The 114,318-nt window shown below is 45.4% G+C and overlaps 2 protein-coding genes across 4 annotated transcripts in view; one reads left to right on the forward strand and one right to left on the reverse strand.

The window, feature by feature from the left end:
- Positions 1-8,271: 8,271 nt before the first annotated feature.
- On the forward strand, positions 8,272-103,084 carry LOC133018066 (zinc finger protein 521). 3 transcript variants are annotated; one of them, XM_061084355.1, is made up of 8 exons: positions 8,272-8,305; positions 16,227-16,280; positions 23,026-23,226; positions 48,582-52,078; positions 52,254-52,338; positions 82,493-82,624; positions 91,220-91,335; positions 102,206-103,084. In XM_061084355.1, exons 4-8 carry the CDS (start codon positions 48,938-48,940, stop codon positions 102,233-102,235), a joined length of 3,504 nt encoding a protein of 1,167 aa, XP_060940338.1. In that variant the 5' UTR covers positions 8,272-8,305; positions 16,227-16,280; positions 23,026-23,226; positions 48,582-48,937; the 3' UTR covers positions 102,236-103,084. The 3 variants fall into 3 exon arrangements, with proteins under 3 accessions (XP_060940338.1, XP_060940339.1, XP_060940340.1); XM_061084356.1 differs by having other exon boundaries at positions 52,257-52,338; XM_061084357.1 differs by lacking the exons at positions 8,272-8,305; positions 16,227-16,280; positions 23,026-23,226 and adding an exon at positions 30,178-30,219.
- A 9,597-nt stretch (positions 103,085-112,681) lies between these two features.
- Positions 112,682-114,318, reverse strand: part of LOC133017487 (histamine H3 receptor-like) — a 4,770-nt gene continuing 3,133 nt past the window's right edge. The window contains exon 3 of the mRNA XM_061083596.1: positions 112,682-113,434. Within this exon, the coding sequence (XP_060939579.1) occupies positions 112,682-113,434 (753 nt within the window). The remainder of the gene's footprint in view (positions 113,435-114,318) is intronic.

A 114,318-nucleotide genomic window follows, 5' to 3' on the forward strand; every position in this document is an offset into this window, starting at 1 on the left:
TGTTTAATTATCTCTGCTTGTTTGGGGGGGGAACGGAAGGAAAAACTGTTTCACTCCCTCTTGTTTGTCTTAAAAAGCTCAAGTGTATTTATAGGAATTAATTTAAGTGGCAGCCAGCGTGCCATGTTTGATTGTCACAATATATTGACCCAAGACTGTGAATGCTGCAAATTATTTGTGAAAGAGCAATGAAGTGATGGGGATAATTAAACCGCACAATGGAAGGAAACCAAAAAACACAGAATAAATCATTGTTTTGGAAGTTTTCTGTATTCAAACAAAGGGTATCTTCCAAAATATTAATCAGATTTCATAAAATACTGCAATTAATTCATCTTAAAAATATTGCTGCTGTGTGATCCATTTATCATTTATTCCCAACTGATGCTAAACACCTATTCCGGTGTTAGCTCTCCTAAACTAGGCCAACTTTTCTCCCGTATGAATATTCCTTTTTGAAAATAATGCTACATATTTGGGCAATATGATATGATAATTCATCATTATTTAATGATCTCCCTCAGACAGTGCATCACACATGGTGCAGTCAGCGACAACAGCTGTGCAGGATCTTGATGGGCTAATTCTCCAACACTCAACTTTTTTCTGTGTGCTCAGGGCCACGCTGCCTCCAGACCTCAGCCCCCCCCCCCCCCCCCCCCCCTGTAACCCCCTCGGACGTCTTCTTCTGTCCTCAACTTTGTCTTTTCCTCCTGAAAGGTCATTTGTGTGCCTCTCCTTGTCTCCTTTCTTCTCACCTTTTCGCCTGTTTCTCCTCTCCTCTCTGACACACTCCTGTAAATGGGCCTGGCACGCGTCCCACTGTCTAACGAAGGCATGTGTGTGTGTGGGCGGTGTTTAGGGAGGTGAAACCTTCCCTGGGACACACTAATCAGCTCCACACCAGGGCCTGGGCAGGGAGGCACTGGACAGGTGAGGGGAACCACTCACTACACCCCCTGGCTGATCCTTAGTGTGAGGGTCAGATCAGCTTCATCCTTTATGCCCTAGTCACTCCTTCATCCTGGTGTCCCCGATCACCTGGCTCCAATCCCTGGTTGCCAAGCCCCTTCCCGGGGGTCTTTGAGGAAAGGAATAGTTAGCATCTGCTCTACCAGGGGAGCCTCCTGAACGCGCCTTCTGCCGGGCCCTGTATGTGTTAACCTTTTCTTTTAATTAACACCGTCCCAACTCCCAACTCCCACCACCGTCGTCCGGAGAGAGGTTCTCGGGGCTTATGCAACTGTCAGGCAAGTGGTGGAGTCATCGGGGAGCGAGAGAAAGGTGGTGGGCGGGTGGGAGTGATGAAGGTGAGAAGGGTGAGGAGGAGGAGGAGGTGTGATGAATAATGCCTGCATGGCCTGGGAGTGAGGGTTCTTCTAATCCTTCCGAGCCTTCTTTATCCGCATGCCTTCACACAACTACAACACACCAATCATTCTACACAGCTGCCTATTTTCCAGGGACAATCCCAAAGTAAATTGGACGGGCTGATGAGAAGATGGCTGCTCTTAATTTGCACTACAGCTCATTACACCGCACAAGAGTCAAGGCGCTTTCATTTGTGCTCTCGTTATTGCAAATGTAGATATTTGTAAGAAGAAAAAAAAAAAATCACAGAGACCCAATCAGTGGATTTGATTCTTGTTCCATGCAGAAGCAGTTGCGACAGTTTATTGAGGCATCATATACGTTTGTTTCAAATATAAAAACATAATCCTCCACATGATTAAATCCATAGATCAACAGAATTTGATAATCAGTACCACACTGAGGTAAGTGTAGAATGTTCTGTATGACGAGCGGCTCTGGAGCACAGTTACACGCTGTTGCTTAGTTAACTTCCAGCGTACAGAGAGGTGAGTGGGCTTGATCTCGTCTTAAAGCGCAGATCTCCTAATGAGAGAGTGGTAATGAGCAAGAAAAAACCCCCACACACTCTCATATCAGTCAAAAAAAGTGTTGAAAGGGTCGCCATCCTTTTCTTTTATCTTGCGTGCCAAGTGGAAAATGTCCATCTTTTGCCGGGAGATTTTTATGTCCGTCTTGGCTCACTGTAATGCCCCCAGGGGATCCTCTTTCCTGGCATGTTCATAGTGGTCACCATTTGCTGGAGACGGTGCGTTGGAGGTCAAAGCCATTTGAGAAGGACATAAAACCCCGAGAATGATTTTTGATCACACTACGAAAGCGTCCCAGTGTGGTTAAATGATACTCTTCATGCCAGTTAACAGCTCTATGCAGGCTATTGTCATGACAAGTAATTAAAAGTTGGTCTCAGGAAATGATCCATCGGCGAATATTGTGGATGTTATAATAATGCAGTCAGCTGAGGAGTGATAACACAACTAAATATCCACAACACAACCAAATAATAACAACACAACTAAATACTCATTCAAGTATTCTAATAGAATAGAGCCTTGGCCTCCTCCACTCCCTGTGGGCGGGCTTAAGGCCACTTCCTGCAGACTTTGGGCCTTTAGCCAGTGGAGCTCAGTGCAGACAAAGGGTAAGGTTTATTATTCAATTAAATAAATAGTTACTATGAGTAATGTTTAATGTTTTTACTGAAGTGAAATGTAGAATGTGACATTAGCTAGCTGTATAACATGCTTACTTTTATCAGAACAACATTCTCTTTACTGCTATGTTAGCATTTTATATTTTTAATTTTATTTTATTGTATTGTATTGTATTTTATTGTATTCAAATATACCGGCTGCTATGACAACTTAATTTCCCTTCGGGGATGAATAAAGTACTCTATCTATCTATCTATCTATCTATCTATCTATCTATCTATCTATCTATCTATCTATCTATCTATCTATCTATCTATCTATCTATCTATCTATCTATCTATCTATCTATCTATCTATCTATCTATCTATCTATCTATCTATCTATCTATCTATCTATCTATCTATCTATCTATCTATCTATCTATCTATCTATCTATCTATCTATCTATCTATCTATCTATCTATCTATCTATCTATCTATCTATCTATCTATCTATCTATCTATCTATCTATCTATCTATCTATCTATCTATCTATCTATCTATCTATCTATCTATCTATCTATCTATCTATCTATCTATCTATCTATCTATCTATCTATCTATCTATCTATCTATCTATCTATCTATCTATCTATCTATCTATCTATCTATCTATATAGCTTGCTAACATAATGCCTGTTTCTCAGCTAAGTGCATTTCCTCAGTGAATTGACAGGCTAAGAATAAACACAAGGCTAATGAGGCATATGGGCCTATTTAAAGATATCGGAATCATGCAATTCATATGTTAAAGTAAGTCAAAACTTTTAAATCTAATTTCCAAGCACTGAGAGAGAGCAAACTTTAACTTGTCACTTCACGGGTCAACAACAAGCAGCATGTTTCCCTTGTGTTCATCACTTTTAAGTGTCCCTGGGAAATATTACTCCATTGTAATGTGAGTATTTGTCTGTGTTGTGGGATTAAGTTGTGTTATTGTAATTGCAGCGTGTTTTCCAATTACATACGTGTGTTGTGTCTATATGTGTTCCCTTAAGTTCTGAGCCCTCAGGGCCACCGTAGAAATGGCTTCCAAGGAGCATCCAGTGGCGCAGGTGATATTATTGTCACCAAAGCTATGACAACACCCTACAGCTCTGGTCGCGGCGTTGCCAGCCGAGGCTATGAGTCAAACATCTCGTGACCTCGGCTATATGATGGAGTAAGTAAGGGGGGAAACTGCCAGGACCTTCTCCTCATGAAGACCCAGAGCAAGGGCACTGCCTCCCCAGCCCCATAGATCAGCCAGCCCTGAATGTCAAACCGCACAGCAGCCACCGCGGTGCCAGGAGTCCCCCTCTCGCTCCCTCTCTGGCCCGGGATCTGCTGTCTGGTGACACCACGGCGCTAATGACCCGGTTTGGGAGTTGCTCCATGGGGCTCCTTGGCTTGGGAAGATGGAAGTTGTGGATATCCAGCTGGAAGGTCACTGTTGACGAGGACCACTCGCGACGCATTCCGTCTACTTTGTTGACATCCCTTGAGTTTGTCAGGATGTTGATACAAGACGCCTGCCACTGACCGTTTTACTGAAACATTCTTTTTACTGACCGGCCTAGCGGGGAATACTCCTCGAGAGTTTTTGTCAATGTATACGTGCTTATTTCTTGGTAGAGAAATAATCACCGTTTATGTGATCTGCATACATATGAGAGTTTTGTGCTCCAGTGTTTAATTGCTCAACAATTTGGATAACAGTGAAGCTGGAAAGCAGCACTCACGCCTCGCCTGCCAACTCTGAAGCCGTCTGATTGTGAGCTCTCCATGTTGTTTTTGTTCTTTTTTTAATCAGTTTACTGTGAGAGTGTGCCTCAGTGCTCAGCGAGGGCAATGTTTTCAGTCACTCGCTTTCTTGACTTTTTTTTCTCTCCTTCTCTCTCTCTCTCTCTCTCTCAGCCTCAGGAGTTTGGCGTGGTGGAGCAGAGTGTGAAGTCCCCGGGGAGCGCTCCTCTGGTGATGGGGGCACTGCCTCGACCTCACTCCTGCCTGGTGTGGGTGGCATCCGGCTGGGGAGACGCACGATGGAGAGCAAGACGGAAGACGGTGATGCTTGTGGTGGACTCTCCCAGGACTGAGCCTTATTCTCAGGGTCATGCATTCCAGCAATCTCTGTAATTATAAGCAAGTAAGAAAAAAGTTGAATCTTCTGCCTTTCTCAAAATGATCGTGCCCCACTCCTCAAGGGAGACATTCACATCTCTGAGTTCTAGTAGCTGGATGGGTTTTAATGAGGCAAGTCAAGAGTGTGTGCGTGCGCGTGTGTGTGTCTGTGTGTGTGTGTGTGGCCGGCGCACATGCATGTCTGCATATCTGCCCTCTTCTAACGAGCGTAATTGACCGACTGTGCTTTTAAGCCGCCATTTTTCACCATTTGTGAGAGCGTTCGACTAAATAGCCTTCAGTGATTATTATTTCTACAGGAGACATTGGGATTAAAACTTTCTCTGAGTTATAAAGTTCAGTCTCTACTTGTTGTGTGTGTGTCTGTGTGTGTTTTGTATTATTTTATGGTTTGACATTGTGCTGTCGGAGCCAACCAGACAGAGGGCGAGAGGGCCACAGGTCGGGTGGAACATGCCGAAGGATCCCACCACCCAAGGGCCGACGATTCCACTGGGGAGCAGTTCATCCTGCGGAGGAGCAGAGTGAAATCTCTGATGCCGCGGCACACACACATTCGTGGTAGCGTCTGGCTGTCTAAACTAAAAGCTATGGGTGGTGGGAAAAAAAAGAAATCTCCACATAGCTGCTCAGTTTTACTACAAATACTGTGGTGGGAAGGTGATCTGAAAACAGTCTTTCTGCCTTGCAAAGCATTGAAACAGCTTATCTGCCGAATGGAGCAACACACTTAGAGAGTCGAATAACAACATAAATAAGTGGGTAATTCTACAGAATCATAAAGGTACGTGTTGGATACAAATTTTCAGGCTGGAAGCAATTTTTCTGACAAACATGTCACATTTTTATTTATTTATCTTTGTTTGATTCCCCCCCCTCCTCAGAGGTGGGACTTGAAACAAAATACCTTTTTGCTGATTTTTCCTTGTGCCTATTTGCTCCCCAAAATATATATTTGATTCTCCTCTCCATATTTATAAGGTTACCCCTGAGGGACGAGCCATGTCAGACAGGTTTTTTTTCCTTTTTTTTCCCAGCGCATCATGAACAACCCTCCTCAGATGAGGCTTCTTCCACTTGAAGAGGTATGGGAGGGGGGAAAAAACAACAACTTCAGAGCAAGAGAGTACTGTAACTTAGAGACTGAACTGTGCAAGCACCGAGTCAAGTCAACCCCTTTTTCCCAGTTACTTTGTCACTAATGAAAGTAGCAGCAAAGAGCCCTGGAGGACTGAAGAGCACTGTTTGTTTGTGTTTGAGTGAGCATTCGAGAGGTGCAGGGGGGGGAAGGCGGGCGGGCGAGGTGGTGAAACTTTGGGAGAGCCGTCTGACAGAGCGCCGAGACGGAGAGGGGGGAACTTTGGAGCATTGTTAAGATTGAAGTTTTAAGGCAGCTGAGACCTCCTGACAGATTCCAGGCACCGGCAAAGAGAGGTTTCATACGTGTGTGTTTACCCACTCTACTGTAGTTTGAGGGGGGGCTTTGAATCCACCAAAGCACCTCCCGTCAGTCTGTGTCACTCTGCTTCATTGATCTACTTACACAGGTTGTTATGGCAGCTGGTGGGTGGGAGAAATTATTTGAAAAGCGACGGGGCGAGGATTGAATTACTAAGATTGAGCAAAAAGGAGCGAATCCTTGACATCAAATGTGGGTCACATGTCCCCACTTATTATTACTATCACTATCATAATTACTGTTATGTGTAATTCTCACATATGACGCAAAATAACAAAGCGTTTTCATAAGAGCCGGTAAATGTAGCTCTGAATGTTCTATTACGTCTGGATTACTTTGTGGTAGGTGATTACCTCGGATGTTTCTAACAGTACAAGGCCTCATTATGAACTCCAGAGTAAAATGTACACCCTATAGAATAAGAGCAGCATCATTATGTACTCGCATCATTAACTTTTATGGTTATGCTTAACTTTTAGAGTGAATTTTCTTTAACAAAGTTGGATTCCGCCATAGTAAAAGGCTATCAAAGGTTGCTCTTAATTTCCTCTTCTTCTGCACCAGCCGGTGTTTGGGAGTTGCCCTATCGACAGTTTCTCTCCTTCCCTGTAGGTTTGAAGCGGAGATCTCAGTTTCCTCTCCCATTTGTCCGTGTGAAACAGTCAGAATAGAAATGCATCAAAAGTGGGGGGGGAGCGGTTTACGTGTGACTGTGTGATTTTTTTTTTTCCTCTTTTTTTTTAGGTGGGGGGGCCCTGGCATGAGGCTTCAGGCTGTGGAGGAGGGAGAGGAAAGAGTGAGACGCCCACTGCAGGACTCCTCTCTGGATCTCATTTTCACGTAGCAAGGGGGTAGGGGCCTGGACATCCGCATGCAGGTGAGGGTGTAAACCAAAGAAGGGAAGAACGAAAGAGAGAGAGAAAGAAAGAAGGAATAAAGAGACACAGAGGTGGGTGGGCGGGTGGGTGGAGAGATAGATGGATAGAGAGCGAGAGATATAGATGGATTGATAGATTCTGGGACTATATTTCTAAACACAACCAGGAATACTATTTGAAACAAATAGAGATCAAATTTTCTCTGAGTGTGTAAAGAAAGACAGAAAAGAAGAAAGAAAGACAAACACAATAACAGATATTAATATCTTTAAAGAATGGTAAGGATGCATGTAACGATACATATGAAGTAATGAAGAATAAATCTATCAGAATAATACAAAAGGGTACAGACTTTTTTTCTCGACACAGCTATAGAAATGTTATTGATAACAGAAAAATAGAGAAAACTGCAGGTGAGTTTGTAAAGAGAGAAATAACATGTATACCAAGTTATTGAGTTTACAGATTGGCAAAGGTGCATTAAATTATGAATAAGAAAGAATAAATCCATCAGAATAATATCAAAGGGCGCAGACTTTATTTCTGCATGTGATCTTAAACATAAAGCAAAATAGAGAAATCTGCAAGTGAGTGTGTAAAGAAATAATAATAATAATATATATATGTACCATAAGTAAATAATATTGAAGTTTGGCAAAGGTGGATTTAATGATACATTTGAAATAAGAAAGAATAAATCCATCATAGTCACATCAGAAGGTGCAGACCTTAATCCTTGACACAACTACAAATATATAAATAAATATCTTTATAAACAGCATCAAAACATTTAGCTGGCTGCATTAGATTATGCTCAACAATATTCTATCATAATCCCAGTGTTTAAAGGAAGTGATCGAGTGCCATCGTCCTGTCATGTCTGTCCCCAGTCCCGCTTCAGGAGAATGTCTCTCTGCTGAACCCTTTCCACCAGAAGGGGGACCAGTCCGGCTGCCGTAGCCGGAGAGTGGCCGACGGGCGAGCAGCAGACGCCAGGGTGAGCGAGCCGACTCTGGGCGGAGAGTTCGACTCCGGATCCGGGGAAGCAGGCGATCCAGCGCTCCGCATCTTGCCGCGCTCCCTCGGATTTTAATCATGCCTCTCTGTCTGTGTGTGAGTGCAGGCAGGCTGACAATGATTTCCTCAGTGATTACGTACAGAGCGAGTCCCTGCGGGGTAGGGGCCCCCTCTGGAGCCATCCTGATGGCTTTGGGGGCCTTGCTTCCATTTTCCATTATTATGTGGACTACCGGAGCGACAGCGCAGTCCAAGACCTTGCAGGTTTGTGATGAGGAGGGAGCTTCCATCTTCTCTCTGCTTCTTCATCCTCTTTTAAGAGCAATTTAGACGTAGACTTAGATCAGATTCCCGAACCTAATTCATGATTAGCTGACTGGAGTGAGGGAAAGGGCTGGAGTCTGTCATAGTTTTCATGCTGTTAGGTGGATATGAAGTGAAAAGTGTATTTATCATTTTTTTTCCTCCTTTTTTTTGCTTTTGTTGCCTTTTTGCCTGCTCGCTCGCAGGACGCGTTCGGCCGGGGTCTTTCTCACTCGGATGCATTTTGAGGCGAGAGGGGAAAAAAAAAAACAGCGAAACACATTCCACTTTTATTTCTGCTCCAGCACCATGCCCGCTGCACGCGTGCGTCCGTGCCCGGAGAATGGAAGCGCATGACGGGAGATTCTCGCACTTTTGCCCGCCGATACCCGGCTCCACTAAAACGGTCCGATTGGATTTTATAACCCGGTGCAGCGACTCATCACAGCCGCAATAATAATCATAATTCACAGGCACAACTCGTGTAGCGCGGCGGAGAGTTGCCTCTGTTTTCCTGCTTTTTTCCCCACTGGTGTGATGGTTAGAGCCGCAGCCGCCGCTTCGCTCCGTGGTGTTTAGACAGACTGCTGCTTTACACCGTGCACATTGACACGCACGCAAACTGAGCAACTTCAGCGGGGTTTTCTCTGTAGGATGTCGCGCCGCAAGCAAGCTAAGCCAAGATCACTGAAAGGTAAGTACGGTTCTCTGTGTGTGCTGGCTCTCTCTCTCCCTCCCTCCCTCTCTCTCTCTATCTCTCTCTTTCAGGATAATTTAATTTTTTTAGAGAGGATGGACAAGTCATCCAGGCTGAACTCGTGATGGCTCCATCTCTCTCCTTTTTCCTTTTATTATCTTTTTACACGTTGCGCATGCATGAGATTGTCCACACGCAGCGGCCCGTGTAGCTCATTGTGTTGTTGTGCATAGTGATAGTTAAAGTGCAAAAAAAGGGCATGCTAAAGGGGGGGGTGGGGGAGTGTATGTGCATGATTTAAAAGCAAACATCTGGATATGTTATGGTGGGGAGATGGTGGTGGTGGGGGGTGTTGGGTGGTGGTGGTGGGGGGGGAGAGAAAAAAGACGCTCCTGGTCCTGGAACTTGTCTGATGGAATGGGGTGCAGAGTCACGTGACTCACACCCCCCCCACCCACCCACCACCACCCCCCCACTGTCTGAGAAAACTAAGGAGGAAACATTTTATATTGTGTGTGTGTGTGTGTGTGTGTGTGTGTCGAGGTGGGATAAGTGTGTGTCGAGTGGTAATTGTACATGTTCATTAATAAGTTGGAAACATCTGGATTTAACAGCGATCAGCTGGAAGCCTGGACACACAACACAACTTTATGATGTTTGTTTTTTTAAGTGCCTCACAGTTCACGGGGAGATTGTGTGTGTGTGATTTGTACGTATTTTCGTATCCTGTCGGTGTGGTGGTGGTGTATGTGATCGTGAGTGTGCATGTGCGTGTGTGTGTGAGAGGGTGAGAGGGGAGGCAGAGGGAGGGAGGGAGGGAGAGAAGAGAAATTGAGACAGAATGAGAGAGCAACATGCATGCATACCCTCTTTCTCCCTCACACATGCAGACACACACACTCTTATTCATGCACTACTTTCCACTGTAGCCCTTTTGGTTGGAGTGTGTGTGTGTGTGGGGGGGGGGGGGGCTGCTGGGTTTTCGAAGGTTGAGCTCCAGTTCATCTGGCAGGCATTGTATTTTGCTCAGCAAATAATTGTCCACAATTTCACATTCCCAGCTTGTGGTCTGTGGACCCCTCTCCCCTTCTCGCCCCCCCCCCCCCTCTCGTTCTCGGAAGTCTTCATCTCAAAGGAAGATTACATGGTCTGAGGTGGTACATTCATGCAGCCACCATTTTAAATCAATACCCAGGAGAGGGTTGGAATTGTGAGTGCATGCACATCTTTAAAATTGTCACATTCGGTCTCCAGACCTGCAGCGCTCCACTCGCAGTCAACAGCTCTATACATAGATTTCCTATTTTCTCGCAGCAGATTGGCATTGACTGCTTTTTGTTAGTTGGTGTGACATTTGCTATTCTCAGAAGACACATCACTTACGTGTAATCGTCTCCTGCAAGCCGGCGTGCCTACACGCTACAAGTGTGTGTGGTGCGTGTGCGCGTGCGCGTGCGTGCACTCGGCAGAAACATCTGTTTTAAGATACGTGCAAGTGTGTGTGCGTCGGAGGAGGAGAGGCATCGACAAGTGAGCGCGTCGCGATGCAAATGAAGTCAGAGTGATGACATTGTTTGTTTTGTTATTGTCACTAAAATTTAAATTGGAAAATTGCAGCTCACAAAACACGCCGACTTTTATGTCTTCATCCGGCGTGCAGGAGCGGAGCTGAGCCGCAGACACGTCACAGATCCGACCCAGGGAAGGCCAGGCAGATGTTATTTATTGTTCATTGTCTCTCTCCCCCCTCGGGGACAGAGATACACTTATACAGATGTCCACAATAACTTCACTTGTCATTTCTTTCTTAAATGTTGCTCGACTCCGCTTCACTGCTGCACTCGTGTTCGCAGGAGAACAAGCGATTGTCACTGTGATTCTTTAATATTATATTTTTCTGAACACCAAAGTGGCCCTCTTTACATTTGTGCCCCCCCCCCCCCCCCCCCCCCAATGTTGTCGTGCGTGTGCGAGTCCGTGTCTGCGTGCGCGGGCGCGTGTCCTGCGAACAGACCCGGGTTGCCAAAGTTCAGGTTTCACTTTTATAGGTTGTCTGGTGCAGACTTGAACCTAGTGGACGGGGTTTCTTTTCTTTTTTTCTGTCTTTTTTTTAAATGCACAGAAAGAACACTTTGTTCTGCGGACGGTGAAATCAACAGAGGAGCCGGTGGAACACAGAGGGAAGGTGCAGCGGGCATCATGTAGTATGGAGACTCTGGCCATGGAGGGTGTAGACAGGAGAAAATAACGCTGTGACAGTTGGCACTCCTTTTTTTTTCTTCTTCTCCTCCTTCTTCCCTCCCCTGTGTACCCCCAACACCCCCCACCCACCTCCTCAGTATTGCCTGCTTGTGGGAGTCAGAGGTTATGTTTTTGGTCCCATCGAGGAAAAGGCCAACATTACAAGTCCCGTTTCAATTAAGTCTGAGAGACAGATCCGGCTACGTTATTGCTTGGGGGAATAAATGGCACAGGACAAGACCATACATCATTCGCTTATATGCAAACACTTCACCCCAGCCACTGACATTTACTCAATCCTGAGCCTTACATCGCTCAACTGTAGGCACATTGTAATTTTGTTTTGATGTGCAGATGCTTTTGGGTCAGCACATTGAATCGGTGCATGGCGAGCAGCAGGGAGGGAGGATCTGTGTGTGTGTGTGTGTGTGTGTGTGTGTGTGTGTGTGTGTGTGTGTGTGTGTGTGTGTGTGTGTGTGTGTGCGTGTGTGTGTGTGTGTGTGTGTGTGTGTGTGTGTGTGTGTGTGTGTGTGTGATGACTGCCACGTTGCCTGTCCTCGCAGCACTTCCTGAATAACGTGAGGCTGGCTTGATATTTTCATTTGGAGCACAAATGACACTCTGAAGCTCGGGTCCTGACGTGTTAATTGGCTGAGTTGGAAGTTTCCAGGTCCGTCATCGTCTGCATATATATATATAAATATTGTGTCTGAGCCCATTTGCTTGAAGCTCAGCGGTTGTCATGGAGTCGTTGCTGCGTCATGTGTACCTTAAATATTTCATGTTTTTGAAGAGTTGAAATTTGTCACCTCATGACTGAACTCAGGAGTTTTGTTTGGCTGTATACGTGAAAAGAACATATTATTTTTAAACTCTATGTATGAGCCTCACCGATCAGGTGGATTTATGGAATCTATGCAGGGTAAATTAAAAACAAAGTTAGTTCAATTTTGCAGTAATATTCCAGTGCAGACTCAACATTTGTTTTGATTGCCTTCGTGTCAGGTACTTAAATTTGACCTGTCAAGGAAAACTTGAACTGGTATTTATCATCTTTTTCAATTCCACGTTTGTCTTAATTTGAAGTGTTTGTTTTTAGAGAAAAGAAACCTGACCATGAACTTGATGCCAATAGATGTATAACCACTCCCCTTTTGACCTCAGCATAGGCCGGTGCAAGAAAAAAATATTATGGCGGCACCTTTAAGCTTATTTCTCAGAAAGAAAAAACTACTTTAAAAACTAACTTAGCACTTAAAAAAACAACATACACTGTACATAGCTTGTTTAACGTTAAAAGAAAAATCTAAAATACGGAAAGATACGATTCATGCACTTGATTTTTTCCTCCCCTGATAAAACGTCTATTAACAGTTCTGTCATTTTCAGTTTATAGGAGGCTGCAGTACTCCAGTCTGTTCACAATTAATGATCTGTGGCATAACACCCATTAACACTTTTCTAATGTGACACAAAAATATGGTTAGTATTATCATTAAGGAAATTATGATGGAGCCGTAGAAAAATCCCATTAGCGCGGCTGTCAGTGCTCTTGACATGCGGCTCGGTGTGTTGGACTGGGGGTGTCGCGGGAGCTGGCCGATATCTCTTCTTATTCCAGTGGCATGTGTCTCTCCTGTTGTCATGGATCGTCTGCCACATGGAGGAAGAGTTCGGATTCACAGACGATGATTGATTCCCACCACCGCTGCAAATGAAATCATTACGTCGCCGGGCTTATTTGCATCTGTCTCGTTTGCCTGTGTAAATAGCTGGTCTTTTTTTTAAATATTTTTTTGGGGGGGAGCTAAATTTGCAAATGATTGCTTAGCAGAGTTATCGCCTCATGACAATTTTTAATAATAGCAATGCTGTTATGATTTGCTTACAGTACGCGGCAATATAGGGAGGATTACAAATATTATACAACCTGATTAACACGCTCCTCTATTGCAAATTATTTATGACACTAATCACCAGTTCAAATAATGCTCATTAAGAAAGTTATTCATGTGCAGTGTGTGTCCTCCTCCCTCCCTTCACAGCCCTAATTGAGGAGGGTTGACCTCTTGACCCGAGCTAAATTGAGTTGTAGTCCCTGTGGCGAGCGTCTCCTTCCCGGTCAGTCAGGGCGGATTACACAGCCATTGTGTTCGGCACTGTATCGTCCAAGCTGGCTGTAACCAAGCAGATGAGTCACGCATATCCAGGAACACACTCAGGGTTTTTTTTCCTCCCGTCTTTCTTTCTTTATGCATGAGAAGTGCTGTGAAATAGTCACACACACACACGCACACACACACACACACACACACACACACCTCACACTATTCTCGAAATCATTTGATGCAGTAGGAAAGGGCCAGGCTGCTGGGTCTGTCACGTTTTGCTTATTCACGTCTAATAAATCCTTAGTTTTTTTTTTCAAATATTCCATTGTCTGCACAGTCTGTTTTATACCTTTTGCTTTGTATGGTATATTTTGTTTTTTTTTACTTTATGTTTTGTATTTGCTTCCCGCGCAGCTCTCTTATCTGTACACAATTAATTCATCCTGAAAAAAGAAACGTCCTATCTTGGGGATTGTCACTCACAATACAATGACAGTTACTATGTTCATTTGGTATGTGTGTGTGTGAATGTGTGTGTGTGTGTGTGTGTGTGTGTGTGTGTGTGTGTGTGTGTGTATGTGTGTGTGTGTGTGTGTGTGTGTGAGTGTGTGTGGCCCGTGTGTTAATTAGTGGCTTTTAATGCTGTGTCACTTGTTGTGGGATTATGGTTTTCCTGCTCTGCATTTTAAAAATCAAAGGAGCAGCGCCGGAACGCTCCCATGTGTGTTTGGTATTATATTAACAAAACCTAGCAGCATGATTACAGTTTGTCACCGGGCTGAGTGATACACTGTACCTTGTCAAACATTAATTAACTGATAGCGGTGACGCATTAACAACAGTCCGGACAGAGTCGCATTCAGCAGGAAGTTAAAGTCATTACGAGGTGATCATGAGCTTTAGAGCATGTTAATTAAAACTCTCCGGCTATTTGTGTTTGGACCGACTGTCGATCAAACGTCGGGCCGGTATGAAAACATCACACACAGTTTGCCCTCGCTTGACAGCTCATCCTCCCATGATCACTTCCTAGCGAGCTAATTAATTATCTCGTGCGCAAACGAGCAAAAGCGTTTTGCCGCCGCGACGGAGGTTGTTTACTTTAAACCACGCAACTTTTAATAAGTTCACCGTGGTGAGAAATCATCACCTGCCCGCCGTTATGTTTAAGTTCTTAAAGGCATTGTGAAATAGAATTTTCTGCCTGAACTCCCTCGTCTCACCAACAGGGATGGTAATCAAAACAAAAACCTCCAGCTCCCCACCACTGATCTCTGATAGAACCGTGGGGGATTTATTAGGACCCCCTGTCCCTATAGCGCATTTAAATGATCCTGGATGCACGGCGCTCAACAGTGCTGCAGAAACTCATTAAACTCTCGAGGCGTCAGTCGCTGAGGCCTCCTTCTACAGGACGAGGTTTCCGTGTTGGCTGATACACTCGTCGGTGGCTCCGAGGGATTTACCTCCACGGTGTCCAACTATGTCTATTCCATCACTTTTAATGGATTTAGCTAATTAATTGGCAGACCCATGACCATTTGTTTACCATATTTCCTGCTATACATCAATTATAAATGTTACTAAAGGATTATAGTTCCAATCAGAGAAAATCTGTTTCTTTACAAAAGGTTATTTCGAACAAAAGCCTCCTGTCAGTATCCTTAGCAATTCACTCTCGGCTGGACAAGGCCCTGACGGCAGCACACAGCAGCTCCGTCGTTTGCCGTCTTCACAGGAAACACTTTGTCACTTTCCTCTTCATTTTTTCACCGAGGTTTGACACCACGCTTGACACCGACTCATGCTCCCCCGAGGAAACGGCTTCTGCCACCATAGGATCCTGTCTTAATTATGCAAAGTACAGGATATTTTGTGCGATTTTTAAAAGTGCGCCAGTTTCTGCTTTGGCAATCACTGCCACACTCTCCTACTGGGAGGTCCTGTCAGACTCCCCCCTTCCTCTTTGCCCAGGAAAATGAAAGGCTAGAAAGAAAAGACACAATGGAGAATGCATTTCAACTGCAGGGGTGGAACGCAGAGGCGTAAGAAGTCCTTAGTGAGACCCTCATTTTACATGGAACAGGTGGGAGACTCTTTTGTTCTCGTCCCGCTGTTAAAATCCATTTCATTTCTGGTACTTGACATATCACACGGAACTCTCACAAGTTCCAAAAAGGCTCCGATGTAAGAGGCTCCTACCTTTTATTAAACAGAAGTCGTGTTTTTCAAGGCCAGTGCGGTTTACAAAAAAAGTCCAAAGTGGACCTAAAGAGCGGATGTGAGTGCTGATCCAACCGTCGCTATTTTGTCAACCACTCAAAAATCCAAAATCACTTTGCAGCTGCTGTTATGACACATCTGAAATATTTTTTTTTTTTTGCATTTAAGTTTTTATAACAGATCTGTTTTTTGAAGGTTCATGTCGGCTCCGGCAATCTACAAATCATCTTCTTGATCTTTACCAACCCGAGGCTCTGTACTAAAGCAGTCATCAAGGTGTTTCTCACTTGGTCACTGTTGATGTTGGGAGGACGTTTCATGGGAGACGTTCATAATTCATCACGCGTCATTACCCAGTCCAATGTGTTATTTACGTGGGTGTCTGTTTGCCTTGTTGCCAAAACTCATACATATGAAAGGCTTGCGTGGATTCCCAAACCACAGGTTGAGCTGTCGAGAGCTGTTGAAATCTCTTGGAGTTTCCATACAGGAAATCTCAATAGTAAATAATAAAAAAGAAAGGGAAATCTCAACGTGTCGAACTTGTTTTTCACTGTTAACTGTTTCTCTCCCTCTTTTTCTCCCCCCTTCTCTTTTTTTCTGGCAGTAGAAGACAATGTGACAGAGGACCAGCACAGTCCCGGGCAGACTGCCATTCCAAGCGGTAATGCTCCATTTCATATTTCATCATTTTTCGGCTGGAAAGTGGATCATGTGTCTGCGTGTGTGTGTGCCTGTAAAATCTTTGTTGGGCTCAGAATGATATTTAGTCTGCCTTGACTGTTTTTTTGTTTTTTTTCCTCACTTTAAACTACATGGCTGGTTGCATGCGTCCTGAGAAGACAGGGGCCGAGTGTTGCATCTCTTGTTTGCCAGTTGTTTACATGCATACGTGCAGCTGTGCTTATAGCTTTCCTTTTTTTTTTGTGGGACTCTTTGTTTCCCAACCTCCTGTGTGATGTAGACTAGAGCTACCCAGATGAATGTGTCCTGTCTCCACGTGTGTCATTCACAGTGGCCCTCCAGGAAAATAGCAGTAATTCAGGTCAGGCTAGCAGAGAGCCCCCCTATGAATGAAGCCTGCTCCTGATGCACCACACTGTATATTTTCATTTCATTTGTCTCTGGTAAAGGTTAAGTCTCAGGTGTGGTTATTTTAAACCCGATATGGATGGTTTTGCCCAGCAGGCTGGGGACCTTGGGTGCTCCTAGGCTGCCACATTAGTCCGGCATTTACCCACAGCTTTCGGAGGAGCCGCATGCACCACCACAATAGAGTCCGGCGTTTCTCATTTGCTCATGACAAAAGTGTGCTCCCATTTTATTTGTTTGCTCCAATTGTCTTCTTTATCACGCAGAAGATATTTCAAGCTAGATTTGAGTTTTTTGTTCCGGAAAGTGTCATTTCTGACGTTCAGTATTCTTATTTATTTCTCTCCTTTGTTGCCAAATTGCCCGTTTTGATATAATTGATCAGAAATGTCAATTATATATTTAATTGTTCCATCCCTGGAAAAAGCAGAGCAGCATCTATCTGCCGCTGTGTTAATGCGTATCGACAGGTATTGGTGGGTGGTTCTGTGGAAAGCAACTGCCTCCTTAGCCCGTCTAACCCCAGCTCAAGGGATGAAGGACTGGGCATAAGCGGCAGACTTGCCTCGGAGGCCTCCTGTCATCCAGAGCCAAAGCAGAGCTAATGAGTGTGCCTGATTACAACGACCCCCTCAGACACACGAATACTCCCCCCCCCTCCCTGTCCCCCCGGTGCGCCACCACCTCCATCTCCAGAGTGAGGGGAGACAGCCGCCACATGATCGATGTCTGCCTGTGGAGAAATCAGGAGGGCGCACAAATTAATTTCTCACTTTCCTCATTTGACTTCGTCTGACTGATTTATTTTTTAACCCCCGTCTCCGGGATGCAGTTTGACAAATGGACATTGCAGGATAAGAGTGGTTTGTGGCGGCGAACTTGAGATTTTTTTCCCCAATTCTTCACCTCCAACTTTTTAAAAAACGTTCAACCACGGCTTGTGAGATACCTGGTCCTCCATCCATCAGTCCTCCCGGTTAAACCACTGCCCACCACAATCCCCCCTTTTAACGGCGAGCGTTCTGCAGGCCGTGCATCCTGCTCCTCATTCATGTTTGATACGTGGCAAAGCCAAAGGAGAAATGCTAACAAAAGAGGCATTCTGAGAGATAGACAGTATTATGCACAGTATAGAGAGGCAGGAACAGTGTGATATCTGCGATTTAATGAGGCTGTGCGCCTTTTTTACCCAGAGAGTGTCGAGCAGGCTTAAGATCTGCAGCTTGGCTTTACCACTGTGCTGCCTGTGTGTAATTATAACCACATGCACCGTGCTTTTTATTCTCTCTTATATATACATCCATTTCTCTCTTTTTTTCCCCTCCTCTTTTCTGCCTTTGTTTCTTTTGCTCACGGCTACGTCATGTTGAGGCAGTTTTTTTTTAGGGGGGGGGGAGAGGATGTCAACGTGGAGTGGACCGAGGCAAAAAGGAGGCTTAGGGAGATCTGAAGGGTTGTCTGGATGGCAAGGTGCCGTGGTGTAGTGGTGTATGGCGTGGTGGCGCGGCTCACGAGACGCCGGCGCTGGCTGAGGTTGAGGCTGCCCACAGATCAATGTACCGCGGGGCCTCGCTACAGCAGGAAGAGGAAAAGGACTCTTTCACTCCACCACTTCAGAAAATCATATTCTCTATTATTCATTTCCTTTGATGTTTTACTGCACTAATGGCATAGCAAGGCGCTCAATATGATCACTCCCTGTGAGAGAGCGAGGGCAGACAGGCACAGACGGAAAGCGAGAGAGAGAGAGAGGGAGCATTTGCTACGTTCAAATGCTGTTTCTCATTTAACCGCTTTGATTTCCAGTCTTCCTTGTAAGCTCACATCTTTTTTTTTTTTGTTTTAATGGCAGATGATGGCGTCTGCATACCTGTGATTATATGTGCTACATCCTTCATGTTCTGTTCTCTGTGTTGTCTCCACTGTTTGTTCTTCCTCCCGTAATTGTTTGGCACATTTTCTCCGTTTGTGCGACTCTTACATATTTTTTTTTTTAATCTCAGCATGCATCATAAAATTTTCATAAATTCCCTGCATGTTTATTTGTAACATATAACAAGGGGGGGGGAAACGTTTTCTGTCAGCGCGTCACTTTAAGAGTTTTGGCTTCGACAAGCAGCCTCTGCCATGTTCCAATACATCACAATTATTTAACCGCAATTAATCCTTCAATATGAGTCTGGGGGGGGGGCTCGAAGCAGATAAATCAAATTGCATGTATCCACCATATGAACACAGACGCGCCTCCTCCTCCATGCAAATTCTTGACAATCATTAACAATCTGGCAAGTGTCAAACCTGCAGCCGCGTCGTCGGATCATGACGCTCTTTAATGATGGGGGGATCAGTGGATGTGACGGCCTAAGTGGAGACCCCCAGATCCCATCCACACAGAGGAGGATACACTCGGAGGCACATGTGGCATTAGAATGTAGTGTGACCTATATATGGAGGGTGCTCGGCAAAAAGTTTTAGATTTTTAAATAATGAGGTGCCGGCAAGCGTGTGAAGGTTATTCAATCTTAATGTCCTCCTCTTTCTGACAGCCTCCCTCACTCTGATAAAGGAGCGTGCTCACCTTTGATCAGGCCCGCCGACATGTGTCGACAGAAGCTGCTCGCTGGTTAAAATAAATTCTTAATTTGAACTTGGGGGTGGGTGGTTCGAGGGTGGGTTTGCCAGGGAGGGGGCATCATAGGATCAGGGTCTCTGAGAATGATCGGGGGGGTGGGGTGTAATAATGTTTTCAACACCAAGGTCTTTCATTGCACAAAGAAAGGCTCAGGCTAAACCCTGATGGAGCTTGACGTACTGTATCCACAGGCAAGTGGCAGCGTATAGCCCTCAGTCGTTTCAGTGCTTTTCGTGCTCCAGCGATTTGGGGCCTGATTTGAAGGAATTTGACTTTAAAACACTGACATCTATCACGTGTTGCATTTCAGAAATTGCTCAGAACCCCAAAACAACTTTTCTGAATCTCGTCTCCTTGATCCCGGCATTCAATTTCATTATTTAATCTTAACGCTTTGGGTTAGACGTTCGGTCTCCAGTGAGGTTAAAGGGTTCGTGGAGAGAGTTAACTTTTCAGGAGGAAATTATGAGGAATTCAGGCTTTGCAGCTTGGCCAGTTCCCTTCGCTGTATTCGTCCTTTTTCCATTTCTGTTCGCTCATACCCTTTCTCCACCTCCTCCTCCACGTGGTCAGCGTCTCCACCTGTCTCCGTGGGTGGGCCAGACAGTGGGGGGACAAGTGTAGGCTTCCCTGCTAGGGACCACACGTCCCCGGTGGGGGTAATGGAGCAGAGAAGAGAATATCAATTAAAAGGTTATAAATATTTAACAGCAGAAATATTCAATAATATAAGGGTGGTGGGTCCAGGGGACTCCTCAACTTACAAGATGAAAGTGGCGGCATGATAAATGTCACGCGGTACCAGAGGAGAGCGGAGTGCGTATGATGGATGGACTCAGACTCAGACGGATATTACACGGCTCTAAAGGTGTCAATCACCATTTAGATTCCCACATTTTATTAGTATTGTACTAATGCACTTCTTCCACCATAAAGACAGAAAAATTCCTCTCTAAAAATCCTTCAGTCAGATCTTCATTTTTATTCCCCTCATGAATAATTTCTGGCACTGAGCTGCGATCGTCTTACTCTGAGCTGACCTTATCACAGTATGGATCAGCTGTGGTCAATGGAGCCTCCCTCTCGTCCTCGCCGTCCACGCCGGCATCTTCAGAACTCATTAACAAAATTAAGCAGGGTGGCTATAGGTGTGAGGGAAAAAATATCTCAATGTGCCACACATCCTGCCTCCATATTCCACATGTGATTGTCAGCCATTCCAAGCATGTTGCTATTGATCTGCTGTCCAGCCTGTAGAGACCGGTAGAAGAAGATGTCCTGATCTGATGGATTACTGTATGAGGCCCAGAGGCACAGGAACCTCAGTATTGACGTGGCTCTTTAATCCCAGGGTTGGACGTGACCTTGCCATGTCAAGACCCCCCACCCCCACCCTCTCCTCACTCCCTCACTCCCTCAACCCGCAGTCAAACGTGTAGCAGAGTGCACTTCCAGCAACGCGTCGCAGCGGTGTACTGGAGGTCACCCCCACTCGACCGAGAGCATCCAACCCAGCCGGAGTTCACTGGAAGTTGCAGACAAAACTTGTCACTGGAAACAGGAGATAGCAAGGGATTGGAAATCAAACCTGCAAACGCGTAAAAGCTCGTTGGGTTTTTGCGCTCGTAAATATCCCCAGTTTCTCCGAATCGTTCTTTTTTTTTTGTCCTTTGGCCGTTAGCATAGATCTATTACCCGTGAAACATTGGGAGAAAATCACCTTAACATGAAAAACAGCGTGAAACGCATCACAATTCTGTATTTTTATATGAGATGAAACATAAAAATGCTTAAATGTAGCTGTAAGTTGTTTCCCTGACAGGACCGAGTTGTAATATTAGAGAAATTAATGATTCATAAAGGAGTCTTAACCTCCTCCACAGGCAGCCCGTAAAAAAAAAAAGAAAAAAAGACATGAAGTGTTCACATTTCAGTGCATATTGTGAATTCTGTGTCTCCGTGTGTGTGTGTGTGTGTGTGTGTGTGTGTGTGTGTGTGTGTGTGTGTGTGTGTGTGTGTGTGTGTGTGTGTGTGTGTGTGTGTGTGTGTGTGTGTGTGTGTGTGTGTGTGTGTGTGTGGATGAATCATAAGTCTATATTGTGTGGCTTTTGGCCCCAGTCAGAAGTGTTTCCCCCCAGAGCAAGAAAGGCCTGCATCTGCGAGGATTGGGTTGGGATTTTCATTTTCTTGAAACACCTTCTGTTCTGTTCTGCATGGTCCCACTGGGGACCACGGTGCTGATATTTTTAGAGGGCATGTTCCGAGAGCCTCAGTCGCCAAGAGGGAAGGACAATGGAGGGTGTGATGTTACATCAATACTTGGCGCAAGTGGGGGGGAAAGGAAAAATCCTGGGTGGCCTTGATGAGTTCTGGAACGCCTTTCCTCAAGGAATTTCACAGTGTGAGAGTGCACCCTAAAGAAGGAGGACTTAAAATGGCTGCTCTAGTGTATACCCACCCAATATATAAATATATATGTAAACACCCACACCTGCACACATCAGTACCCCACGCTCGTCCTCGGGCACTGTTAACTGTGTGCTAGGCGGAAAAAAAAAACAGGCTTCCTCCTGACATCCCCCTCCGGAGTTTCAGGACAAGCTGAGGAACACTTGCATCAGTGGGGCTTAAAATGGCTGCCAGGGAAGTGCAAGGGCTTTGCTCCCCCACAAAGCCTTAACCGGGGTGACATGATTGTTTTATTCGAAGAATGTCTTTTTAATCAGTCATATTGTGAAGTGTAATGGCCACAGCGGGGGAGCAAGAGGGCTGCAGGCCACGCCGCCTAGTCACATGATGCTGTCGCCAGCCTGACTGGTTTCGCCAATGCCCCTGAATGAAGATGCTTATTGTACATCGTGAGTCAAGGTCTGATTTGTTGTCGGGATATTTTCTAATCACAGTGTTTACAGTATTTTTTTTTTAATCCCGGTCCTGGTTCAGATTAGCCAGGCGCCCACCCCTGGCACTGCTGCAGCACAAAGCCAACAAGAGACAAAACTGCAGATGGATTGAAGAATATTGATGTGCGCGACCTGCGGCTGCCTGCGAGCAAGGCTGAATAATTTAGGGAAGTGTGTGTCGTGACGAGAGCCTAACACACACCAATCTCAGTTTTGTATGTTACGCTCCGTATACATCCACAGTCCTGGCTCGGATGTCTCGATGAAATGGCAACGTCCGTCTCTGTTGATAGACGCTGACCGATGCAATTCAGCTCGCTCCGGCAGAATTTCATATTTCTTTGGTCCAGCCAAAACTGCAATCCAGGATTTATTGACTACACATATTCCCATCAGTCTAGTTTCATATACTGAAGTTTTGCTTGGGTGAAGCAGGGCAAACACAACGTAAAACCATTTCTAATAACAGAGCCGTGTGTGCGCGCGAATGTGTGTTAGATGTGTGTGTGTGTGTGTGTGTGTGTGTGCGCAGTGTGCCACCCTGTCTGTGTGTGCCTGTATATCTCTCACCCTCACCTGCCCAACGGTTCTGTTATGGCATGAGTGGTTGAGTTACAGGGGCCCAAATTGAACCTGCATTTTTATTACAGCTTTTATTATTGTTTTTATTAAATCCAGAGTCTAGAAATCCATTTTATTGTCACCCAGAGGAAGCCGTGGTACTTCACTGTGCGGGTCACCCCTCTGACTATGTGGTGCTGTCATTTCCTGTGGCTCGGCAGATCCAGAGTGCGCCCTCGAGAGGCCGGCGGAGGATGGTGAGACTGGTCGTCTGAGGAAGAGGCTGCTTTCTCCAGAGGAAGGCGACGAAGGAGAGGAGGAGGACGAGGAGCCGGCGCTGCACAGCTGCGACAGCTGCCGGCAGGTGTTCGAGTCGCTGAGCGATCTCACCGAACACAAGATTAATCAATGCCAGCTGACAGGTAAACAACGTTCAGCCCACCGAGCCTCCCCTCCACTCTGCCACTCAGCTCTTCTCCCACTCCCACACTCACTCAGTGCCTTCACCAGAGAATATGCCACACTATGTGTGTTAGTACACTGCGCCAAGGAGAGCACAACACCAGACTACCACTTTCCTTGGTGCATATCCAAAAACATAGACACACACACGCCTCGCACACATAGCACATTATTCATATGTGCTGTACATCAATATCTGCAGACATGACACACATATAGGCCTCCGTGTGTCCTTATAATAGATCACTGTAGGCTACACACTGTATTTATAGTTTGTGCATTGTGTCCTTCCCTTTCCCTGTTTCAGCGTAACACTTTACACAACACTATACTAATTCTAACATTTCACCAGAGTGTAACATGCTGCTACGAGGTCCCACAGTAACCAGACCACCAACTGGAAACAGATCCTTGCTCCAGGAAAGTCCCTCAGCTGGTCCCAGTGCTCACGAGCAGCAGTAGTCATACCTAGTGGGACCGAAAGAGAAGGATGCCATTGGCAGACTGTGTCATTGACCTGTTGATGGATGAATAGAGCTATAAATACCCTGACAAGGTGGCAGACAGAACTAATGATGTGAACTGAAGGTTTCCATGTGCTTCTCCTGGACTTGCTGTCCTCCTTTACATGTCCGTATGGGCCCGCATTGAGAGAAACGCCATCTGACACACATTTTCCCAATGTTTGGGGCGCAGACCGCGTCTCTTTCCATCGTGTTCAGCAACGGAACACAAACAAGCTAAAACTCAATGATCCTGTTTCTGATTTTGCACTGAAGCTACTGTTTATAGATTTCTGAGGGAATTGGAGAGAAAGCTGGGGTAATCTATGTTTACATTCAGGCGCAATTTAATGTCATATTTTGCAACCCACAGTCAGCAAACCACAAATTATAGGGTCAATGTCCCACGAGTTTTACAAAGATTTTCCGTTAACTGTAAGACAGTCTCACAAACCTAGTCTTGTGCATGTGTGTGTGGGAGTGTGTGTGTGTGTGTGTTACAAACTACATAGCACAGGTCATAGTGACACACCAGAGGAGAATACGCAATAGACTCGTTTTTAGATAATAAGTATTGTTATTCGTTAATTGCCTGATTGCGTGCATGTGTGTCTAAGCATGAACATGAGGCTGTTATCGTGCCCTCATTGTTGTTAATTTAAGCAGAAACACATGCATGTTCCCTGTAGGAGTGACTTTGTATGTGCGGGCGTGCTTGTTTACTTGTATGTGCGCCACAGATGTGCAGGCGTGTGTGCAAATTCAGAAACACCGTTGCTCAGTCAACTAAAGGTGTGAAAATCAATGTACTGTTCCCTTTCACATGACTGTCATCCAGCAAATGCATTCAGCGCTTCGAGGGAAAAAAAAGTTCAGCTCCTCCTGTCACCCTTTTTTTTTCAATGTGACACCCAATTCCATCAAGCCAACACAGATTTGTTGACAGTACTATTTTGGAAACCTGAAAAACAAAAAAAGTAATTATTGAAGACATAGGGCGACATGCACTAACCCAGTTTCAATTTAAACATTAGTTTTAATTGTACCGGTTTTAGCCACTGTCACAAACGCACTAGACATCAGCAGTAGGAGGTGAACCCAGAGGAGCTGAACACAAAAGTCTGAATCTGTTGAAACCGGACGTTAAACTGACTTTAGCCTGCCAGCTCTGAGTATAAAGTCTGTGTAATGTCCGACTGAGTCCATGTGTGAGGAGAGCAGGTAACTCTGGGGAGAGCTCAGAGCGAGCAGGTAGGAGTGTTGATCTTGTTTCTATCCTGCATCCTCTTCCCACCATCCTTCACCTAAAAACAAATCAAGGCTACATCCATCCAACGGTTTAGTTTAACGATCTCTGTCCACTCTAGCTCTGTGGCTCAGTTTCAGTTTTAATCCCAGTACATAGCAACAGGCCTGAAAAACGCATTTCAGTTCTTGAACTAAAACAGGGCCAGCAGCATTTGCCAAACTACTTAGTTTAAGTGACTCTAAAACGCCAGAGTAGTGTGAACGCCGTACGCATCTGTACCAGAGTTGATGCGTTTTCAAATCCAAATGTAGCAGAATGGATGAAGCATTTCCAGCTGGGGAGAAATCCCTCCTGTTTGCATCTCCAGTTGTACAGGGCACCTCTTGACAATGTCCAGACACCAATTGTCCAGATAGTAGTCAAGCTCAGTTCACATGTGATAACAGCTTTTGAAGTGCAATACGAAGGAAACAGTCCGAAATGTGAATAAAAGAGAGTGTATGGGATTCAGGGTCAGAGCTTTTATGTTCCTGCTATTGTAATGTGCCCGTGCCTGACTCAGCCATATTTTTTCCTATAATTAAGCCCAGCTTTTATAAATGTCAATCTTACGGACAAATAACTCTTAATTGCTCAATGATGAAAAAAACACCGTTTGGATAAGCGCCCCCTTGGAAACCAAACAAAAGAATCTAATTGCCATTAGGGTATTGTGATTGTGCAGAAACACTCTATTAGTATTCAAACACAGTGGGAGAAAAGAAACTTCTAGATGGCATACTAAGTACTTTGAATGTGTGTGCGTGTGTGTGTGCGTGTTTGTGTATTCTCTGGAATATGGGAGGAGATTTCCTATGTGGCATTATGTAGACATCCATGACCAATTAATCTGCCTTACATCAAGTCTCTACTCACAGATGGATCCTTTATTAGAGCCATTTTCTAATCAGCCACCAGCACCTGCTAAACCCTCCATTTTTACAATTTCAAATGTCTTATTTTTGGTAAACAAATTGCATTGCTTGACTGGAACCAATCCACATATGGAGATTTGCTTGCTGTTCCCTAACAGCTCGGCTTCCCCCCCCCAGCTGACATCTCATAAGGGTATTACTGTGTATTACTTGAACCAGATATGCACATATACACTCAGCACCTCACATGTTTATTCTGGGCCTGATTATATCATAAGAGTCCCTGTTCTGTAGTAAAACACAAGTTTCACAAAAGGACGGAGACAAAACAGACTGAACGAAGTCTAAACAGATTCGAGCAGCATGAACGACCACGCCCGATGGACAGAGAGAAAGAGAAAGATGTTACATGTCACCGCGATCAATGGCGGCCATTGTCTCCCTTCCGTCTGCCAGAGGTATAACACCTTTCCATGCACTTAAGCCGTAACCACTGCAGTGCGCTAAGGGAGCGCATGGGTATGGATTGCCTCGTGTCCCTGATGCGATCGGTGCTATTGATCGCGCTAATGCTGGACTGCGGAGGAAGGCGAGAGCCTGAGAAAGGGAGCAAGGGAGAAGGAGGGAGATGGGGAGAGAGAGAAAGAGAGAGTGCTGCAGGAATGCATCCCCAGGGAGTCCGTCTTGGGCTGGGGCAGGGCTTCAGGAATGCTCCCCAGGAGATCCCAGTGAAGGCTAGGGCAGGGCTGGAAGAATGCTTCTCTGGAGAGTTGAGCGCGGAGGCTGGCTGGGGCAGGGCTGGAGGAATGTTCTCCCAGAGCACCCCTTTAACTCTGGGGCAGAAGTGGAGGGGCTCCACGGGGGGAGAGAGAGAGAGCGCTCCCCCGTCCCCCCTCCGGCTCCAGGATGGCTGCGGATCAGGTTTCCGTGTGGGGATCAGCATCCTGCCGACAGGGCTTTAGGCCGCCCTGGGGAGGAGACAGGAGGCTGGAGGCATTGCTATTCCACAGGCCTTTCCAAAAACACTTCACAAATGCTTTGTCTCACTGTCTCACTGTACTGTCTATACACCCTTGCATTGTTACTGATCCTTCACAGGGAAGGAGAAACAGCGTCTGTAGCTGGATGTTTGTTCTCAGTTGGCACAAGACATGTTCATATGCTCGATATGAGATATCAGGGAAACGTGCCTTTAGACCTACTCACCGAAAGAACTACCTCGCTCCTCGGCTCATTTCCACTCGTGTTTACCAGCCTGCCCACACTGTAAATAAAAATAACACCTCTTGCTCCGAATTTAATTCAAAAGATTGCATTTTCACAAAAGCCTCTCACTGTCAGTTCTCCAATTCTGTCTCTCTGAAGATATTTGAATAGCGTAGTGCACACACGGGCTGTCAGCCTGGTGGCCATTCTTTCATTACGGGTCCAGCTCCCTCGAGCAACACCTTTTCTTGTGTCCTTCACTAGAGGAGGGGCATGGCTGCTCCCCCCAGAGAGATCCGTGCCCTGCTATTTTAACCCTCTGTGAGATGACCTTTTTAATAAGTGTCTTTCTCTGTTTTCCTGCCGGCCACTGTGCGAGCAAACAGAGCATGTCTTCTGCTTCCCTCAGATAAAGGAATCAATCAGAGTGGGTGCAACAGTGAAAGAGAGAGAGAGATAACTGGGCCATATATGGATTTATATTATGTAGATTTCCTCCTTTACTTCTTCCCTGTAGATATTGCAGAATGCACTCGGCTTCAATAAAATACATTTCAGATTTATGAGAAAAATACAAATGAAATACGAATGCTGAGTGAAAAACAATAATACCCCCCACATACACACACACACAAAGCAGAGGAATGGTAATACAGTAAATAGTTTAGACAAATTTCTAATATGAAATCGCTCTTTGTGCCGGGTAACCAGACAAATCTTTAAAACCCGCTGATACATGTTTTCCCCTGTTCCGTTCCTAACCACGACATGTTTGTTTGAAGTGTTTGAATTAATTTACATCAAGTCTTTGGGTCAGCGGCATGGAAACATTCAGTAATACCCTCAAGTACGAACAGGCTCCTGGCAGTCCATGTTTTCTACTAACTGTTTCCAACAGGCTGCGATTGGTTGCACTGTTTCTTTCTGTCCTTTTTTTTTTCCATTTTTTCAACTAACTTTGTGTATTGATCCAACAGCTGCTTTGTGGCTGCCAAGAAAAATGTGCCAAACTGCAAAGACTTTATTTGCTTCAAAAGGGGCTCACATAAGAGGAGAGCGACACGAGCAAGACCTGATTAGCCGAACTCTGAGCCAGTGCCGTTCATCAGAAGTTCTGCTGTGTTTTCGCCCGGGCGTCTTGCGACATCCTGGTACAAAGAGCAGCACACTGATTACAAGCCTTTGAAAGGAGGAGAGGCGGTCAGGGGAGAATAGCTACTTCTGGCACAACGCAGCCACTGAAAAGAGACCTCATGCTAGAGTGAGCTCTCAGAATTGGGCTCGAGTCTTTCCTGTGTGTATGTGTTTGTTTGAGGGGGGTGTGGGGGGGAGGCGTGCTCTATGTGATTGTCTGTAGGAGAGAGAGAGAGAGAAATAGGTAGGGAGAGAAAGGGAGACGGAGAAAGAAAGGGAGCATTAAAGTCGGTGTTTGACTCCACGGCATAGCGTCCCTGTGCAGTTTCCTCTCGGTGCGACAGCGCCAGTAGCGTTAGCAGTAGTGTCATTAGGAATTCAAAGCATATGCCCTCGTGAGGACGCCCTCTCTCTCCTCTCTCTCTCCCTCCCCTGTGCTTCACACCGCACACATTATGCACGATATAAAGTATTTATTGGTCTTTGTAAGACGACGACTGCTTTTTTCTGCAGAAAAACTATCAACGCAAGAAAAGAAAAGGATTCGTTTGTGGCCTGTGTTTGTTCGATCAAGGCAGAAATGTTAGTGACCAGCACTGCAACTCCTTCATATTCACACCCCCCACTCTATCTTACACGCTGTCTCAGATGTATTCGCCGGCTCAATCAGTCATCCGCCTTGGCATGCAAACACACACGGACATATTAGCACGCACATGCGCACACGTGTTCCCCCGTAGCACCTGTGTGCTTGCACTTTGCATTCCAGACGGCACATAATTCATCGGCCTGGACGCAAAACACATGCTGTGATCTTATCCAGTTGACCTCTTTCTTAAGCAGGTAGCCACAAAAGCAGGGCCGTCGTGTGGACGGACCAGAGATAATCCCACATACTCACCCAGAGCCACACGCACTGAGTGAAAACACCATATCAACGACACTGTCATTCCCCCCCTCCACTGTGTTGCATCCCTTTTGAAATGACCAACTTCAGTCGTGTGACGAGACCTGGCCGTGGGAGATGTTGTACTCGGTTTCTCTTACTCTCGGCATCTCTCCCTGGCCCCGGCTCTGCCTGCTCTTTGTTCACTGCCTTCCTCAGCCTGCGAGTCTTTTTCAGCGGCACAAGCAGAAGAATGGCACATTAAATCTTAATAGGACTGCGTCTGGCCGTGTTGAATTGCAGAGCGTGTTAAGCCGGCGCTTTCCTCCCCCTTGGCACACGCTCGTGGAAGTGGAAAACAATTGAATAAAAGAAACCGCTCCCTCCCTCTGTAGCGCAAGTGACTTCGGCTGCTCTGCTGAAGCTCTGAGACTGAACTTACGTCGGCTCACAAATGGCTTAAGCCCCGACTGAGAAACTGTAGCATAAATTACATTAGTGCTTTTCAAAATGCAGGGACATACATGGAAGGTAGACACAGGATTTACCTGACCACCCACAAGGAAGCTGTTGCATAGTCTCCTCTCAGGGACAGTCGGAAAATCCTGCCATAAAACTCACTAGATATTCTTTGACAACAAATGACAGAGTAGAGGACAAACTTGCCGGTACAGACGCGTGAAATATAAGCAGGCCAGAGGAAGAAGAGGGAAGTTTAGGGGGAGAAAGGGATAGGTAGGAAACGACGAAGAGACACAAGCAAGGTAGGGGAGAGCCAATCTTAGCCGCAGCAGCAGCGATGTGGGTCCAGGCCTGCTTTGTCAGGCAGTCAGAGGTGGTAATTAGCCAGTGATGAGTTGACTGGTTGTGTGTCCAGTGCACAGCACTGCTGGGTGGGGCTGTGGGAGGTAGATAAGGCCAGCAGTGGGCTTATCTCTGAGAAGGACAGGCACCAGGCCCGCCAGGCAAATCCACCCACAGACCAGCCGCATTTTATTAACACCATCATTAATGCCAGACAGGTTATGTGCGGTGGCTCGGAAGAGAGAGACGGGAAAAAGGTAAAAAAACAAATAAAGTCTCAATTCCTGATAGGTCGGCCGGTCTCAAGTACATAGCCATCGGTTGACGTGTTTTGAAAGCAAGGAGCTTGTGGAGATGTTTACCAGGTAGGCAGCCAACGGAAGGGCACAGAGAGCGAGCTGGGATCTTACCTCTGGGTTTTGCTCACTTTCCTCTGGGTCCCCGGAATTCAAATGATTTTCTTTTTTTCTCTTTCAAACGTGGGACTGCTCACTGGAATAATGATGAGGCAGATACACAGAAACATAACTAGGTGCAAGGAAAAGGCAAAAATGTATTTAAAAAAACTTTATGGACATTTTCTTTGTGAAATGTTGATTTTTTATTTCATTTCGTGGGTTTTGTTTTATTTTATTCAAACTATTTTTATTTAAAGAATAATGATAAAGAACATATTAATCATAAAATGTAATTAACCTTAGAGGTTTTTATTTTTTAAATTTTTTATTTATTTTGATCAGATGTTACCTAAACAGGTGTCTGGTGTTTTAAGTGGCAAATGATTGATTTTTATAAACAATTGTGTGACGTGTGCGTTCCACGAACAAACACTTGGTTTGTAATTAACACTGTGTATTAGCATATCAAATGCCAAAGCTCCTCTCAGTGGCATGTTTCTCTGTGATAATTTACACCAGCAGCCGACTGGATGTAACATGGCATTGAGACAAAAACAAGTTCGCCAATCTACATACACCTCATTCAGAGACACCCAAAAAAACATGCATAGCCTTTTTGATTAATGTTAATACTCCCTAAAGAAAAGGTCATAGGATTTTGCTTATGTCTGCATGGAAATGTACTGAGCATTGATCCCCATAGGGCTTTTTCCTTGGTTGACTTTTGCCAAACTCCCCAGTAATGGGAGGAAGGGAAGGAGGGAGATGGAGGGCGGTGGAAAGAGTGACCAGTCCGACAGGTTTATGTCTCCCTGCAGGCTGAGCTCTGTGGAGCTGGCCCACAGGAAGGCGTGGAGCCAGCTGTGACGGCATCCTGCTAGCCACGGCGGTGTAGGAACTTTGGGGTTACACTATCACCGACTCAACGTTTCCCCCCCTCTCCTCTACCCCTCCCAGGGGTTGTTTTTGTTGGCCAGGGGGTAGTGTTTGGGTGGGAGCTGCTATGGGGCTCTGTGGAACAGCCACTCCTATACTTCAGGATATGAGGAGTTCGGTCACCCACGAGGACAGGGATTCTCAAATATCACATGAAGTAACACATTTGTTCCTCGGCGCTAATTGCCATTTTTCGAACTGGAAGGTGGGTTCATAAATTTTGTTTTATGGGCAGGATGGGTGTCGTTTAAGGTCTCCAAGGCCACCAGCTGGACTGTGCTTTGGCAGAGGGAACAGTGTGTCGTGACAGAATGTAATGGTTCCACGGTAGAGCCATGCTATCAGGTAATATAAGGATGTCATCTTAATGTTAAGAGCAGTGGACAGCAGTGTGTGGGGGGGTGGGGGGAGGGGGGGTCCAGCACCACTGAGAATGTAAAGGTCATCTAATCTATTCCACCTCCAACCTGCCTGGCTGATCAATCATCCTTGAGGAGTCAATCGATTTGATCAGAGAGCCGCTCCTAAGAGATGGCTTCCCAACAAGACGCCGGGATTCTGTGGAAGACTGCAGAGCGCGCCAGCTTGGATCGTGTCTCTGCGACAAACCAAGACATTAAAAACCTTAATTGAATAGCAGCCCGCCAACTGTGGTAGCCATTCTCTAAATATGCCACCGATTTAAAACAGCAAAGAACATCTACTGTTGCTATCACTACATCATGTTATCCGGCTCATTCTTTATGCAACGCATGTGCTCTGAAATCAGATCAACAAAATCCTGCAGGACTGACTGACAGCCAAGAGAGATTGGGCCGTAGTAAACAGAGTGGTAATCTTTATATTAGGACATTATGTGCCCCCAGTCAAAGCATGATGCATCTTTCTCATCATGAACTTGGTTTGTAGAACATACCCCACAAACAAAGTCAACAGACAAAAACCATCGTGTGATTGGATTTTAATCCAGTTGCATTATTATTCAGGCCTCCCATTGGCCATTCATTACTCTCACATGGCGCCTGTGTGGGTTGTTATCACCCAATCAGGCTCAAGACTGCATTCTGGAGAGCATGCTTTCGTTTGCATCCTTTAAACCCTGTGAGCCTTCCCTCTCTCCGGGCCCGCCAACGGAATACCTAATTCCAAAGTAAACTGATTGCTCTCTCCAACAAGATTACGCTGTGATGATGTTAGCCAAATGAGACCGCTAGTCGGATGCAACCGGGGCAGGCAAGGATGCTTACCCCAAGATGACTGATCAGCATGTTAAGAGAAACGAGTTTGGGAAAAAAAGGAGGAGAAAACGAGGGATAGAAATCAAAAAATGTGCGAGAGAGTTGTGCGCGTGGGGGTAAGCAGAAATGTAATTTGCTTCTCACCTCAGGCGACTGGGCTCTGAGGCCAGTAAATATGCAAACAAGCTGAGCCTGGCCATCAATATGAAGACCCTAGATGATTACTAATCTCCACTGCAGAAGTAGATTGAGGTCTGTACAGCAGCGCCATGCAACATGAGGGAGGGAGGTTAGAGTCCAAACCAGATCTCCATATTGGCCCCCAACACCAGCCTCAACTCGGAGCTACGGATATACTTGACCTTCGGTTTGAGAAGGAATGCAATATTTATGATGCATACAAATCAGTAATCGAGCAGAATTAAAAATATACGTGTTTTAAACATATATTGCAAACATTTTGAAAGGCTTCATGAATCTTTCATCATATTGTGAATATGATTCAGAAACTAGTGCCGTAACTTCTCGGTAACTTTGAACCATGTTCTCAGACCGGTCTTTTCATCGTGGTGAGCTCCTTGTCTGATATGAGCTCTTAGACGTGAGGCCCAGTAGTTTACCAGCCCATTGTCATTCCCCATCCGTAATCCGGGATAAAAAAAAACCTATGGGACCCGGACCAGGCTGGAGTCATTAGGTGTGTGCGTGGCTTACCCAGACAGCCAGATAAACCAGATGCCTCGGGATGGCCAGGGGTCATCTCTCTGTGAGAATACGTTGTTGATGTCCTTGTTTCTATCTGCCTCCTCTTCGCTCCCTCTCTCGCTCCTCTTCATCATCCCTTTCTTTCTCTCTCTCTCTTCCTTGATTGCTGTGCACAGTCATCACAAACACAGAGGTCCGCGTTGGCGCTTAGCAGTCGAAGAACCTGTCAGCTAAAGGGAAGAAGGGAAGACAAACAGGGAGTAGTCTGTGGCCCTAGGTTGAATGCCTGAGGGTGTACTACGTGTGGAGGATAGTTAGTGCAGGAGGATGCACTGCAGTCTGCAGGTGAATCCTCTCATTTTGGGGGGACTTAATGCATTTGAATCATCACCTCTGGGGGGGGGGTGTTATGACTTTCGGATACAGAGGGAACCTTGATATAAAATGCAGCAAAAGTTGTGTCTCTCTATTTTTCATGTCTAAATACAGCGGGAGGCCCATGTAGCAGGAATATATATTCAAAAACTATCTTCCCAGTCTTAAACATAATTGAGTATTCCTCGTATTTGAGAGTGTGTTTCCAGCATTGAGCTTTACCCTCTGTGGTGAGTGCATACGGCTTGAGGATGTTTACCTGGCATGGTGCCTGTTGTAGCTGCCCTCCTGTTGAGGAAAAGCAGGTCAGGCTATATCTTTGTGTTTGCTTGTTTGTTTGTGCATGTGAGAGGTTTTTTTGGGGGTGTGAACACGCATGTGTATGGATATGTGTGTGGTTTGTGTATATACGGAGGAGGAGGAGGAGGAGATCACACGGATTGAAAGGGTCAGAGAGCTCACTACGTTGAGCCAGGAAAACCGCAAGACGCATCTCCCGTGTAAGCATTTGTTTTCCAGGAATGGATAGGATGTGCAGGTATGGGGGGGGGGGGTTGTATACTCTCAATCCGACTGAACCGTCCATCTGCTCAGCCATCAATCTTCCCCCCCTCTCCGTCCCTCTGTTCATTTACTCGTCCAGCCATTTATCCGTTCTCGCCCATGACCAAAGGGCCATGTCTTTTTGTGGCCCTGATAATCTGGAGCAATTTCCTCTGCAATTTATTTCCCAGCCAACCACCCACCTGGTCAAGCAGCATCAGGCTTCTCAAGGTAGAGCCACTCATCCCAGCAAGCCCCTTCCCACCAATCACATCCTGGGTTTTTTTTTTCCTGCTTGGGCTTCAGATCTTTTTGGCTTTTGTGTTGTTTTTTTTCCCAAGTTCCAGTTCCGCACTGGAGCAACGCAACCTTTCCCTCCTTCCCTTACTGTAATCTCTGACACCACTCAGCAGCTATTGTTTACCCCGAATGCCCGACCACTTCTCCGTCTTTGTGTTCGATTACCATCTTCCCGTTTCTATCCATAGATCTCTTTCTCTCTCTTTCTTCCTCCCTCCCTCCCTCCCTCCATCCTGTCATGGCTCCTCAGTATTCTGCTGCTGTCTTGTGTGGAGTGATTTTGCCCAGACACGTCTGGCTCTGGGTAAAGTGTGGTCCCCAGAGAGCGCGCTCTGCAGCCCCCAGGTCGCCGGCACCATGAATACATTATGATCCCCATTTCCATCCTGTTGCCACGGCAGCACTTTTGGAGCCGCAGGGCGATTAAGACGTGTGCTGTCGATACCCTGATAGGAGCAGAAGTTGGATCTGGATACTGGCCTTTGATCAGATTCCATCCTCGCCGCCTGCTATTGGTGGCTTCGGCACAGGAAAACGAGAAGAAGGTCTTGTGGGCTTTGTATTGGTTTGACAGGCTCACCTGCTGTAAATAAGCATACCATGCATCTGTCCTCCAGCTCTCTTTTCCCCACCTCTCTGCTTTATCTCTGTCTTTCCTGCCTGAAACCATTTCCCTCCCTTCTTCTCACTTCCGCTTGCTCCTCCCCATCACCGCAGTTCAGCTAAGGCAGCATTATACGCAGTCTCGCTCCGCTCTCTGATATTCTGCTTTCCTCACAAAGGAAGCAACTCCCTTACCTTTTATTGTTTCCTTTTTTTCTTTGGGGGATGATGTATAAAACATGGTGCCTCAGGTAGAGGATGTTGGGTAGGAAGCCATGTCCCCCTAAATGGCCAGCCGTGTGCATGCGCCTAACACTTCACTGAGCAATCTGTCAACATGTCAGCAACACATGTTTTGTAAAAAGCCTCTGGTGGGAGCCAGGGGAAAAAAGGCACTCCTGCCAGACCAGAGAGGAAATGCTTTTTTCTCCTCTATGCAGTGGATTTTCTATTGCTGGTGCTCGGTCCCACGGGCCCCCCCCACCACCATCCTCCCCTCCCCCACGCATACACCCGTTGTCTGCACTTCAGAAATTTGAACTGGGGACCCTCAAGGGGGTTTACTGGGAGGGTGGGGGCAGGCTGGGAGGGAGGGGCTCCCTCTATTTCTGAGCGTATGAAATTGTGAAGGTATATTGTGGCAGGTCCCCAAGCGGTCTTTTCTAATACCTGAGTTTCTGGCGAAGCTGGAAATTACCAGCGGCTCCCCCGAGGGACGGCTTTATCCACACCAGGAAGGGGAGCAGAACTCAGTGGGGAGGTTGCTTAATGCATGGCTGAAATAAAAGAATTTCTGAGAGACAGAGGCTGAAAAGCTAGCTTTTTTCTTTTTCACCCCCCCCCCTTCCATTCCCTCTGCCTCTCTCTCTCTCTTTTCTTCCCCAGTAGGATAGTTTACTACTCTCTGCCTTCTCTTGAAGGGTTCTAGTTTAATAAACTTTCAGAGGATCCTGCTGGTGCAGACAGCTAGACAAATACCCTTGTGTGTTCTCTTTTGTCGGAGATACAGCTTTTTGTTATGTTCTTGCAAATTTGATTTCTCCCTCTGTCTTTCGTTCTCTCTGCCGCCCTCTGTCTCTCTCCCTCTCTGCATTTGTCTTCATCTCCCTCGTCCTCCTCTCGCTTTCTGTCTTGCTCTTTCGATGCACACACGCGCACACACAACACAGACACACACACACACAAAGTCAAACTCTGTCTCTTGTGGTTGAGTTTATTGTTTGGTCTGTCTCTCCGTTCTCCCCCTCTGTGCTCCCTTTTGTTTTCTGTATGTTTTGTTGTATTGTGCGGAGAGGCAGAGATGCAGATAAAATGCAGACGGTTTGCCCTGGGTGAAGAGAGCGCACCAGCACCCTCGGTGTCTGTTTAACAAAACACATTCATCTATTTACACATGGCCTAATGTTTAAAACTCTGCTTTTTTAAGTGCATCTTACAAGGTGTTTTTCATCAAAGAGATTTAATGCATAATGTTTTGAGGGCAATTCACGCATCCGTCTGCACGGCCTTATTTTCTGCTTTCTGTACGCCAGGAAGCCCTTTTCCTTGGTAATCAGCACCTGTGTCTAATGTCCATGGATCATTAATCTTGCCTTGTTCAGAACCCCCCCCCCAAAAAAAACAACATCAAAATCTCTCCCCGTGTAAGAAATGCCTCTCTCTGTGCTCCTTTCTTCCTCTCTCTTCCGCCCCTCTGCTGTTGGTAAATAATTCAACCTTTTTCCCTGTAACAAGTGCTGGCCTTAATAGGGAGCAGTACCTGTAGTCGGGATAAACAAGGCAGCCGGCCTCACCAGTGAAACAGAGGGATTTGGGCTTCACGAGGGCAGAGGAATAAGTCGTTTCCTTCTGAAAGGCAGAGCAGACTGACATTAATTAAACCCTATAGGATAAAGGTTATCTGAGGCCTAGCAAAGCAGAGAGACCGTGCATACATGCGGGATGCTATGTCTGCCGAATTCTAATCAAGACCTCTTATTAAAGCGACATGTGTGGGCTCAGGCATGTATAATGTGCGCGGCATGTTTTCCACTGTGAGGATCTGTGTGTCTGAGGCAGATGCTGATGTAAAGCTGAGACAACATCAAAGGAAAAAGACAAAAGCCTCTTTGGCCCTTCACCCTTCAGAAGCAAATAGTCGTCACCAATAGGGAAAACAGTTCAGCGCTCACTTCTGCTACAGACTGACGACTTTCATGTACCGAAGACATTGCTCTGCCCACCGCGCTCCGTGCGTATCTTCCCATGGTGCACCTGTGACTAAGTCACCCGACCCGGGCGTTAGCGTGGTAGCTCGGGTGCCATGGCTCATGTTTAACAAATTACCCAGGGGGCCTTGCACCACCACTGTGCCCACATTTCCTTCCCTGCTGTATGCACAGTGCGTGGGATTATATTCCCCGACGCCAATTTCTCCCTCAGACAATGAACAGGCGCGGAGATGACAGTCACCTCACTAACCCAAGAACGGCAAGGAAAATACAAATTAAGAAAAGGGAGAGAGCGCCGCGCCGACCTATTGGCTCCCTCTGCTTTTGCTGGATGTACAGTAATCTAGTGTAAGAAAAAAAAACAGCATGGATCCTGTGTAGCGTGTTATGAGTATGTCGCCATTACTCCAGCCGTACTATCAGTACATCTCCGTTTCTAGCTCTCTACCTGACTCGTCAAATTATTTGCATTCAGAATTTAATTAAAGGTCACCTCATTGGTCATATTCTCTTGATATTTAAAGTAGCTAAGTGAGATAGCAAGCGGAGCTGTGACACAGGTTTCATTCACATCTCATTGTATGCTCTCTCTATATTAGTGGTACAGTAATGCTGATAGCATAATAATAATGTCTTCTCCTTTCAGAGGCCGATAAAGGCTACAACAGTCCAGTGGAAAGTAATTAGCTGATATGGATGTTACTGTCAGTGATAACTGATATTGGGGGACTATTACATTTACTCTCCTGATCATGATCCTTGAAATGGGTTCATCGCAGTAAGCTGCACACTCAGGTGGACGGGAGATGATCACATATAGGAAGGAAGACTTCTTATTGTTGCATTGGAGATGTATATTCCAAGATACTTTTAGCAGCTTGTTAAAACAAGTGCAGGGCTTGTTCTAAACCTGCCTGTTTGGAACGGGCTGTTTGCTCGACCTGTGGTGTTGCTGGTTGCAGCTTTCTCTTTGAAACTGGGAAAGCGACCCTACAGTAATTGAGGCACAGTGAGTACAGAGTGTTCACCAGCTGCTGCACAAAGAGCTGTTCACCTGTTTATTCAAAGTACGGTGAAGCTCGACTCAGTACGCAGTACCTCAAACTGGTGAATCAGTCGTCGTTACCTTTGTCGTGAAGGTTCTCATGTCACGATCAACAACGTCACTTCCGTTGATTAGTCCTAAGCCGCTGCAACAGATCGCTGGTTGTCTGTCTGTTCAATTTTGAATCTTATTATTGAACATCTTATGTGTCCTAATCCAGTGTGAAGACAATAAGATGAAGGTTTCTCAAGATACAGTGGGATAGAGATTCCTGGAATTATTGGATTGGATGGATGGATGGATAGATTTTCCTCTTTCTATTATATCACTTGATTCATTTCTAATATTTGCTTGATTCGCCTCATGTGATTTTCAGATGAAGTCACACTGGGCATTTGAGAATTTCCTTAAATGTACTTTTATTGAAGGGATGATAATTCATGTGGGGCTGTTGGTTGGCAGACATGCTGAGTTCCTCTCCTGAGAGAGACACAAATAGCCTCCCAGGTGGTGGAGTGTAACTAAGTAAATGGTTACTAAGCCAAGGAGTGCTGTGCCTATGTAAATAGGGCAAGACGAAGTATCCAGTGAGGTGGCGGCGTGAGAGGAGCGTATTCAAGGGTAAGATGAACCTCAATAATCTCTTTTAGGGATTTTTCAACAATGACCCTGAAAGTTTTCCGGCCAAATACGTCAGCATGAAAACTTTTTCGCAAAAACAATCCATTGGCAAAGGTTTGTTTTTTTCTTCTTTTCGCCTGATAAATAGATAAACAGGAATAAATCAATGTGAAGTGAGGGATGAATAAATAAAATGCCCCGTAGTCATTTGTCTGGTTGTATTCAGGCCTCATAGTTCAGCCCTGTATTGGAAATGAAGACGAGGTGGAGGGAAGTGAAGGAACTGATTCATCCGTTGAGGCGGCTGCATGTTTGCGAGTGTGTGTATGTGTGTGTGTGTATGTGTGTGTAAATGTGTGTGTGTGTTCATGATGCTTAGTAGTATTAGGATATGATGATGAGCTACTTGGATACCAGCGGAAAACAATAGACGGGGGGAAACAAAGCAAACCCCTAAATCTGTCTGCCATTTGTGCTCACATACTGCACACGCATGTCATGAGTATTCTGGCACAGTTACTGGGCCAAGGAAGTGCTGGTCTGGGGCCTGGCCCATTCTCCAGGGACCACCCCCCCCTGCCTCCTCCCCCTCCGCCCCCTTCCCCCTTCCTGTGCAGTCTGTGGACACAGTCTGAGGCGACAAGGTTGCACAACAGCTCGCAGAACCTCCACTTTACAAACATTTACAAAAACACACACACACGGGATGCCATTAGGAATTTGTTTAAGAAGAAGAAATAATTAGGAGGACTGTGATAATTGTGTCAAGGGGGAAATAGATCAGACGAATTATGAGGAGAACCAGGAAATCTTGCCGCGGCTTTGTTACTTTGCTGTTGGTTCATATTCGACATTGATCCACCCTCCCATCTGTCATCTCTTCCCTGCTCCTCTTCTTCAACCCTCCATTTCTTTCTCCCTTTCTTTCTTTCCGCCTTTCTTGGATCCGAGAGTGAAGGAGCCTTCTGGCTTGAGCAGAGAGGGGATGAAGATGTTTATTCATCTGGAGGGTATTAGAGCCATGATTAAGGAGAGGAGGGAGTAGTACGGCTGATGCGACGTCTGCATTGCTCGTTCGTGGGCCGCCTGTGGGATTCTGGCCAACGCACCAGGAAAACAAGAATTGAAGGAGAATGAAAAAAAAAAAAACTTGTAGTGAAATCCGATTCTCTGGGGAAAGGACAGAAGTTTGAATTTTAGCCGTCTCGCTCGCGCTCTCATTCTCGGTCTCCCTCTCCCTGTCCTCACTGCTAAGCTAATTATTAATGAATGCGGTTTCTGTTGAACCTCGGAGAGGTGTCAGTGCTGCAGCCACTGAGGGTTAAGAAATCTTGACATTTAAGACAGGGATGCATGAAAATACATCGTCTTGCTTGAGTTGATGCTTGTTTTTCTTCCCCTCCCACTCTCCTCTCGGAGATGCATGTTTTCTTCTCCCTCCTGGGCTGTCTGTAGTTGTTTTACCACTGACAAGCTGGGATGGCGTTGAAGAGGTATCAAATAGAGCCACAGCGTATTAATCGGGGGAACTAAAGGTCATGGGTCGGGAGGCAGGGTCAGGTTTTGTAGATAAACGCTAAGGCTAAAGCTAACATAGGAGTCCATTGCTTTGGCTTCTTTGTGCATTTGCATGTCATTTTTTGCAGTGAGAAAAAAAAAGAAGATATAAGACTTTTTATGGGCATTTGGCAGACAAATGATCCTTTCCAAAAACCCTTCCCAGTGTTCTGAAACATAGATCCAAGGTTTTGAAGTTATCCTAAAAAAGGGGAAATAGTTCCTCTTGGAAGTCTCGCCCAAGTTTTATGGGTCACCATGAGGTGGTTTGATGAAAAAGAATTAGACCCCATTTCCCGAATTCACTGAGTGCTGTGCTTGGTTTTAGGTAATGGATGGCATCCCCTGAAACTTGCAGTGCAAACCCTATTTTAATGAAGCAACCATACAGTAACTCAGCATATTTCTATACACGTAACAATTTTTTTCTCTTCCGGAGATGATCACATAAATCACATTTCCACAAGTAACTAAGAGCCGGGGAAAATAAAAGAGCATCCGAATAAACTCTTGCGCAGTGAGGAAATATTTAGTAGAGTGGTAGCGCAGCACACAGCGCTGCAGCATCTCTCACTGAGGCTGACTGGCTGACTGGCTGAGTGACTGTCCGCTGGGTCCTGCGCCTGGGCCTGCCGCAGTGTTGGGGGAACAGCACACACACACGCACACACACAAACATGCAAGCAGAGGCTCCCCTGCGGATTGAAGCCCAGCCCAGTCCGGTCCCGCCTGGCCCAGCACTCCCCTAGCGCCGGGGCAGTGAGGCAGGTGGTGAAGGGGCATGCTGGGGGACAGATTGTCATCCTCCTTCCTTCCCCCTGGGAGGCTCACTGTGGCTGCTGGTCCAGCCAAGACCTGGGGAACAGGATCCTTCCTGTTTGTGCTGTAGTCCACCTGAAGTGGTCAACTGTCCTTCCTCTCCACACCCCCAGCCGTTCCACAGGAGGTGACACCACCGCCACCAGCCTTCTCCCACACACAAACTGCTCCACCTGCATCCATACACACACTTCTGACCATCGTGCTTTAGGTCTTATTTCTGACAAAAGCCTATTTTTAAAAAGGAATTAGGTTAAAATACTTGATTTTAATCTACTAACTTTACACTATTACTTACTTTCGGGCTGTGGGTAAAGCAAAAGGACAAGAACAGTTTCATCCATGTAACTCCAAATAGACGTTTAATGTCCGAATCAAACAACCAGAGACATGTGAACTCTCATCTCATATTACATGCATGTAAAGTGCACCACATAATGCAGTTCCGGATCAGAAGTAAATTAAGCAGCAGAATATAAAATGTCCATCTATCTATATATAATTACCATTAATTCAATTATGTAAACATAGAACATGAGACATACAACTGCAAAATCTAAGATAATCTACAAAATAAATCTCCACAAAAATAAATCTAATTTTACACTATATACTGAATATTTTCTTTTCTAATTGCCATGGTGATGGTACCAATGCAATTGTTATTACACGGCGTGCATGCTGTGAGGTGTATTTTCATTCAAGTGCAATTCACATGTATTATTTAAAACAATTGAAATCTAGTAATACAATCCTTTTTAAATTATTATTAAGTACAATACAATTTCTTCTTAATCCCAAATCGGTCCCTTTTCCCCTGTAACAGAAAAATACACAGCAGAAGAACAGATTTGGCCAAATAAATAATACTCAGAGATATCAGTCTCCTCATGAAACCACGTTTGAATTCACCAGATTCAGATTTGTATTGGGATCTGCAGCAAATTGGACACACTAGTACATATCTAAATACTTTACCCTTAATATGCCTGATGCCTTTTTTCATTAAAATACATGAATTATTCTCTGAGAAATCAATACAAATGTTAAGAAATTCCCAATATCACCAACAGACAAACAAACGTAGAGGAAAACATAACCTGCTTGGCAGAGATAACAAGACAAACTCCCTTTCTTTTTATTAGAAACCTTTGTTCAAATGAAATATTAATAAGATTTAAAGAGTTAGATATATAATTTATAAACGCCTTTACAGGCCTGTGTGTCAAAGTGTTGCCGACCTTAGTGACCTCAGTGTGACAGTGTGCAGTTGTAATGAAGGATGACGTTGTACCCGGCGCATTAAGTCGTCTCTGACGTGCTTTCACACTTCAAATTCTGTGGTTATGGATTGTTACGCGATCTTAATTTTCACAGGAAACACAACGAGGCGGATCCGGCACACAGCACAAACATCCTCCTTCATTTTAGAGGCCTGACATTTTTTTAAGAAATATTATTCAAGGATTATTATCGTTAGTATAGATTTCAGTTTGTCTGTGTTGGTGTAAAAGACATCGGAAACGAATCAGACTCTTGCCGACGCCCACATAGGTAATGGAATTCCACATCTCATCGTGTCTCACATATTATGGAAAGAAAAAGCCCAGTAAAGGATGACTGGCCGCCCTACTTTCTCCTCCCCTCGCTGTCCATTTGTCTAACTTTCCTGGGACACCACTGGGGCGCTGTGATTTCTGGGACAGTGACCAAGTGCTCCTGTCTAAGCTGGGGGACATGGGTAATGTGGACAAAGTAGTTGACAGTTTGCCGCTTCCCCATGGTTGAGAGACAGAGCTGTGAGGGCCAGAAGAATGGACACAGAGTCAGGACAGCGCTTGATGTCCCAGCTCTTTGTGTCAGACCCTGTGTGACAAAAAAAACAAATCCCCATCGACCGCCGTTTGGTGGTGTGTGCCCTCCGCCTCCGAGAGCAGCTCACTGATGAAACCCCAGGAAGTGAATCCTCATTTCGTCCACTGTTGCTTGCGCCTCGTCCAGTCGGAGATGGCGTCCTCGCTCGCTCGCTGCTCCTCCGGTCGCCCTGCCCCTCCCTCTCCTCCTGTAGCACAGTGAATTTGATTGATCCGTAGCGAGGGGGGAGAGGGACCTGACATTTCTCGAGGATGTGTAAAAAAATATTGTGTTTGCTTTGAGGAGAAAAAGAGGCGAGCTAAGTTTACGCGCAAAGCACACAAATAGAAAACACTATATTTGAGGCTGAGAACGTAATGATGAATAGCAGCTATTTTAGATACTTCTACCCGTGCTTGTGTGTGTGTGTTTGTCTGCTCGTGCGTGTGTGTTAATCAGCTGGATGCTGCCATGTCTCGCCACCTGGCACTTTTGTTGACAGCCACTGGGAATGATCAGTGTTTCATTTTGACTGGATTTGATGTCTTAAAACGGGGATGTAGAAGGACTATGTGAGTAAAGCCCCGGCACCCGGCCCCATCCAATCGTGTCCTCTGAGCTCTCGGTCCCGAAAACCGAGTGATTCGCTCATCTGACTGGAATCAGTCCCAGAAATTCGACATCGCCCCCCTCCACTATCTCTCTCTCTTGCTCTCTGTCTCTGTCTTTGCTAATATAAAAAATTCTCTCGCCACCTCCTCTATTAGATCTTAAGTGGTTGTGTCACAAACAGGGCCGTACATGATAACGCGTTGTTCAGACACACATCGCTATTTGGGCATCAGAACAGGAGAAAGCGTGGAGATGACACATGCGTCGTCTCTCGGGAAGGACTCACTACTTTTCCCAGTAACTGTAGAAAGATCCCCCTTCTCTGAATATGAAGTGGGGTCACGGTGTTACATCAGACAAGTTGTCAGCTTTTTGTTTATTCAATGAATCCCTAATCCCCAATGTGCCACAAACACACTCGCACAAAACACATCTCTTATGACAACCACTACGTGCAGATGTCTGGTACAACACACAGGAAGGTTTGGCGGCTGAAAGCGCCGGCTTGCTTTGCTTCACTGGAATGGCTTTTGAACAAAGTGTAGCTTCACTATAGAGGTGGCAGATGAGTGATAGCAAAAAACACTTTTCTGATGAGATAAGGTGCTGGACATGGATAAGAGTTTGGCTTCCTAAATAGAAGAGGTGTACTATGCTGTCAGGCAGCGATAAGCAACACTGAACTGCTTCCAGGACCAAAACAGCGAGTTATTCCCAAACCACGGCTCCTGAAAGGTTTCAGGAGGTTGAATAACAAAAAAACAATGGAATAACTAATGTCCATTGACCAAGCAATATTTTAATGAGAGCTTTGGGCAAAGCAATCCAATGTCAAATTCTATAATAAATAAGTAAGTAGAAAGGTAATTATGTGAATAAAACTCTTTACTTCATTTATTAGTCATTAGTTGTTGTTTTTTCAAAATAGGGTTTAATAGGATTTAAAAATATTAAAAAAAGGTCAGTCTATGGATGGATATAATAAGCTTTGCTCTGAAAAAACTACAATGGAATTATTATTAATAGTTTGTGATGAATAGAAATATCTGTGTTGCTGATGGTAGTTAAATGATATTTCGCAACACTTTAAATGTCAATAACTCATGTGTCGCGGTTTGTGTGTAACAGAATATCAGACATCTTTATGGTTAAATTCCATCTCAACAGTGAAATAGCAAACTACCACATATGAAAGGAGATTTTACTGGTTTCAAAATATGAATGATGTTCTACATATATTTCATTTACTGCAACACTTTGGCCATTGGTGTATTTGTAATATTAGGAATCTAGAAATCACATTTCCCCTCTTAATTTGCATTCACCTAAAACAAAGAAAAAACAGTGTTTGAAAACATCTGTTAAAATAATTCAACTGTAGTAATTCTTTACACATTTTGATTAACCATTTTATAAAAATAGAGACAACATTTTCCGCCATATGTATTATACAGTCTAAAGGGAAACAATGTCATCGGAGAAATTAATGACCTGCTCTCTGTAATTCATTGCTAATTTTACGAATCCAAAAATTGCACAAATAAAAAGAAAAGCTCCTTGGAGATTTTGAAAGCTGTACGTCGCTGTGCACAGAAAAACCTGTTCCCAGCTTTAAGGATCTTATTTGAACAGAAGTATTTACTCTGGAAAAGGCTGCTATAAATGAACATAGAGGAAGTGGTGCACAAAGAGTAGTTCAGACTGGCTGAGAGGAAACTGAGACCTGCGTGTGAGGGGGATTTCTTTTTTTTGCGGTTACCTATTCGGTACAAGGAAAAAAGAAAAACTAATTACATGGAGCTGTTTGAAATGTCTCTATTAACCTCACATAAATGCATTCATTGAACTTGACAGGCAAGGATTATTTAAAAAAAAGTTTTTGAGTACTGTAACTCAAGAGTTGAGTTTATATCTTAGTAGTAAATGTGGCAACGAAACAATTTAGCTGCCATCCCCTATAGCTGTACTCAAAATGAGGTTGTGTTGTTCCATATAGGAGACATTTAAAGGAGATGGAAAGGGGGTAGGGACAGAACTCCCAGAGAGGGACAGGCCTTAAGATGGAGGTCTTCCTCCCAGGACGTGACAGGCTGTTGGCTGGAGGATGCTCAGGAAGGCCTTGGCAGACCAACAAAGACAGCCCTTCAGCTGCAGGGTGTAGTTTTTCAGGCCCCAGCATCCCCTTTGGCAGCAGCACAGAGAGTGCTGGCGTGCACAGGCCCCCGGCCCGAGAGACAGGGAAGTAAGGCCCGTTCTTTTATTTACTCAGGCTGCTGCTGAGGCCTGGGCATTTCTTGTCTGGGTGAAGGAGGAAAAAAACAAGTCTCTCGCTCGCTTTCCTCTTGTGGTCTCCCGAGGAAGATTGCTCTTTCATGTACAGTTATTCACACACTTGTTTCGGCCATTGCGCTTGAATCTGTATATGTGTGTACATGCACACTTATACTCATATACATGTGTATGTGTGTGTGTGTGTGTGTTACTTGTGAGACAACTGTCATGTAAAGTTTTAGTGCAGAATGCCCTTCAACAGATGTTTTAATACAGTGGGACAAAGGGCATAATGACCATGTGTTCCACCGAGGCAGCACTGTGGATTTTTGCTTCCGCACACACGGAACACATGGAAGTCAGGATGGCTTGCACAAGATTTCAAGTCATGTGTAAGCCAAATTAATTGTATTATTACGCTGTAGTATAATATATATATAATATAATATATAATATAAATATCATGGCATTATTTTATCATAGAGCAGCTTCTGTAATATTTCACAAAGCTAATACCAACACAGCTATTTGCCTGTCCAAACATCTATTCTGCCAGTTGAGCGATGTTTGCGACTCCCACATGTCCCCTACAGATACAACTTTATGCATTTGTGGTATTGGAGTAAAGGCACTAAATAAATAATATACATCATGTAAGCAACAAACAAAACAAAACATGGGAAGAGGTTGTCCTGACAGCTTAGTAATGTCTCAAGGCAAAGACATCCTCATTTAAGACAGTAGAATTTCATTTAGCCTTGTATAGAGGCCCATTTATTTGTTTGTTTTATACGATTGTCTCAAAGCCAATATGTATGACTGTAAGGCATCGGCTGGGGTCATTCTTCTTGCACTGTGTTCTTCTCCTATACCCTGGGAGGCAGCATGAGAGAGGGCAGATCCGCCCCCATCTGTGGAGGAGGGCATAACACTGAGTCACCCATCCTCCCTCAAACCAGAGAGGGAGAGATAGAGAGAGAAAAACACTGAGACATGTATGAGAGATGAAGCAAGTAAATCAGGCAAGGTTTGCTCCTTGAGTGAGATGTGTGTGCAGAGTGGGCGCCTTGCCAGGGGTGGGAGGTTTCCGGGAGGGCCGCGGTGTGGAGGTGGTCTCTCAATGTGCCGCTTTCAGCAGTTTGGAGGGGCAAGGGAATGGCCTCCGACCCCATCTGTTTCCTGAAGATAGGCCCTGATGGGGGTAAGTGCTCCGAGAGGGCATGATATCCTGACAAAGGGCAGATCTCCCAGCAAAAACAACAGAGCGAGTGAGAGACTTCGATTTGTCAGCTGAAGGAGAGCACAGAGGTTGGATCCTGGAAAGAGCTCGTGCTTTTCCTTCGTCCCTCTCATAAATCTTAGCAGTTTCCTCTTGTTTTTCCCATTCCAAGTTTTGGCCTTTTGACTCAGTTCTTTTTTCTGAAGGGGTTGAGATTACGTTGTTTTATTTAGGTAAGGAAGTCCACAGCACTTAGAATTCGCCAGCGGAAGAAGTGGTCTGTAACCTCTTGAACTGGTGGAAAGTGGTGCTCTGGGTTTTCCATTCATATCATTGTACAGTGAACCAATGGAATGGAATGTTGGCAACATAATGTTTTGAATAGGGACACATTAGAGTATTTGTAAAAACCCAATGGGCTGTAGGGGCGAAAGCTGTATTGTCAGTTGACTGGTGTTCCCTGGTCATTCTCTGCACCTGTTTGTCCTTGAGTGAGATTGTTAGCCACTTGGTTTTCTCCCCCTATCCGTTTCCCCTACCAACGCTCAGCAACCATACACAAACACACACACACACACATGTATCAGCATATGGCACATTCATCTATCCAGTATCAGTTGCCTCACGGCTTATAAGACTTAACACATTGACGAATATGATAATAATGCATATTCTATAATCCAATATCGATTGACGGATGTTCCGAAAGGCCCATGTTTCACAAAATCATCTGTTTTGCAAAATAGGGTTTCTAAAGGCTATGTGGTCTAAATTGCACATTTAATCTTCTCTTTCACTCTATCTGTTTTCTCTTGTCTTAAGGTCATTTCAAGGACTCTTGTTTTTCACAAATAGTGCCGTCGTTGTGCGGGAATAATAGAAATGTTCTAATTTACCTCATGCCAGGCTTACAATCTAAAGTACAGCCATTGTCTTGTGTCGGCTTTAAATGTCAGAGAGATTGTATTTTGAGTCACAGTGGGCTAAGCCATTACATGGCCACATACAAGGTTAATTGTAGTAAAAGTATTTCCACTTAGTCTCTCCTCTAATTATACATAAAATTGCATATTTAAATGTAACTTTTCAGACAACACTAAAGGCGAGGTATTGTTCCCACTGAAGAAAAATGGACTCAGTTGCACAGAACTCTAAATTCATACACCGAAACCCTATAATTAATATGACAAATAACACCATGGTGACCCACCTTTTTATTTCAAAGAGTGAGACCGATGAGTTGCTAATACAGTCTTATGAAACACATCTCTTACACACTCTTCTTCTCTCTTTTGTCCCTCTTTCTTCTCCAGACGGTGTTGATCTTGAGGATGACCCATCGTGTTCTTGGCCAGCATCATCTCCCTCCAGTAAGGATCAGACTTCTCCAGGACATTGCGAGGACTATGATTTTGGCGAGGATGAAGGGGGCCCTGGTCTGCCATACCCATGCCAGTTCTGTGACAAGTCCTTCAGTCGCCTAAGTTTCCTCAAACGCCACGAACAGAGTCACGGTGATAAACTCCCTTTCAGTTGTACCTTTTGCAGCCGACTGTTCAAGCACAAGCGCAGCCGGGATCGACACGTGAAGCTCCACACCGGCGATAAGAAGTATCACTGTGGAGAGTGTGACTCTGCCTTCTCCCGCAGTGATCACCTCAAAATCCACATGAAAACTCACGCCTCCAACAAACCCCACAAGTGCCCTGTGTGCCGCCGAGGCTTCCTTTCCTCCAGCTCTCTTCATGGACACATGCAAGTACACGAAAGGGGCAAAGACGGCAGCAGCTCCAGCCTTTCTAGAGCTGATGATTGGAAGTTGAAAGAAACACGCAAATGCAGCCGTTGTGAGGAGGGCTTTGATGTCCCAGAGGAGCTCCAGAGGCACATCGCTGAGAGCCACCCAGAGTGTTCGCCATCAGAGGATGGAGGCCTAGGTGCCACCCTGCAGTGCATCTACTGCCATGAGCCCTTCAGTGATGAGGGCACCTTGCTGACACACATCGACCAGGCCCATAGTAGAGACAGAAAAGGCCACACCTGTGCTATTTGCTCCGACCACTTTCTGTCTGTTGAGGACCTCTATGCTCATATGGACATTCACCAGCTCCCTGAGTCAAGTAACCATAGTAACAGCCCTTCCTTGCTAACAGTGGGTTACACCTCTGTTTCGAGCACTACTCCTGACTCTAACCTCTCCGTCGACAGCTCCACAATGGTGGAGACCGCGCCACCCGTGCCCAAGACAAGGGGCAGGAGAAAGAGGGCAGCTCAAAATACAGACATACGAGGACGTTCCTCCAAACAGGCGAAAGTCTCCTACAGTTGCATGTACTGCAACAGGCAAGTATTCTCCAGTTTGGCTGTGCTTCAAATTCACCTGCGAACCATGCACCTGGACAAGCCAGAGCAGGCTCATACCTGCCAGTTTTGTTTGGAAGTTCTGCCTTCTTTACTAAATCTAAATGAACATCTTAAGCAGGTCCACAATGCAGAAGATCACGCTGCTCTGTTAGTCAGCCTACCTGATGCCCTTCTTCAGTGCAACTTCTGCCCCGAGGTGTTGAGTGACCTCAACGGACTCCAGGAACACATCCGCTGCTCTCATGGCTTTCCTAGTCCTGTGGCAAAAGAGAGCAATGCCTTCTTTTGCCCCCAATGCTTCATGGGGTTCTTGACGGAGACTACCTTGGAGGAACATGTTCGTCAGACTCACTGTGATGGAGGAAGCCTGCGTTTTGACTCTCCCATGATTGTAACTCCCAAGGAGCCTATAGTAGAAGTGTACTCCTGTTCGTACTGCACCAATTCCCCCATATTCAACAGTGTTCTGAAGCTCAACAAGCACATCAAGGAGAATCACAAGAACATTCCACTTGCACTGAACTACATCAACAATGGAAAGAAATCTCTGCGCACTCTCAGCCCTTCTTCTCCTATATCAGTGGAAGCTACCATGTTTAAACAAGGCAGCTCACGTACTTCCAGTGAGTTCATATGTAACCAGTGTGGAGCTAAGTATACCAACTTAGACCTTTTCCAGACTCACCTAAAAACTCACCTGGATGGCATGCAGCCTCAGCTGACCTGTCCACAGTGCAACAAAGAGTTCCCCAACCAAGAGTCCCTGCTAAAGCATGTGACAATTCACTTCACTATAACCTCCACGTACTACATCTGTGAGAGCTGTGACAAGCAATTCACCTCAGTGGATGACCTGCAGAAGCACCTACTTGACATGCATACCTTTGTGTTCTTTCGTTGCACTCTGTGCCAAGAGGTCTTTGACTCAAAGGTGTCTACCCAGCTCCACCTGGCTGTAAAGCACAGCAACGAGAAGAAGGTGTATCGCTGCACCTCCTGCAACTGGGACTTCAGGCATGAGACCGAACTACAGTTACATGTAAAACACAGCCATCTGGAAAACCAGGGCCGTGCGCATCGTTGTATTTTCTGTGGAGAATCCTTTGGCACAGAGGTGGAGCTGCAGTGCCACATCACCACGCACAGCAAGAAGTATAACTGTCGCTTCTGCAGTAAGGCCTTCCATGCCATCGTCCTGTTGGAGAAGCATCTGAGAGAGAAACACTGTGTGTTTGAGGGAAAGACGCAGAATTGTGGTGCTAATGGCTCTGCTATAAGTAATGTGGATGGCCAACCTAAAGAGGATCCTGAACTACATGGTCTCTTAAATAACAGCCATGGCCCTGGCACAGTAGTAGGATCTGTTGTGGAGTCCCACAACAGCCGTGATGCAAGTGAGGAAGAGGTGGAATCTGCAGATCCCATGTTTGGGTGTGACATCTGTGGGGCGTCGTACACCATGGATTCACTCCTCACTAACCACCAGTTGAGAGACCACAATATTCGCCCTGGTGAGAGTGCCATGGTAAAAAGGAAAGCTGACATGATCAAGGGCAACCATAAGTGCAATGTCTGCTCCCGCACCTTCTTCTCTGAGGCTGGGTTGAGGGAACATATGCAGACCCACCTTGGGCCTGTCAAACACTACATGTGTCCCATCTGTGGGGAGCGCTTCCCTTCCTTACTCACCCTGACTGAGCACAAGGTCACTCATAGCAAGAGTCTGGACACAGGAAGCTGCCGCATTTGTAAGATGCCACTTCATAGTGAGGAGGACTTCCTGGAACATTGCCAGATGCACCCTGACCTAAGGAACTCCCTGACAGGTTTCCGCTGTGTGGTTTGCATGCAGACAGTCACCTCCACATTGGAGCTCAAGATCCATGGTACATTTCACATGCAAAAAACTGGCAACATGACCCCCAACCAAACCATGGTCCGAAACAGTGGCATCCTTCACAGCCAGCAGCTACACCTTCCCCAGAAACTTTTCAAGTGTGCTTCTTGTCTGAAAGATTTCCGGTCCAAACTAGACCTTGTGAAGCTGGACATAAACGGCCTGCCTTATGGACTCTGTGTGTCGTGTGTGGCCGCAGCTGGTTCTAAAAGCTCCAGCCCAACAGTGAATGGAGGAAGGCAACAACAGCACGGTGGGGCCTCCACTCCAGCACCAACTACAGGTGCATGGGTCCAGAGAGAGAGTCTCAGCCCTGGTGACGGGAAAGGCAAAACTGTCTCCTCATCGTCTTCATCCTCCTCCACATCCTCATTGTCTGCTGCCAAGACAAGATGCTCCAGCTGTAATGTGAAGTTTGAGTCAGAGGCAGAGTTGCAAAACCACGTCCAGACGGTGCATCGAGAACAGGGAGGGGACAGCAACAGCGGGCAGCTCAAGACCCCCCAGGTGTCCCCCATGCCTCGAGCCAGTCCCTCACAAACTGAAGAGGTATTGTTAATCAGTGTTGTATTGAATACGTTTGAATAGCTTATAAGATCATGCTGAGGTTCTCAAATACTTTTGTATTGTTATGTTAAATCGGTTGAACTAAAAGCTTTTCTGTTTTGTTATATTATCTTTTATTTAGAATTGATAATCCCTTTGCTCTCTGTCTTATTTACAGAAGAAGACATACCAGTGCATCAAATGTCAGATGGTGTTCTACAGCGAATGGGACATCCAAGTTCATGTGGCCAACCACATGCTGGGTAGGAGAGAACTCTTTCTGTTTCACTCATTATTGTCTTTGTTATGCTCCTGCAACAAAGTCATAAAACACAGTGCCTCTGTAGAATGTTTTTAAATGTGTTTTTCTACATTTCCCGAATTATTTAGACTACAGTGTAAAATGTATCAATGTTAGAGGGAAAGATTTTGTGTTATCGTCATCGATGTTACATACGAATAATAAAAATAAAAATCACCCTAAATTCACCACAACTATTTGATTATTTTCAATCAATTTCAGTCTTTTTATACTTAAAAAATGAATCACCTGATATATGTATTGAAATATTTGACCCTGTCTCATTCAGGCTTACTTTCTGGATCACATCACCAAATAGGTGGAATTATTTTAATATTTTGACCATCAACTGCATCCCCATTGTTGTGAATTTATAAACCATCCTCTTCATTTCCCCATGCATGTGAATGGTACTGTATACAATAGTACGTGTGCATGTTTGTGGAGCAGAATCTCTCCACTTCAAACCACTTTGTCATGACAGTAGTTTGAAGCAGTGGAAACATACCGTACAGCTTATTGAAATATTGAAAAAACAAAACAGATTTTATTCAAACTGGTAAATTTACGAATCATTTTCCACAGGTTTCAGAGAAAATTCCCATTGCAGGTGTATTTTTTATTTTCCTTATTTTTTTGCTTGATTATTGTGCCTTTATTGTTTCACTGAAGTACCCTGTTCAGATAACTGAGATCTGAATACCACATTTCGGACATGCTCTCATGCTTTCAGCATCTAATGACGTCAAATCAACTGAAAAAATGGATGTTTGATTTTACTACTTGGTGTATGACTAAATTATTCCAAATTTCCTTTCACAAGATTCTTAAAACAAAGAGTGCTGGTATATCACTAACCTCCACATTTTCAAAATGTCTTTACTTTTGGTTGTCATTTGTATGCAGGCAGAATAATTTGTAGAGAACAGACAATTGGAAAACAGGTTTTCTTGCCTGCAGTAAGTAGGCGTCTGAATTCCGGTCTCACGTTCCTTTATTCATTCATTTATTCAGCTCGTTTGGTGGCTCTTTCATTACACTGCATTATCTGTTGTCTTCAGTGGGGGAGAGACTCATTGATCTGGAACCAAACCGCCTCTCTGTTTGGGACACGCTTCTAGGCGCAGGTGAATTTAAACACGGTGGGCAATTCTATCAGGACCGGTAGGCAATTCTATCAGGGACCCACTGTTTGTGCATAAACAATCAGAAGCATGTGATTTGTGATTTTGATGCTGCAGTGTATTTGCAAAGGAAGAAGACGAGATGAGAGTGTGTAGGTGTGTATTTGGTATTCATCTTTGCGATCTGCTCACCCACTATTCTACTGGGGGTGCCTAATACAGTACCATGCCAGCATTAGTCCTTTCTCTCACGAAGCCAGGCACGGAGCACACTGGGAGGGTAGAAAACAGACCCCCCTACTGGTTATTTTATGTCTTTCAGTGGCACAAGCGCACAGTTCCCCCATAATAGTGGAATTCAGACAGCTTAAGATAACAGGAGGATAGGTGATTGGGTTATTGTTTGATGTTTTACTTCTCTGATATGCCATCGCTTTGTATTCAACACGATCCTGGTTTTCATCAGACTCCTCAAAAGGGTTTCTGTTTGCTGAATTTGTTGATCTGTAAAATATGGAGAAGGCAAAACAAGCCTTAATGAAAACGCAGTAGAGAAATGAACTCGTCGAAACTTGACTTTGTTTTTCTTTTAAACAAAGAAAATGGAACCGAACAGAAGAAATAAAAAGAAAAGAAAATGTGTTTTTCCCGAAAGGCTGTAAAGAAAACACAGGCATCATGTTTTGTAATCTAGTGGTTTTGTATGGCTTCTGATGAATCCGTCTTTAATGTAGGATGGGGTTGAATTCAATCCAGACAGTAATAACTGCAAAGCCAATTTGGGCCAAAAACATAGAAAAAAAAAAATCCTAATTTGGAAAAGGTCTAAATACCGTCTCTACTGAAATAAGGGACACTTTCTCCTTTTAATGGCCATCTGCACAGGAGAGGGGAAACAGGGGGCTGGGGTCATCTCCGCTCAGCTGTCAGCGTTATTAGCGTAGGTAATGGAGCAGACGCTGGATTCATAGGGGTGTTGTTTTCATCCATGCCCCGCTCCATGGTGTCAGTTCACACTGATAACTCTATATATAGTGGTGTGCCATGACATAACCATAGTCCTAAGTGTATGGAACAACAAAACCTGAGCCTGTCTCACCCAGACAAGTCCATATTAGCTGCCTTTGTAATACAATCGTCTCCCTAAACTGCAGGGCACTCAGCCTCCACCCTCGTCTTCCTCCCGTCGGGCCAAAGTGCTCGTGGCGGCCTCTTCTGTACGACTGCCAGCACATTTTGATGCATGGACATTACACTCAGTTGATGACGTCCTAGTTCAGACATAAAGCGCGGCTCTGGTGCCCAAATACTCGACATTTACTGTGATAATGGAGGTAAATGAAAGGGAAGGAGGTGGCCACGGATGCAGAAGGGTTTGTCGCCGGCCAGCCCCAGCCCCAGCCTGTGAACGGCCCCACGTGTCTTAAGATGGAGGCCGCAGCCTGCTAGGGCCCAGATGGATCAGTACACATTTGCTGTACAGCTGGTCGCTCTGTTTGGGGACCTGGTGCGATACTCCTATGGAGAAAAAAATGATATCGCCACCATCCAAGGAGCAATTTAATAGCAGGCCAGAAGACAGCTGGCCACTCTTTAGTTTAGAGTTTTTTTGGCATGGCACACTTACAGAATTGAGGGTGTCCGATTTTTCTCCAGGGATACACAGATTTATACAGCTTTCAGCTGCTGCAGTCACTATCAAACCTTTTACTGCTATTTTTCTTTGAGATTAGAAAACAAATCTGGCCGTCAGCTGGTTTTGCCATCTTGATCTATAGTTACTGCCTCGGAAAAAAGGATTTAAAATCCCCGCTCTTTCACAAAGTTGTCTGTTGTTTTGAGAGGATCTTTGAAGGTCTTTCATTGACACAAAAGCCTGTTTGGTTTTATCAGCGTGCTGTCGTGCCACCCCATTGCTTCACTTTGACCCCACTGTAAACTATGACATTTGGAGCACCACGGGGGGGCAAGTTTGGCCTATTTATCGCACTGTTTCAAATGTCTCCGTGTGGATTTTCAGAGCTCTGACATGTTTTGAAACATGGGCTCTGTCTTAAAGGATTTTAAAGGTGAAAAGGGTTTTTGCTTTTCTGTTATATCTGCTTTCAATCCAAATTCTCATCTCACTCCCGTCCATTCCAAGCAGCTGCTGCCAAGGTGGCAGTGCTCGGAAGGACAACTGTAAACAAGCAAACCAAACCACATCCCAGAAAAGTGTTTTTGGGGTCACCTCTATGGATTTTGTTGGGCTGGTGACAACACCGAGCTCGAAGCCAAGTCAGGGAGGAGCCTTCCCTCACAGAGAGGAGCCGGTGGCCCGGTCGGCCCAGGCAGGGGGGGGGCACTGGAGGGGTGGAAAGGTTCGGGGGCGGAGAGGGAAAGGCACATTTGCTGTACAGCTGGCCGCTCTGTGTGAAGCAGGCACTGTCGGCCGTTACAGAGCTGGAGAGGAGAGCGAGTGAGAGGCCTTTAGCTCTCCCAGAGTTTCTCCTCCTCCTCTCCTCCTCTCTGCCCCCCCCCTCCTCTGTCCACTATCTCTGCATTTTCATTACCGAGCACTCAAATGTTCATATGAAGCAGGCTCCAAAAGACATATTCTATTTGTGGGGGGACAGACAGGAAGCACACAGCAACAATATTTGAAGTAGAAAGCCTTCTTTTGTTTCTTGCTAAGGGCCGCAAATTATCCTTGACACATGTCCTCTTGTCTTTGGCCCCAAGAGCAACTAGGCCAGTGTATGTTGATTACATGGTCTCCATCACTGTCTCTACCTTGGTGGCAACACATTCACTTCTCCATTAAGCATTTTTTCCCCTTGCGCACAAACAGAATATGGTATTTTTATTCTTTGTTTCGTTTCCTATAATCCTCTTTGATTAGGTATGTCTGATGGTGTTCCCTCAGTTTCTGGGACTCTTTCATAGAGCACATACACATGTAATCTGCTAACAAACATGGCCAAACACTCCTCATTTGACTCCTGGGGGGGGGCTGGATCAGAGTCAGAACTCAATAGACAACACGGAACAGGAACAGGATCAATCTTATGAAATAAATAAGAGAACAGGCTTGGACCAGCCAGTGGAAACAAAGGAAACCATGCGTGCCATATACTGAGTGTGATATCTGCCTGCTTTTATTAATTGGTGATTAATAACACCTTTCTGTTCGTTAGCGCAGTCACCTCCCGTGCAGCCAAGTGTGTTGCTGCTAATATGCAATTATGCGCACCTTACTGCTCGTTACATTATACCTCTCCCTGACTAATGTGGCGTCCATGAGGAGAATAGAAAACAGAGTGAGCTGCAAAAAAGACCTATCAATACGACTCTCGCATTCACTGTGTTAGCTACCTGTCTGGACTGGGGTAGGAAAAAAAAGCAAAGTTTCTTATAAATTCCTCAATGTAACCAGGAGACTGCATTAAAAGTTTTACAGCATTGCAGAGACTGTTTTGCTCTTCCTGGTGTTTTTGTTGTAAAGCAGGGGTAATTGACATCACCATGGGGATGCTCTGTTGCTAGGCCAGACAAGCTCGGTCTGATGTGGTCCTTATCTATTGATTTTCCTGACATTTCCCCACACCTCACAGACTAGGCCAACATGTGAGAAAATATCTGATGCTCTCAGTTCATACAGCCTGTTTGTACAAACTCCGAGTGAGCACTCGCTGCCCCTCACCGCATTGCAATTGGTAGGTCGCTGTCGTCATAGTGAAACAGGGAAAATTCCTTTCAGTGACTGGTTATATGGAATTATATAAATGCTATTTTTCTAATTTGAAGAAGCAATGGATTCACTGGTGCACTTTTTGGAATTCTCCCAAGCAAGTCGAGTCGGGACCTCGGGGCGATCTGAATAAAGGTAGGCTCTTCCTGTGCATGTGGCTATGTTTTATTGATATACAGGAGGGATGTCTCCTTTAGAGTGTTAATGCCAACCCTTGTTCTGAAGTGGAGCCCATAAATACTGAATGATCAGAATTAACCTCTGCATTACTCCACCTCCCCATGGTCTCTGAGATGTCACTAAGGCCGTAGGTGCATGCGCACCCCTGGTCTGATGGGGTTGCTTAGCAGTCTGACTGGAGGGGGGCTTATGGGAGAAGTGCAAACAGACAGTCCTGCCTTACTAAAGGTCAGAGCTGCAACCTACACCTCTCAAATCCCAGTCGGGCCCTGATGGGACCAGGGTTCCAAGCGTGCCTAGAGATGCTTGTAGTCAGAGAGAATTACAGTGGCATGCTGCTGCAGAACTGTGTCGCTTTTAGAGGTTGTCAGCACCAATAGCAGTGTGACAGATCTGATCTAACTTTGTGTAGTGGCTCTTACTTAGTGTGTTTTTGGAATGACAGGCACGCTGGGACAGCAGTAGCTATCATACGCTACTGGATAGGGAAGAGTTTCAGTGTTGTGTGTGTAGAGAGGCTTGTGTTAGAACACGAGCAGACTCCAGCTACCGCAAAAAAAGTTTTAGCTCTCTTCCCGGAGCACTACGGTGGTTTTCCAAAGTACCATGTAACGAATGGCTATCCTCATCGAACTTTGGCTGTGGCAGACAGGGGAGGAGAGGGGAGGGGGGGATAGGGTCCTGAAAGGCCCCCCAGCGTCAAAGCCTTAATAATCATGTGAGCAGCGCTGGACTTCATTACCCTCCTGTTCGACAGGCCGAGTGCCAGCCTGGATTGCTGGCTGGCTGTGGCAAGGTCAACGGCGGAGGAAAAACCAGTTACTGTGTTACTCTGGAGCGGAATGGAGAGGGGCGGCCATCTGTCAGCTCAGGCCTGCCATACCCGCAGAGCAAATGGACACGGGCGGCCAGAGGAGAGGCCACAGACACCCATAGAGCTAAACCCAGTGAGCATAACACCGAGGCATGGACACGGATCCAGCCAAAGAGATGGGCCTTGGTACCACTAAAACACATACACACACACACACACACACACACATAGCGAAGAGTATACGGCAATCTCAAAGAAAATTTGGCAGCAGGTTGTGTGTGTTTATGCATGTTTTGTTTTTAGTGTCAGTGCGCTATTGGGCCCCCACTGTTTTAAGTCCAGATGGCAAACCATTTGATAAAAAGTTGATAAAAGTTCTGCTTGGTTTGCCAACAGTAAATGTTTTAATCATAGTGTTCCTTTATGAAGACAAGCTCCTTGTGACTCTCCGTGCAGGAAATGTGATCTTTTCCTTTACACCATATTTTCATGGCGAGTCAAGGATCTGGTGGAAGCAACATGTTTTCCTCCCGGAGAACAACACAAACAAACGGCAGGCATTTTGCAGTATGCTCAGGTGTTTCGCTCTTTCATATCCTTACTCTAGTTTTAGTGTTTCACCTTGCTGGCTGTTTGTCTGCGCCTGAGTCGCACCAGCCCTCTCAGTGAGGACCTTTACGATGCCCTCTGGCCAAAATGGAAGAACCCCGTGGAATGTTCCAAAGCTCTCTAATAGGTTTCAGGTGCTGCGGGCCGCTGGCCAGCCCCCCGCCATCACCTCACTCTGTGTCTTGTGTGATAGGACTCCCTGCTCCACAGTCAAAGCGCCGCCATTTCTCCTCTGAAAGAGAGAGTCAGGTCTTCGAAATGGATCCTCGTCGTTGGCTGTAAAATCTTTGCTCGTCTTAAAACTACTCAGTGATTTTGTTTTTACTCTTTGTGGTAATCAATCGTCGAGAAAACCAGTTTATATCCAATTATTGTTGTTTGTGTCTGGAGCCTGCTAATTACACAAAGCAACAGTAAACTGTGACGTCATCACTTCCCAAACAATCCTTTTTACATACCTATCAAAGACTGTACATACTGAATGCACTTTGGAAGGCATGTGGACGCGAGGCCAAAGCACAGGGGAGAACATTTGTTTCGCTTAATATCCAAATTAATTTGGTCAGAGTGTTAATTAATAGGAAATTTAACAGGTCAACTATAATGTCCCAGTTTCTCTCAAGTTCAGGCTGAACCGTCTCTTCCCATTCCACAACTCAGCACAAATCTCTTCCTTGTTTTCCCTCCTCTGCCTGGAGTGCCGACCCCCTGGCTTTAGCGTCAACACGCTCCGGAAAACAGGGAGATGGTCCTGGGCGCTTCCACTCCCCCCCCGCCACAACCCCCTCACATTAATGGAAATCACACAGGAACTCCCTGGATGAAAGCTTTATTAGTTATTAAGGTTTAATGTTGATATCAGTGCTTATATGTTTACTGGAGTGCACGGTACTGCTGATGTGGAATTGTCAGAGAGGTGCAGATTTAGTGAGGAATTAGTGTACACCCAGGATTTAATTAAGGGGATCTATTTCCATCTTGTTAGAAAGAGATAATGTGAGTGCTGCATGCATCGTAGGGTTACCATATTAAATGTTGCTTCCTGTAACAGCATTATATCCACTACAGTAGAGCTTGCAGATTACAATATGGAAATAACATCCTACTTTATTTGGCTGCAAGAATTGCTATCAAATGTATATTCAAGCACACAAGCTGTCGCAGTACATATGTATTTTTCTCTTTTATAATTCGAGAAGTCATTAGTAAGAAGAAAAAAAAACAAGCAACAGTCATTAGAGGTAGAATGGTTACACTTCCACTCTTTTCATATGTCTTGTTCCATTTCCAGCGTGACGGTGGAGTGTGAACAATGAAGCGACATGGCCTCTTTGTCTCTCCATTTGTTCCACCTCCGCCGAGAGACGCAAACCTTAAGCCACTCACTCTCTGATTAATCTTTAACATTTATAATTACTAATTAAGTTAGTAAGAGACTTTTAATGTAGTCCTCCTTCAATGGGGAGCGGAGAGGACAACAGATCATTAGCTTCAATAATGAACGCGGATGAGACAGATAATGGCCTGTGATAGGTGAATACTGACAGTTATATTAAATGAGGCGAGTATATGGGAAACGCTGTAGCACTTTTCGGATCCAGAGGTGCGGGGAGACAAGGTTAGTGGAGAACTCGGCTAACTCCGGAACGGCCTAAAAGCACGAACAAATCAGAGAGAGGGAGACTGTTCTAATTAATACATATTGCTGTGGTGCAGGCAAGTCTATATTAGCATATGTATCATAGGATGTATATCTGTGGTGGTAACTGTGTCAACCCCAAGTACAGATTTTATTTATTCATTCACACTGGTTTCATTGAGTTTTTTGGTCTCCGTAATGTCTGATCTCTTATCTTGTGTATCCCATTATCCCATTATTACATTAGTGTCTGCATTATCCGGGTGGCTGTAAGTTTCTGCCCATTAAAGGAGTCATTTCGTCTTCGTCTTGTTTTTTTTCTTTTTGTACCTTAACGACGACAACGACGCTACCCTGGCACATTCCGCGAGCCTTCCCACTTTGGGGGAAGGTGCTTATGCCATAATGATTATTATCATTAAGAAGATATTAATGTGCTTAGTGTTTGCGACCCAGCTGCTCATCATGGCCTGAGTTCCCTGCCGGGGGAGGGAAGCGAGCCGCTGCCAAAACGGACAGTGTGCGTCCACGCCACCGCCCACCTGTCCAGAGGTTTCAGGGTCGGTGGAGGTCACACCTACCTGCCTGCGTGCCCTCTGCCGAGCTGGAGGAGGAACAGGAAATTGGGGGAGATGAATGTGGGCTGAAGTTGAAAAAAGCATGACTTGTTCGAATTCAAACGATTTGAAGCATCTCCCTCTAATGTCAGAGTAGTTTATAATAATTATAGTTATGTTAGCGTGTGGTGAGGGGGATGTATGTTTTCCCTGCAGAGAGTCAGGCCACAAAATGATTTCAATGGCGTAGGAACACGAGCACTCCCTCTGGTTTTTGGTTACGTTTTTTTAGGCGGGTTGCATTAAAGTCGAATTTTTCCAAAATCTTTTTTTTAGCTTCTATAATTGTGTTATAAATTAATTTGTGACTTTTTCGCAGCATCCACATATTTTTCCTGTCATGGCAGAGGAGGCAGCGGCAGGGTACTATGTGACGACTCCATGTTTTGAAGCATGATATGTACACAGAGAGCCGGCGTGGGGCTGGAGGCTGCCTGGCTCAGCATCCTCCAGTCTCTCAGTTTCAAATTGCTGCTTCATTAGGGCCTGGAAAAGAAACCCATGGTTACATTTAATCAAAATCAGTATGGCAGACCCACATAATCAATCACAATCCTTATCCAATATGCTACATTCTGTAACTACCAAGCTGGCTTGGAGAAAAGTCAATTATAGCTCCTCTCCCTGCTCCTCTGCCGGGCTCGCTGTGATATTATACAGTTTCTGCAGTTGTTTTCATTATGGAGTGTGTGCATCTCACACTTGCAGCTTTTTCCTATTCATATAGCTATTTCCTTTTTTTTTTCATTTTTACACTGTGAGCTCGTGTATCATACATGGACTGGGAGAATGACGCGCCATATCTGGAATAATCAAATTAAGTATTAATGATTTTTGCTCTCAAACTAACACTTGTGTTACACAGTGGGCTGCAGTCAGTGATGCTGTTCATATTTCATATATCTCGTGTCCATATGGAGCTGTTTTCACTGTCTCTCTCTCTGCATGGAATCATTTACAGTTTGTTTCTATGGATGCTCTACTTTCTCACCCCATATCCCTGAGTACATTTATGCGAATGCAAACATGCACAACCACTGCACACCCGGGCGCACGCACACAAACACTGCAAACATGCCCACATACTGTACACACACTCATCACTCAATCCATCAATCATTGTTTTCCTCTTTGCCTCGTCTTGTGTGTTCTCTCTCTACCTTTTTCACTTCAGCGCTCAGCCTCGCACACAAATCAACGCAACACACACAAGCTGGGAAGTGCACACAGACACGCACACACAAGGTAGCTAGGTTGGTGGGGGCCATGGCTGCAGCTCTTCTGCGCAGTCCCAGAGTGGCTCCCGGGGCTCGGCTGCCAGTTGTTTGCCAGCCTCTCCGGGTGGAATTCATTCAAATTAAAGCGGTGGAATGAGGCCCGAGTCCCAGAATGCCTCGTCCCTCTCCTTCATCAGCATTCCGCCGATGAGAGTAATTAAAGCAGAAATTAATTCTGCTGTAAGCAGAGGAGCCACAGAATAACTGATATTAGAGGCTGGATGATGAATGCTTGGCATCAAGGGAGGTCTCAGGGGAAGAAGGGGAAATTCACAGATCTCTTTTTCTTTCTTTCTTTCTTTCTTTTTTTCTTTCTTTCTTGTTGTCTTTATTTTTCTATCTTTACACTTTCCCCTTCTTTTGCTCATTTTACCCACTTTTTTTTAACCTCATGTCTGTCTCGGATGTGCCTGCTCACTACTCACCCCTCATCTTTATGTTCCTTTCATCCTCCGTGGCAACATCCGTCCTTCCGTGTGCCACCTTGTGATTGCCACCGAGACCTGAAGCCATTGGCTTTAAGCATGACTGAAGACATCACGGCTAAGCCTCCTCACTCAGTAACAGTATTACACATTCTGCACTGGCGCTCTCATTTCAGTCAACAGGCATATTAGAGTGAACTGATGCTGCAAATGTTAGCACTCTGTTGTTTGTCAACAGAAGCCAAAATGGAGAGTGCTTCCAGGTTAATCGGATAATACCAGGGGCTTGCTATTAAGTGCCACAGTAAAAATTATATAATTCAGTGTTATTGTCAGCAGTTATATGAATTAATAATTATGAATTAATAGTAATAAATAGCATTCTGTGTATCAAGTAGTTTGAGCTAAACGCTGTGTATTATTTCACAACAAGCTGTGTTTTTTTTCTCAGCCATAGTTTGAGACTGAACCTTGAAGCTCGCCAGATGATGTGATATTCTACCCAGGATGATTCAATGATCCCCCACGTCCCCTGACGCTTTATTTTTGGAATAGCACATCTTTAGCAAGAGCAGTCACAAGACTGAAAGACAAACACCTGAACTCTTGAAAGACTGAGGCTGCATGAGACTGTCAGGAAGGCTGTTTTCCTCACTCAGAATCAAATGGAATTGAACAAAGGTTAGCTCTTTGGGGCTTTATGGTAATGTGATATACGATGCTGCCGTGGAATTTGCCAATGCATGTCTTAGCACCGTCTGACTCCAAGGAAAGAGTGGATGGTAATTACGCTGACCTCTGCCTCTCCCTCTCTTATTCCGCCCTCTGGGTAAAAAGCCTGAGGAGGTAATAAACAATAGATAGATTTGTCTTGTTTGTCTTGCGGCTGCCGCACTCGTAATGACACACGAGATCGGTGTCTATTTTGAAAATTATACATGCCAAGTTCTTCAGGTAGATGTGTTGCATTTTTAATTGGCCTATGCAAGAATATCTCAATCAGATGTAAATGAACGGAGGCTCAACCCGAGAGTTACTGACCGGTATTAAGAATTTAGTGCGCTGGCACGGAGTCGAAACACTTGAAACCAGAAAAGGCCTAAATGCAGAGGAGATGTAAAACCCTGGACAGAACCAGCCACAGAGCTGTAGGTGAGGCCATGTTGTGAAGTTGAAAAGTTTGAGGGATCACGTCACTGGCAGCACCAAATAACTCCTGCTGTTTTATACCCCGGATTTTAACTGGAGATACAACTGCGTGCCACATGTAGAGGAAAGAGAAAAGCTGTGTCCCAGTTCGTGGGCCACGTAGACCGCAAAGAACCGAAATGAGACGGTCTGGTCTGGAAGGAAGATTTCCATCATTTGCGTCTGTCGCCTAGCAACAGGGCTTCATTTGAACATTGGACTGTAGTTGCCCTTTGGTTTTTAACATATGTACTGTTAGCAGTTTGAAGCCTTGCACTTAAATCCAATATTATTTTGGTCTTGTAGCTTTCCACCGCCATTATACTCTTGGAAAACAGTTGGCCAGTGAAAGCCAGTGAATTCTGGGAAAAAGAGATAAACCCGTTGAAGCCCTTGTTGCTAGAGGCTGGAAGGAGGCATTTATCTGCCGCAATTGTAGGAGACTTAGAATTGGGAGGGGTCTAGCTACGCCGCTGTGACACAATTGGTTACCATTGGGGCACAGCTTAAGTCTCAACATACCTCTAATGTAATTAACTTACATTATACACCAATTAGCCACAACATTAAAACCGGTTACTGGTTTTAATTACCTGATCAGTGTATAGGGAAAGTGACACACAGGAAATAATTGCAAAATATTGCAAACATAAATAATAATAAAGTATTTTATACACAATCTGAATCTTAATGTTAGTATTAAGTAGTGGAGAGAAATAGGTGGGCGATGTTTGCTGCGGTGAAACTCAACTCTATCTACCGAGTAAGAGCCCAATATTACTTCGTATCATTTGGCTGTTTCTGTTTCCAATCTCCCTTTTTCTGTATTCCGTCTTTTGGAAAGATGATATGAAGCATGAAGCAGAACTAGTAATCATAAGGCACAGGCATTTCCTCTAAATTATTTAGTAATGGTGTCTTTTTATAGACACAAGGTTTACCTATGGCCCTTTACTAAAAGCTTGGTACTTAGCAGCAGTTTTCAGAGTGTATCTCTGCAGTGGATCATATTGCTGTGGCGCATGATCTTTCCCTCCATCATTCAGAGTGGCAATGCTGTTATGAACAGTGAGGGCATATCCTGATGTCTGCCGCCCTGGAAATGGCGGCGGCATTGTTTGTTTGTCTGCTTTCGTCCCGCACACCAATAAAAATACGCTCAAAATGAAGCCTCGGTGTAACAATGACCTTAAACGCAATGACACTCTTTCCCATAACGTTGTCCTGTCCAATAGTCCAGAACTCCCCTAAGAGGCCTTACAGCAGGTCTAGGAGGAACCAAATGAGAGAGAAATCGATTACTTTCCTCTCTCCACTGTCTGTGCCCTGGCTGAATTACTGAAACAAGATGCTGCACTTAGAGAAGTCTTTGGAGAGGCAGAGGGAGAACGAGAGAGAGGGAGAGGTGGGGAGAGAGAGACGCACACTTTTAGGGACATGGGTGCCATTTAGCCGAGGACCATCCTCTCTCAGAAAGCCACTAAAAGCAGCGAATGATCCTCTTCCTGTCCCTGGCTGGGAGGTGGTTAGCCTCCTGTGGTTAACTGAATACAGAGCATAAACTCCGGTTTGAGGTCAAAGCAAGATCATTAAAAAGAATATTAATTCCCCAAGTGCGAGCATGACAGACACACACACACACACACACACACACACACACACACACACACACACACACACACACACACACACACACACACACACATACAGTATGATTTGCACCAAAGCTAAGAGTGTCACAGTGACGGCACCTGAGCCGCACCGACCGTATCTGCCACTGTTTCCAGACTTCCTCGTGTCAAATGGGTTTTGTTTAACATCCGCACCAGATTTTATTGTCTGAACTATGAGGAGGAAAATGAATCCCGCTCGTTTAGCAGACAGAACGTGGTGCTTAAGGGAACCAATTCCTGTAAGTGCCATTAAGTGGAAATTGCCGTTCACATATTCCAGTGGTTTGATTAATTACACTCTCTCATGTGTTTTCATAAAGGCCCAATGAAATATGGGGAGCAAATTGCATTGTGTTCCTGTATCCTGTTATGTAAAAGCAGTTTAATTATTGACACATGTTTTGCCACCTGGCCGGGGGAAAAGGATGGTTGGACGTGAATAGAAATCATACAATAGAATATCATGGACGGGTGGTACTAGCACTTGAGATGCCATGTGCTTCTGTATCTGCGACTCAATTAGTGTCCCCGTCTTCACCTCCTCTCAGATCTCCTGCTGGAGCAGCCGAGATCAGCTGGAGATGACACAGTTGTGAGGGAAGCGTTTTGTGAGAGCGGCTGCACTTTCAAACCTGTTTGACTTTGTGCGGCAGGACTGCTTTCTGAAAGGTCTCCTCTAATAAATATGTAGTCAAGGAGATATTTTGTGAAGGCTGCGCGGCCTCTCTGGGGGATTTTAAAGATCACTGCTGGCTTTGTGTGATATCTTAACATAGCTCTTTTTGATCAGAGCACAGGCTTAGACGCTGCTCAGTTACTCACGCACACTGCTACTTTGAACCCGAAGGAAGCAGAAGACAACAAGCAAATTTGCAGCTTGAGCAGAGATGTGATTATTCCTCTTTTCCTCCCCTCATCCTCTTTGTTCCTGGGCTTCCAGTGCTTTTCAAGAGCAGTGCCCTCTACTGCCACGGAGATCGAATAACAGCTCGGTTTCAGGGCAGTGCTTCCCTTCTGCTTTAGCCAGCAGTGCTTAGGCTTCACTCTATTCTGTATTCTACAGTGCATGTGGAGGTATTAGCTCGTAAAACCCTCCTACTGTCATATGAACCCGCTGCCGTCCCTGAGTTCTATATGAACAGCAGGGCTCTGATACTTAGTCCCAAGCTGTTCCTGTTTGCCCAAAACGATCAGGCCTGGCCTCGTGCTCTCTACCTGATCTAGTTGACTGGGCTGTGTAAGTTAGGTAGGCAGTCCCTGTCTCCATCCCCCTCCTCCCTCCCAATATGCACTTGGACCCGGGCTCAGGCTGCACCTTTTGTGTTCCACAGGGATAGGGGGCCAGATGGAGGAATTTGATTAACCAGCAGTGGAGGACCAAATGTTCAATTGGATACAGAACCAGTTGGAAGGTGGGAGGGAGCGAGGGATGAGGCGGGGTAGAGGGAGAAATCTAAAATGGCTGGTCATGTGCGCCGGCCAACACTTTCCAAAGGGGAGCCCAAACAGACACTGAGGTGTAGTAATGCAGAAGCCCTTTTCCAAGTACCAGCTGGGCCTTTTAGGAGCCTCTATCCCCACAGCAGACACTCGGCAGCCTCCGAGCAGCTTGACTTTACCATATGTGGAACTTTTTTATGCTCCACCTGGTTTCCCCAGGGGGCCCGTGCCGCTGGGACGCCGGAGGCAGGTGAATTGCTCTTAATGCAAGGCATTGAATCACTGGGCCAACAACATGAGGGAAGTGCCTAGGGAGAGGAAATGGATCTGCAGAAAGACTGGCGCGGACTGGCGCGACCTTGGAACCAGTGCCTGCTGAGGAGCAAAAAAACGAGGCCGCATGATGTGTCATTGTGCCTGTGCTCACAATACGCCTCGGCTTTAATAATATCCACAGTCGCAAAGATTTAACAAAGATATTTAATGGAACTAAATCCATTTGCAAACTCTCAGCTCACATTCAGAGGATCTGTGCTTTGAGGTTTTTCCCTGTCTCTACAATTTTCCTGTAGCTGTTCCTTTCAGTTTCATATAAAATTATTGATATAGGTTTTTGCAGAATTGGTTTTGCGAATGCAGCGTGACTTTATTCTGATGTGCAGCACTTTTGTCACAAAGTACTATTTCTGACCCCCCCCTCCCCATGCAAATAGCAATTTTCTCAGAAACAGCAGCAGTCGTGCCTCTGTCGAAATACATTTTTCTTTCATAGTTTGAGTCCAAACCATCAGGACAGGTAGGTCAGATCAGGGGGATTTTGGCCTGGGCAGTGGGGGTGTGGTCACTTTCCCGCCTGCACCTGTCTCACTGTGTCTGTGGCACAAAGCCAGAGGTCAGGGGTCACCGCGGGGGGCTGTCAAGGTCAAAGGTTTATCACTCTCCGAGGGGTCCTGGAGCCATCACTCAGACCCTCCAGTACACACGATCTGCCCACTCCGGCTTTTCTTTTTTTTCTTCCCCCCACTTTTTCTAATCCTTCCAAATGGCTCGGGCGAAACTCCTGACAGCAGCGAGAGAAACAAACTGTGGGGTGCTGGAGCTCTAAGCCATCAGCTGGAGATTTCACTTTGAAAAGATTCCCTTTTACCCACTGCCCTTTCCACCAATCAGAGGGCCCGGCAGCGTCCAGGCACCCAGAGCTGCTGCCCTCTGACCCTGCCAGCGGTTGTTGGTTTATTTGGTTTGGGCATGTTAGAGAGGATGGTGCTGCTTCTGACAGGTCAGGCAGCAGGACTTGGATGAGGTCTTTAGTAAAGACAGCCAGAGAGGGAGGGGGGGAGGATTTCGCAGCTCAAGAAAAAAAAGACTCCACCTTGAGCTGCTGTTGCCGTTCTGCCGCTGCACTCATATTGCTGGAGAGGTTGTGGACTAGTGGCAGAAACTTGGACTAGGGGCAGAAAAGATCTCTGGTTCGACTCCACGGAGAAACAACAAAAAGACGAACCTGGATTGATCTGTCCAAAAATCCAAGAGGAGTCTCCCTACCCTGTCTAGTGCCCCTGAGCAAGGCACCTTACTCCCTCAACATCTGCTCCCCGGGCGCCGTACATGGCTGCTCACTGCTCTGTGTGTCCTGCACCAGATGGGTTAAAAGCAGAGGTTAAATTTCCCTCGCAATTGCATGAGTGTGCATGTCTGTGCATGTGTTTGGGACAAATAAATGTATCTTAATCTTAATATTTATTGAGACATGTGGAAAACGGCCCATTTCGGGGGGGGAAAAGAGGGCCCATTCATGCTAAGTCAATTCCATCGAGCCGGCAGAAATTCCTCGATACCCCTGTTTATGCAGCTGTGCCCTCCGATCAAATTACCCAGCCTTTTACAACACCGCACCTCCTTCTGCCCCTCATGCTGGTCCGACCCAGCCTGGTGTGCCTGTGCCAGGAGCCTCAGATGGGTCTCCGGCTCACCGGGGGGGAGAACTGGAGAGGGAAAGATGCACGAGGGGGGGGCACGTAACCCAGAGTTCCACCTACCACCCGCGGCAGTAATTGGGGGTAGTGCCAAAGAGCTTCCAGGGGTCAGTGGAGGGGTCTGTCATGTGAGGGGCACGCACCGGGCCCAGGCAAAGGAGGCACGTCCCCAGAGAGGGAGTACTAACCGTCATGCTGTAGCACCGGCTCTGACAGAGCGCAGGGAACGGACCCGCCGCGTCGAGCCTGTCAGCTGATCCAGCAGCACCGAGCGCCGGTGGAGCCCTCTCCGCTGGGACTGCATTACTGAAGGCTTTTCTTCTCTGCCTGTTTTATTTTTTTTTGGGTGGGACTGTGGGTCTGTGTGCAGGGGGGGTGTTGAGGGGTATAATTGAGAGCACAGGGGGAGCATCGTCTCTCCATCTTATGATTTGGAGGTGAAGACAAGCGCCCTCGGGGGCCCCCTGTCAGAGCTTTTGGGCGCGCTCGGTGCAGACTTCAATAAAAACACCAAAAAAAGAGTTCCCCCACAAGGGCGCCCGGCTGAATCGCTGACGCCAATGTAAAAAGATTCCTTTTTACTGTGAATCATTTAGTACGCGACCCTGAGCTCTGTGCACAACATGACAATAACAGGAAACCCCCCCCCTCTGTCCCCCTTATCGTGAAGAAATGAGGATTGCAACAAACCCGGGGAACGGCAAATTATTTTTTTCACACATACAATTTCACACATTGATCACCCTCTCTGCCACTCCTCCATTTCCCTGCTCCCCTCCCACCTCTCACTCCTCCTTTCGTCTCCTCCTCTCACTGTATTCCTGTCGTGACAAATGTCAAACAGTCAGTTAGGAGGGTGTTTTGTCTTCTTGGTAAACCGGGAGCTTGCCAAGTCGACTGTGTGCGCTGGGACGAGACTGCTGCGGAATCGTCACGTTGGAGCATCGGCATCAGATATTTCTGTGAAAGTAACAGAAATGTTTGAAGGTGTTGTCACAAGCTCACAGGTTCCTGCTGTTTGTGTGCACCAGAGGGAAATGGCGCCTTCTCAGCCCCTTTGTCTCCTCCCTCCCTATTGTTGTTTTTAAACTTATTCCTCTGTTTAGTTGTTATCACTTTTATTGTGGTTAAGAAATCTCAGCGTGGCTGTTTTTTTTTTTTGTGGGTTTTGACAGAGGCGCTCAGCGTTGTAGTCAGAGTTAAAATTAGAGGAGTTGCGTTTCTGTGCGACTTGGAGACATGTCATCTTCCAGAAGCGGTGGGGAGTCTGTCAGTCACAGCCGTGGTGTGTTTTAATCATCTCTGTCCCACTTGGAGAAGCGCTGACGGTTAGAGTGAGGGTTCCCTCCCCTGGACAATACCAGTACGCTCGGATCTCATACACTCTGATGTCAGACACAGCAACCAGTTAAGAAATATGAGACGTTTTCTTCCTCAAGTTAATCCTGCAAATTCAATAGGGGAATCAAGCCATGTCTGGTGAATCTGAAGACGCATCACAGAGTGCGTTTGAAGGGGTTTTGTGATCTTTCAAACGATATGACAGCTGGAAGGAGATTGGCAACAAAATAGCGGGAGTTTGTCACTATAATAAGAGAATGAAGCTGATAGAATAATCAAAACCCACGACGTCTTAGAAGCTTAATGAGCAAGGGCTCCCCCCAAGCGAGCAATATTAATAGTGTTTTGTAATTCTATAGCCCTTTTAATAATACTCCAAGGGATTTTAAATAGACATTTCTTTGTAAAGCAAAGTAGGTTAGACTGCAAATTATATTTTCCATAATGTTGCTTTAGAGTACGTCGGTGAGACTGAGTGTTGGCTGCGGATTCTCTTCTGGCCAGCACGCTTCTCGTTTTTCCCTTTAACCCCACCCGCCCCGTCTGAGCATGCTCCTCCCGGGCCTCTCCTGAGATACGGCCTCTCATTTCTGAGAGCATCTTCTGACAGTCTTAATGGACAAGTGGTCTCTCCGCAAAGCCAGGAGAGCTCTCGCCGAAAAAAGACCACTCTGGGCATGTCGGGGATAAGTAGCGCTTCCTCCTCTCGTGTCTAAGGTTGTGTTTATGGGCAGAAATTAGAGGGAGCTGTCGGGTGGAAACAAACATGGAGGAAGTGGGGGGGGGGGGAGCATATTGGCTGCGTTCCAAATCACTCCCTAATAACGATATAGACCGCTATATAGAGTTCTTGATTTTCTGGTGTTTTTATACTCTATGTAGTGGAGTCATTGTTTTCAAAAGTAAATTGTGAAAAGTTGCTCTCAACCGATGCACAGGCTGAACAGATATATACCATCATGCATTGCGTTGACAGGAAGATAAATGGCAGAGGGAAGAGAGGAGAGAGGGCAGCATGTCACTCTAATTCTTAGCAAAAATATCGTGAGGATAAAGACAAATTATAATTGTCAGCATTTTTTAAAACAGTTTATTTAAGCATACGTCCCTAATTTTTATGATGGTGTTGTTTGTCTTCTTAATGATCGGCAAGTAAAATATCACAGTACAAACTATAGCAAACATGTTTACTTCTGTATTTAAACATGGTCATTCAATGTGTGTAAAAAAAACATTTTAAATTTACAGTGGGATTTTCCACCAGCTGATGTTGTTGTTTAACCTTGTTTTACCGCTGAGAGAAAATGTAGCCAAGTAGTGTCAGAAAGTGTTTCTCCAAGTCGAGTCAGATTTATTTACAAAGCACTTTTAAAAAAATAACACGGATTCAGCCAAAGTGCTCTACAATCATGGCAAATGTTAAGAGTTGTGATATGGGAAATATTGTAAATAATTCTACTAATTGCTCTGATTCCAGTTGGAGTTTGGAGATTTACGCACAGTTAAAGCATCGAGTGAAATATGCCACTTAATTGAGCTTTAAACAGACGTACTTCGAAAAAAATATCCCTACAAGCCCCCAAGCAATTAATCCAGCCGCCTGCCTTTGTCCACCTAGCCATTGTGTTCTTTGTGAAAACCGCTCTCTTATACCTCCACTTACTCCATCCTTCGAGACGCCATTGGAAATCCAGGGCTCTGACTTGAACCCACAGTTGGTTTAAGTGTAATGAAATGTATGTCATGTCTCCGGCTCTCTCCCTCTGGCTTCGCCTCACCCCTGGCCCCCTGAAAGCACTGCCTTTGACAGGAAGGCCTCTGTGGCTTCTTCTGCAGTGATCTTTAGCCCCTTCAGGTCCCATTGACTATTTCAGGACGTCCCTGCGATTTGAGGGTGGACTCAACCGTTCACGCGTGCTTCAGAGCATTGACTGAGGAGAGAAATAGACAGAGCGATGGAGTGGAAGCCTCGGACAGCTCAACCGGCCCTCGGGGGAAATCCTACCCTGATGCCTGGCCGCATGGAAAATAAATAAATAAGAAAAAAACACATGACCTCTGCTCTGGTAGTATTTATCCATGTTGTACAGTGTGATTATTGAAAAGCAGCAAGTTGGCAGTGCTTATAATGCGGCTCGTTCTCATTTAGTCTGCGAATTCCACAGCTTCCACTGTTACTCTGTGATGTGTGTTCTGTCCTCTGGTAATGAAAATAGAAACAAACTATGGAAAAAAAGAGGGCAGCATGAAATAGGACGTTAAGGAATTATCTGAATGGACTTTTAAGATAAAATAATTTTATGTAACGTTAGAATCGGAACATTAGCGCATGTCTCTGCTGAAAGGACCCGAGCTGAGCCATTCCAGATGATGCACATTCAAACCTGAGCATATATTGACTCAGCTCCTAGTACCTGCTTGTTTATCATAGATTCAATCTTTATGCAGATGAAGGTGAACAGATCATGCATGGAACACTTACCTTTGCATGTGTGCTTATGAGGCTGTGTATGCGACTCACCTCGGTGCTTTTTCTGTCCGTGTGCGACTGTATACGTACGTGTGTTTGTTCCCTTGTGTACATCTGTGTGCGTGGACATGTGTCTGTGCATGGATATTGCAGCTTGGAGGGAGTGTGCATGTCCACTGTATTAGACGGAGCGTGCGAGGGGGGGCGCCTCAGCATGTGTGTGCGCTGCTGTCTGTTCGGAGCTCTCTGCACCAGCAGGGTGCGCCATTCCAATTTACCCATCAGCCACAGAGGTGGGGGGTAGAAGTGCGGAGCATCGCTGTCGGAGATTTCACATTCGAGGGACGAGATTACCAGTCAGGAGACCCCTGTGTGGAAGTGATGAGGGAGGGAGTCGGCGGGGGCACAGTGTGGGGGGAGTCGGGACTGTTGGGGGGGCGGTGGAGTGGTGTGAGGGGGGGGGAGAACAGCACGACTCAACGCCACCCTGGAATCTGTGGACTCTCTGTTTTGTGGGGAGCTTAGCTGCCAAGCTGCACATCTGTTTGACACCAGGCAGCGGCTGTCTGTCCTGGTTCACGTCTCTCCCTGTTTGTCTGGTTTGTTCTAAGAATCCGGGCGAGTGCTGAAGCTCTGTCTCTTCACAGAAACTGCGTGTTGTGTAGGTTTCAGAAAAAACAAGTGCAGCATTCCCACTTCCAGTTTAATTATTTATCCTTTTGTCTGTTTTTTTTTTCATTTCACTCTATCCACATGTAGAGGAAATGGCCCTGGATTCTAAAGAACACGACATAATCAATGGCGTTGTAAAATAATCTTTAATGATTACCAGTGCCGCTGCTAGCCATGGTGGTGCCCTAAGCATAATTCCTTTACGATTAAATATATCTCTTGTTCTGCCTGTTTTGTGATATACACGCCTAAAAGGTGCCTAATATTTCTATACTGAAATAATATCGGCATTATAATTGTAAGCTATTTTATTTAATGACGTTATTGTTGAGGGTTGATTTGTATTTCCTGTTCTAAGCGGGATGTTGGTAGTGACTCTTATTTTGAAAGGGGGTTTTAAAGGAAGTGGGTTCTGTGATGGGTGAAGTTGCAAAGTGTACGGAGAATCAATGGGTGTGCTGTGCCGAGCTCATGACCTGCCTTCGTGTCCTTTGTCGGCTGAGGCCGGACCTATGATAAAACCAAACGCTCGGCTACATAATTATTATAACTATGATGATTTTTCAGTTTCCTATTTTTTGATGATTACCTCACACACCCAGAGAGCCAGCCTCGTCCTCGGCCGTGTTCACTCAGCCTGTGTTTGAGTGTCGGCCAAGTCCGCTCTGGCTGCTCCAGGGGCCCTGAAGCCTGCTTGGGGAGACGGGACATTCCAAACAGCATAACTCATTCTTTACACCCTCTCCACTGCCATTAGATAATTATATGCAGGTGTTTTCCTCTCTCAGGTTTCTCGCTGTATAGATCGTATAAAAGATGTAACCGTAAATACACGAAGCCGGAGCGATGGAGAAAAAGGAAGGAGAAACCAGTGTGGAGGAAGTGGCTGAATGTGCTGTGTGAAGCAAATTATTGCCCCCATGTAGATTCATCAGTTCTCCCTGCTGGATTAAGGAAGGGCCTTTCTAATGAAGTTCGCCCCGTCAAAATGAAGGGACTAATTCTGATTTAGCTGAGGTAATGAACTTCCCCTCTCCTAGTGAGAGCAGCACCATGGGGCGCGGAGAGAGGGGTGGTTGAGGGCGGGGGCAAAGGAGAGTGGCAGCAGGAGAGAGAGAGAGAGAGAGAGGGAGGGAGGGAGGGAGAGGACGGAGACAAGACAGGAGAGAGACACACCGAGCGAGGACAGGGAGGGATGGAAAGGAGAGAGAGGAGGCTGGGTGGAGGAGTGAGAAAAGAAAAAAAAATTATGCAAAACGCCCTGTCTCGTATTTGCTGAGATATATTAAATTTCCAGCGCGGGTGCCTGTGTTATATAAAATTATGCTAATGTCTCGCGGCCCGCTGCGAATGGCGGCTTGCTGGTCCCGAGCATGCGTGGCTGGCCGCTACACAGAGCGCACTCAGTGGGACTCAGCTTTTCTATTAAGGAAAACCTCCAGACACCTGATGATGAATTCTCTCTCTCTCACCAAATGTTCCCCCCTCTTTTTTTTTGTGTGTGTGTCGAAAATATGAGTGCTTTTCTAAATGACTTTGGAGAGAGCCCGGCGTGGCGCTCGGTGGCCTGCGTCGAGCGGAGGGGGGGGGCAGGGGGGGGGAGCAGGGGCTTGTCCCTCTGCAGCAGGCTCAGGGAGTCAATTAAGGCAAGCACTGATAATTATAAGCCAGCAGAACGCAGGGGCTGGCTAATTGTACCGTGTTCCGTGCCGCGAGCCCAGCCGAGGGGCCTCTCTCCGCAATGCTCTCTTCCCCTGTTCCTTTGTGTGGACCACGGACCCCATAGAGCCACAGACCTCAGCCTGACAATGCCACAGTGAGGCTGGCAAAAAAAAAAAACGAAAAAAAAAACCAAGCATGTGCCCATAATTAACTTTTTATATCCAGGCCACTCACTCTTTTGAGTCCTGAAAGAGATTCTGGTCCGATTCTCACCTTCTCTCCTCTCTGCTCGAAAAAAAACAACCCGTTCCCTTTGTCCATCTTCGCTGTGTCTTTGCTTTGGTTTGTAATTTTGCACGTCAATTTCCAATCGAGCGTCTTGGAGGTCAGGGCGTAGCCACTTGACCTTTTTACTTCCTTCTCACAAGGAAAAGCCCAGCAGTTTAGAATAGGCAAGTGTAGAGTAAATTAGAGCTTTTCAGCGTGGAGTGGTGTTTGTGTGGCTGCAGGGGGTCCGGCGCTCTCCCATGCAATCCATCTCAGCAGCCTGCACTGTTTGTCCCCACCGGACCTCCATACCTGCCTGCAGCTGCGGCGCCTACACATCATCCGTTAACAAGTCTTCGACTCTCGCCTTTTGTTGTTGTGGATTTCTCCCTCTGCTTTTTTTTTTTCTCTTTCTTTTCCTGTTTCCGTGACCTATACGCTGCTCATTTGACCGAGTTTTAGCCATTGTGGATTTCAGATGTGAGAATGGGAGGTGAAGTGGTCCGGGCGAAACACAAAATGGCAGAATATCCTTCAAAGTGTACAGCAGATCTTGCTCAAACACATCAGATTGTACTAGCTTTTGTTTCCCTTGTGGCCGCCAGGAGGATAATGCATTAAATTCAGTCAGTTTTCAAATCTAAAAATATATACACACAAAATCGGAAATACACAAAATTTCAGAAAAGTACATATCGTGTGGAGGCTACCTTCTAATGCACGTGTTCTTCATCTTTTACCCCAGACTTGAGTCACGCTGCTTGGATTTACCTGCTCTAGAGAAATACACTTGTAGCATGAGAAACATCATAATCTAGGAGTATATTATTCAGTGACATGTAAAGTCTTTCTATTTCTATTATGCCTCTTGTTTGTCGTGAGACAATAGAGTAAATAAGCCTGTTTATACCTAATGTGAGCCATGCATAGATAAACACAAAGCACAGCAGGTTCCTTATAAATACCAGGCTCCATGTAGAGGGTGGCACATGCATTAGCTTAGTGCAAACCTATCATTTATACATCTGCCTTCATATCTTCTGTATAAAATGCTTTAAAATCATTTACCCATGATGCAGATTAAAACTCTTTGATGCTCCAATAACAACTCCTGGCTTCAGAGTCTGCATCTTCTCCAACACAGTAGAAAAAAGCAGTGCTAAACACTAGAGGAATGCAAATGTCTGTGCAGTGTGTTTATCTTATGCAGAAGGCGACAGGGTCCTTATGTTTTTTTTTGTCCGCCACGTTTTTCTGAGCTCCAAAAGGTGTTCTTGTCGACTAAACCTTTTGTAACCTCCATTCAGGCGTTACGCATGTTTATCTCGACACAGAAAACCTGTCAGCTCGGTGATTCTACCTCTGGCCCGGCAGCCGAGGGAGCTGTGAGGCGGTTAATGTAGGCGCAGAGTGGCTGATCTTAGCAGGAGCCTAGCCCTGCTCTGATTAGCACCTCCAACGAGCTGCCATGCATCAGAGCTGACATTCTCCCAGAGACGTGTTCCCCCGGAATCCTTTGCTCTCGCGCTGTGCGAGGGCGTCGCCAAACCACTGACATGTCACAGCCGACAGTCTCACCTCAGCCGTCCCTCTCCCTGTGGAGGCTGGGACGCAGCGTCAGGCAGGCGCTGAACCCGGGACCCTGACACCGAGCTCCGGTGCCTCACTCGGCGGATCGCTCACTGTTCTCCTGCCCACATCGTAGATCAGACATGCCCACTCCCCTACAGGCAAACAGGGCTCCAGCTTCTCCTTTCATGCTGAGGTAGTTTTCCAATCTCTTTGATTTTATATGCCCGCACTCAAATACATTTCCATCACTGTTCATGTAACACATTAACTCCTTGATAGAATGGGGTGAGTTTTCAAGGTGCTATGATTAAATCTTGTGCTTTAATTTCAACATTTTGCACTTGATTCACTCTGTCCTTCTCAAACTGTGGAGGCAGGAAATAGATATTAGTAATATTCCCCCCAGGGCGCCAGTTCTCCAATCAGCTTTGGTCCAGGGGGAGTCCATCCCTTTGTGCGCCCACCTACCACCTCACTACCCCCATCCGCTGCATTCTCCAAGCCTTAATGGGCCTTGTAGTTGTTCTGAAATGAGTTTGTTTCTCATGAGCAGGGCTTCTACCTCAAGAGAGCACACCACACGGAGGTGGAGTCAATTTGTATTCACCCATAATTCCCTGGGCCTTAATCACTCTGATTTTCCCCCCATTATCTGTTAATGGATAGTTCCCGCCGAGAGAAGAGAGAAGTAAACCCACCTACTGTTTACAGGCCTGAAGCTGTCTGCTCTGCTACCATCCACAATCCCGTGGTGGGTTGTATATACAGCAGCGAGTCCGCTGAAAACCAAATCTTCTCGGTTTATTAACATACGACTCCGACTTCCTGCTGAATAGTGTGAGACAGATGGTAGAACAGAGAGAGCAAACTCTCGCTAAAGGTGAAATTCATCATCAACAGACTCACTTAAAGCGGCTATCTCCATTTTTATGGAAAGCTTTGCCGGGTCAGAAACACAGTATTTCATCGACCTGAGCCTTCGACTGGACCGGCTTTGATGAATTTCACCGCTGTGTCTGTGGCTTTCTCCAAAACAGCCCGTTCCTGCCTTTTAAATATTCTCAATTTGTTCTCCCACTTGTTTACTCATTACTTTCAGCAAAAGAAGTGCCTTGATTGATGTCCTTAATATCATTTGCTAGAGTGCGCCGCTTTGGCGACACAATCAGCAGCGGCCCCTGTAAGAGTCAGCTTCAGGGAGCCATTCGCCATTCCCCAGAGGCGAGTGTAAATCCGAGAATCAGATTTTTTTTTTTCTTCTCTTCCACGGGAAAAATACTAAGATTTAACCTGAGTTCTCTGATTCACGCCGCTCCTCATCACAATGATTATAATAGAGTAAGGGGCAGCAGCAGTGGGGCTGGTGGTGGGGGGGGGGAGCGCTGGTGTTGGAACGAATAAGCTGAGGGAGAGTTTTTTAATTAAGCAATCGCCTGCGTTGTACTTAACGGCACGCTATTATCAGAAAGTTAGACTGTCTGGAGTTACTTCAGCTCCAGTCCTTTACTCCCTGTCAGTCGACAGCTCTGCATTTGCACTCTGAAGCCGAGTGAGACATCTCTGTCAGAATCGCAGACACCTTCGCCGCCGCCGCCTCAAACTCACCGAATTTAATATGCTGCAGCTGTGGTGTTGTTACATAAAGAGTTTACTAAACTATGCAAGCCCGAGCTGCAAGCCCCAGCGTCCCAAACAACCTTCAGCAGCACATGAACTTCAGCCCCGGATGAAGAAGTAAACAGCGCGGAGAAATAAAGACCATTCTTTCTGAGAGTACTTTTTCCTCTCTCCCTCTCCTGTCCTCCACATGGGAGAGATATTAAGCGTTTGTGTTTTAAGGAGCTGTGAAATACATAAACCATGAGCCACAGGAACGCGAGGCCCTGTGGATATGCAGATGGGCTTACTTTGCTGGTGTCAGGGATGCTTAGAGGGAGCAGGCACAGGAGCAGCTCTCATCTAAAGGATTTTCTTAGGAGTGCAGAGGGACAGGGTGGTGGCAGCGGAGAACACTCGGGAGACTCCGAACCGGGGAGTGGGAGGAGGATAAGGGGAGAGAAAGAGAGCTGACGGTCCCCTGTGGCCCTGTAACTATATCCAGAGTCTGCTCGCTGCAGAGCGGGGGGGGTGGGGGCTCGCGCAGGGCCGTGCTGATTGGGCAGCCCAGGAGAAGGGCTGGGGGAGCGACAGGAAGTGACCTCAGCCCAATGAGGCAGCTATAGGGGCGAGCGAGCTGACTTCCTCCCCTGGCTCTCACTAAGAAACAGACTGCCAGCCTGATTCCACCCCTGTTCCACTGCTGGATGTGAACAGAGTCACACTCAGATCTTCTGATGCTCTCTCAATCTTTTATCTGACTGTATTGATTTGTCTGTTATGTAGTACACTTTCAGTGATGGGTTGTATGTAAACATATAAAACATGTAGTTGAGTTTTTAATATATAGTAATTATATAATCATCAACTTTCTTTGTCGAGGAATCCCAATAAAAATACCAAAATCAAAACTGAATTTATCAAAGCGACCGTACCCGTCAAAAGTCAGATTTTCATTTTACTCATTTAAATAGTTTTGTATTGTTCGCTTTTATATATTTCTATTTGCTTTTTTTAAAATTATTTCCTGACATTTTAAATGTGAAGCACTTTTTTTTAACTTTTGTTATTTAAATAAAGTTTATTTTTACATTAGTGTTTTGTTGTTAGTGTAACCACAGCCTGGCATAGGTGATTAGTAATAATAATAATAACAGTAATAATACAGCACTTATAGCACTCTGCTATAAATAAATATAGCACTTATCATTGTTGTCGTTACAAGGCGCTTCACAAAGAGGACAAATATTAACAAAACACAGCACGAAGCAAAAAACAAATCAGTAAAATGTTATTTAAAATCAGCAAATAAAACTCAATGAGTCAAACTTTGCCCTCAATGAAGTGGGTTTGTGTATTTACTTTCGGCAAATCCTGCTAGAGCACCAAATAGTCCACGATAAATATAGTTTGCAACAACTGCACAATTGACAGCTGTTTTTGTAACGTTTGGCAAAAGACTATGATTTCCAGCTGTTTCAGGAAATGACTTTAAATGTTTTCCTCTTCGATAGCAGTGAGTTCTCTTCCCCAGCAGGACAGAGGAGTAGAGACACACCCGACAGAGTGGTGGCATTAATGGGAGTTTTCGTGACATATAAAAACAAAACAATGAACAACATCACACTTATTCCTCACATTTGAAGTATATTTATATCGTTTTGCCATTTTGCTAATGCACCTGCTCACAGACATAAACACACACATGCTCACAAACATACCCACACAGACACACACAAGGTCAGTCAGGCAGGTGCAGAGTTTTCTGCATAATGAAGCAGGCCAGGTCTCCGAAGAGACAGTGTTGTGCACCGGGGTCAAACGGAGGCTGCGCATATGGCAGAGGAACAGATCCGTGAACCCCGGCAGCAAGCTTGACCTCCGTGTACACCCTCACACAGATAAGCAAACTGAACAGTGATCAAAGAGGGCGGTGATCCTCCTGCACGGCTGCCTCCATGCGCTCGTGCCAACCTCCCCCCCCCACCCCCCTCTCTTTTCGCTGACGCCCGCTGCTCACACCCGGTCGCACATGTAGGCTGCGGAATATCTCATCTGTCCAACGCATGATTGCGGAACACACCATCGACTCTTTTCCCCTTTCAAGCCACGACGCGGTGCTTTGATCAGCCTTTAGCTGTTTGCCAGACAGTCACAGGGGGGGAACGTAGTCTGTTAGTCTGACAACTCGCGCTTTGTTTTTAATGCTCCAGACTCCAGCTTACCAGATACACCACGCCATATTTATATGTTATCAAGAAAAAGCTCCAAAAAGAACATATGTTACAGTAAAAAGTTAAATATGTTTTCACAGCTATTGTTTCACAAGACGCCGCAGGAGACGCTTCTCTCTTTCTAAAATATCAGAGGTCAACCGGTTTCATTTATCACTTTTACTCAGTGTCAATCCATTGGTGTAGAAAGTGAGATAGTGTTTATTTGTATTCCTCTTCTGAAGTAACATGGTTCATCAGACATATTGCAATTACTTAAATAAATATTACTCTGCCAAGGAAGATAGGTTTCCTATGTTTGTAGGATCATAAGATCATGCAAAAAAAACTCATACAATATCCATGACCTTTTGGGGAGGGGTCAAAACATCTTTATGATATTCTTTATCAAGTAATATTTTTGTTTATTTTGAATATGACTTTGTGAAACAGCTTTTTCACACCAGGTGAACATTTAAACATTTTCCCGAGTTGGAAAAAAATAGTGTTGTTGAATGAGCACTAGGCAGGTGTCTTATCCACTGAATTAAAGGTTACTATCTTATTGCACTGCAAATTTTCTCAGCAAATTTGTTTTGCTGGACTTCGATTAATTAACCCTCTACTTGGAACCTGCAGGACGCCAGCCAGGCACAGCTGGTTGGTGTATTGTGTATTTGTGACTTGTTTTTCTGGTACCCAGAGCCCATGTGGCGGGTACTGGGCTGCAGAGATCTGGGGATAAACTCCCCATGAGTCCCCAGTGCATACACCCCCCCCTCCGCAGTAGCCGGCCATGTCGGGCTTGGCAAGAGTTTGACAAAGCACTAGTCGGGGTCCCGTGGCAGATCGTAGAGGCCGTTTATTGACGCGCTGGAGATGGGCAGCTCTCTGGAAGTCCGAGTCAGCAGATCGTTGTGTTGCAAATGAGTGTGCAGGTTCACCGGCTGAACAACATGGCTGAGGTAGTCTAATGTCAAGATAGATGTGGGGGGGAAGTCTAATGCCAAGCAGTTAAACTGGGACTCTGTCTTGCTATTGGAATACCTGTCGTACCGCTGCATTAAAAATGTTGACACGTGAGGTCGTTGTGAGGGAGAGTTGTTTTGGCAACCAGGCTGAGCGATGAGCTGATTCCTTGATATAAAATGGAGGTTTAAGAAGCTGTTGTCTGTCCTTGTAAAATAGCAACGCACTGTTTTAAATGAGGCAATTTGCCTGTTTCTGATTTAACGATTTCCAGTTTCCTTCATTTAGACTTCCTTCAAATCTGCTGTAATTTGAAGACCCTAAAAGTGAATGATATCCTATATAACTTTATCAAAAGGGTGACGCTCGCCGTGTTCACATAGCTCAACACCTCGTCTGAATGACTAGCACCCTGGCCGCTCATCCAATTTATGCCAGATGAGAGGAGATCACCACGTTTTATTATTTTTTGTCATTGTCATGAAAATCACAGGCAGGAGTCTTTGCCACAAATTTGTTGAACTTTATTTTCTTGTGCTAGCATAAAGTAGAAAAAGGAAAACAAAAAAACAAAGGCAGAGTGAGACCTCTGCTATTCATGCTCTTCTTATATTCATTCTCATGATTATTGTCTCTGTGTTCTTGTGTTTCCTTCTCTGCAGAGGAAGGATTGAACCATGAGTGCAAGCTCTGCAGTCAGTCGTTCGACTCACCAGCGAAGCTCCAGTGTCACCTGATCGAGCACAGCTTCGAGGGCATGGGGGGGACGTTCAAGTGTCCTGTCTGCTTCACAGGTGTGTATTCTGATTGTATTTACGTGTGTGTGTGTTACTCATGTTGTGGGGACCTAAATCTGTTTAAACAGTCACTGTATGGGACAAAAGGGACAAAACGATATTCCTTATAACATTAATCATTACATTTTAATGTGAAGACATTGTTGGTTAAGTTTTAGGTAAATATTAAATACCTATATGGTTAAGGTCCGAGTTAGTCTCCAGGAAATAAATGTAAGTCAATGTTATATCGTGTGTGTGTGTGTGTGTGTGTGTGTGGGTGTGTGTGTGTGTGTGCGCGTGTGTGTCAACCCAGTGTACTGATATACACGTTAGTAAGTCACAAGCTAGTTTTTGTGTTAACTTTTCGGAGACGTCTACATTCTCACTCTGTAAAGATCTGTGTTCCAAGCATCTTTTCCTTTTCTTTTTTTTTTTTTTTTGTGAAGTGTGAAAAGGCAAATGGGCTCTAAATGAGTTGGTTAAGGTCAGAGTTAGTCTCCAGGAAATAAATGTAAGTCAATGTATTATCATGGAGACTTTGTGTGTGAGTGTGTGGGTGTATGTGTGAACCGAGTAAACAGATAAACACTTTAAAAAGTCACAAGCTAGTTTTGTGTTAACTTTTCGGCGACGTCTACATTCTCTATCTGCAGAGCTCTGCGTTCCAAGCATCTTTTCTTTTTCTTTCTTTCTTTTTTTTTTTTTAGTGAAGTGTGAAAAGGCAAATGGGCTCTAAATGAGTTGGTTGAGGTCAAGCAAGTGGGTCGGCGAAAAAGCTGAGAGCAGTTTGCTGCATGTGGCTTTTTTTATTTCGTCAAATTGCCTCCAAATCAAGGCCAAAGAAGTGTCATGAGGTGGGGGGTGAGCTGAGGGGAGATGGGGAGGTGGGTGGTGGAGTAGGGGGGGAGAAAAGGAGATGTGCTAATTGTGGATGGCAGTGGTGCTGATAGCTGTAATGATCTCATCTGTCTCCGTGCGTGGAGGTGGAAGGACCGGACTCCTCCTGAGAGGACGGTGCCCTCCTTCAGTGTCAACAGGGTTAACTATCTCTATAATGAAATCTGCAAAGTCGTTAACTTGGGCTCTTCACTCTTTCTTCCCTCCTCAGCTCTTTACTCTTCCTCACACTTTTTGGGTTTCTCAGCTCATTTCCCTTTTTCTCCTGCTTCCTGCCCACCACCCGCCCAACCCCCCCGCCCCACTCCTCACGTGTCGCACAAGAAAATTGTGTATCCTCCACTTGTTATATCAATTAACATCCTTAACATTTCGCTCGAATATTGTTTTTTTCTCCACATTTTTTACCTCTTCATAAACCTCGCTCTACCAAAGCTCTTTATTCATCTCCCTCATCTCTTACTTCTCTCCACCTTCTCCCTCTCCTCTCCTCCGTCCTGCTTCCCCCCCCGTCGCTGTTTTGGCCTTATCTCTCTTTTAGGGAAAAAGCCTATTGATATATCCCCTCCCTCTACCCCTCACAGGGGTCCCGGGCATTTAATATACAGAGCATGCCTCCTTCATCTGAGCCTTCATTTTTTTCACCGCCTGCTTTGACAGACAGGTCCCCCCCTCTCCCTCCGCGTCCATATCGATCACAGCACATGAGAGAGAGAGAGAGAGGGATGCTGGGAGGGGAGAGGGGAGGAGGGAGAGACAGAGTGCACCCTCAGGACAGTGGTCGCCGAGCCGACAGACAGATGGGCGAGAGGCTTTGGTAGAGCAGGGAGGCCGGGTGAGGACCGAAAGGCCTCCCTCTGTTGGGGAGGCAGGGGACAGACAGACTGATAACTGGAGGAAGAGGAGGAGGAAGAGGAGGAGGAGGAAATTGAGGGATTTGCTGACAGCTGCCCTTGAATATATTTGTTCAGTTGAGTCTGGTGTAAATTAGAGAAAGGCACTAGTCTAACACCTTAACACGAATTGACTGACAGCATATTGTTTTAATGAATGTAGTGTTAGAAGTCACTAGGAGGCTTTATCAGAGGCGGATTTTTTTCAGATCTTTTACTGAAATATACAGGAACAATAAAAGACTCCATATTAAGCCCTTCATTCACATATCTACATAGCTATGTCTCTTTTAAAAATTATGTTAATATGATACTATTTAGCAAGATTTAGCAACAGCAGAAGCAATATGAAGGAATGTGAACCTACAGACTGTTTTCTATCGACACAAAAAGGGAATAATGAATGTATCAGGAAAGTGCAAAATAAATTAATTTGCTTTCCTACAATATCTGCGACTAACTCATGATTAACTTTTGTCTTGTTGTGCTTACGCAATCACAACACTTGGTTAAGGTCAGGGGAACAGGGTGTTCTCTTTAAAACATGACTCTAGACAGATAATGATTATTCAATTAGCACAAAACCACAATCGTTTCTTAACCTTAAATGCTGCGTAAACTAAACCACATGCAGGACTCCTGGTTTCTTTCACAATAGATGTTTAGAAGTAGGGATAAAACATACAATTAAAAACAACTAACTACACATAATTACTCCCTGTATACGTATATATCATATGTGTATAATATAGTAGATTATTATTTTTTGCATAGATTGTTAGATCTCTCTCAAAGTTGAGCTATAATCTATTTCATGTTAGGTAGTTAAATGAATAACAATACAGTGTATACTATAAGACATTATATAGTTTGCATGTTATTCTTATGATGCAAAGTAATTAATAGTAGGACATTAACAACTATATTATAAATATAGTGAAGGCATAAAGCAGCAAAAAAAGTTTATGTAAAGTGCAAGTTAACTCAAATTGTGAAGCACAACTAGTTATATCCCAGCATTGAGCATCAAATCATAAAGGACCATGGCCTCTTGTTCCTCAGATACAACCCATGGGAGCTCTTATTGGTTTTGTCCAACACGTGCACAAAGTTGTAGAAACTGTTTGGTTTGATTTATGCACAATCTTCTACATCAGGTTTAAGGAAAATATTAAAGGTTAAAAGAACCTTCGTTACTCCTCCAAGGAGGTTATGTTTTCAGCCCTGTCTGTTTGTTGGTTGGTTTGTTTACTCAAAACCTGGTGGAACAATGCAGAATGGGTCAGGGAAGAACCCCTTGAATTCTGGGACTCATCCAGGAATATGTTTCTGCTTTCTTTAACAACATTTTCCTTGATTTCTCAGAGAATAATTCATGGATCTTGTTTAGGGGACTGCTATTTATGAGTGTGTGTGGTGCTGATCCAAATCCAGATCTGGATCTAGAGACTTTAATTGTGATTTCATAAGGGGACTGTAGGTCCTTGGCGGAGGTATGTGCATGTTGTGTGCCAGTCTATGTGCTGTTTAGGATGTGTTAGGGTTCTACATGTGCAAACCTCTTAACTCGGACTTAGTCGCTCGGCACTACTTCACCTCGCTTCTTCCTTTGCTCCTCTCATAATTACCACTTCAACCGCTAGCTAACAGTAAAACTCTGGGTCATAACAAGCTGCTCTGAGGTCGATTCATCCAGGAGAAACTTCATTATTCACAAAAAGGTTCCTTTTGTTCAGTCACTGTGGATGAATATTTTCAAAAACTTAATTTACAGTTAAAAGGATCCCTGTTATTGACATAATGAGTCTGGACGTAAATAGCAAAACTTTGATGGAACAAGGTGGTTGCAGTGATAGAGGCTGGGTCACTGAGGTCACCTGATTAACAAGGTTACCCTGTGTTTAAAAGATCATCCGCCCTCTCGATGCCCGTGTTTTAGTTTGATCTACCCCGTCATGACCCACAACTCAGTGGGAGGCAGGAAGTGATTTTCATTCTTTGACATACCCGATTATGCTCAATCCACTCCGAAGGGGAACGGAGAGGGAGGACGAATCGTACTGTAGAAACCAGACCGGAGGAGGAGGAGGAGGAGGGAGGGGAGGAGGCGGGAGGGGATGAGGGGAGGAAAAGTAAGTCATACACAGTCGTAGATGAGGGAGGGAGACAAAATAGAGGAGAAAAGGAGACAAAACTTGGAGGAAGCCGAGAGAAGGTTGCAACCGGGCAAGTTTGGTTTGAGAGATGAAAGTGGGGGAAGAGAGAGAGGAAAAGAGAGCTGCGGAGGGGAGGGGGGGTAAATGGAGAGAGGTCCATAAGCCCCAGGATGATGAGAGGGAGGCTGACTCTCTCAGGACAGATTTGACAGGTTTCAGAAGTGGGGGAGCCTGCAGCTAGAAGTGTCTGCCTGCACCCTTAGGAGCCGCGGTGAGGGCTGGTGTGGAAACTGTGATTGGGAATATGTGCTTAAGACAAACAAAACCGAAGAAAGTGCGCCTGATGAAAGTCGTACATGTTTGTGTGCGTCTGTGTGTGCACTTTACTTATGTCACAGCACAAAGTACGAACTTGAAAAAACCGACAGGATGCACTTGCTTTAAAATCCGCCAGAGTCTGACAAACGCAGTAGCTTAATTAGTTTTCTGTTTAGCTGCTGCCCACACGTTGGAAATAACAACAGTTTCCATCCCCCAAACTTTTTTTTTTTTTTTTAGAATATTTTATCCAAATTTTTCCAAATATTTTCCCAATGTAAGAGAACATGCAGAGCATACAGAACACTCTACATTAAACATAACAGAAAATTACATAACAAAATAAAAAAAAATAAAAAAAATACACACATAGATGAAATAAAGCTAATTAAATAAATAAAGTAAATAATTCCCCTCACCCAAAGAGAAAACAAAAAAGTTGGTGCATAGGATGACACATCACAGAGAAATACCACAATGACACAGTAAATAATGTAATTCAGAGCTCCAAATAGTTACAGTCCTATGGTACCTACGGTTGGTGGTGTATCCATGTACTCCAAATAAGGCTGCCAGATTTTCAAAAATAACTTATACTTCTTTCTGAGACTATATGTAATCTTTTCAAGAGGAATACAACTGTTCATTTCCACAGACCATCGGTCTATGAGAGTCGGGGAATCAGACTTCCAAGTCATTGTCGTCCCCAAACTTTGACAAAGGCTTTGACTCGATATGAGCAAGTCATCAGCTTACAGCGGCGAAATCATCTCCCACAGCCGACGTGTGTTTGTGTTGCCTGGATCAGCCCCTTGCATTGTGAACTCTCAGATTAAGCAGCAGCCAACACATGTAGGCTAGACGAATAAATAAATGAAAAGGCGAAAGGGGGGAGGAAAAAAAAAAGGATCAACTTTTTTTTTTTTCCTCCTCTTCCTCCCCTGCACAAACAGCTTAGTATTGGTGCAGTGCAGCCTGCAGAGAGCACCACCCTGCCAAAATAAAGATGAGCTGGGGCCTGTAGTAAAGGAGACGTCTGCCATGGGCGGCCCCTGAGATCTAATCAGAGGGCTTAATATCCCCCACAGCGAGGAGACCTTGGCCCCTCAGCCCCCTCAGCCCTGACACCCCCGACGCCCAACCCGGCTCAGCGCTCTGCTCAGGCTCCACGGCCAACAAACTCCACAAAGTTTTCTCTCTCCCTCTCTCTCTCTCTCTCTGGCCTATTCTCTCTATTCTCAGCAGGGAGAGACACAATGGCCAGCCACTGATCCTGTTTGGATGTGGTTTTGGATTATTTTTCCTTCCCTGTCTCTGTATGTCCTCATTTTAACCCGTGAGGAAGGAGAGCTTCTGTTCCTCGTCTAAATGGGCAGCGCAACAGCATTTTTTTTCCCAATATGACTCATTGCTGCCAAATGCCAATACAGTGTCCCTCCGTTGCCCCGGATCCGCTGATCCCTTCATTACAAGCTGCATGCTAATTTGAAGAACAGAGATGCAGACAAAGCGTTTGAATTGTAAACTCTCGCAAATGATTTAACGGTAACTGGTTCATTTTACAAATGCTGAATTAATGCATTTATCTTATGATTAGGGTTGCAAAATTCCGGGAATATTCAAAGTTGGAAACTTCCCGTGGGAATTACCGGGATTTAACGGGAATTAACGGGAATATACGGGAATTAACAGGAATTAACGGGAATAAACTGGAAATTTTGTGGATAATTTATACTAACTGTATTTACCTTGTCATATACAGACATAAATGTAAACATATTGTTTTTTTATAGGCTGATTTGAGCCTTGAGGAAATTTGGCACTTGACTTTATGCTTCTGCATCTTTGCGTCATTCTTAACATAAGTCTTTGCACAGTTTTTTGCAAATGTATACAGCCTTTCCTTCTACATTGGATGGGGTGAAATGTCTCCACACATGAGATAGTGCACGTGGCATTGTTCTGTAGAATAAGATGAGAAAAAAGTTTGTAAAAAAACACTAATGCAATGCCAGAGATATAAATACTTAGCCAAACAATTGGAATCGTCTGTAAAAATATTTTACAACTGATGGATGAATGAATGGAAATAGGCTAGATGAACAGATGAACAATCCTCAATCAGTATGCTAATATGTTTTCCCGAGTAATATCAACGAAACTTTACGCCCCTTTGCAACCCTACTTATGATGCAAGCCTTTAAATAAATCCGAGCTGAACCCAAATTTGCACACAAAAATTAAGTTGTTGAGCTCCGATTTACAAATTGGCTAATAATCTTGTAAGTGCCCTGATCTTATTTTACGCTCGGACACTCGTGGCTTTGAATACCGAGATTATAATTTGGTTTATGGCTCTGAATGCAGAGGTTTTGATCCCAGTCCCCCCATCCCCGTGGGTGCCGGAGTGTCCTTGGGCAAGATACTAACCCCATGTTGCTCCTGACAACAGTGCTGGAGCAAGTGCTGCACATAGACAGACACGCTGCATGAATGTGTGTGTGAACGGGTGAATTGCTGAAGTTTTGACTCTAAAGCGCTTTGACTAGTCATCAAGAATCATCTGTAAAAGTGCTGTGGTAACACAAACCATTTACCACTTTAAAACGCACACAAAACATCATGTGTCTCTTCCTGGACCCTGGACCAGATACACATGTAAACAGGGAGAAACGGCTCACTTGACATCTCAGTTGTGTTTAGCCCCATCGTACAGTATTGGAAGGCCCCCCCAAGTCTCTAATCCATTTTTATTTTTGCTGTATTGACTTTTTCCTCCTCTAGCCAAAGACATAATGACGGCTTCCTGCAGCTGCTGTGACCTGCTTCTGTGCGGCATATGCAGATAAAACACAGCAAAAAGAAACAAGCTATTGTTCATCATTTATTACCCCACAAACACAATTGTCATCTCAATCATCAGCATTACTAAACACGCGATCTGGTCCGAGTCCTTAACCTTGAGCTGAAAACTGTTTTGTAACAGGCTGCGAAACCAGCCGTCGATTCCGCAATTATGTTTGTCTTCATATCGCTGTGGTCGTTAGTTTCCGAAATGGACCATGGAGTTGTTGTTTGTTCATTAGAGGAGGTTTGTTCATTTCTGGTTAACACGCTGCCATGTTGCAGAGACAGCTGTCACCCGGGCATTAGCAGTCGGAAGGCGTCACCTCGGTGTGTGTCTGCCGCTTTGGATCCCAACTTTTCATTTCCCAGGTCAGGAGTGTGACATTCAATGAAGCCGAGTGCGTCTCAAGTGTACGCGGCTCAATAATTAATAACCACTCTCCCAGGTGAGCTCAAATTGGGACACCTTAATGTTGCAGAGCCCCCCCCCCCTCCGCCGCCATGGGGCTGCTGCGACCCCCAAAGCCATCACCGACAGACACCTCACCTTTTGAGGCGATGCTTTCTTCCCCCTCCTTCTCCTCCTGGCCCCACGGTGCATGCATTAGAAGAAAAGTTATTTTGAGCCGTAAGAAATTCAAATGAAGCCCCCCCGCCCGCATGCTAACTTTTCCAGAGCATCCAGACCTTTGAGATTAGACAGCCATCCTTAAAGCACAAGGGTCTGGGATAACAAACGGCATGTTTGAAGTGCTCCTTGGAGAGTGCAGGCACACACACACACACACACACACACACATAAGACACATGCACCCAAGACGCACACAATCACACCCCCCCTTAGCTTTACAGCGTGGACTGTGGCTGGAATGTACGGTATATGTTTTAAGTGCCAGTGCGAGTTGTTTGTTTATATGATGGTGAATGTAGCCTGAGTCTGCATGAATAAATAGCGCAACACCATGAATATTTATATTGTCAATATAATTAGCGATGTAGACTAATGGAGGCCATGTTTTCCACTTGAAGCCATGCCAATTTTTTTTGTGGTTGTTGTTTATTTTCTGGCTTGTTGTCCCCACTGTGGTGCTGAATAAAGAGCATCATTATTCCCAGAACAGTTCGCCGCCACTCGCTCGGTCTAGTACCGTGAATATGACCACTCGAGTTTTACGGTTAACACCTAAATCGTTCCTCCTTTGTTTCAATTATACATCTCATAACAATGTTGGTTTTTTTTCCATTCTGGGTCGTGTGTTTATTTGTTTGTAATTAAGTAGTTTTACTTGCCATCTGACACAGTCTTCAGTTTTTTATTCAGGCAGATGTGGCTTTGATCTTGACTTTAATGGAGGCGACAAGGCTCTTCTCTAATCCAACTGTGCCGTTTCTTTATAAACAGAATGTGTACAAGACTCTGAAAGACCTGAAAATTGTTACTAACCCTTATAAAATGTCTTTTCTGTCCCCGTGTCTCCCTTCCCCGTGTACGTGAGCAGTGTTTGTCCAGGCCAATAAGCTCCAGCAGCACATCTTCTCCGCCCACGGCCAGGAGGACAAGATCTACGACTGCTCCCATTGCCCACAGAAGTTCTTCTTCCAGACAGAGTTACAGGTGAGCCTCGGGCGTGGCGGAGCAGAAGGGGCCACGGGCACAAACCCTGACTACTAATCACACATGACAGCTTAACAAACACTAAACACCGGGCTCCAGCTATCCCCTCCATCCCGGGCCGGGGCGAGCGACTCAGAAGGAATTATTTCAGTCCGTTTCCAAAACTCATTTGTGATGTGCAGATATGATTTGATTTGCTTATTAGACCAGCAGAGCACTAAAATATCTGGAATTAGAGGATTAGCGGAATGTTCATTTTTGAGGAGGTAATTACAGACAGTGCAGAGGCAAAAACACAGTCGAGTCAATACGCCTGCATCTCCCCTCCTAATCACAGAGGAGGCCTCATGGCTAAATATGAGCTGCTTCCTCTGGGAGACCGTATCTGCCCTTCAACAAAGTTAGCAGTTGGACTTATGAACTCGCAATGTTAGAGAGATAATCCATTTTCTAGCAATCTTTTTCCTCTGGTCCTTGGAGAAGCAGGGGAAAAAAAATTAAACAGACCTTATTCTATTATTTCACTGTGGTGGTGTTTTCGAGCAGCTCTGTTTTGTTTGGGGGATTCTCCACCGTACACATGGCACACTTCTCATATCCAGATCTTTTTCTATTACCTTTCTGAAGCGAAATCATTAAAACATGAGCCGCTGTATATACGCATCCTGCTCAATCCAATCACAGAAATTATTCTTAATTTGCCTTAAGCGCAGGATGAAAAACCAGCAGCTCCTGACCACATCCTCTAAGTGCACCTGCCTGAAAGTTGGATTAGCAGCGCTACGTGTTAGCAGGTAGCCAGAGGAAGTATCCAGGGCTCGGCTGACTATTGATCGGCAACGATTTTCATATTGAGATTCAGGTTGTAAACACAGAGGCGTGTGCATGCCAGGAGGAAGGTGAACATGATCATTATCCGCTGGTCATTTGAGCACCACAACTATGAATAAAACACACCCTGATCCAGCAACTTGCAACTCCACCACACAGAAGGTTATTTAACAAGCGTCGCTCTCCTGCAGACAACATGAAGCCTTGTCCATTCATGCCAAGGCCTCCGATTTATCACATTTTCATCCCTCATTGGCACCAGCAGACTCTGTATATAACCAGGGTTGTTGCAGGTACCTGTAAACAATCTCAAATAACCTGGGGATGTTTTCTGACTTTTCCTTCTCCTTTTTTTTTTTTTGACATTTTTTGGAATGAAGTGATCTCCGCCTCCCGGAGGTGTTGTTTCATGCATGATTATATTGTTTTACACTCTGTGTGAAGAGACAAGAGCAGAACATGAAAGACCTATGGCACTTTGTCGAGAAACAGGGAGTTATGAAAGGAGAGCGGGAATGAGCTTGGGGGATAAGACAATCATTATGCTCAACCCGTGCCGTGCTGCAGAGGTAGTCCCATGTGAGTGCATGCTCACTCTCTCTTATAGTGCTTATAGACACAAGTACATATACTGTTCCCTGTCACATGCATCCAGAAATAAACAAAGTGTCAGACCTTATTTAAATCGTGACCATCTCAAAGCTATTTTAGTTGGGTTAGTTTTCCCATCTTTATTTTAGGATGCAACTTCTGAAGTTTGCAATGTTAGATTTGCCCTTTTCACTGTCTATAGTTAAAGCCTTCAACAAACAGTGTGTGGGTTGGAGTCTTGTTTTTAGTTGTTGTTTTTTTTTTTGCGCAGTTGCCATTTCCCATGCATCACACTTCAAAATGTCTCACTGACACAGGGGCAGTGGTTTGTCAGTCTGTCTGAAGTGGAGCTGTCTTCCAGCAGCGGGAGGAGCGCAGCCTCCCTCTCTCTCTGCCGGGTCTGGAGTTTCTCCCTCTTTCTCCCTGACACTCTGGTCCGCTCGCCCGGCTGCCTGGGCTCCTCATCTCTCACAGAAGTCGGAGGGGTCAAAAGGGCCAGTGCAAGCTGGGAGAAGGAGCGGCGAGAGGGAGAGCTGCCGCGGCAGGTAAAGGGAAGCAGGAACGATATTTTATTAATTTGCTGCTGAGATCCTGAAACAGACCAAAGGCTGTGACAGGTATCCAGTGCACCGCTCCACTCTCTCCCCCACCGCCTCCCCCCGTGAACTCTACCCTGCGAGGGGCTAGCCAATTTTCGCCAGCCTGTCGAGATGGATGATGGGAGAGCATCCGTCTAATCAGCCCTCCCAGGACCCCCCGCCCGGCCGCCCCCCCCCCCCTCAGACCGGCCAGATTGACTGACTCCTGGGCCTGTGTGCCCCAGAATCCAGATTCCAAAAGGAGAATAATCTCTCTCTCTCTCTCTCTCTCTCTCTCTCCCCCTCCATTTCTCTCTTTCCTCTTTCTTCTGTAGACAAAAAAAAAGAAATAAGCACTGAGATGCATAGACCACCGTTCCCCTCAAAACCCTCCAGAGGTCTCTCCTCCACCATCACACACACTCACACAGCCTCCACCCTGCAAACCCGTCTCCCTCACCCCATTAAAATATGGAGCAAAGTCTAGATATTTCATGAGGTGCTGATGGGGAGGGCAAGTGGGCCGGCTGTGCGGCGCTCTCTCTGACCCTCACCTGCTGGCCACCCCTTGAGCAACGACGAGGCAGAGCTTCACTACTCGCTCTCACCAAATATAAAAATCCACCGTCCTCTGGTTTTAAAGGCAGCTGTCCCCCTGTGAGAAGAGAAAAGGTCCCAGGGTTTTCCAGCAGAGGCCACGCTGCAATTTGAAACTCGATAATAAAACTTCCTTCTCCCTCTGCGTTGGCTTCCGATACCGTAGCTCCTCACACTGCGGAGGGAACTGAGCCACTGACAATGCTGCTAGGCTGGATTAATTAACCAGATTCATTAACTGATGAATGCGGAGTATTAGCCACAGCTTAAATCTGACATTTCTGGGAGTGCAGTTCATTTGTGAGGAAACGGCACAAGTTTGCCTCCTCCGGCGCCGGAGAGCCGCGATCGGAGACGTCTCTCCCTCCGACGCCGCCATTCCTCCGCCGATGAGACAATGAGATTGAAGTTACACAACGGCAAAGATGACTTTCTCTTTTCCCTGCGCGAGATTCCCTCGTCCCTTTTAAGCTGGGCCGTCTTTTATTCCCCTCCATCCTCCAATTTCATTATCATTCGTCGGAAGTGACACGAGAATGTAAGTCGTGTGTTAAGTCGTGCCGCGATCGACGGAGGAGTGGAGGGACCGGGGGTGCACTGTACGACTTCTCCCTCCTCTCAGACGCCCGCAGGACACGTACCTTAATTGGAGTGTCTTTTAAAAGGATTCCTTCAAAGACAATCCGGAGCTGCGCGGCCTTAATGAGTGCTGCAAGTGACAAGAGCACATCTGCATCATGTTCTACTTCCCCACACAAATGAGATTCCCCTCTCCCCGTGTGATAGCCATTATTGCCAAGCTGTGACCAATTCCACTGTTTTAATTAAGCATATTTATAGGCTTCGTGGTCACCGGGTCAGAGTAAACAGCCATGTGTGTCATCACGTCTGCCTGAGACGGAGGGAAGTGCAGGAAATGGGTTAAAGAAATCAGCATAGTGTCTTCTAGATGTTATTACAGGCTAATAAACAGATTTGCTTTGTTTACTCTAAGAACGATGACACTTAAAACTATATCGTAGGCATTTACTTACCCCAAATAAACAATGTCACTATTCCGTGTGAAGCACAGAGACTCAATTCCCAGGAAGTTTCCCTTTCTCTTTTCATTTTGGTGAATTTTAAAACATGCCCCGGAAAACCGCCCCAACTGCCCTGCGCCCCAGACACGTGGTTACGAGAAGTAAAGCGCGGCGTGTTTGTCCCTAAGTGGCGCTCAAACGCCCCGGTTCCTCTGAATATCTTGATCTGCCAAGTGTGACAGCTCCTCACGCGTTTGAAAGTCGCACATATATTTATTTCCTTTTATATGACAACTTGTTTTTTTCTTCATCACCCCAGGTGCTCGCATTTCTGTCACCATTTCAAAAAAAGTTGCACTACAAAATAAAAGAACAGTGAATTAGAGAAGAAGAGAAAGACGAAGAAGAAAATGAGAGAGAGAGAGGAGCTGTTTGTGAAGCGCTATCATTAATATTTTAGCTTATTTATAATTATGTACAACACTGTACACACACTGCACTGTTAACGGGGACATAAACACTCTTAGATGACTAGTGATGTTTTTCACAATAGTAGTGTTCTAGTTTTGTAGGTGGATCAGAATTAGACAGCATGACAGACCTAATGATCCTGGGAGGATATCCTTTTTCTCACCGTGTGTGTGTGTGTGTGTGTGTGTGTGTGCGTGTACTTCTGTGTGTGTTCTCTATGTATTTGTCTTTGTCTCTGTCTCTCCCGGGGTCTGATATGTGCATGCAAACATATTGTCTGGAGGGAGACATGACAAAAACTCCCAGAAGCCTTTGAGCTGTTCCCTTTTTTTTTCTTCTTCTCTTTTTCCTCTGTTGCACCACTGGGGAAAGTTAAATCCAAACAAAGAGGAGACGCTTGGTTGTTCTGTGCTAGAATCCATCACCGGATCTCTCCCTCAAACATGTCTCCTTTACTTTTTCTTAGTTGACTTTTTCAGCAACTTTGATAAAAGAAAAACAACAAAAAAAAACAACATTTAAGACACTTCTTAGGAAATTCACAACACAGGTTTAATTTACCGTCTGCGGTGATTTGATTTGTGAAGTGTCTCTTATGCTGCTGTTGTTGTTGTTGTTGTTAACAGAAAAAGCAGCAGTGGCCAAAGTAAACAAGCATTAGAACAATGATTCCCTCTTGAATTGGATATTCACAAACAGCATAGGTAATCTAACTCTTTTGGTTTTGGGGGAAAAGGATGAACGACACCGATTGTCGGTCCATTAAAAGCTTGTTTTACGATCGCGCTCGTCCGTTTCAGTGGGAAAACATGAGAGTGCAGATCGGCTCTCGCTTTCTCACGGAGGCGCGGAGGAAATATAGTCCTCAAAAAATATCCACATCCAGCAGCAGCAGGCGAGAGGGAGGTGGGAGCGTGGTGGTGGTGGTGTTAGTGGCGGCAGCGGCGGTGGTGGTGGGGGGGAGGTGGGATGCTCTGTAGCGTCCCTAGTCAAAGTCTGTGCCCGACTGAAGTGGTTAAATGTGAGAGTAATTGTGTTTTGTTTCTGGGACTGACATGTGGAACCCCACGGACCCCATCTCCCTCCCAGTGACAGGCAGAGATCCTCCCCCCTCGCTCTGTCTAATTAGAGGATGTAGCCCAGGGCTCGTGTCCCAGGAAGACCCATCCCCCTCCCAAGATGGCTCCCCAAAGAAAGCCCTTAATTGGGTTCTTTAGTCATAGTCTTCATTTCGGGCTGGAAAGGCATCTGTGTGTTGCTATCACCTCAGAATACAGTTTGTATCGCTCTCTTGTGTTGTTTTTTTTTCTCCCCTCTCTCCTTTCTCTCCTCTCCCTCTCGCTGGTCCGCTCTCTATTGCTTTCCCTCCGCTCCCTCTCCCCGTCTCCCACTCTCGCCTCACTTAATGAGGCCCCATAATAACACAGCAGTTGTGCAGTTGTTTTGCTACCTCAGTCAAACAGCGGGATCACTGCATAGTGTGTTTCTAGTACCGTTCACTTGTCTACTTAGACAAGGTAATGAGTATCATTTGGAGCTACAAAGCACCAGCCCACAAAAAGGGTGGTCCGTCATCTCCGGTTACACCTCACAAGCACTGGGTCGGCGTAGTTAGACATCTCATCAAAGCGTTTCAAGCGTTATGGATTGATGATGTCTTTTTACAAGCGTTCAGCGTGGACACAAAACGACACACGTACGCGGAAAGACATCGAAATCTATCGCTGTTGTCACCGTATAGCCCGGCCGCTGTTACTGTAGATGACCACGGCTCCCCGGGCACCTCACTTCAAACACGACGGTCTGTTACCAAGGAGACGGGGCCCCGGTGGTGGCACAACAGTGTTTGGGGGTCAACCCTCCCCACGGCCTGATAAGTGATGACTGTGGAGAATGCCAACCCGGCGTATTATTTATTTATTTGATTGTGTTTCTTCATTGGCTAAACTAGGCGGCGGTAAGCCTGGCCCGAGGTCAGAGCAGGGAAGGATTACTCCCTCAGTGGACCGGTCAACGGTAGGGAATGCACGAAGGGAGGGACCGAGTCAATACCGGGCCGGGTGCAACACGCCATTAAAGATCAAGGCAGGATGCGGCGTGGCTTCGTCTCTCCTCCACGGCGGATGTGTCGAGCGATAAGAAAACGCTTTGAGCAGTTTTCGCAAAAAAAGAACCCGGAGAAGTCCATCATTCCGTCTTTCAACCATCACAGGAACATAAATGTCGCTCCCTGTGCTCGGGAGTCAGCCGGCAGCTCGGCGCCTCGGAGACAGACCACAGGTTCTTTGTTTTAGCATCATTAGGTGACGTTGTCTTATGCGTTAATTAAATTCCTGAGTGATGACTATGGCTCGGCGCAGGTCTCGGTGGTTTTGTGCTCGCTCCCCGTGCTCCAGATGCAGCTCTGCACACTTCTACTGCTCGTGTGTCAGGGAGAGGAACCGGGGTCTGACTGATAACGGCTTTTAATCAGAGCTTAGAGGGGGATGTTTACAATTTTCTGACTCCTCTTTCAAATTTTGATTATAGATAAACCAAATCAGACACTTTAGCTGCAGGGGTTCAAATGAGTGTGCTTAACTCTTCTAATTAAATAGTTTCATTAATGACTAATCCTCACTGTAAGTAACACTTACTTGACTCACTTACAGACCTTCATTACAGAATCAGATTTTTAACATTTAGTTTAGATTTCTTCTTTTCGCGGTACTTAATAATTCATAATTGCAGTATTTACAGAGAAGATCCAAACTTCTTGTCTTAATGTGGGGCGTTTACAGTGTTGTTGCTGTTTTACATATTAGATATTACACACAGAACGAATGCTCTATTTTAGGTTGTGTATGTGTATGTGTATAAAATTACAAAATGATGCATTAGAACTCCATCGTTATCAGTTGTATAGTTGTAGTTTTTGTGTCTCACTGGCTTTTTCTAATGCATTAATTACAATTTAGAGTAAATGCAGTTTTATTGTGCACTGTGTAAAACAACTATTAAAATTTTAGTTGAATTGTATGTTGTTTTTTGCAGTAACATTACTTCTTAGTATTCATGGATTTACTCAATGTATTTATACACATTTTTAGATCATATACTTAACATAATTAGCAGTAGATTGTTGTGATTTAAAGATGCAGCGTTAGTACCTGAGGTCTCCATAATGCAGCACATTCTGGTGAGTTCACTGGCCAGCTCGCAACTCGTGTAAAAACCCACTCTGTTTGTCTGAGAAACCTTGAAGAGGCCCCGGCCTAAAAAGCTGTTATTGCCCACTCAGCGCTCTAACCGCTCGATAAAGGCTGGGTTTAATGTTATAAGCTGAAAAGCACCAGGTGGAGGCGCAGACACGATGTACTTAACATGTGCTCGGCAGGTATTAACATAATGCTAATCAAACATTGTTAGCGTTGCCATTAAGCTTTACATCCTCTCTCTCTGATGTCGGACAATGTGAGGATTGTCTGTAATGCAGCGGGATCAGATGAAAGAGGGGATGTGTCTGCGCATCTCGACTCCGTGCAGCTGATGTAAGAGGTGCACCTCCGTTGCCTCACTGGAGACCGGGTGCTATCGATGGAGACCGGAGCAATAGGGAACGACATAAAGAATGATTAGTTAATAAATCAACTCCCCAGCCTGCTTGCACTTTCCCGCTCTCTGCTCTTCCCCGATCGTTCTCCATATTTCCCTCTTGCCGTCTGCGGTAGCGTTAAATTCCTAAGACATATTGCACCTGTTTGCATGGGTACACAAGACCCCTGCTGGGTGTTCTCCCTCCTCTTCCCCTACCCCTGAGGGCGTTGCAGTGGGGTGATGTAATCAGATGAAAGTGGTGGTTTAACGGTGGCACAGAGCCGGTGAGAGAACAGGAGAGGAGAGGAGGAGGCTCGCTCCGAGCCAATGCAGCCAGTCTTCATAAGGGAGAAGCGGGTGCGCATTATTGATCAGAGCAAAATTTAATTTAGTGGAGAATTGACTGCTGTGGTTTACCTGAATGCTGCTGGTAACTGGGCCCTGCAGCAGGCCGGTGTGGCCAGCAGGTGGTTGAAAGGATTGAGGAGGAGATTAAGGGTTGGAGAGAAGGGAAGGAAATGGATGATAAGGGGAATGGTGGAGTTTCAGGGGGAATTGGATGGCATTGAAGGAGGGGGTGAGGACGAGAGCTAAAAGGCTTAATGGAGGGCATCTAATCCTAAATTGCGGTGATTCTGGTGTGACACCATTAGTGACATCCTTCTAATGGAGCGCCGGGCATTTCGGACATTTTCCCGCATTAGGTGTTTCACATCTAATTTGACAGTTTTTGGTTGTCGGTGTTACACTTATGAAGAGGTACTTAAAGAATTAAGGACAAAGATCGGAAGGTGAATTTGCACCCCCTCCCTCACCCTCTGTTCCCAGACACAGAGCAGTTTATAACCACTCGGTGGAGTTCACTATCCACAGAGATAAAGGTATCTGTTTCATTTTTACTTCAACGTTTTCCCCCTCTTCTTTTTTACTCTATTTCCCTTTGGTCTGCACGGCTGCCACAGCCACTGAAGTCGTTTAACACCGTCCTTGAGAAAGCCCTCAGTGAGAAAACTCCTGGCATGTTTAAGGAAAAGGTAGAATGCAGTGTGTGTCAGACAGAGCTGGGACATGCAGGGGGGGGGGGGGGCATTCCCCAGAGGGGTTATTTTCCCCTCTAATAGCTGTTACGAGCCCTACATTATATCCAAGGAGCTACGTTCCTTTGGGGTCCACACACACACACACACAGACACACACACACACACACACACACACACACAGACCCACACACACACACACACACACACACACACACACACACACACACACACACACACACACACCTCGACGCACTGGCACACTCACACAAAGGCATGCACACTCAGTTGAGCACAACTCTGTTTCTCTGTGTCTCTCTGTTTCTCTCTCTTCCACATACACACAGACACACAGACAGACACACACACACTGAGTCCTCGCCGCTTTGCTCTCCCCGTGTCAATATCCTGCCATTTGAAGTCACGTCCTGCAGGGGCTTCTGGGAGTCGCCGAGGAGCCAGGCTGACGGGTAATGGGCCGCATTCATTAATAAGGTTGCCGTGCTCCTGTCCCTCCTCAGCAACGCCAAGGATGTCTTCACCGGGGGGGGGGGTAGGGAGGGGGAGGTTGGCGGAGTGCGAGGAGGAGGGGGGAGGAGGTGAGGTGAAGAGAGAGAGAAAGGGAGAGAGAGAGAGAGAGAGTGCGCCCCGTGGGGACTTTCCTCCCAGACTCACTTAAAGGAGCTTTATTTCAGCGAGAGAGGGAGAGAGAGTGAGGCGGAGGAGCTGTCTGGGGCCGCCTCTTTAAAAAAAAAAAAAAGAGAGAGCCAGGCCCAGGCGAGCCACGCTAACCCTTCCAGGGGTCACACTCCTGCTCCCCGTCAAACAGCTTATTACCCCACCTGTCGGGGAGTAATCGCCCCGGCTGAAAGGAAAGCCGTCAAGGTGTTTAAATGCTTTATATGGAAGCAGCTGAAAGGGTAAAGAGGGAAGGAAGGAATGCAAAAGGGGGCTAATGGTTATCTCGCGGCACTGCCCGAGGGACCCCCAGCACCAACAGGACTGAAGGTGACTGCTTCGGTAACCACACACACACACACACACACACACACTCACACACAGTTTGCAGTAATCATTTTAGATCATATCTCTCTCTCTCTCTCTCCCGGTTCCATCTCGAAAAACTAGTAAAGCAGTTTGAAATTGTTTTATTTTCCCACGTGCTCGTCCGCTTCATCTTTGCACCTATTTCCAGGACAAAGTGAGCGTGTGCATCGAGGTGTGTGTGTGTGTGTGCGGTTGTGCGTTTGTGCTCATGCATGCGTGCTGACGACTCGGTGACAGGTGTGTCGAGTCCGCGCCAGTGTAGAGAGTCCAAGGCCGTGTTTTAAACCGAGCGCAGCAAGTGGGGCATGTAGTTTGCATTAAAGGGATTAGCAGTCACTTCAAAAGATGACCTGGATTCAGCCCACCAGGGACACCAGTTACACACCCCCTGGTCCACACTCCCTTTAAAGAACCTGGCACAGCTGCCCCACTACAAACACTCTCAATGGTCTGTGTGTGTGCCTGCATAAATTTGGGGAGATGCAGCAAAACAGAGCGGTGCCGTCAGCTTGTTATCCTGTCAGAGTGAATTTTTGCACCTTTTACATATTTGCAGACGTGTGGTGTGGGGGGGGGGGGGGGGGGATCAAATCGTCAACAGACCCGCCGCACCTGCGCCGGAGCAACTTTTCCATTTTTGCGCCGTACGTCTGCAGCGGCAGCACACGCTCGATACGTTTAAGAGTCAAAGGAAGATGTTTCATCAGGCGTGTCAGCGTCATGTTATGGATTTGTTACCATGGACACAGGCTTTGATCAGCAGGCAGACTTTAGTGAGGAGTGGGATGTTATCTATCAGTGGTCTTCTCCTGTGCTCGCCATAATCCCCAATGCTCCCAATTGATCCACGGGCAGGTTTTTGACTCCTGTGTGATTTAATTGGACGTGGATAATGAAAGCCGAGTAATGATGATGTACAAATGTCAAGATAATCAAAAGACACCGGCCTGTCAATCCTATCAGTCAGAAAAGAAGATGCAACAGTGGCACCGGGCCCTGGCACCGAGCGGGAATACTGCCGGCGTTATGAAAGGAAAGTGAAGAAAAGTGAAAAGAAAGCTCCTGTTGTATGTGATCATAACGTTTCCCCCCCCCCGTTTCTCTTTGTGTCTCCTCGCAGAACCACACGTTGACTCAGCACAGCAGCTAACATGGCAGAGATCAGCGGCCGGAGACGAAGGAATCACGTGATGCAGAGAATGTCTGACCGCCAATTACCGTCAGTGCAGTTTTTTCCCACTGACCGTCTTGCACTGAACTTTCAATTCAGTTTCACCACAAGGAACCACGCCACAGCAAGAGAAAAAAAAAAAGAAGAAGCAAAGAAAATAACAGAAAGAGGGGGTAAGAACATAAAAGAGCCCTCTCCGTTCTTTACCGAGCATTATTTCAAGAAATAAAGAAAAAGCCAACTTGTTTGTACATAGAATTCTCCATGTGTTGCTTAACTACAGCTATATTGCAATCTTATACAGTATTTGCCAATGTACAGTTCGAAATGTTTGTCCATAAGAGAGATGGGGAGGGGGGGGAGGAGAAAAAAAAAGAAGATCAATAACATTGTTAATCAGATCAGATGTGACTCAACCAGTTGTGTAAAGGAGGAACCGGGAGCCGCTGAGAGAGTAGGGGTCTGTAGGAAGTGTTGTCAGGAGGACGCTTTTCATCAGCGCACCTCCTACTGAGCAGTGTGTCACTCTGCATCCTGACATGGTCAATCATTACGGGGGGGGTGGGGGGTAGGCTTGATTCACCAGCAGAGGCTGAGATCTTGTCCGTGTGTCTGTCGTAACGCGGCTGAACCAGAGGACCAGCGGAGAACGGCGGTGCGACTAATCTGCGCCGCCTGTACTGGCGTTCGGATGAAAAAGAAGGCGAAAAAAATTAAATAGCAGACAACACGGAGGAGAGGAAAAACAGGACAGGATGCTGATATATGCAAACGCAGTGACACAGATTTGAAAAAAGGCTAGTTCCTCTGGTTGGCTCGTGAACAGAAGCTCCCATGTGGCTCTCAGAGCATGTGGGGGGTGGGTGGGGGGGGGGGGGGGAATCTTCAGCCCACTGACTCAACCTGTACATTTCTGTTGTTAATGTTTACTGCTCTTTGAAGCCTGGAGATTACTGGATTTAGTTTTTCCTATTTTGTTTTGTTATATCTCTACGTATTTTTTTCACAATGGGGGAGTTAAATCCGTTTGGATTCGGGGTCATGAAGACTGAACGCAGTGTCGGTCGGTCTCGGGGACACACCGCGGTCACAGGACCCGGTCCCAGGCTGTCCTGGAGAGCGCCCGAGTGCCCGTCTCCCCCTTTTCTGTCGCAGTCTCCCATCGCTCTCTGCTCAAGCTGGAAAGCCACTGTGGTGTCGTGGCACCACACAAAACTTTAAACCATTCTGTTATGTAAATGTTTTGCATTCATTGAACCTGAGATGCACTTTTGTATGAAACTTTAATGTTTTGACATTTTGACTGAGAAATGTTCGTACACAGTTTACAGGAAATCACCATCTCCTGCAGCTGGAGGACAGCTATCTCCGATGTTATTAAAATGTATTGTATAAAATATGGAGTTCTGTATTTGGCAGACCTCGTTTTTTTTTTTGTGTTGCACATGTGATGGAAATATTAAAAACTGTATGAGGACATGGCTCAGACGTCCCTTTCTTATCGATCTAAAAAGTGTGCGCCAGTGAGTGTCTGCGCGTGTTTGTGTGTGTGTGTCTGTGTGTGTGTGTGTGTGTGTGTGTGCACAATTAACAGACAAGACCTATGACAGCATAAAAGCGATCATCATCAAAAGCTTACACTGCTTTTTTTTTCATTGTCTCAAATTGCATCCTATTTTTCCTCGCTCCCTCGTGGCTCTCGCTAACGAACATCTGAGCATCTTAAGGGAGGTCTGTGTTATTAATGACTCCATTACCCATCACCCTGTGCGGTCCCATTCTACACACCCTTGCGCTAGGTCTATTTAGGGAGCCTCCAGCGCTCCGGGGGACCGAGGGAAAGATTCTTCTGCCTTTGCCGGATGGGACAAAACCCACGGAACAACATCTGTCTGTCTGAGCGAATGATTCATCAGCGGTGACACACGCACAGCATAACATTTGTTGAAGCTTTGGGTTTTGTTTTGAAAAGGCCCTGCTGCAGCCCCACAGCACTGTAACATTACACTGAGAGTAACAAATGATTGTAAAAAAAAGAGCCGATTTTATATGGGACATTCTTTATGTTGTATGAATATCCTAACATAAATAACAAGTAATATTCATATATAGCCTGTACTGGTGTGATCATATTATGGAGTAAAAAATAGATGTGCTCCCTCTGGACTGAGGGATAATATTAAAGCTCATTTGTCAGATCACACAATCCCAGTGTTTTATAAAGCATCAGGCGTTGGGAAGTTTGTCTTTCTGAATTTTCAAATGAAGCACGTTGCCCGTCATCTGTTAGCTTTTTTATTACATTACTATAATGAGGATCAGATGAGGAATGGACCGGGCCCCTCCAGCAGCGACAGACCCCCTTGTCCAAAAAGCAGCGATGGTACGGTCCAACATTAACTGTCACACTGAATGCAAGCTGGGCATCCATTAAACAACTTTGCTAGCATCTCCGCGTGCCAGGCACTTTTAATAAGCTTCAAGGGCATTTGAACGGGTCCAGAACTTTGCTTTGCCAGAGATGGACTGGCCCACATCATCCATTACATTAAATTGGGTGGCGGCCTCCAGCTCATATTTATGATTTAATTAAATTCACTTGTGAGGCGTATCAGAACCACTGCGGCCTCCCTTTTAAAGCCAGCCTAAGCAGCAAAACACACACACACACACACACACGAGTGCATACACCAGCGTTGTGTTTCTGACACTCGCCCAAGTGTGAGACTTTGTGGGCGCTTTGGCAGGGGCGTTCTCAGGGGCTCGTTTAAGGCAATATAATTACTCAGCCCCCAAGTATTCTTCCATCAGAAAGCAGCAGAATAGATGGCTTGTTCAGAGATAACTTAGCCCGGCCGATCCTCTGCGGTGTCGTCGCCTCGGCGTAACCTCGATGCAATTGGCACTGAATGCTGCCGAGAGCCTGGCCAGTCCTCAGTGAAACTGGACAGCCGGGCCAGATGTTTGAGAGCAGCGGAAATGCCATTGTTCTCGTCCAGGTTGTGCGTAAAAATGGCATTTTGGCTTTTTTTTATTTGGCCGTCTCATACCCATAGTCCTCTGGAGGGAAGGGGGCAGCCTCCTGTTAAGACTTTATTAAAGAATTATGAGATCCCACTGAACATGGGTAGTAGGTTGAAAGCTTTGTGCCACTTTATCCAGTGAGAAACATCCAGCCCTTGTTTAAGACTGTGTTCGGTGCTTGTTCCCTCATGTTTGAGTGTCCTCCCTCTTCTTTGGTGCAAAAATGTAGTTTGGTGAAAACTCCACATTGTTAGGCTGTGCATTCCTCCCACAGAAGGAGACCTCAGAGACCTCTTATGGCATTCAATATGTGCGCCCAAGCATGAGATCCAGATCCATTTGGCCGGGACATCCGCTGGGAGTGTCTGGGGTAACCCAATCTCTCACACCGGCAACTCACATCCAGAGAGCCATCTTTTCACTTCAGAGCTGTGTCAGCAAAATGGACGTCCTAAATATCAGTATGTAGCCCTGCCATTGTGTTATTGCCGTTTGTGTATTTCCTGTGTGATATTGTACACATCCTTTTTCTAGGTCTTTAAAGTGTAATTGCAGGAATAATAATAATGGCAGTAAAACAATAAAAAAACAGTTCTGAAAGTCATGCATCGTTGTCCTCAGAGTGAAGTTACATTAAAGTTTATTTTCTGTAAATGAATTGATAGCAAAGACAGTATAAATTAGCACCTTGTGTGTGTTTGACAAGGACAACACAAAACCTCCTGGATGGATTACCGCGAAACTTAGTGGAAGGATGAATTATGGGTCAGGAAAGAACCAATCACATTTTGGTGCGGCTTCCAATAACAGTGTTTTTTCCAATTTCCCACAAAGAAATTCATAGATCTGGATTGAAATGTCAGGAATATAGTTAGTAGACAGAGTTTCAGTAATTTAATTAACTCAAGGCCACTGTTGGGCCTTGGCGGACGTACACATACTCTACTTGGTGCCACTGTGAATATCACCCCTGGTCTTTCTCAGAATATACACCCTCACCCCAACTTCAAAGTGCACATGTACAGAACTAGAACATGTGAATAAATATATTTTCCAAAATAAAATATTCATTCAGTACTGATTTGTGCCGCGGTGATGCATCTTTCATTTCCATCATCCATTTTATAGACTATTTGTCCCTTTCAGGGTCACATGGGGACGGGAGCCAATCCCAGCTCACAATGGATAAGCAGCACCCTGGACGAGTCGCCCAGTCTATCAGCGAGTTCGAACACATAGACAAACAAACACAATCACACTTTCCCCTCCTCTGCAGCCCCTCCTAATGATCCCCCCTGTCTCCCGAACTGGGAGAGCTGAAGGTGAGTCTCCCCCTCCAGTCATCTCCCTCTGCCTCACCAAGACAGACACTTGAAATAGACGAGGCACTATGTCTTTTTTTCTTTTTTGGATGGAATGGGGGGGAGGGTTTTCAAAAATGTATTAAACACCAAGCAATAAAATATAGACCAGGTGGGGTCAAATTCACTGCAACTCTCCAGGCTCCACAGCCAGTGTGGCTGGTGTGATGAGATGAGGACAAAGGAGGAGAGTCTAACAAGAGGAGAGAAAAAGGGAAAGAAAGTATCAATAATGCAGCTTACACTGTATACAGCTGAGAGAGGAATGGAAAACACACTGCCTGAGAAAGAGAGGGAGAGACAGAGAGATGAGGAGGAGCAGGAGGAGGAGGAGGAGGAGGGCGCTATGAAAGTCTGGACTGAGTCATTTTATATCATAAGTGCCAGAACATGAAATTCATTGGTTAAATGATTCGATTTCATTGTTGGCAGTTCAGGAGGGTCAGTGCGTCGGGGGTGCGTGGAAACTCGTGTAGGAATGTCGGCGCACTGCAGTCGGTTTAAGGTCTTTTGCCTTGTTTTATAATGAGCAGAAATCTTGTATATGTAATGTTAATGCTGACATGAAGTCATCTTTACTGACTTAAATGAAAAGAGTCTTCTTCTTCTTCTTCTTCTTCTTCTTCTTCTTCTTCTTCTTCTTCTTCTTCTTCCACCAAACACGTAGCAAGGACGCAGTGTGGGTCACTAATGGCACAGACACAGAAATTTATTTCCCCTTTTCACTGATTTCTCCGAGAGAAATCGGGCAGGTTTTAGGGGACTGATATTTATGACTGTGCAATTTGGTGCTGATCCAAATGCTACAGCAGATGTAGTGAATTTAAATGTGGTATCATAAGGGGACCGCTGGGCCTTGACAGAGACATCTGAAACCAGTCATGTTACTGTTATTTGGTTGGTGTCGACTATGCAGCAAATAACCAGCTTTATTTTTTTTCCACTCAGTTTTTGTCGGTGTGTATGTGAGTGCTCTTGTATTTTTAACAATCTGAAATATCAGTAAAACCAGTGCTTCATGTCATCGCTTTGTGTTTTCATCCTTTTTTTGATTATTGGTGACGAACTATAAAATGTTTTTATTCTCTCAGTAATCCCCTCATTCTCTCTTCCCTGTCTCCCTCTTTATCTTTTCTTATAATTTCATCAATCTCCTTTATTTTTGTTTTAAATCTGGGGCTTCCCGTTCATTCTCCCCCTCGTCGTTTCGCTCTCATCCTCCCTCACCCACGTCGGTCCTCGTCGCCCCCCCCCTCTCCCCCTTTGCATCTCTTGTATTGTAAACAGCTCACAAAAGCATGACAAGGTCTCTGCTCATGTTCCCCCTGCCTCCCTCTCTGTTCTCCCAGCTATTTGTTATTGTCTCCCCGCTATCGAGCGTGTTTGTCTCCATCACGCTTTCTTTAGTCTGTTTTTTCCTCTGCGTCAGAAAAGCAAAAAGTTAATTAAATATGGAACGAGATGGAGCAGCATCTCTTTAAACCATCATGTCATTAAAATGGCATCCCTGGGAGATCAGCTTAAAAGGAGTCTGAGAACAATGTCTTCCCAGTCAGATATTTATGGGCCTGGTTATGTAAACATGCTCCCTTTATTCTCTATGTATATTTCATGTAATTATCACTTTTTGTAGCGCATCCCCCTTGAGATTTCCCTTTATTCTCTATGTATATTTCATGTAATTATCACTTTTTGTAGCGCATCCCCCTTGAGATCGGCAGAGGCAAGAAGTTACTAGGGGAATGTCATTAGACGAGACTATTGTTACTGCGCCGCTGTGATGCTGCACGGCTACATTCTCGTCCTGGTGAAACCTTTTATCTATATTTGACTTCATCATATAAAAATCATCAATGCCTTGTTGCAGCATATCTGCAGCTGCGACTCGGAGCTCATGGCCCCACCTCGTGCACCCTGCAGCTGCCCGTCATTATTAACACCAAAAAAACACATTCTACCTTCCACCTCCAGCGTGCAGTTGATCCGGATGCAAGGAAGATTCACGGATGATTTAAAGGTTTTGCAAAAAAAAAACCTCTACGCCCCGTGGATTGCTTGTGCTAGAGGAGCCGAAGATGTGGATTGAACCCGATTCTGTGGGCAGCGGGAGAGGCCGGCGACTGGTGCTCCGAGGCCTGGGTGCCAGCTGACGGAAGCGGCTAATTAAGAGGGCTGGAGAGCCAGCGGGGGGGTGCCTTATGAAACAGGGGCACCTGGGTTTCACAAGAGGGGGCCGGGTATCCATCACAACTCATCTGCGTTTGCACAGGAGAGAAGACGATAGTTTTGCTGCAGCCCTGTGCCACGTTGCACTCGCTCACTCGTGGCATGATGTCAAATAGGGCTCACACAAGAGCCCCCCCCTCCTCCCTCCCTCTGCATGGGCCGTCACAGAGGGAGGTGTTATTGCATGGCATGATGAAATTGTACACGTCAAGGTGCATTTCAATCAAGCTAAATGCGCTGAAATGCAGATGCAAACAGAAACAGCTGTGTATATGTGGACGCGGTCGAATACACATGTGTAATGTAAAAAAGAGAAAAACTCACCGACACTATATCTATACTCCCACATGCATAAGGTAATGCTCCGCTCCCTTCCATTGTTCCCTGAGTCTTCTCCGCTGTCGGGTCAAAATGTCTCCAAGTAATCTAACTAGCTCCGACTTAAGGGACAATACAAGGTCTGCCATGAGTTCTGTCATTACTGCTTTACCCACCAGAGGCAGATACAGCTCTCGACCACCACTGAACCTGCCATATTGCTATCCAGCCTGACCCCACAGATGCAGTAAACCTAAGTGAACCGTAGTTTCCAAAGTCGACAGCAATAACCACTGCAGAATTGCTTTTAATCAACGTCTGAAATGAGGGTGACTTGAAGCGTCGCCCCATGCTGATTAAATGTAATTGTTTAATTGCCAAGTGCTGGGAACCCATCCTAAGAGGATTCCAATGGAATTATTTAATCTCTAGTCAGGAAGTACACTGCAGGAAAAGAGCAGAGGGGGGAAAAGAGATGGAGGAACGGAAAAGGCAAAAAATTAAGCAGAAATAGTCAGTTTTTCTTTTGGAGTACGTCCCTCATGAAATATTAACGGTGGTTTACTGCAAGGGAAGTGAAAAACAGCCTGTGTGGGGCTAAGACACATAAGAGTATTTTCAAAAGGGGTCACAGCTTTAACCTGTATCTGCAGACTTAAAAAGCTGGTTCTTGTCTGCAGGTTCACTTTTATGTTGCAGTTGCAGCATCTCGCATATTACATCTTCAAGTCAGAACATTCAGTGGCTTCATTACACATCTGTCATCTTCTGTGAGGATCAGATCTTTTGTCAGGTTTGAAAACAAGAACTTGAGGTTGAAGACAGATTGAGTCTCTGCTAATGGGGTTCTGTAAACTTCCGGGGCACAGGTGAGCTCTGTTTGGGGTCAGAGCTTTTAGACACTTTGCTTGGGGGGGGGGTCATAGACATCCAAACCTCCCATGAGCTCTCTCACTCAGACGCAAAGAGAGGGGGTCGGGTGAGTAGGAGCAGGATTTAAAAGGCAACAAATTATTATTTCTCATCTGTATTTTTGATGCTGCAACTCCTCCTGGACCGATTTAAGCTGCCATGATCCCCGATACACCCTCAGCCGGTGGCCAATTGCTTCGGCACACCTGCCAAGACATTTCAATCTATCAAGAAAATCAACAGCAGTCGTCCTGATCTAACTGCACAAGGTGCGAGCGCGCCTCACCGTGATAAAGCTCTCGCTGTCGCATTTAGATACATGGGGAGTAAACCCAGGGATTGCCATTCTGCTGATAAATGCAGTTCTGTCATCCCGAGGGAAATGTGCCTGCATCCCTCTGGTCACAAAGTGCCGCTTCTGTCCCCCCACCATGCCACGGGTGGAGGGGGAGAGAGGGGGGGGAGGGGGGGGGCAGCATGGGGGCCTGCTCCCTGCAGCTGTGCCCTTATTCCCAGCACCTGACCAGGAGCCCAGATGTGCACGCAGGCAGCAGCAGCAACAATTTGAGCAATGCAAGTCCCCGGTGGGACCCAGGCACCTGCAAACGTAACCCCACTATCTACCATGATGGCATAATTACAGGTTTAATAAGTCTGCATCTGCTAAAAGCTCATTTAATCGATCACGTCACACCTATACCCCGGACCGGAGAACAAAACAAAACACAAAAATGGTATTGCACTCTCAGCATTTGGTCTGCACATCAGGCTATAGCCTCTCTGCACTTGGCCTTGACCCAATTAGCCATCAAGTAGACAGCAACTCCACAGCTTAACGCCATTTATGTGCTACAATGCAGTACACAAATGATTAATATAATAATTCTTTTTATTTCATATCAAACCTGGCTCGAAGAATATCAGCGAGTAAAGGGATGTGTTTATTTTGAAAATTATAAACAATGATTTACGCATTTTTACAAAGTATTTATACAATAATGTTGCTGTAAGCAAAAGAGACAACATTCAAGCTATCACACAATATTTCATCCACACAAATAGTTACAGAAAATAGTATAACAAGGTTTAAAGAGTATATAGAACGACTGCTTAAGCATAGGAAATATTGAAATCAGTGTTTTTTTTATTATATGTGTTACGTACAGTGAAACGATTCACTGTTAGAGAGCAGCACCCATTTCCATAGACCATTATAATGTTACATTCTTCTATTACAGTTTGGATCGGTCAATATCTTGGTGCAGCAGCAAAGCATGTTTTGATCTGACGAGTCAAACACAAACTGTAAAGTGAAAGAGTTCATGGAAACCGTATTTCTAATAGAGCGAGTTCACTCCATGATGAATCCTCAGTCACTGCACACACAAGGAGCTGTGAAGGTTAACGGTGACATCTAGTGGCACAAGGAGACAGTACACACACCCGCTCCTTTCTCATGTTGTTGATAAATAAGTCGCTTTTCTCTCGAAACCTTTTCTGTACAACAAACCTACGTCTTATTTAATTCTATTACATTTTATTGAATAATCTATACTATGTGTCTCAGGGTGATGATGAGATGTGGTTGTTTTGTAAGAAGAATAAGAAAGTAAGAAGGAGAATAAAGATAGACCTGATTCACCTGATTGTTTGATAGAAAATGGTGTTAAAGTTGAATGATACAAATTTAAAAGAATATATGATTGTTTTGTTTGCACTGTTTTCCTAATATATCATAAATAGACATTTGTTTTTTTAAAACATGGGTGTGAGGAAGGTTCATAAATGTTATTGTTTACTGATATCATGTAATGCCAAAAACTAAAATGGTTAAATAGCCTATTGTTATGCTTTGGTAAAACATTTCAGTTCACGTACGCGCAGACTATTAATGGCACTTGTATTTTTAACACTGTATTTCTGTTATAGCAGAAGGACGATGTCACAGTGAGCTCAACGCTTTCTATGAATATAACTGATCAATGTCATGAGTTTAAATTCAAGATAAAAGCTGTTGAACCATAGAAATATGATATGATAGCAAAACAAATTGCTTATTAGCCTGAAACAGTTGTCTTTCATTTTCTAGAGAATATTTGTGAACAATGTATGAGCTAAATAATGAAATCAAGCAAAATGCATTTCTTGATTTCATTCCTATCGATATACACGTTACAGTACATACGACATAGCTGACGGATTTCATTGTTAAATTGTCGGCATCATATTTATTAAAAGGCCTCGAACAATGTTTCTGAATATTTTGCTGTTTTTTCTTTGCTCCCATGAACCACCACAGAACTCATAAAGTTCCTACAGTAAGTGAAAACGTAAAATAATCAACATCAGTAAATACATATGATACCTTCGTTGGCATACTAATACTTTTAAGGCAGCATAATTACTTTTCATTCTACGATGAATGTTCGACACATTGAACATTGAATACAGTGACTCAATAACATCATACTGTGCAGAACCAACATTATACATCCAAACACAATGGAGGCCCATTCATTATGGTCTGTGTGACACACCGTGTTGCACAGTTCGACCTTGTTTCTAGCTTTGCCACATTGTTAGTTCACTGGCAAGCACGAGGGACCGAAGGTGACTGGGTCCTGTGCCGCTTCGCACAGAGGATCTTACTGAAGGCCCTGCGGAAGCTGCTGTGGCAGAGCGGGTACAGGAAGGGGTTAATAGCCGAGTTGAGCCACAGGAGCCAGAAGGTGACCTCGTACCAGTGATGCTGGATGCATCGCCCTCTGCAGGCGGCGCGGATGATCATCAGCAGAGTGTACGGTGCCCAGCAGATGGCAAACACGCACACTATGATGGCAAGGGACTTAGCTATTTTCTTATCCCTGGACAGACGGCACGGCATGCCCCCCCTGCTGGTGGTGGGATCCAGTTTACCCAGACTGGGAGAGGAGGTCTGGGAGTTGAAAGAGCCTCTTACAGCCAGTTTCATCCCAAACCCCCAGTGGTGGGAGAGGGGGACGCCTTCCCCCTGGGCAGAGGCAGGTTCGCTCATTTGAAGGTGCAGCTGCACCTGCCTGCTCTGGAGCCTCCTCCTGCGGATGCTGAGATAAATGCTGAGGTTGAAGAAAGCCACCGAGAGGAAGGGAGAGAAAAACTCCAGCATGGAGGCGCTCAGAAGGAAATACCAAGAGTAATAGAACTCCGCAAAGCACTCGTCCTTTGGCACTCGGCTTCTGCCCACCACCGGCTCCCAGAAGATGATGGCTGGGCCGTACAGGACAAAGGCCAGCACCCAGACGGCAATCATCTTGATTATGGCTTGATGAGTCATGCTCTGTCTGGCCCGATAACTTACCTGTAGAAAACATAAGCAAAAATCATATAAACTGAGTACCATCGCCAGTGTTGAGTCACTCAATGGCTGAATTCTACTATTGTCATTAGGGTTGCAAAGGGGCGGAAAGTTTCCGGTAAATTTCCGGAAACTTTTAAAGCAAATTAAACGCTGAGCAATAAGAACATCATTCAAAACTGTATTTTAAAGATGTATGGAATGCAGCACATGCTGCACGTTGAATTTCAACCCTTCACTGTGCAGTCTTCCATCACATGCACAGATAACTCCCAGCATCCTGCACACTACAGCAGGGCTATTGAGGCCTGCTGTAGTGTGCAGGACTAGTCAGGTAAGGTAAGTAAGATATTACTGGGGAAAATACTTTAGCATGCTGATTGAGGATTGTTCATCTGTTCATCTAGCCTATTTCCATTGATTTATTCATCAATTGTAAAATATTTTTACAGACGATTCCAATTGTTTGAATAACTATTTATATCTCTGGCATTGCATTAGTTTTTTTTTTACAAACTTTTTTCTCATCTTATTCTACAGAACAATGCCACGTGCACTATCTCATGTGTGGAGACATTTCACCCCATCCAATGTAGAAGGAAAGGCTGTGTACATTTGCAAATACTGTGCAAAGACCTATGTTAAGAATGACACAACGATGCAGAGGCATATAGTCAAGTGCCCAAAGTTTCCTTTAGGGCTCAAATCAGCCTATGACAAAACAAAATGTTTATATTTATGTCTGTATATGACAAGGTAAATACAGTTAGTATAAATTACCCACAACATTTCCAGTTTATTCTCCTTAATTCCCGTTAATTCCCGTATATTCCTGTTAATTCCCGTATATTCCCTTATATTCCCATATATTTCCGTTAATTCCCATG

Source organism: Limanda limanda, chromosome 13 (genome assembly GCF_963576545.1).
Source record: "Limanda limanda chromosome 13, fLimLim1.1, whole genome shotgun sequence".
NCBI lineage: Eukaryota > Metazoa > Chordata > Actinopteri > Pleuronectiformes > Pleuronectidae > Limanda > Limanda limanda.

Excerpts from the sequence above, each read along its gene's own strand:
- LOC133018066 (XM_061084355.1), top strand. The coding sequence starts at position 48,938 with ATGAAAACTCACGCCTCCAACAAACCCCACAAGTGCCCTGTGTGCCGC. Across the intron at positions 52,339-82,492 it reads TGTGGCCAACCACATGCTGG|AGGAAGGATTGAACCATGAG; the intron begins GTAGGAGAGAAC and ends CCTTCTCTGCAG. Across the intron at positions 91,336-102,205 it reads TCTTCCAGACAGAGTTACAG|AACCACACGTTGACTCAGCA; the intron begins GTGAGCCTCGGG and ends GTCTCCTCGCAG.